The sequence below is a fragment of the Larimichthys crocea genome, chromosome XXII, assembly GCF_000972845.2.
Source record: "Larimichthys crocea isolate SSNF chromosome XXII, L_crocea_2.0, whole genome shotgun sequence".
Classification (NCBI taxonomy): domain Eukaryota; kingdom Metazoa; phylum Chordata; class Actinopteri; family Sciaenidae; genus Larimichthys; species Larimichthys crocea.
In genome coordinates, this window is record NC_040032.1 from 13,670,259 (window position 1) to 13,796,379 (window position 126,121).

At 41.7% G+C, this 126,121-nt stretch overlaps 3 protein-coding genes and 1 long non-coding RNA gene across 11 annotated transcripts; 2 read left to right on the plus strand and 2 right to left on the minus strand.

Moving 5' to 3' along the window:
• The first annotated feature begins 6,648 nt into the window (after positions 1–6,648).
• On the plus strand, positions 6,649–43,929 carry atp2a3 (ATPase sarcoplasmic/endoplasmic reticulum Ca2+ transporting 3). 2 transcript variants are annotated; one of them, XM_019255442.2, is made up of 22 exons: positions 6,975–7,092; positions 17,869–17,886; positions 18,201–18,283; positions 22,434–22,538; positions 23,060–23,198; positions 27,898–27,978; positions 28,195–28,280; positions 28,474–28,938; positions 34,019–34,107; positions 35,148–35,250; positions 36,072–36,203; positions 37,488–37,604; positions 37,694–37,912; positions 38,628–38,963; positions 39,879–40,099; positions 40,204–40,406; positions 40,890–40,975; positions 41,441–41,574; positions 42,265–42,382; positions 43,130–43,247; positions 43,379–43,413; positions 43,545–43,626. In XM_019255442.2, the coding sequence occupies exons 1-21, from the start codon at positions 6,975–6,977 to the stop codon at positions 43,381–43,383; spliced, it is 2,976 nt and encodes a 991-aa protein (XP_019110987.2). In that variant the 3' UTR covers positions 43,384–43,413; positions 43,545–43,626. The 2 variants fall into 2 exon arrangements, with proteins under 2 accessions (XP_010745157.3, XP_019110987.2); XM_010746855.3 differs by lacking the exon at positions 43,379–43,413 and having other exon boundaries at positions 6,649–7,092; positions 43,545–43,929.
• An 8,415-nt stretch (positions 43,930–52,344) lies between these two features.
• On the plus strand, positions 52,345–109,307 carry camkk1a (calcium/calmodulin-dependent protein kinase kinase 1, alpha a). 4 transcript variants are annotated; one of them, XM_019254366.2, is made up of 17 exons: positions 64,147–64,224; positions 74,353–74,809; positions 80,245–80,292; positions 82,098–82,151; positions 86,214–86,265; positions 87,569–87,702; positions 90,603–90,639; positions 90,992–91,013; positions 92,566–92,654; positions 94,114–94,313; positions 95,538–95,591; positions 95,911–95,984; positions 99,150–99,237; positions 100,942–101,070; positions 102,407–102,510; positions 104,646–104,693; positions 105,033–109,307. In XM_019254366.2, the coding sequence occupies exons 2-17, from the start codon at positions 74,477–74,479 to the stop codon at positions 105,103–105,105; spliced, it is 1,539 nt and encodes a 512-aa protein (XP_019109911.1). In that variant the 5' UTR covers positions 64,147–64,224; positions 74,353–74,476; the 3' UTR covers positions 105,106–109,307. The 4 variants fall into 4 exon arrangements, with proteins under 4 accessions (XP_027129214.1, XP_019109912.1, XP_019109911.1 ...); XM_027273412.1 differs by lacking the exon at positions 64,147–64,224 and adding an exon at positions 65,676–65,696; XM_027273413.1 differs by lacking the exons at positions 64,147–64,224; positions 105,033–109,307 and adding an exon at positions 52,345–52,943 and having other exon boundaries at positions 104,646–104,993.
• Positions 105,516–120,949, minus strand: p2rx1 (purinergic receptor P2X, ligand-gated ion channel, 1). Of its 3 annotated transcripts, none has more exons than XM_010743126.3 (14): positions 120,602–120,949; positions 116,858–117,002; positions 114,085–114,156; positions 113,708–113,777; positions 112,423–112,510; positions 112,204–112,284; positions 111,767–111,908; positions 111,468–111,613; positions 110,908–110,998; positions 110,754–110,819; positions 110,563–110,658; positions 110,137–110,226; positions 109,953–109,997; positions 105,516–109,861 (listed from the first exon to the last, which is right to left on the minus strand). In XM_010743126.3, the coding sequence occupies exons 1-14, from the start codon at positions 120,736–120,738 to the stop codon at positions 109,856–109,858; spliced, it is 1,275 nt and encodes a 424-aa protein (XP_010741428.1). In that variant the 5' UTR covers positions 120,739–120,949; the 3' UTR covers positions 105,516–109,855. The 3 variants fall into 3 exon arrangements, with proteins under 3 accessions (XP_010741428.1, XP_010741429.1, XP_010741430.1); XM_010743127.3 differs by having other exon boundaries at positions 113,720–113,777; positions 120,602–120,948; XM_010743128.3 differs by lacking the exon at positions 110,137–110,226 and having other exon boundaries at positions 120,602–120,947.
• A 3,661-nt stretch (positions 120,950–124,610) lies between these two features.
• LOC113744403 (uncharacterized) lies at positions 124,611–125,699 on the minus strand. Of its 2 annotated transcripts, XR_003461495.1 has the most exons (3): positions 125,671–125,699; positions 124,965–125,215; positions 124,611–124,860 (listed from the first exon to the last, which is right to left on the minus strand). It is a non-coding gene; the product is annotated as an uncharacterized LOC113744403 (long non-coding RNA). The 2 variants fall into 2 exon arrangements; XR_003461494.1 differs by lacking the exon at positions 125,671–125,699 and having other exon boundaries at positions 124,965–125,237.
• Positions 125,700–126,121: the final 422 nt, after the last annotated feature.

Consider the following 126,121-nt stretch of genomic DNA (forward strand, 5'->3'; position numbering starts at 1 on the left):
AAATTTTCAATGTGCCATAAATCGTTCACATTTAAGGAACAAACTCATCCATGGTCACAAATGCATCTACAGTATGAGGTATTTGCTGTTTGCTCATGAGTCTGCAAACAGGGAAATACTTTTACCCCTGGTGTTCTGACATTATTTGATTCTGTAGCAGCTTCCACGTTATTTACCTGTCCGTTGTGTCGAGGGAGTGAGACAGCCCTGTACTCTGACCTCGGTTGCTATAGTAATGATCAAAATGGCGTCTGCTTTTTCTAAACACAAAGAGACAGCTGCTGTGTGTCTCAAGGAGAAGAAGACCAACTGACCGAACAATCTAAGAGTTAAAAACTCTCTCCTCAAACTGGGTAACGTCATATGGCATGGCATGTGGCATGCTAGAGTGGAAAGTTTCATCATAGTAGCCTCAAACAGGTCTGTTAAGTCACCTCTGTTTATGCACCGACAGGTTTTTTCACGTTCAGACTTGTTGTCTTAATGCTCATCTCTGACTCGAGTGACATCACTTGAGGACATTTATTTAGATTTCACACAGCTCCCTCTGGAGACAAAGAGGGTTTATCAGTGGAGTTTTCCTTTAAACAAACTTTAGTTCCAACCTTATTGTACGATACCACAAATTCAAGACCGGACTAGCAAAGCTGTAATATCGTTAACACAAAGCGCATTAACCAGTCAGCTGGGTGCAAACAGGGAGCTCCCATCCTGACAGGAAACCAACCTCAAAATGGAGCCTTAAGCGTATTGACTGGCTCTCATGATGGTGGAAAACTGACAGCCACAAATGAAAAGGAAAAGTGCAGCACTGTAGCTCTGAATGTAAAAGACTGAACCCTCTATCTGCTGCTGACATCTCTTTTTGTAATAAGATAGCTCGCCTTGTTAAATTACGTCTAATTAAAGGTGTTAAATTACATCCGAATCTTTCACATTAAAAAAAATAAAAATTCTTCTTTGTGACACTGTGATAATTAAAGAAACTCCTTAACTGCACAAAATTTCTTTTACCCGCTTCTACAGCACGCTGCTGATCACAAGGTCGGATTTTTGGAAATGTTTGATTTCTTTACAGCGTGAAACACGAGAAGACTGTAAATTCTTCAGCTTCCTGCAAGGGCAGACAGTGTGAAGAATGAATAACAATCTTATCCGTCCACCTTGAATGAAAAAATCACACAGAAATACTGTATAATAATAACTTCTGATGTTTAACCCTCTGAGGTCCGAGCATTGGCCGTATCTTTTGCAATCGTGGGTGATCGGACCTCGGAGGGTTAAAAGGGTATTGCTGGATATCATAGTGCTATTTCAAACATCATCGGAGAACTGTATTTAAAATATTGAGCTGGTATTAAGACAGTATAAAAAGCACACCGTTCTCCCCTGACATAAACCATTTCCCTTCTCTTCCTGAGGCTGACAGGCAGTGTGGCATCCTGCTGCGCCAGACTGTGAAATGATGACTTTCTCACAGATGTGCAGAGTCCCCGAAGAGGGGAAGAGGAGAAGGAGAAAAGAGGCAAGAGGTTTATTAATGGCGAGTCGGCTGGGTGGGGTTGACTCGCCACTTGGACTGCTTGTCAGGTACAGCTGCTCCAGACTGTTTTTTCTGACTGGCATCTCCTTGATTCAAAGTCAATGGCAGCAGCAGCTGTTTGTCCCCAGCACTCTGGCCCTTTTGTACAGGAAGCAGAGAGGTTTCAAATGCAACAAGCACAAAGAGAAAAAAACATCATGGGTGGTTTGTTTTTCAGTCAAATTCAAAATAATCTTGTTTTCATAGCTCATGTAAAAAAACAACAACCTGTATTCAGGTCCAGGTGCCCACAGAATGTCGTGCCATGTCTTAGATGGAGGAACAGTAGGTTTGTGATGCGTCACGTGCAAGGTGGAGGGAAATAGCTTTTTTTTTTTTTTTTATGCTTGGGAGGCCACAGCTCATTTCCCTCATGCAAATGAAAGCGGCAAGCAAAAGGGGAAGGCAAATGCTATTGGAAGGCTGACAGTGCTGTGTGGAAAATGTTGTGTGACTGGCTCTGAGACTAGCACAGTCCCCCAGTGTGTGCCACTGAAGGGAAAGAGGGAGCGAGCCATAGAGGGGGTCCGGGGTGGGGATTTCCTTTTCAAGAGAGCTTTGGCAATGGTGGGGTTCTCTTGAAATTTATGTCACCTTGTGGAGGGGGGAGCAATCAGCTCTCGCACATAGACACTCACAACTGAGAACTTCAAACCATAAGTCGATACTGATGATGACTAATGCTAATCTCACTGACTGCGCATGTGAGTGGGCAGTGAACAGAATAAAGTGGAGCCTGTGGTTGTAGCCCGAGAGTCTGCTGGGGATCTGTGGATAGCTGTAGTGAGGTCTGGTTTTTTTAAAATAGAAATCTTTGAATCTGAATATTAATGCAGAGGCAAAGACAAGAACCTCCAAAGCAAAGTGAGAGGGCACTTGTAGGCACTTAGCATCCAAGAACTTCATGCAGCCAGCTAACCATCCTCCAGACAGCAGTTCTGGAAGTTACGTAAGCTCCAGATATAAATACACTTTTCTTTTTTTCTTTTTTTTGCTATGAGAGAAGAGGCCAGCTGTGAGAGAGGACAGAATTGGAGCACCTTGTTCCTTTTATACTTTGTGCCCAACGAGGTCCCAGTCCGGTGCCTATGATCTCCAACAGTAGACCCATTTCAGTGTCTGCATACTGTGGGGAGATTGTGCTGCAGTAACCTTACACTCAGGATAAAGTGATGGAAGAGAAATCTGGAACACCGGTTTCCCTACTTGCATTTAGTTGGCTGATTCTTCCCGAGTCAATGATGAATGGGCAAATTCATTAAACTTCTACCAGCACATGATTTCCCCTCTCCAAGCTAACTCTGCGCAGGTCTCCACAGTCAACATTTTAAACCGCATTCTTTAAACAATGCAACGTCACCTCACCGCGAGGTGAAGGTGCGGGAAAGAAACAAGGGGAGGTTTCATTCAACAGGATATTAGAGAGAGAAGAGAAGTATGATTCGATCACAGCCACAGAAGGGTGGGAGGTTTGGGTAACGCCTTCTGTACATGTCGCTTGAGGTCACCTTTGCTGTTTTCCAGGAAGTGACAGTTTTCCAGGAAGTTCATGTCTCAGTGGGGTCTTGGGTAAATGATATGCAAAGTAATGTTTTTGTGTTCGCTCACACTTGTTTCTGATGCTCTCAGGTGCCACTTTAGCCACCTGGTTCCTAAAAGAAAAGAGTATTTTGATGTATCGCTGCAGTAATTTCAATGTATTTCTGATTGCAACAGGTTGACGCCTTCTCATTCTCTCACTTTCTACATTGGTCAATCAGCTTCGGGTGGTAGACACCTCAAATGTTTTTCAATTAACAGGGGTACCTTGTCAAAAGCTCTCATGAGGATCACCCAAAGGAAAGGAAGCACCAAGAGTTATAAGTTCGTTTCAGCTACAAGCCTCAGATATCACCAATTAACGGCACCTCAGATTAGAGCTCACGTAAATGTTTCACAGAGTTCACATCTCAACATTAATTGTTCAGAGGAGACTATGTGAATTAGGTTTTTACGGTTGACTTGTTGCAAAGGAATCACTACTGAGGGTAGTAGTAGCTTTGCGTGGTAGCAGCAGTATGAGCTGCAGGTTATTATATGTACAGCTATCTAGTCTTTCTTTCTTAATGTGAGATCTGTGAAATGATTCGCCCATGGTGATCTCCCACTATTCAAACAATAGATTGGATTAAAGAATAATGCTGACCTCAGAGTTCTAAAGAACAGACAGCATGATCAAATAGTCGCTTTGAGCTATGATAGCACTGTGCAGCAACATGTTTTTTATTTAATATCTGTGGGGAGGTCTTTAGCACAAATGACACTGCCAAAGCTGTTTTTTACTGTTGTGCAGATTGCTAACGGAACTTCAAATGTTCACTAGCCACTGAGATATTTTATGCATTAAGTATATATTTGTAAAGCATGGTAATGAAGTTTGCATTTGTAAGTACTGCACTGCTTCGTACTTCGTGGGTGGCTTATCACACCCAGCTGTGTGGTCACTTGTTGCAATATTGCAGAACATTTCTTTAGAGTCACTGTGTTGCAATATTATGACATGTAGAAAATTCACTACATAACATTACATCTATCTGTTGTTTATAATATGTGCATGTGTGTCAGCTGTCATGTGCACTTACTCTACTGAAAATACGCTGCTGTGCACATGACTGAGGGAGACCAACAGGAAGAAGAGAATCGCTTAGGCCTAGAAATACAACGAATCGACGTTAAAACGGTGACAACTGACATATCTTTGTGAGACGCAAAAAAGGTGAACGGATGGTATCTGCATGTGTGGTTCCCATTGGTGCTTTGCTATTGGCACTTTTGGAGATTTATTCAAAATTCAAGGCCAGCACGGCTACAATAGCATTGTGCAACAACATGCCACCCCATCTGGGTTGCACTTAGTGGGACCATTGTTTGTTTTGTTTCTTATAGCAACTGACTTTTGACTGATCTGTTTTATACTGACTGCTGACTCCTCACTCCTAAATCAGAGTGCAAGATATCAACAACTGCTAAAAACAAAAATCTGTAATTTGCCACATTTTGGCCTTTGTCGTAACTCAAAAACTGACATCCATTGTTCGTTTTTCTTGATTCACATCTCAAAAGCATTGATCCCGATCTCCTGATTACATGTTTTTACTGAATACTGGCTGGTGGATCTTGGCATCCCTAGAGAAAATGTTTAGACTGAACTTCTTCATGTAGCAGAACTTTGCATTTCTTTTCTCCACTGCAATTAATCATCTCACAACCCCTCACATTCATCTTATGACCCATTGAGGGGACCTGACCCCTAGGTTGGGAACCACTGGAATAAATAATCAAACTGTATATAAAGTAGTTCAAACCGCCTCAAGAAGCTACAACAGTTAAATGTTAACTTAATGATAATTCATGCACTGATGCACGATTAATATTAATGACCAAATAATGTTATGTGCAATATTATGTCAGTCGCAGGGGCCAAGTACTTTTACTTTGATACTTACATTACAGGATTTTTACATCGTTGTATTGATACTTTTACTTGAGTAAAGAATCTGAGTACTTCTTCCACCATTGCATGTTTCTTATTGATAGACCATCAAGTTTAATTCATCTTTAAAAATAACTGTGTGTGAATATACCTGTGATTCCAATAGATTTACTTCTTTGGCCTTGATGTATAAAGTATATTTCATGGGGTGGAAAGTCATGTTTTATTCCATTTTGACTAAAAATGAATTTCCTGGGTTCAGACCCTGCTTCTGCAAACATTCTTTGAAGCCGTGGTATTCAACCTTGGTCCTGAGGACTCAGAGATGTTTTTTTTTTTCAATATCAGCACAGCCAAGAATGGACTTGAGAAGGATGTTCTTGCCAAGTCTCCTTGAGAGAACAGTCTGGCAAAATTGCAAGGACGGAGAACACAGCTGTCAGAGTTTGAGACGTTCTGTGTAGCTGCTCTGAACATCCAACAGAGACATCTGATTTTATTCCTACTGCTTTTATTTGTTCTATGTGTGTTCATACCTCTAATTGTATTTTCCTTAAAAAACATAGCCTTGCTAATAAGTGTTTTGGTGCCACTGCTCTGTGAAAAAATGGGAAAAATCTTATTAAGAACATTAAGAAACAGAAACTCACCGCTGGTGTTACTTTCTCTGTAAGTGAGAATAACACCAACAGAGCTCTGAGCCTCCTCGTCCTTTAATTATCTGCGACTTGTAGAAAATCTGCAAAAAATCAGCAACTACTGTATGTTTGTCATTGCTTCTTTTGAGTACACATAAACACTGTTTGAACTTTTTCTGAAGAACCCCTCTGGCATCTCGCAGTGACTCCTGGGATATCAGCTCGTATTGACTTTGACGATGGTCCATATCTCATAACAAATAAACTATGGGTAAACAGTAGAGCTAGTCTAATTCCTGACCTAGGTTCACTTTATGAAAATGATTTTTCCAGCTAAAAACATACTGACAAAGCTCTTAGTTCAAAGTGATAACCTCTCCTCTCTTGTGCTTGAGAGTCTGGGAGATTTGAAGAGTTACAAGAACAATTTATCAGGAAAATTCACTCCACAACAAACCACAAATCCCACGTCATGTCTCCTCTCTCTTTGGCAGCTATGATGACATAACTTACACTGGGAAATAGCTCAGAGGGGAGTTGTTATCTCTTTAAACTTAAAATCTAACTGACTAGATTAGACTAATCTTTGTGAGGGGATGCTTTGGGAACTTAACGCATGACATGCAGCTAATAAGTCAGAAAACCAGTTTTAATTGTGTCCTTGAGCAAGGCACTGTGGCCCCTTCAGCTGCAGGGGCGCTGATGTGCAGCTGCTGACTTGTGTTGAAGTCCTCAAGCAAAAAAAAAAAGTGATAATTCCCCTGCAATAAAATGACGTCACCTGACAGCATTAACTATAACCTGACTAAGTTAAAACCAAACACGAGGACTCACAGCTTTGTCTGTATCCTGTTTTGTTTTTTTAAGGAAGGATCTCATGAAGTGGCTGAATGAGACCAGCTGAACCATCCGCTCAGGTACGCGCATCCAATTGGAGCGCAGGAGGGAGTGCTCAACAGCGAGGAGGCGGTCCGCCCCGGCACAGACACAGCACACCTTCAGATGGAGATGAAGTAGCAGCGGCAGTCGATCAGCAGAGCAACCAACAGCGTCTGTAGCGCGGATCCGGTGCTTTTTTTTTTCTTCCTTAAGGGGGGACAGGTGACAGAGCAGACCCGAGCGACACTCAGCCGCCTCCAACGTCCATCGGTGGAAATTACTGCTGTTTCACCCCCCCCTCCTCCTCCTCCTCCCCTCCCCGAGCGCCCTCCCGATTGCCACAATAGATGTTACTAAACTCCATGCATTACGATCTGATCATCTAAAAGCCCAGTCCACCAAGATGGAAAATGCGCACACTAAATCTGCGACTGAAGTTTTGAACAACTTCGGTGTGAACGAGAACACCGGACTGACTCTGGAACAAGTCAAAGTCCATTTAGAGAAATATGGACCGAACGGTGAGTACTTTGATATATTCATATCTATTTTCCATCCTTTATTTACTTATTTTTTCAGCTCATAGCTGGTGCGTATTTACAGCCTTGCCAGGAAATCCAACTACTGCCGTTATATGTTCAGCCTGTTGCAAATCGTGCGCGTAAAAAAGAAAAAAAAAATTCCTAACATCTTCCCTGAGGCGCACAGTCAGTGGAAATGTAAACGGCGCATTCATTGATGCACAAGCCTGTATTTGGATCATTCATTGCATGTCACACTGGTTAAAGTTGACGCACGGGGGACGCATCTGGACAGACAATGCCAATAAGCTCATTTAATTAAACTCTTCAGTTGAATCTGGATTTCATCCCCGCCCCGTGGTCGCCTCATGTTAGGAATCGATTTGAAAGTATGTGAAGTTCTTTTAACAAATCCGTGTTCTGGTTGAAAACGAACCTGCAGCCTTTCCCAGACTTAAGCATTGACACGGTAATGTGTTGCTGCCGTGCGTGTGTGCGTGTGACAGACAGACAGACATCCCTGGCTTACATGAGGGGGGGATCAGGAAGTGCAAGGGGAAGGCAAGCTCAGGCTGCCCGGAGTGGAAGAAGATGAGCCTGTGAAGATAATGAAACAGAAATTCTTGAACAACCTGTTTTCACTTTCAACAGTGTGTCTTCCTACATGGCTTTATACTTTACAGTTCAAGTTACAAGATAACATGGGGAAGTGGATATGTAAAGTCATTTGAAATAAACAGTTTCACACCGATTAGAGACTAAAAGATTAAACTCTGCTGATTAAAATATAGCTTCTCCTGAGCAGTCATGCAGCTGCACTCACACACAGCCCCCCTGCTTCCTCCCTGAAGTCTTCACCATCTTTTACACCCGGCTAGTGTTTTGAGTATTTTAATGTTGAGCTCGGACCTGACATCACCACACCTTTTTCCCTCCCCGGCCTGTCATTTGCATGTGTGGCCAAGCTGTGGAGTAGAGCGGCATATTGTGCCAGTCAAACAGTAGCCCTTTTGTTGCAGCCAGCCACTCTACCCAGGGGCTTGTGATGACTTCATGGAAAAAAAGCAACGTCTTGCCACAGATAACATCTCTTTCGCTTTTAGCTGTGAACTTCCTGCCTTGTGTGAGTGCGCTACAGATAAAACGCTGCAGGGAGGGAATGCCCTTTTTTCCTTTTTTTGTTTTTGAATCTATAGGGATCATCCAATCTAGCTGCTCCTCCACGAAGCCAAAAAAGGGGATAAACTGCATAAGATTGTCTTGTGTTTTTTTTTGACTATTTTAGGACATGTCAGTGCAGAGTGATGTACGGCTGCTTAAACGGCTCCTTCCCCTCTGCACACAAACCGCAGACTCTGTAGTTGACTGCAAGGACTCTCTGTTAGTGTTTTGTTCCAGGGGAGAGTCCATTCAAAGCTCTTTGCGGGTGGTATGCTCGCCCCACTCACTCTGACATGCATGACTCTGAGGCAGGATCTCATTATTAGCAGGATCATTAACCCAAATCAACAACAACAAAAAAAAAACATCCCAACTGTGCGTCTTCGCTCACGCGGTCGGCGTGTGTCTGACTTCGTAGAAGAGAAGGCAAACTGACATGATCTGCTGTCAATCCACCACCAACGCACTGCTCCAAGTGTCCGCTGCTGGAGGAGGCGCTGACATGCTGGGGTGGTGGAGGATGATGTGACATGTTTGACTCAGACATCACACTCCTCCGTGGGACTGGGGAGGGTTTTTTTTTTTTGCTGCACACTTGATCGGCCTCTGGATCTGTGGGATGCATGAGGGAGTTTAATCACCGCTGGTTTCTAGAAACCTCTGAGAAGTGTCTGTTAGCTGTTAGCTGTCCAATCAACCCTACAATTAAAACATGATGAGTGTGTCTTGCCTCATTACTTCTATAGATAACTTGGAGGATGAAAATGTGGTGAAGCCGCTTTGAGGTCGGATGGTTTGGCCTGGTTGTGGGCTTGTGTTCTTCTATGAGCACACATCCATTCAAACTTAAACTTGAGCATTACATAAGTTTTCCTTTTGTCTTAGTAGGAATAAATTCAACTTATTGATCCGACCTTGTTTTTATGGGACAGATTCTTTCTTTTTATGTGCTTATAGCTACAGGAATGTACATAAAATGTTGCCTTTTTAATACCACGGTGTAGTAAGTGAAGGCAGGTGAGCGGTGTCTGTCCTTCCTGGCTTTACGTCCACGCTTTCATGTGCTGTGGTGGTAAAACCCCGCTGAGCAGCGTCAGAGTCTCTGATCGCTTTCTGAGATGTTGGAAAATGAGTTTAGCCGCCACATCTGGACAGTCTTTTTCTACAAAGCAGTCTGTGCTGCAGAACGGAGGCGGCTGACCTTTTATCCACACCTTTCATTTACGGTCCACTAGCAGCTACTTTTATTTGCAATATTCACACACACACACACACACACACACACACACACACACACACTGAAGAACTCCAGCTAATTTACTGTCGAGAATGACAAGCACCTCAATTTACAAGACGGTTTATCACTTTCATTGTGAAATAGTTGGTTCTAATGTAGTAGAGGAAGTCACAGGCCTCTCTCACACTCACACACACACACACACACACACACATGCTCTCAGTGTGTGTGGGTGCACCAAGAATGTTTGCGCTGTTACAGCTTGCAATTCTCGATGATTTTGTCCTGTGCACTCACAACCCCAATTTCAAAGGCACCTTCCGTTCAGTCTTCTAAGGTGTCAGTAAAAGGCCACGTTGTCCTCATGAGCAATCAGTTTTTTATTGTTGCTTGTGGTGGCACTTCGGGGACGGGTGGGTGACCTAGACAATAATTCCTTTTAAAGCAGCTGATGCACAGGTGACAGAGTGACACAGGAGGTGTTAATTTACTGTATCCTTTTCTTTTTAGCGCACATTTAAGTGAGTTTGGTGCTTCGTAATTCCACAAGTTAGACCGTGAAATCTTTCTAAAGTTCTTCAGGCTTTTAAAGTGTCGTGGAATTTAATAACCAAAGCATGTTAAATAAATAACTCATGACTGAGAGCCTTCAAAATTAATCTTGGTTTTGCGTCACTTGACACTCCCTCCAGGTGAGTACACTTGCGTAACACATTCAGGTTAAACAGCCTAGCAGTGCATGTCATTCCACCATTGTGATAGTCTTCAGTTTTAGATACGTGTGTTTACTTTCATTCAGAATATGATACAAAAGCTTTGAGAAACGTCAGAGCCGAACCGGTAACCTAGCAGCTCCACTCAGCTTCTCTTCATTTCATTGACATGAAGTCAGTTTAATTATTTTACAGCTCTGATTATTTTACATATGAGCCTGTTTTCCAAATTTGGAAATACAATAACTCTCTGGCACCTGAAAAGGTGTTTTGTTTTCTGTCACTGATGCAATCCCCCATGAGCATCTGACGTTGCTGCTTAGGTAAATGATGCAGTGTTACCGAACTTTCCTCACTCCATTTTCTGCCACGAATAATGCTTACAACTTCCTCTAGTGGAACCTCACTCAGTGTTGTTTCTCTTCCTGTTCTGCAACTTGACATAAAAGGAGCATGACTTTCTCGCTCTTGCGTTTGAAATATGAGAGACATGGTACAGTTTCCTGCTCCTCCTCCTCCCACTTTACACCAACACACTCAAGATTGCACATTGCACCGTGCACTCCTCCGACAGTGGTCGTCAGCTTCTACTTTACTGTCGCTTGTTCTTAAAATTGTCCAGTTGAGAGTTAAATTGTGCCGTTGGAGTTGAGTGGGCTGAAAGAGGAGAGTTAAGTTGTAGAAAAGTAATTTGACGTCCTTGGGGTGTTGAGTCACTTCCCTCTTCTAGTGGGCTCTGTGTGTGCCTGCCCAGCTGCCTTCAAAGGAACTGTGATCCTGTTCTAGCTTGTCACTTGTCTTGCCTTCTTCCCTCCCACCTCTGCATCTGTCACTCACCATCATGCCCTTATGGTAAAATGCAGTTGAGTCACTCGGTTCTAACGCACTGTCACTGCCGTCTGCGGCCCAGGGGGCCTCTGCTATAGCGCTGTCCGGTTAACTAAGTGTCTAAACTATGTTTGTGTTTCAAGGAGGGGGCTGTGTGTACACAGAGCATATGTTGAACACGAGGTAAAGTAGCTGTGTGCACAGTCTAATAAGCTGCATGGGAAGTAGCTTTTGTTTCTCACTAAATTCTATAAAAGTCATGTGTTTGGTGTTTGATGGATGAACCGGTTCAAAAACATGACATGAAGAGACATGCATTATTTTCCTCTAATTACCTTGTTGTTCAGTTAGTAAAAAGTAAAAGTGTATTCTTTTTCATTATAGTTTCATATTTAAATTTATACTTCTTTCATTTTAATATGTATTTTTCAAACCACATCTCACATTTTTTGAACTGTTTCCACATTTTCAACCCACGATGGAACAAAGACACAACAAAAAAATGTTAAGTGAAATGAAAGGTGTGAAAATGAAGTTGTGACTTTAACTTTAAAATAATGAATGTCTGACATTTATTTAAAAATGACCAAAGTAATTCCACTTTTTTTGCATCAAGATATCAAAACATTTTTGTCATTGTCAATAAATTCCATTTTAAAACAAAATTGCCACGAGGCACGCAGCCTTGAGCCAATTTGTTCCTATTGAGTATGTAGACCTGTAAAAACCAGGAATAAATATCTAATTTAATTTATTTTAAAGGTCATCATTATAACAGATCATGTTATAAAATGGGCACTGTGAATTTTAAAAAATGTTACTCAAATAAAGTAAATATTGAATTTGACTATTTTCAGTTGCAGGACAGCGTATTTGGCATTGACTCGCGCCCAGGCTCGTAATAATGAAATATGTCACCCCAGCTCTTAGCGCAGGTCTCTGATGTATTTTTAATAGTTTTTTTACAACAATGGATCTCTATGACAAAGAGGGACACGAAAGCTCTGGCTGAACAGACAATACTTAGTAGGCTCAGTTTCCTTGTTGGTTTTGGCCTTTTTTTGAGTGTAAACTATTGAATATCACCAGACTCCTTTCAGATCCAGAACCAGATCCTTTAATATCATTTTGGCACATCATAGAGGAATTTAATCACGTACGGGCATGCTAAAAGCGTAGGTTATGAAAGTCGCACCATATTTCATAGTGACGTACACCACAGTGTGTGTGTGTAATTTCTTTGGACCGTCTCAGAAATAATTCCACAGACTGAATTACTGCAGGGCTCAGTAAAGTTGTACAGTACCATGCATTTGATTGGGTAGAAGTGCCGTTCTGGTTTCTAAACCTAGAATAAACCCTATAAATAGCATGGTGGTAACACAGATATTTCAGTCTGCCGTTAGGGGGATTGCTGACTATTTTTCACAGCATTCAGCTTCTCCAATTGGATACTGCGTGGCTGGGTGTCATCCTCCTCGCTACCCTGTTGGGATGTTCAAAAAAATGATTCTTAGCTCAGCTATGACCTTAACGAGGAAGCTTAGATCCCTGACGAGATATCGGCTCTGTGCTAATCACCTCATGCATGTCCTGCTCAGTTAACAGGCCCTTTTTCCTTTTTCCTCTGTAACTTGCCAGTAGAACTCATCACACTGTGAGTGGTAAAATGCATTTAAAAGGCATTTATTTGGTGTGTAAACCTGACTCTAATGTGCAACGAGCAGTGTGTGTGTGCAGTTAAGAGACCAGATGTATGAGGTTGCATGAACACAGATGTCTTTATATTTGTAATTATCAGCAGTTTCACTCTGTCGCTGCCCAAATGATCTACAATCTGCAAATGTTTGTGTTTCATAATCAAGCTGTCCTATAAGTGTCGAATAGGCTGCGCAGTAAGATACGCTTTGGTGCCGTTTTGTAAGATATTTCATGTCTTAGATACTCTTGCAGGATGAATGTGAGAGTGATGCTGCAGTTTAATTTCAGCATGCCCTATCCTGTGCAACATCCTGAGGAAAAATCCAGTCTCTTTTTCCCTGACCACAGCCTGATGACGTCAGAACCAGTCCAGCCAATAGGCAGCCGCAGCAGCCACTGAGCTGGATCTCGTGCCTTTAATTGGCTTGAAAAGATAAAAATCTCCCCTTTGAAACTATTTCTTCCTCCTTCTTTTTTTTCTGACTCGACAGCCTCACAAAAGATGTGTGCAGCTTTGACAGTTGATGGTATTTCCTCTCTGTGTCCCCAGGATGGAGAGAATTCCAGGTTAATCAAACATAGCAGCTTAATATTAAGTGTAATATGCAGGACATATAATTATCATTCCTCTTTTCTGGTCTCGCTGAAATGAAACCATTATTTCCTTCCTTTATACTGAAGTCAAAGTCCTTTCAGCTCGGGAGTCTGGATGGGTCAGCAGGTTTTAAGCATTTGCTGAATGTTTGTTGGGAAAATGTTACCGTCGCTTGAGGCTCATCCTGTTGGAGAGAATTGAAACAATCTACTGTGGTTTAAAACAACCTTTAACCAATGCAATCCTGTTTAACACTTTCTAATGGAATGTTGTAAAACCTTTTGTGACACTGTTGGAGTATTTTTCCAAATAAATCTAATGCCGCTATAATTATTCCTCCTAATAACCAGTAGCGATGAAATATGAGCCTCTTGTAAATATAGAGTTATATTATTGTTATTATGTGACTATTAATACAACCAAAACATTAAAAACAAGCCCTAATAACATGTTTCGGCCATTTTAAAAGCTACCACAGAAGTGCTTTAGAAGTCAAAACCGTTGTGTAGGAGTTTAAAGTAACTCTGGCTCCAGGATTGGCAGTGTTGGTATCCTTTAGGTTTTGCGTGGATACTCATGTATGTATCCTCCTAACTTTGGTGAGCCACCATTAGATTGACATTTCTTTGACATTTGTTTGACATTTGGCTCCCTTCAGGATGAATTATAATAACTTTGGTGATCCATTTTCATCTACCAACATCCAAATATCAGTTTGTTCAATACTCAAGTTTTATGCAGGACGTTCCCATCAGCCTCAGTTATACTCTCTGCCTAGCTGCTTAGTCTTGTTTTGCTCATTTCTTCTGTTATGAGTACAGCTGAGTTGAGTTTTTCGGACTTTAGGTGACTGACTGGAAAGTAGCTGCGTGTCACTTCTTGCCCTTGTTTCATTATGCTGCAGAGAAGTCATTAGTGACTTGGCACCACTTCCTCCTCTGCTCCTGCTCGGATCCTCAGGGTGGCTGTTCAGAGGTCGGCGGGACTCCCAAAGATAGCTTCTGACGCTCACCCAGTTGACATGGTATGCGTATGACTTCCTCCGAGAAGGGAAGCCCTCCGTTGACATTTATGTAAATGAAGGGAAGATTGACTTTGTCAGACTGCAGATGTCTCCTCTGCAGTTACCTGCAATGCCTTCTGTGTAGCAGAGATAACAAGGTTAGGGAGGAGAATGGGGTACATTTATAATTCACATTCGATATGGTTAATGCATTCAGACCTTTTTTCCGGTGGGGGAATGCATTAGGAGAGTGAGTGGATATAAGAAGCTATAGTCGACTATGTCATTAGGGCTTACCTCATCGTGGTATTTATAGGCCTGGTTTTACATTTGCATGGTTAGTGGATATATCTTGATCCTGGAGCTGGAGCCACTCACTGAAGTCTTACTACACTACACTACTGTACCTCTGTGCACTCACTCTACCTCAACTCACACTTAACCAGCTGGCTGCTAGCTGTTTATTTGGAGGTGTGTCTACTTGCCTGTGTACTAACTGTATATCAGCAGCCCGTGGAGTGAAATGAACTTGTTCACATGAGAATGTGTGATTTTTTTATATATATATTTTTTTCTGTTTATTTGTTTTTTTGATAGCTGCATAACTGAGTGTGCAGTTGCATAACACTTATTCTTGGTAGGTTTTGACAGACATTGGCAGATTATCTTGTGAAACGCTTGTTTTTGTTTTGTTTTTTTAAAATAAAGGAGCCTTCTTGAGCCAAGTTGCCATGGTAACTGCGGAAAACTTTCTCATGTTTTGTAATTGTACACATGAGGGCCTGAACTCTAGCTTAATACTGCTTAACTACACTCAGATGTGATGTTTACTGGGGGTCCCGGTAATCTGAGGGTTGTAATTTGTTAATGGATTCAGTCAGACTAGAAAGAGGGAGCCGAGAGAGGAGCTTGCAGTGAAAGCTCCTTTATCAGCAGATGGTTTTGCAGTGCGGATAGATAAATGGCCGGTTTCCTGCTTTTCTTCCTGACTCTTCTGGACACAGAAACCAGCTCCCTGCTGTTGTTGGCAACTGTCTCCAGGAAGTGTCTCCCCTCTGCTCCGCGCTGCTCGCCTTTTCTGCTGCGTGTAAACAAGCTCTTTTATTCATTGTCTGGGCCCGCGAGGGAGGAGGCGGGGGGAGGTACTGTGGGGACACGGGGGGAGAGAGAGAGAGAGAAAGGGAGAGAGAGAAAGAGAGAGAGAGGTGAAGTCAGTATTCAGGAATGTGCCTGGGCAAGCCTCGGGTTGACACAGCCCAGATGACTGTGAGGGAATCCTTGGCAGAGGGAAGCCGGGGAACCCCGTTCAGCACCTCCAGCCCTTTCCCTCCCGCCCTCTCTCTCTCTCTCTCTCTCTCCCACTCTTTCCCAATGTGTGTCTCTCTCTTTCCCCTTTCGCCTGTCTTGTCCTTTCACTCAGTCCATCTTTGTCTCCAGCCCTGGAGTCGCAGCCAGCCTGTCTGCCATAAAAACATTATACAACCAGGGAGGCACAGTAATGGGGAAACAGGCTTATGTCAGACTGGTGGAGCATGGAAAACAGCAGAACCCACTTCTCCACATTTCTCTTGGTGCTTTTGGTGCAGCTGAAAGTCCCCCGTGAGTTCAACCGTGTCCAACCTGAACTGTGAAACCCCCTCCAGACAGCAAAAGCTATTCACAGTGACTCATCAGCTAATATTACACAGGCCGAGGAAGATCATCCGTGCAGCCGAGACAGGACCTCTGCACAGCCTCCACAAGAGGCTTGTTTTCTAATAGATAATGCAAAACTACTAATATTCAGCAGATCATGTGCAGCCTTCTTTAATAGCTTGTTTGCACTGCGACGATCTGTTTCACTTTCCCTGGTTGGATTGCAAACCAAATTTAAAAGTTATTCCACCAGAACACCCAAACCTTTCATCTCCTCATGCAAAATTTGCCGTCTTTTGACCACAGAAAAACACATTTAGAAACCGTGGAACCATTCCAGAAGTTATGATGCGAAATAATTTCTCTTTCCGCTGGTGGCATGTGTAAAGTGAGTGGCTTGTTGAAGGTTTTTGTTTTTGGAAGGAGGCTGCGGGCTCACGTCATGGTCCTCGGTCTTTCCAGCCCCTCTCTCTCTCTCCGCAGGGTCACGATTGATACTCATGTAGCGCAGCCTGGTCAAAACATGCAGAGAAACACCAGGTTTCCACTGCTTGGAGACAAAAAAAGCCATTTTTCCAGGAATAAATCATGACAAAACCGATGTTTGATGGCAGACAAATGCACAAAATCAATCACTGTCCATATGTTATCATTACTCTTCATCAAGTTCTTCAGATGTGATGGATGTGGTTCGTTACATTGGACCTGTTTGACTGCGGCTTTTTCGTTGGATTTGGTCAGGACCTGATGAATGCAGTGACTAAGCATGCCTGTGTCTCATTGTGGTGACACTGATCAACAGTACTTGTCAATTGAAATGTTTTTTAGAATATGACTGATGTGTTTTCTACTCACACCAGTGACTCATGTGTGCAGTGGGTGTTGTGTTCTGGTGAATCAAATCAGAGTGGATGAGATGCTCAGCTTGATTCAGAATGCCAGAAAAATACAGCTTTTTGAAATGACAGATGAAAAAATGACGAAAGATGATGCAGAAGAAAAGAACAACATGTTTTGAGACTCTTTCATTTATCCATTCTGATGCAAAAGAACGGGGGAGGAAGTCATTGTGAAAATTAAGCAACCATCCCAGAGCCTGAGTTTTAAAATGAACTTCAAAATGACTTGTTTTGTCTGACAAACACTGACAAACTGAAAACAGGACAAGTCTAACTAAGTCTGTTCAGTCCACTTGTATCCACCATATAACAAAACCTTTAGCAGCACAGTAGTCAGAAATATAGAAAGATAGTGATTTTAGAGTTTAAGTTGAGATTTACAGCTGCAACAGTTAGTGGATCAGCCTAAAAAAAGCTTACAAGAACAGTGAACATTCATAGTAAGTAGATTTGTATTCTAAAGAAACGAGATATTCTGATCTATGTGACACACTCTGTTCAAGTCATCAAAGAGATATAGATAGATCAATAGATTGATTGATTTGAAACCATTCGTGGGCTGACACACACCGTGATATTCACCTAATCTTTACAGGATCAGTAATCATACTATAAAGGCCTTGGTTAGGTCTTTTTATAAAGGTGTTTTTTTTATTTTTATTTTTTTTATTACAGAATCTGTGCTGACAGTGTTTTTGAAAGAGTGGGTCGGCTTGAAGCAACACAAAAGGTGCCGACGGTGGAATTTCAAACATGAAAGGAGGATGTAGCCTTCGATCGGCCGTTATTCAAGTCATAACGACACGACGGCAGATAAAAATAGTTCCTGCATTTTTATCTTCATATGCAAGCAGCACGAGTTGTACACGTCCGTGCACCTCAAAGCCAGCCTGTGTTAATCAAATGTATTCTTTGTCTTTCTCCTCCACCCTCCACCCTCCCCACCCTCTTCTGCTCCGACCGATTTTGATTCCTTTACAACCGGCGTGGTGTGACATCCACAGAGCTCCCAGCTGAAGAAGGTAAATATTGGTTTTTCCAGTGAGCTGCAATCCTCCTCCCTTTACTACCTGATTAACTGTCTTGAGCCAGGATCTTTTCTTTTCTGTAGAACGAGGGCTAGACTTTGGGAGTGTACACTACTGCAGCTTTCCGTCAGTGGACACACCACCCTACTCCTCTGTAAATACGGGGATTGTGGTTGTTATCAGTACTATAAAGCTAAAGTCAATACATCTTACCGACATTAAGTATAAGAGCACACTTTGAGTCATCAATTTGAGACATAAAATTTAGTATAATGTCTCAGTGTGTGACGTGTATTTGTCTATTTCAGGGAAGTCTCTGTGGGAACTGGTTGTGGAGCAGTTTGAAGACCTCCTGGTCAGGATCCTGCTGCTCGCTGCCTGTGTTTCCTTTGTAAGTATGACCTAGCTAATTAAAATTCCAGTGGCCTTCATCGTATTTGTTTCTTGATCTTGATTCTCAAATATATTCCTATGGGTATGTGAGACCCAAATTGGACATCGGGTTGGAAATTGTCACCTAATAGACTGCTCCATTAGCTTTAGGCGGCTTTATTCCCCTGTTAGAACACTGCACAACCTAGTTAGTGGTCCCTTTTCATGTGGAAACATGTGTATTACTGGCTTTTCCACCCCGTGTTGATATGGTTTCTGTGAGGGGGAACAGGCACAGAGCACTTCTGCCCAACTGGAAACAAAACTATCAATCAAAATTCCCTCTGCTGCGGCGCCTCAAACTGTGACCCTGCTTGCAGTCAACTGGGGTGGCGAAGGTCGGCGAGGGGTGGAGTGGGGGAATCCGGACTGCATAATAACTTTTTTCCGCCTATTACGGCGCGTCCCCAGTGGTGTCTCGGGATGGAATTGCTGTTGCTATTCCTGAAAGTAGGAAAATTGCTCTAAAAATGTATATGACACAATATATCTTCTTTAACTGTTGTCGTGTTAGCGAGAGGCTCTTAGAGCAGGCGTGGGCTGTAAATGCAGGAACTCTGCAGTGTGGGCTCACTTTTCCTCATGTAAATCAGGCTTTCCTTACTTTAAAAAGGTTGTTTATAGTGGAACACGGCCCCTGTTCCACTGCTGCACCGACCCTAATGCTTTACAATGTCATGCTTGCCTGGTGTGGTTTCAGCTAAACTAAAGTGAGGTTCCCTGTGACCTGATCTGACTCCAAATCCCAAATATATTGCACTTCCAGAGCAGCTTGTCTTAATCAGACAAATTTGCAGAGCTTGTCTTATATTCCTTTTAATATCTTTTCAGTGTTTCTTTTGTCACTAGTATAATCAAGGAGCGGCTAAAGTAGAGTGAACCGGGGTGAAAGTTAATCCTTCGGCTGGGGCTCATTTGGCTGTTTTTTGAATATATTCAAACACGCATGATTAGACTCTCCTGCCTCCTTTGCATGACGCATATTATTAGACAAAATAGGGCAGGTTAGTATGTTTCATAATATGCGTGCATACAGTGTGATAATTCATAAACATTTCAGTAAGGCTACAGCCTTAATTTATCAAACCATTTTATTATACTCTCTGGCATGAGTTTAATAGAGCACAGCCGCACTATCCACCTGAAATACTCAGTGCACTTCCTCTTTTTGGTGTCCCCGTCACTGCCTTAAGTTGAAATAATGTCAGGGTGGTCAAGAGAGTACAGGAAGGGACTCGAAAAGTCGAGCCTCCTGTGTTTATGGCACATTTTTAATAGGTGACCTTAAGAGTGTTTTTTTTTTCTGATCTGGATGTGACTTGAATAAAATGTGTTTTTCCATTTTTGCTGAGCACCGGGTGATGTTCCAAAACTCTGGAGACGCTCAGATATAATGGGCCATCTGTCGGCATGTGTCTCAGTGTTCAGTTATGCATGTGGGGTGTGAGGAGTGCAATGTTTAAAAAGCTGTATGGAGAGGTTTATTTTGGTGATGATGCTTTGATTTCAAATGTTGAAGCTAAATGTTAAGCTGAATTATTTTATTTTTTTTACCACAGATTGCCAAAGCCAAGCAGTTAAATTTCCCTCAGATTCTCTCTCCATTTGAGCTTCTATTCAGCATGAATGTAGGAGTTAGGTATTCAAACCCCCTCTCTGAATGTGCGCTGATTGTGTGAAGTGTCTTTTGAATCGTCTTTACTCAGAGCGCTGCCATTGTCGCCCTCCAGCCTCGGCTCAGTCAGAAGAGAGATTTACCGTCCCAAATGATGTGGAATGATGAGCTATCGACCAGGCTCGGGCTGCAGTGACGTACACTCTGCTGCTCAATACTCTGTGGAGAATAGACTCTTTTATCATTTGATAAAGCCCCATAAGATCATGGAGACGTAGTTCCACTTCATCTCTCCGTCTTTCTCTCCGCCGCCTTTTGTTGTGCAGTCATTTTACTTTCTATACCTGTCAATGATAAAATAATGGAAAAATAAATATGAGGTATTTCTGTGCTGCAGTGGGGAGCTTTTTCTGCTACGATCTCCAGACTTATTGCCGCAACTAGCAATGAGTAACTGCCATCTCTGACAGTTTTGCAGAATCCATTAGTATTCAGCTGTCATACTATATCTGGCTATGGAGATGTGGGTATAGTAGCATGAGAGTAGTTGTATAGAATATTTACCGTCTCTGGGGAGATACCATTGGAACCAGTCCTTTTTATTTGTCGGATTATTATGTGTAATATTTCCACCTGTAACTCTGAGGTACACAACTTTTTGACTTTAAAGCAGCCATCATCACTACTTTAATATTAACAATGGATCATGTGACTACTACTACTACTATTAAGGGGTAACTTGAAGCAACAAACTCACAAAGAGTAATCACGTGACTCTGCGGTGTCCCTCATCAGCTCATTGCATTCTCAACTTTTCTGTTTTGATTCGCTCTTATCAGCGCTCTTTTTTTGGACACAGCAATCAGCTGTTTTCATGAAGAAAAAGCACATGCATTACATTCTACACTACATTCCTAGCAGCGAGCGACGGCCATTTAAAGTCAGCTAGTTGAACATAGTGGAGCGTTCAGCCGCTCAAGGGTCAGATAGTTTTCTCAGAAGTTCGTGGAAACAAAAACAGAACTGCATGCAGAGTGATTATTGGACATGATGTGTAAATAGGCGATGTTTTTCTAGAGTTAGCCGTATCATTTAAAAAGGTTATTACGCGTCAATGTTGTTTTAACAGATTGTTTCTGCTTCCACCTAGGGGCCATATAATATGTAAATAAATATTATTGCAGGTTTCTCGTTCATGCATGTGATAATTTGAGTATGACATTAGTGAGTTGTTAACGTCACCACGAGACTGACAGCTCTCCCATGAAATATAAAATTTCTGTGCTCAGAGTTATGAACATGAGAATAAGTTGCACTAAACTTAAATGTGTTGTAGAATAAAAGAGGAATATAACGTGCAACGTAACCAACTTCATGTTCAGGAGGTGAAGATTACTTTAAAGCTATTTTTCGAAGCTATCCTCTTGTCTTTTGGCCTGCAGGTGGATGAGCACATGAGATGATGTTTGTTTTTGTTTTTAAGCCAATTTCAGTCTCACTCTTTTAGTTGTTGACTGTCTTGTCATTTAACCCGCCCTCAAGCCTCGTGTTCTGGTACACAGTCATCCGAAAAGACGCTGCGCCACAGAAAGAAGAAGATCTCACAAAATCCTTATGTAAATGTTCATTTGTGTGTCATTTTCCTACGATCCAAGAGCTTTGGTGTACTGCATGGAAACCGTGCTACAAAATACACCCCTGAAAATCTCGGCTTCAGAAGAATGACAGTGTTTTAAAATTAGTTAGTTCATCCAGTGTAATCCCGGTGACTTTATTTCCCCAATGTTTTAATTTACTGACAGGATTTAATTTATTTTTCTTGTCATTGCCCTTGTTATTTGAGTCATTGTCTTGCTCTAAACTACCCAAAAGAATCTTTTGAATGACACCCGTCATTTGTTTTACTTTAGTTTGCAAGAGAAATGCATATCAGATGAATTAGAACTGCGTCATTAAATTATAAGTTTTGAACTTTCACAGACTGTGAACAAAATAAACAGCGTCTTTCCCACTGGACGTGACACGGTGCTCTGCAGTATCTTGTTCTTGCTTTTTATTTACAGTCTGAAATGTTTGCAAAGTGTATTTACTGCAAAGGGACAGACTGGGGGCCCTCAGGCCATTTCACAGCCAGTGCAAAGGTTTGTGAAAAAGATCAACGGGAGGATCTCTTCTAATTTCAGCCATACTTTATCACCTGCACTTGGCTGCGGGGGTCAGAGGTTTACTGCAGTCTGTAGACCAGTCATTCATTGAGGTAGAAACATTATAGAGAGTCATATATCTACATAAACACCTGAATATTAGGTGTGCATGAAAGAAATAAGAAAAAGGATAAACAGTTAAAATAGGTCAAATATAAGCTAAAAGTAATTTTCTTTCCAAACATGTTTCAGTGGAAGCAAACCTGAAAATGTATATAACTGTTGCCATGGGACTGGGTGTTGCCATCTCAGATGTCTACTAATGTTATGTGTCCTGTATGTTCATGTAGGTGTTGGCTCTGTTTGAGGAAGGAGAGGAGACAACCACCGCCTTTGTGGAGCCCGTTGTCATTCTTCTTATTCTCATCGCCAACGCTGTTATCGGGGTCTGGCAGGTGAGATACACTCTTCTCCCTGTGTTTATGTATAAAGTGTGTATACACACACACACGCACACATGCACGAGTAACATTTCTTTCCACAAGGTGTTCACATGGCTTGCCAACAATGACAGTAAAGTTAAACCCCCCTCCAGCAGCTGTTGCAGGATACATAGATTCACCTTTTATGTGTGTGCTGTGGGCTAACATCTGTACGTCCAAACAGCACATTGCAGCGGGATGGGCCTGTCAACACTGGAGAACCTGAGTCTGTGTGTCAAGTCAAAACATAAACAGACCAGGGAGCTCATGCAAAACGCCCTCTTGGTTCATTTGTGCTGAAGAGGAAGCAGGAATATTTGATGCAAGCGTCAAAAATAGAGACAGGACGACCATCAACGCTTTGGGAATGGGAGCGTGGTGTATTGCTCTGTTAGGACACAGTGGATAACTCAAAGTCTTTCATATTTATTTACCATAAAACAGAGTAAAGCTGTTACATTAAGTCTGTTATTAAATTGCACTTCTCTGCACAGGAGCGAAATGCTGAAAATGCCATTGAGGCTCTGAAAGAGTACGAACCAGAGATGGGGAAGGTGTACCGCATGAACCGCAAGGCTGTCCAAAGGATCAAAGCCAGAGACATTGTCCCGGGAGACATAGTGGAGGTGGCAGGTAAGCTGTGGCAGCACCCGGCGAAACTCTTACTGTCACTCACCGAGACTAATTTATGCTCCTTCTAGCTCCGGAGGACTCTCGCTGCTGTCACCTAGCTGCCTGTATGCCACCGACATGCACAGAAACACACACTCACACACACACACACACACACACACAGCCTTTGCCACCCATTCATGAGTCTGGAAACACTATTGGAATATCTCAAACTAGATTACATAAGAGTCTTTTCTCTGGATGTACAGGTGCCAGGGCTGCAAACCAGTTGTGTCTGTTTGTGTGTGTGTGTGAGGTTCTGTGTAAGTGGCTGTGGTCACCCCTTGTATTTAAGGCCCAGTTTAATTTTCCGCAGCTTTTCCCCCCTTTTCCCTTTGCTTTCCATGCTCTCAGTCTTACCACCTGGACGCTGCTGGATGTTTGTCGGCTCCTCACTCACACTCCCCCCACGTTACATGCACGTACACACAATTCCCCTGCTGTAAACTCGCCCATGTGTGGGTAGCCTCGTCTAAAAATAGTCTTGTTGTCACTCTGGTTCCAGAACATCTGTGTATGCCAGAGTTAATGTGCCAACGCGCGCACACACACACATGCAGCAGCAGCAGCAGCACTTCGCCATCAGCATGACCGATTTTGAGGGTGTAATCCTCGGCTTTGGCTAGTGATTCGTCTCAGACGGCTCGGAGTGATGTGTGGGAAAGGAGGGAGAGCTCAGGACGTGTGTTCATTCATAATCACTCAGCAAGGTTAGATGCATGCCGGGCTGGTTATAGCAAAAAGCCCCGGAGCGGTTCGATTTGAGCAAGTTTTGAAAAATTAAAATGAAATAATCCATCCGAGGTACTATCACGGAGAACCTCTCAATCTGGTCCAATTTTTAAATTTCCTAAATCGTTTCCTATCTGTTTTACAGAAAGTCTTAAATCACTTGTGTGGGGAAAATATGAAATACACTGTGTGTGTGTGTGTTTGTGCATGTGTGTGTGCGCGTTTGTTTTTATGTGACAGGTAGCACTTCCTTGGAATTTGGGCTTGTTGCAGCCGGTGTCCTCCATCACACATGCGTATGCACATAAGCCAGGCGCAGACAAGCCCACACAGGTAGCGAGCGCCAAAATGACTCTTCCCTCCTCCAACTCTCACCCCCACCACCCCCACCTACCGCCACTACCATCACCGTCACTGTCAACACCAACAGTGTCACCATGACAACGCTCCGTGCTCCATTCAGCTCATCCCTGTGACACCAAAGTTCACAAGGGGTTGAGGTTTTAACGACACCTGTGGTGACAGCGCGGAGCACAGACAGATATGACTTGGAATGAACCATCTGCTGTTTGAATAAGGGATTTGATATTATTGCTGGCTGTCAGCAGCTGCTGGTGAGTCCGTGTTGGTCGTCCCGTTGTGGAGGAAAGGGAGGGCGTGCAAGAACACTGACTGCCACCAGCTACTTTTTATGTTTACTGTTGTTTTATTTTATTTAATTAGGGTGCCTTTTAAACAACTGGCTATGGAAAATGGTTAACTATTTTACTGTTTGTACACAGTTTTTACTTTTTATAGTACACATTGTGACATTTATAAGGTTTACGATGATGGAGAAAGCATTTACCAGTTGCATTTGTCTCTTATTGTGCACTCTCTTTTAAACTTTGCATAAAAGGTGAGGATATTTGTTTTTGCAGCCAGAGGACGGGGCTGCATCTAGATGTGAAAGTCGTGGCACCAGTCGAAACTGGAGCTCCAGCTTGTTTTAAGTGCAGAAATGGATTTACTGTCAAAGTTTACTTTAAGAGGAGGTATGAAACTGGTGTTTGTGCGCCCTGCTGCATTTTTGTGAAATATACACAGTCATATCTTCAGCACTTCCTTCAGTCTGACATAATCTTGTTGCTAAGCAGTTTTAAACAGGGGTAAACAGCTGAGTTTAGGTGCTGCCACGCCACACACTCTTCTCACTTGGAAATGTGTGTCAGGGATCTTCAAGCACACCCTTCTGACTAAAACATTTAGGGGTATGGTGACAAAGAAAACAAGTAAATATTTTCCTTTCCTTCATTGATTTCCCAGGCTTTCCTGCACTTCAGATTAGCCCGCGGTTGTTCCATGGGAACTTGATGCTTGGGGGTAAAATAAACTGTATGGAGGTATCGGAAAAGGACACTGTTTGACCACAAGTGCCTTTGAGGAGAGAAAAGAACATAAATATATTTACTCGAGTTTCCACCACTGCTGCCCGCCTGCCTTCTTGTAGGTAAATTGCCGGTGATGCCAGCCACGGTTACGACACAGTTGTGATTTGCGCCTCCACTGGAACTTTCCTGAGTTTTTTTTTTTTTTTTCTAAATGGAGGGACTCCAGCGGTCAGGTTGTCAGGAACTCCGAGAGGGTTTACACAGCAGGACCTGAAGAGATGGAAACCTGCATGCATCAAGCCATTCCCCAATAACGAGTCACGGCTATCCCGGCTGACCAGTTTTAACCAAATGGAAGGAAACCTCCTCATTTATTCTGATCAAATGTGCATGCGTTTGTTCCACATTATTCATGAATTCTGGGGTGGTAATTCTTTTCTTGCTGCTCAAAGAGCTACCAATAATAGTCAGACAAATTTCTGATGTTTAAAAAAATGGCTTATCTGAACTTAAAGTAGCTGTAGGATTTAAATTTCTCTTCCAGCAGATGGAGAGCGTCTGTGGGAAGCCGTGGCAGAAAGTTGAGGTTCGATAGGGGAGCAGGAGTGTGTGGGTAGGCGTTTGAAAAGCCTCTCTTTTCTGCCCTCGGCCAGTCCTGCTACAGTGAACCTGTAGCCCCCAGCCGTCTCCCACACAAACACATCACACACTTCTCTCCCCCTCCGCCTCTCCCACTCTTGTTCTCTCACAACTCATGGGTGTCAGACAGAGAAAAGTGGAGAAATATGGACGTGGAAGTACAGTATTCAGCTACACACAGGTGCAGCCTCTCAACACGTCTGTCCCATCAGGAAAGAGACGGTGAAAAATTCTCCTCGGGGTCTCAGAACATTGAGAAAATGTCAAGAGGAGATGATGGAGCTCTGAGCGAAATAGAGGAAGATCAAGAAATGAACGCTCATCGTGAAAACCACTTTGAAAAGTTTTCACTGTGAAGGGTGCAACAGCAGACACACTGCCTGTTGAGCGTCTTTCAGCACGTCGGCGAGGAAAAGCAGAAATTCGACAGGATGTCTAACCTCATTCACGTTGAAAAGCCACAGTAGATGCTCAGGGAGTTCTTGTTTTTGTTGTGATTAACGCTGAGAAGCACTGATCTCTAATGAGTTGGAATTAATGAAACGCTTATTACGCAGAGTAATGATCAGGTCTTTTTCCTCGTCTGCCATACTGGAAAGAAACAAGTGAAGAATTATGAATATGTGGAGAATATGAAGAATATGTCTGGAGTGTTTTGGAGCAACTTCCCAATCCTCTCCTGTGAGATCATCGTCTTTGACGACATCAAACGATCCATTTTTCAAGGGCTAGCTCTGTCCTGCTATTATGAAAATATTTTCATTAAGCGTTCATTGTCAAGCTCTGACAAAGAGGAAGCAATAACCATTTTGTTTTGGGGCATTAGATACTTATAATGCTCCGGCTGTGAAATACGAGTTTAATATGCAGGTTTAATAAGCAGACGGTAGGACTGTGCCGCATAGGATGAATTGCATTTTGTAGACTTGATGCAAGCTTCATCTGTAGTTTATAATCTGACACGTGTAAGGGAAGTGGTGTACCAGAGAAACGGAGAGAGAGAGAGAGCGCTGCACCGAGTAAAGAGAGAACAAAAGGGAGGAGAAGAAATAATCAATCATTTTAAAACAGCAACATGACTCCATCAAGGTGACATCGAGCTGTTGTTTACCTGCGGCTGCAGCCTGTTTGGTCTCAACCCGCCGATGCCGTCTTTGCTCAAGCGTTTGTTGTTTGAACACAGAAATTCGATGGGATGTAGCGAAGTGTTCAACTGCTGCTGGACTTTCTTCAAGGGTGCAAGACAAACTTATTAAAAGTAAATCTTGTCCTCTTCACTGTCCCGTTTTCGGCTACTTCTGGTCATTTCTGACTATGCTAACCAGGAATACAGTGTTGGTCTGTATGCTGGTTGGTCAGTCCACTGCTCTGGTGCACACTAAGATATCTCAAACACCTATTTGAAAGAATTCAGTAAAGAAATTCATGATCCCCAGAGGATGAAGTTTAATTACTTTGGTTAATCCCCTGACCTTTTCCTCCACTGCTGCCAGCAGGTTGACATTTGTAGTTAGAACTATTGGATGGGTTACTGCAAAATGTGTTACAGATATGCATGGTCTCCAGAGGATAAATTCTAATGACTTTGGTGATCTTCTGATTTTCTCCTTAGTCTATAAAATAGTTTGTTGTCTGCTTGATGGATGAATTGACGGAATATATTGTAGATATTCATGATTCCCTGATGTATCATAATGTTTTTGTAAGCTCTTGATTTTTCCTTTGAGAGAAATTTGTACGGATTGCTCTGAAATGTGCTACAGATTTTTAAGATCCCTAAAGGAACTGTAACAACTTGACTTAGATGCAGCCACACAGAGTGTTTTGTGTGACTCATAGTTTTGTTGAGCTTGCTTCCTTTTAATATTTTAAAAATACATTTTAAGTAATTCCAGCGTGCCATTTGTTGTTTCTTTTAGTTGGTGACAAGGTACCCGCAGACATCAGAGTGACCTCTATAAAGTCCACCACCCTGCGTGTGGACCAGTCAATCCTCACAGGTATGTCTCATCTCTCATCAAACACCATATAATCCTGCCTCAAGGCTCCTTTGCACTTTTATTGCATGGACTTGGAAGATCTAAGATTGTACGCGTTCTACAGTTCAAGCCTCTGCGATAGTATTTCCTTTACTAGTGTGACTGCCTAAGTTATGAGTGTAACTTAGGCAGTCACACTCAGATCTAATCCTGTACACCTGTCTCAATCTTTTTTAGGGGAGTCTGTGTCCGTCATCAAACACACCGACCCTGTTCCAGACCCCAGAGCTGTCAACCAAGACAAAAAGAACATGTTGTTTTCAGTAAGCACAACATTTCTGCCTTCATATCAGGAAATGATGTCAATATAGATAAACCCTGACTTTCCATCCCCTTAGTTGCATGTAGTTATGCAGTTCTCAGAGAGGTTATCACTGTCACACATGGTACGATTAAATGGAAACTCCTCTTTAATGTTTTCACTTATCTGCCCTCATTCCTCTTCCTCTGTCTCAGGGCACAAACATCGCTGCAGGCCGTGCCATAGGTGTTGTTATTGCCACCGGCGTTTCCACAGAGATCGGTAAGATCCGCAATCAGATGGCATCTACTGAACAAGAGAAAACGCCACTGCAGCAGAAGCTGGACGAGTTCGGCCAGCAGCTCTCCAAGGTCATCTCCCTGATCTGCGTGGCTGTGTGGGTCATCAACATCGGCCACTTCGGAGACCCCGTCCACGGCGGTTCTTGGGTCAGAGGCGCCATCTATTACTTTAAGATCGCCGTGGCTCTGGCTGTGGCCGCCATCCCCGAAGGCCTGCCTGCCGTCATCACCACCTGCTTGGCTCTCGGCACACGTCGCATGGCCAAAAAGAACGCCATCGTTCGGAGCCTGCCCTCTGTGGAGACCCTCGGCTGTACCTCTGTTATCTGCTCCGACAAGACGGGTACCCTCACCACCAACCAGATGTCTGTCTGCAGAGTAAGTGACAATCAGGAAAATAATCTTTGAATGTGAGGCTTTGCCTGCTGGTCATACAGTTTAGCCTAGAGGCAAAGATAATTCATATTATTATTATATCCTTTAGCACAGATGAACTGGTTCAGAGCAGAAACTCAATCTTAAGTATTTAATTTCCACATCCTGTCATTTGACACTTCATTAAAAGCCTCCAGGAGTTTCCTTTTGAAAAAGTGTTACGGAGGTGAATTTTGAGCGAGTGGGCCTTTTTTTTTATTTTTTTATGAAGGATGGAAAACCCTTGTGGTGTTGTAATCTTTACCTCAGTTTGGCAGATTCGAGATATCTGCTGGTAGAATAGCACAAGCTGGCATGACCCAGCAACACCCGGAGTGCTACAGCCTATCACCAGATCGGCTCACACACACACACACGCACAGTGAAGGTTTCCAAAATGCCACATTGCCTAAATAAACACAACACCGTGATCCATATCCTGGTCTGTCATGTTAGGTTTCAGTGTATAAATGGGCCCATAAATGCTCTATATATAATTACATCAAACAAAACACAGTGAGATCTTATCCACGACTATTCAAGAGTAGTTCTGTAGCGCAAAGCCTCACCCTTTCCTTTGTCTGTTAGTGTGTGTGTGTTGCTCACTAGCCGTCTTTTCTTTAAGCACTAAGTAAATGCCAGCAGTGCTGTTTGTCTTGGCTCCTGTTAAGGGCTCTCCCAGCTCAGCACACACACACACACACACATATATATTATCTCAGTTAACACCTCTTGTCCTTACATCCTCCATCTCACCTCTCAACTTTGTTAATGACCTCAGAAGTACTGGCAGCATGAGTGGGTTATGAAGTGACTAATATGACCGGACAGCTCATTCAGTGATTTACAATAGAAAACTTAAAGGTCATGCATTAGTCTATTAATTACTGAAAGCATATTAATCTGGATACTTGTTATTGTTTCAAGTGTTGATATGGAAGGTTGTAAAAAACATATAAACTTTGAGTTTTTCTACAGTAAAATGTCTTTAAAGGTCAAAAATCTCACAGAGAAATCTACCCGAACCTGAATCTTTGTGCAGTGGGACGGAGCTTGAGTGGCTCGGCTGAATGTAATACCCTGAGGCACCTGTCAATCATTAAAAATACACCCCACCACCAATCTTTAAATCAAGCTTTCAGTATGTAACTTCAGCTGAGCAGTACGGCCCCAAACATGGTGAATGCTAATGACTGTAGCCGATGCAGAAACCGATTGTCCTGCAGACTGCATGTAGTGCTTTTTGGCTGGTCAAAAAAAGCAAAGAGAAAATGGAGTTGGCATCAGAGTACCGTGCACTTGGCTTGTGCCGTATGACCGCCCTCCCCCTCCCCTTGCCCCTCTGAGATGACGTGGAGTATCTGGGTGATTTAATGCTTAGCAGCAGGGAGTTCCCTCTAGCAGGAGGGACATGGAGGAGTGATCTCACCGCAGCCCTGAAACTCTCCCAGACAGAAAAAGAGCAAAGCAAGAGCTGACGCTGGTAAATATTGACCTTCTGCACTCCTCCTGTACACCCTGGCCTGTTGCTCTTGGCTCTCCGTAGGGAGATAACAGGGGAACATGCACACTCCTGCTCTCACAGAGACAAATCAAACTTCCGCTTTACAGTTTTTTTTATTTTTTTTCCATCGTGGTGTTTCCTGGAGATAGCAATGTTCGTTCCTTCGTTCGTTGCTAAACACATCATGTTCTTTGTAAGCTTCGGGGCCGCTCTGTTTTTATGGTGTTTGTGCATCGAGGTTTAAATGCCCACATGAATGTTTGCCCAGGCTTATCCATCTGTGCTTATTCTTGGACTGGTCTCCAGCCAGTGGCCGTGATAGCGCCATGTGTCTCCCTTGCCTCGGGGATATCCCCATATCCGCAGGATTTCCAGGGATTCCCCTCTGTATCCTGACACCGTACTTCCCCTTTCCCTTCACACACACACACACACACATGAAAAGACATGCACACATACAAAGGGTTACTCATCATTCATCCCCACACAAGCTCAGAGGAAATGAGTAGAAGAACATAAACTTGTGCTACTATCACTGAATCACATGAATCACACTGGGCCTTGTTTCCTTGGAGACCAGAGTGGATCAAATAGTGAGGGAAAACTGACCGCAGATTTTATTTGTTGCAGAATAGTGGAACAGAGAGTACAGAGGCTGATGATGTGGGCCCAAAATGAAATGAAAAGAACAAAAAATATACGAAATAACAGGCTATGTCCGTGCTGTTGGTACGAAGCATGCACCTTGTAAACAAAATATCAACTGTCGGTACAAATAGAGAAGATGCCTTGTCATTTTTTTGCTATCACAGCTCTGATAATGTGTTAAAAGACTGAACAGATAGAGGTAAACAGTGACGCTGGGTTACACGAGGACTGCGAGGTCCTTGTTCACAGGAAGACGTTTGAATCTTGTGTTGGAATGGCAGACTACGCCACTAACAATAAAAACTACCACAGCACATAAAGAGGTGAATGTAGAAATCCATTTAAATATAGAAACAAACATCAAAATTGGTGTTTAATGGCATAAAAATCAAACCTTGGGTATGCTGGAAGTAACTAATGACCCTTGATAGTTATTTATTTTTCTTTAAAAGTTCTGATAATTATAGAGGCAAATAAAAACTCTAAAGCTACAGCTTCAAAACCCAATAACATCATTATTTATTGGAATAAAAGGAAGGAAAATGTCAAAAATTACAAATACAAAATTGCACGTTCTCACAAAAGCTATAATCTCAGAGGCTATAATCATGATTTAGTATGACAGTTATTTTTAACTGACTTTCTTTCATCTTGTCCAGACTAGACTACATCAGTAGACTAAATGCAGGAACCCCGTTGCCGCAGAGAGTTGTTAAGGAATAATTACTCCATTAAAAGGCTAAGACGTATCCTATAAGCATCTATGCGAGGGGGACAAGAGATACCTCTTATCCGAAGTCTGCCATTGATTTAGTGTGTCTTTTTTAATCAGAGGGTGCTGGTAAATGACACACACACACACGCACGCACACAGACACACACACTGACTGACAGAAGAATCGAGTTAAAGGTTTAACCAAATAGCTGCTTCATTAGTTCTTTAATCAGTCAGATTTAATGGAGTTTTAAACGGAGTTAAGCAAGGTCGTAGCGGAGTTTTCCCTCTGTGCATGTGTTTACTGTTTGGCAAACTTAAAGGGATAGTTTTAGTATTTTTAATTGGGGTTGGATGAGGTATTTAATTTATTCATAGTCAGTGTATTATCTACGGTAGACAGTGGTCAGCGTGCCCCCAATTTGGAGAAGCAGACAGGGATCCCCGGCACAGAAACGGATCTCTGCAAAACTGTGGACAGCGTCAGCAGGAAATGTATTTTATCTAGATTAAAAATTAATATCTTGTGTGCTATTCTCAGAACATTTTCCTTGCCATCAGACATCCGTAGAGCCTCCGCATCCCTATGCAACTCTGCCCTGCACTGTATTACGCTGCAGATCATCTTTTTGGGTCATAAAATCCTCGTCTGCTTCTCCAATCTGGGCCTGCGCTCATTGCTGTCTACTGCATGTAATACACTGAGCACCTCATACAAAGCCTGAACTATCCCTTTAAGTGTCAAGTTGAAATCAAGGGCAATCGTTTAACCTATTGTAGACTTGTTTGTCATTCAGATAAGCCACAACACTCCCTCTTTTTTTTTTTTTTATTCCATGTATCAGTATTACCAGTGCATTGAAATCCGCCCTTCCTGGGGGAATTTCAGGAAGAAGACTTGCCAACAAAGCAAATCCTTTGACAGCTCTGGGAGTCCAGCTGTTTATCCTACTTTCACTGATTTATGTTTCGTCTTCCAGCAGTTGACTGGAGTGTGTATGACAGTGTGTGTGACTGCTGAAGCTTTACATCGAAACATTTGAGCAGTGCAACTCCCACGTTGCCTGCATGTTTAGAAACCATAAAGAATCGGTTAGAGGTGAGAATACAGCGACTGGTTGTCACCTGGTCGAAAAGCCTTCAGGGGAATTCGTTGGCCTCTGGTTGCAGTTTGAACTCCACCTCTCCTGTGACCCTTCCTCCTGTTTACATCCACGATTTCATCTTCATAATACTTTACAACCTTTTATTCTATCCGGAGCATGTCAAGGAGAAAGGCACAATAATTAGTCTTCTGTTATCAACATCCTGCTCCTGAAGACGCCGCCTTCATTGTTCAGAGAGAGTCTGCTTTGACACCACAGGTCTATGTGTGAATTGGAAGCCGATGCCACCATGGCAATAAATCGCTTTCGGCAATTTTACTGCTCGAGATGTACCAACAATCAGCACTGCAATTCCATGTTGGCATGCTGTGACAACAAAGGTGTGATATTACCTCTGTGGGCACACTCAACTCAAGGACATGCCCACACCCGAGAGCTAACCGTCAAAGTATCCAAGATTAAGAAACCATTTTCAGAACTGTGTACCTTTTTTAGAATAAATAACATTATTTCTTTTACAAATAAAAACCTGAATTCTTAGAAAACAATATTTACTCTTTGCTACAGCCTCACTTGATTTTCTATGTGTATTTTGCAGAGGCTAATCTTAGCTACCATAAACTTTGCATAGTTGGCGTCTAACTGACATTACTAAGTCGCCATATAGACACTATGATTCTTCTGTGTAACATATGAACATATACAAAAATTATATAAATATCACGATTGTGTTTGTTGACACAGGCGAGATGCATATGTCCATTTGAAATTTCATAGATATTCTAGGTATCCTGTGAATCATTTTATTCGCCCAATGTTGTTTTGTATGTATAACACATAATGCTTGTATATATGTACATGAAAAACTTCATGTAGAAAAATAAGACAAAATATATTTGCATGATGTATGTTGCTTTAATCGTGACTCCACCAAAGGGTCTAATAAGATTGTAGAGCTACATATTTATTTTGGCGTAAACTGTAGTCGACACTGTGAATATTTACTCAGCACTTTGGATCAGTTCGCTAACCATACTGCCTCTCCTTGTGTTTGTCTTTTCTCCTCTCCAGATGTTCATTGCAGACAAGGTGGTAGATTCGAGCTGCACCCTTCATGAGTTCTCTATCACCGGGTCTACATATGCTCCTGAGGGACAAATGTGAGTGTCACAGTTTGAAGATGTTTCTGTTACTGAGGAAATTTTTCTTTTTGGACCTTAGACCTCATTTTATGAAGAATGACTGTGTGCTTTTCAAATTCTACCATTTTGAATTGACTTGGACTCGTGTCCTTGATGATGAAATTCTGAGTTGCTTTATTTCAAAACAAAATATAAATAGATAGTAGTCAAGCAAACTGTGATGTGGTCTGTGCTCCGAGATTTGTTACATCAGTGCTAATGATTCCCAAAAATGTTTCTCGCTGTGCTGTATGTGTTGCTATGGCAATTTCTCCGATAACCACGGAAATAGTTATTAATCCTGGATGCTCGTGTTGCTCCATATTGCTGTGCGTGCTCAGATCAACAATCATATAAAACACCATCACGCCTCACTACACTTTATGCCTGTTGCATTACGCCCTCTCTCACTTACAATAGTGTTGAAATGTAGCGTTAACTTTAGGCAGGCAAGTGTCAGAATTGTGTGGTGATTTTGATCTCGTGTCAGGACCTCAGTAAAAGTGTTACTGTGGAGGAATATAGGTAGGTGGTTAGTTATTAGGTAGGAGAGAGCTTGCAACAGTTCATGTATGTGCATGTTGTTTATTTTGTTGTGCGGTGAGTACAGCATTCTGACTCTGCATGAACCTGTCGATTTCATAACGGCAGAGTGTGGGTTATTGTGTGGGAGCTCTCTTCTCTAGCAACGGTTGCGGTCTCTACAGTCTCTACCGGGAAGGGATCCATGGTTGTCATACAATCAGTGCTGCTTGTCAGAAACGCATGCACACACACACACGCACACACAAATGTACTGTTTACTACTATCTAGCCACTGCTTCTTCAGTCAACTTTGAAATGCTAAACAACTGAATGTTTTCCCCACTCATACATATGGATGAGATTGAGGTGTAGGGAACTGTGAAGTGATTTTCCCCCGGTGTTTTACTCTTGTGAGTGACGTTTATATGTGTTGCTGTGTGTGTGTGTGTGTGTGTGTGTGTGTGTGTGTGTGTCTGTGTATTTTTTCCTTCCAGACTGAAAGGAGACAAGCCCGTACAATGTGGAGACTATGATGGACTTTTGGAGTTGGCCACTGTGTGCTCCATGTGCAATGACTCTTCACTGGACTACAATGAGGTCATTAACACACACACAAACACACACATACACACACACACACGTGCACAGAAATAATCTATGCAAAATAAACCCATCTGTAACACATGCAGCTTTGTGTAGAATAAGTTTCTTTGCAAATTTCTTCATGCATTTACAGTACGTATACACACACACACACACACACACACACACACACACACCACAGAAAGCCTTCTCTTCTTTTGTTCTTCAAGCTGAGCTAATTTTACTCCTGAAGTATGATCTTTTTTCTCCGGGTTTGGATTGCTTTTCTCACCTCTCTGTCATCACCATGGTATCATGGTAACCATGTTGAGGAGAGAGACCAGGGGTAAGACCCTTCTCTACTCCGATGTATCCTCCTAGACCGTTAATAAATAGTCGTTTCACAACCAATTTATTTCTTTCTTTTTTTTTTTAATAAAGAGCCCGATTGTGAAACCAAAGTGTGCTAAACTGTGAGGAGGGGAGGGGAAGAACAGCTGAGTGCTGGAGAGAATTGAGGTGTTTTTTATTTTTATTTCTCCCTGCGCCCCGTCACACAAACAAATGATGTGTGGTACGCCATTATTCATCTCACCTACTACCGCATCTAGCCCGGCAAGGGCGCACACGCTTCAAAACACTTTGCATGTGTGACTCAACGTTTGCGGAGGCAAAGGTGAACGACCCCGCACATTTGCTCAGGAGTCGTCCTTCTGTCATTTTCAAGAGGGTCGTTCACATTTGACAATGGAGAAGAGGGTCTGAGTTTAATGAGTCAATCACTCCTCGAACTCTTGTTGAAAATCATGTTCTGGTGCATTTATCTCCTCTCCTAGGCCAAAGGCGTTTATGAGAAGGTGGGCGAAGCCACAGAGACGGCTCTCACCACCCTGGTGGAGAAGATGAACGTCTTCAAGACTGACGTGTCCGGACTCAGCAAGGTGGAACGCGCCGGTTCCTGCAACTCGGTAAGCCACACGTGGATTGACTCTGTAACATGATGCGGGGAACTCCATCGAGTTTACACATCAAAGTTAGAAAGAAGTGAGCTTGCCAGACCTCTGTAGTGCACTCCTTATCCCGGCTTAAGCTCAAATCTCCAACCCAACTGTTGGCACTAAAGTTGCGTAGTTGGTGATGTAGATGCCAGATTTTGACGAGGAAGGAGGATGTGCATCATAATCTGCAGTGAGCATATTGTTTGTTTTGTCTGCTGCAGGTTTGCAGACTCTGCTCATACTGTCCACTGCTCCAGATATATTTTAGGTGATGTTTCACATTTAAGTGTTGTTTTTCTCCGGATAGAATTACAATGAGTCAACAGATCAGGCTTTGGCATCTCGCTCAAGGACTACAGCACAAGGTTGTTGATAGACTTATATGTTTGACTTCAGGGTGTGAGATTGTTTGGTTAAACGTCTTCAGCGTATCCACTGTGTTGAAGCCAGTCACCTCTGGTTGTGAGTCTTTTCACTTCACATGCAGATAAAGGTCATTAAAATCCCCGTTGGCCTCTCTTCCGGCAAGAGGAAAGCTTGTCAGTGACAAACGCTTTGGAGTCTCGGATGAGACGAGACTCGTCGTGACAGAATCAGCGAGATAGAGAAGCAAGAAGATTAAATGTTTTCTGGTTTTAATCCAAAGCTCTGAATGGGCCCAGTGCACCTGCTTAAAAGATAAATGGATGAATGCTTAACAATAACATCCATCCTCGGCTCCAACTTTTTTCCATATCTCTGCTGGGCGTACACAGCTAGAAATTTCCCAGCTTGCCATGCCAAGCCAAACTCCCATTGCTCTCCCTGTTTGATAGAGAGGAGAAGTTTGTTACGTTGGCAGATTTCAGGTCAGAGGTCTCCTGACAGGATGTGACAACACCGCAGCAGTCTGAGAGATGAGAGAATGATCAATGTTAACCTTTCAGCCTTTTGTACATCAGCACAGGCTGAACTAGAGGGACACCTACTGGTAGGAAAAGATTTGACACCAAGTGTGATAACATGTAAGGAACAGGGAGGATTTTGTAAACCTATTGCGTATTTTGTTTTGTTTTTTCATTTTGCTGTTGTTTTCCATGTATGCCATCCAGCCATCCATCAGACATGGGGGTTGGGTTCTTGGTCCAATGTGTCAGCCTTCAGCTGTCATTAGCTAAGCCAAACCTCACCGGCTGCCAGCCTGACATCTGTTCACTAATACAGCTCAATCTCTTTGTCACTTTCTTCTTCCTCCTCCTGCTGTTTATCTCTCAGGTTATCAGGCAGTTGATGAAGAAGGAGTTCACCTTGGAGTTCTCCCGTGACCGCAAGTCCATGTCAGTCTTCTGCACACCCGTCAAACCGGGCTCCCAGAGCAAGATGTTCATCAAGGCATGCATGAATAATACAGTCACGGATACACAGTTGGACATGCATCATTCGTTGTCATTGTAAATTAATGTTCTCTTGTGTCTCCGCAGGGTGCTCCAGAGAGCGTGATTGAGCGGTGTCAGTACCTGCGGGTGGGAACTGGGAAGGTGACACTAACACCAGCCCTGCGTGACCAGCTTTTGTCCAAGATCAGAGACTGGGGGACAGGCAGGGACACCTTGAGGTGCTTAGCACTGGCCACTCATGACACCCCGCCACGCAAAGAGGACATGGACTTGGAGGATTCCACCAAGTTTGTGAAATATGAGGTACAGTAGAGGACTGCGGTAACATCTGATCTTTGGCTTAGGAATCCACGTTGTTTAAATCTAATATTTAGGTCTTCCTTTTAAGAAAACGACTCACATTTTCACAATTTTAAATATGCTTGATTTAAATTTGAGCTAGTAGGCACGTAGCTTAACATAAAGCCCAACTTTGTCCAAGGGTGAAGAAATTTCGCAGGTTATAACTCGTTTATTTAATCCTTACAAGTTTCCGCTTTTTCACTTTGTTTTTCTTACAAATGAAACGGAGCCAAAGTCATGATGTCATGTCTGGGCTAGCCTCTGTTCCACTAGGTGGTTCCTTCACTCTCACTTGGGCTCTCTATAACGTGTAAATAAATAAGCCTTAGTTAGAGGTGCTGGTATTATATATGGCTTCATATATTATGGACAGACATGAGAGTAGTATCCATCTTCTCGTCTAACTTTGGGCAAGAAAGCAAATTTCCCAAAATGTCAAACTTATTTTAATGTCATAGAGTATTTTCTGCTGTGTATCTTTTGTTTGAGATTCAGTTGTTATAGTTTTTACCCTGAAAATGAATCTGTTTGATGTTTTCCAGCAGCAATATAAATAAAAAGGGGTGAATTCCATTTCTCTGACACTGAAGTGAGATTCTGTTCTCAGATCTAGCCCTGTGTAACCTAATCCCCCCTTATTTCTCTCTTTCTTTTTCCCCCCTCTGTTTCCACTCAGCTGGGTCTCACATTTGTTGGCTGCGTGGGCATGCTCGACCCGCCCAGGAAGGAGGTGATCGGGTCAGTGAAACTGTGCAATGAGGCAGGTATACGCGTTATCATGATCACGGGAGACAACAAGGGCACAGCTGTGGCCATCTGCAGACGAATTGGCATCTTCGGAGAGGAAGAGGACGTGGCAGGGAAGGCCTACACGGGCCGCGAGTTTGATGATCTGCCGTCGGATGCCCAGAGGGAAGCCGTCAAGCGGGCGCGATGCTTCGCCAGAGTGGAGCCAGCTCACAAGTCTAAGATCGTGGGATACTTGCAGTCATTCGATGAGATTACTGCCATGGTGAGGAGAAGAGTTGGCGTTACTCACAGTTACTATGATACTCTTACTTCTTCCTGCCCTACACTGGCATCCCTTTATTTTTAGACTTTTCTCTGCTTCCTACAAATCCAAACATTGCATAATTTCTCTGTCATGTATTTCTCTCTGCCGGTTGCAAGACAAAAAAAAAAAAAAAATCCTTTTCAACTCTGCTTTTTTTTTTGAATGACATGTGAAGATTGCATGAGAGGCGCCCAGTGAGGCGTGACATGTTTCAGGTCTCTCTGAGGCTGCTCTCTTTAAAAAACTGCTATCAAGAGCTGTCATCTCTCGTCCGCTTTGCTGCTTCCTATCTGACACACGTCTCAGACGAGGGGTTGATTCAAAGAAAGATGGGAAGCAGGGGGAGGGGGGCAGTGATGGAGTGAGGCAGACAACAATATCACCATTTGCCTGTCAAGACTACCCTCCACTATTCAACACAGAAAAGCCACTTTAGGCCCTGCTGCCATGACAGATTAATATATCTCACTTGCTCAGCTTTAGCTTTAATCCTGTCTGGATCTGAAACGATAATGAGTCTTTACATACTGAGATAGTGGTTCATTTTCAATCATCGTTAGATTCTTGGACCACTATTCTGGACTCAGTATTTTAACAAACAAGTTGAAGCAAGAGTAGTAACCGAAACCTTAATGTTTTACTGTCATGTTTAATACAGCACACAGCACCGGTTTGTGCCCAAGAAGCTTTATTCTCCAATTTACAGCTTACAGCTTTCTGCACTAGGAAATCTTCCTTACTTTAAAGTATTTCTGAATGTTGCAGGCTCCATGAAATCTTCCTCCTTTTACAATAATGTTGAAAGATCTTCTTCTTCTTGAAATTCTGGTTCTTGATGTCTTGATGTCTATAATTCATGTTTTCTCGTCACAGACAGGAGATGGTGTGAACGATGCCCCGGCCCTGAAGAAAGCAGAGATTGGCATCGCCATGGGCTCCGGCACAGCAGTGGCCAAGTCTGCGTCTGAGATGGTGCTGTCTGATGATAACTTCTCCACCATAGTGGCTGCCGTGGAGGAGGGCAGGGCCATCTACAACAACATGAAGCAGTTCATCAGATACCTCATCTCCTCTAATGTGGGAGAAGTTGTCTGGTGAGGAAATCAAACAGATACAACCACCACGTGGCACCATCTTAACCTTTTGAGTCTAATCTTCTTAGCTGATGTCGGTGTGTTTTCTCAATCTCCGTGTCCAGCATCTTTCTGACGGCCATCCTGGGTCTCCCTGAGGCTTTGATTCCAGTCCAGCTGCTGTGGGTTAATCTGGTGACCGATGGCCTGCCTGCCACCGCCCTGGGCTTTAACCCTCCAGACTTAGACATCATGGACAAACCTCCCCGCAACCCTAAGGAGCCTCTCATCTCTGGCTGGCTCTTCTTCAGATATCTGGCCATCGGAGGTAATGCGCTCTCTAACTTTATACTGGAATTCTAGTATAAAAGGGGGCATCAAATAGCAGGTATAATGTTTATTGAGACTAGACGGTTAGCTCAAAGTCATCAAGCACCACAGTGAAACTCTAAACACATCAAACTGATCACCAAAGCGTTGATCTGAGCCTAATGAAGTTAATTAAAAAGCCATAAGCATGACAATGTGAGCTGTGACACCAGGCGTTTCTTCCTCACCAGTGTCTGTGCAAAACCAACCAACCAATCAGGGCTCTGACTAGGTTACTACATTGAATAGCTAATTATTTAGCCTGCATGCACGTGCATATCCAAACAATGTTGTTCAGACACTGATTCCCTGCCTGTAACTAAGCACCATCTATCTATGCAGCCACAGTTAATCTTTGACTTCTTTCTTTTTAGTCCCGGCTGTTGTTTGTGCCAAGTGGCATCAAATGGCATCTGGTGTAAACGTATGTCTCTTCCTCTAGGATATGTGGGTCTTGGAACAGTCGGTGCTGCCACATGGTGGTACCTGTTTGATGAAGATGGTCCACAAGTGTCTTTCTATCAGCTGGTGAGTTACAAAATATTGTTCTACTCTGTCTTGTTGTGTTTGCTGTAGCATATTTTCTCTTATTACAACACTGTTTACAAAAAAGAAAGTTGGCACGCTGTGTGAAATGTAAATATGAACCAAAAATGTGATGCAAAACATTTTGGAAATGCGGTCGCACGTATTTTTAATATTTATCCCCTCCCAGCCTCCTCTTTATATTCTCCACTGTCGGACACGTTAATGTTTGGCCACCCCAGCAGCGTACAGAAATAGAAAATGAAGTCAGACCCGTGTGGTTTGATTGCACACAAGGTGGGAACAAGGCCAAGGTTCTGCAGCTGTTCCCCCATCAGATCTGAGCTCCATCAAACCAGGTCACAGAGGTCCTGGTGACATCCTGCTGACACACATGCTAGCACAGACACACACACACACACACACACTAACTCCTGCCTGTCTCTCTTTTCTTTCTTCTTTCTGCAGAGACACTTCATGCAGTGTACTGAGGAAAACCCCATGTTCCAGAACATAGACTGTGAGGTGTTTGAATCCCGCTACCCCACAACCATGGCCCTGTCTGTGCTGGTCACCATCGAAATGTTCAATGCACTCAACAGGTCAGTCATCTCCTGTTGTGATGTCGGAGTTGAAATGTCCGAGCTGTCAGATATTTATTAAAAGGAAGACCCTGTCATCCAACAAGACAGCGCTCCCTTTGAGAAAGAACTACATAGCCGTGGCAGGGATAACAGCATGTGAAGAAAAACACATCCGTCACAAGCAGCAACTATTTTCACTGCTGAGCACTGCTGTTTATAATGCTCATATATTTCAGATTTTGCATTCGGTTAATGTGGCAAAGGAATCGAGCTTTAGCCGCACATCTTAAGAAATGGAATAATGCTTATTTGGGAAGGCAGAAAATAAAAGGAACAGTGGTATGAAGGGAAAACTTCATGCTGCTTTTTGCCAGGATTGCTCATGGAGCAAGTCTGTCAGTAGCTCCCTACAGAAACAAATGCTAATGTCTCATTTAGGAAAGAATCTGAGAAAGGGAAGGTTCAAATAAAGAGCTGCCTGACCAATGAAAATGTTATCCCAAGCCGAGACAGTCGGTAAAACTGTCAGACACATGTTTACATGGTTGCTATCGCTCATACAGGGAGGGAAGCTGATGTTTGAATTTTGAAGTTTGTAAGTGACTTAGACAGAATAATTAGATTTTTGCAACAAGACAGAATAACTTTATATAAGTCCCTGAAGTCAAGCTGCTGAATTGTAAACTTTTTTTTTTATCTATTGTCCAGTTTGTCTGAGAACCAGTCCCTGCTCAGGATGCCTCCATGGGTCAACATTTGGCTGCTGGGAGCCATCATCCTCTCCCTGTCCCTCCACTTCTTAATCCTCTATGTTGAGCCTCTGCCGGTGAGTGTTAATCTACGGGGGGACACTTGTGGACTTGTGGAGCTAACTTTATACTGATAATCCAATCCAATCCACTTTATTTATATAGCACGATTTTAGCAAACACAGGGTTTCCAAAGTGCTGCACAATACGATAGAACACAATAAATAACAATATAGAAACACAACAAAACATCAAGTAGATAATAGAAAGATAGAAAACAATAAAAATAAAATGAATAAAAGGCACTAGATAAAATAAATAAAAACAGACAAAAATAAATACGTAAACAACAAAATGCATGTATGCACAATGTTAAAAGCCAAAGAGAAGAGGTGGGTTTTAAGAAGGGTTTTAAAATGGGACAGAGAAGAGGCCTGTCTCACGTGCAGAGATACCATGGCAATGTTCAACACACTGCAACTCGAGAAAACACAAGCAAATGATCTCATCTCAGCCAACACATGCAGCATCATACAGACAAACCCAACCGAATACAGCTCCTCTTCAAGCTGCACAGGCGATGAGTCACAAAACAACAATAAGTTTCCAAGCGCTAACTAAATATGGTGGAAACTTGTTTTCTAACTCTGTTGTGCAACTGCAGAATTTCTGTATATGGTTGCGTTTTCTGTATTTGCAGCACATTCCCGTGTTTGGTTTGGTTTGGCCTTGTGTGTTTTATGTTTTCCCACTCTGCAGGATTAGCAGTGTGTTCAGGCGTCATGGCCACATGCTGTAGCTCTGATGCTTTCTCTGTCCTGCAGTTGATCTTCCAGGTGACCCCCCTGCACTGGTCCCAGTGGATCGTGGTGCTGAAGATTTCCATCCCAGTCATCCTCCTGGATGAGGCACTTAAATATATGTCCAGGAACCATCTAGATGGTATGTTGGTCCACTTTGATTCCAACGAATAAACCCACAAAAATGTCAGTTTTGAGTTATGATGTTGAAAATCCGATTTTACTGACAACTCTCTTCTGCTCTTTTTTTTCTCTCCTGCATTTCTAATTCAGCCTAAATTCTTTTTTATCTCACCTTCTGTGCAAAGGTACTCTATTTCCAACCTCTTCATGCTTTTCTTCTCTCTCCCATAGAAACTCGCAGCTATAGACTGATGGTTTTAGTTATTGTGTATTTTAAATGACGTGTTTTTTTTTTCTTCTTCTCCGTCCTTGGCAGGTGATGAAGACAAGAAATATCGGAGGAGATGGCAGCTGAACTAAGACCTCTCCCTCAACACACTCACACACTTAGACACACGCCTACCCTCTTCCCTTTATGAGCTAGGAGCCTTTTTCTCTCACCCCTGTCCTCATTCCCCCACTCCTGCATGTCCGACAAACCACCACTAAAAAACGAGCAGTGGCTTGCATGAGAACGAGTGTGCAAGAAAGGAGCGCACGTGTGTTTCTGCGAGCATGGCTTTGTACGAGTGCGTGAGTAAACGGGTACTGTGTGTATGTATGTGCGAGTGTGCGAACAGGTAGACGCAGGCCTGTCTTTATAGTTGCCAGAGCGAGAAACAACCGCAGGCGTTAACAAAACAAAAAAAAGAAAGAAAAAAGAAAACTGCCCAGGGCTCTGCTTTTTAAAGATTTCTGCTCATTGGTTTTTTTGACTGTACAGTACAAACATAGTGGTGCCGTAACTGGACTTTGGGGCGGGGGGCGGGAGGAGAGGGAGGACAGGGAGGTTGATAATACTGGGTGGGGTTTGGGTGGGAAGGGGGTTGACATTAGCACAGAGACCGAAAGAGAGATCGAGAGGGTCCGGCGTGGAGAAGAGACTGGTGTGCACACTGGCAACAAAAAGATGAGCATCAGCAAGAGTGTGGAAGGTGAAAACAGCTGGCTCTGACCAGTGTAGAGAGCCACCGTTACCTGTATGTGTCCATAAAAACATTATCTGGAGGCAATGCCCCAAACACCCACACTACCGGCACTGACTTCCAGCCAGCTCTGCAAGAACGTGGCCTTGTCAGCACAACACAATAATATCTCCGGCCAGTTTGTCACAGTGCTGCTCCTTCACCTCTTCTTGTGTTTTTACTCTCACCACATACAAATCTCGTTAAACTGTGTTTTATGCATAATTACTCTCCTTTCTCCTGTCCTGCTCTCTCTCTGTCTCTCTTTCTTGCTCTCTGTCTAGGAGGCAGCTCTAGGCCCCGGGTGGGGACGTGGGATGGGGGTTTATCGGGCTTTCTAGGTTGCGGGGTGCGGAGATGTCGCTTCACCTTAAAAGGTGTGAATAGCTTTACGCTGCTTGGCCGCTTCCTTCGGCTCTTAATTCGAGGAGCTGAGGTCAGCTCACAGACGATAAAGATTTCAAATAAAACTCAAATAAATAAAAAATGTCAAACATCAACCAAACCAGCAGTAAAGACCGTCAGTAGAGTAGTTGTCAGCCAGTCCACCCAGCTGGTCTTGTTAAGCCTCACTTTAATGTCTGTCTGCTGTGCTGCCATTGGAGTTTTAGCTGCCAGATTATCTAAATTAAATGTAGACCAGAATGAAGCTCAGTGACATTTTGTGCAGAATAATTGTCTTGGCGCATCATGTTGTTGATCTCGCTTTTTTAATTTATTCAGTTATTTCAGTTATCCTGCACCAACGCTAAGGTGTGTATATGTATGTGTGTGTGTGTGTGTGTGTGTGTGTGTGTGCATATAGCCTTACTTAATAATTTGTCTAATTTGACTCGATAGGTTTTTCAGTCACTGAAACGCACAGATGATGTAGTTAAAGTAAGTTAAGGAATGGCAACTAAACTGCTTGAATTGTCTCAGTCTCACTTGCTCATGTATCATTTCTATATTAAGCACATCTAAAGTCCATGCCTTACAAAGCCCACTGCACCTCCACATTTAATATGTGGTCGAAAATGAATGTGTTTCTGCGAACCTTTAATGACCCCTTTACCCCACCGCCACCACTCTCACTCATTCATGCCCTATCGGTGATAGTCATTCTCATCACTCGAGGTCTTAAAGACTCTGAATGTCCACCCGGTCTGAGGTATGTTTGATAGGAAACTTGTTTTGTTGTGCTTTTGTGCGCTGCTCCCTCAGCTCCTCCTGCTTTCTCAGTGCTTTAGCGACTCACTTGGGTATTGTTTTATAATGACTTAAATAGTAATGTATTTGACTGAATGAACCCGCGGGGAGGGGGGGTTTGGATTGTGTCTTTAAGTCTTAAATATGGGTTTTGTGTTGAGCCCTGGTGCTCTGTGGACTGGGTCAGCGGTGTGTTTGGTCTCTTGTTTGCTCCCACATAGGATAGAGGAGTGTGCACATACAAAAAAAAAAAAAAAAAAAAAAACTTAGTAAAGGTGCTGGATCAAAAAAACTCAAATCTGCTCACTCTGCTTCAAATTAATTTAATAAAGCAATGTTTAAATTACAGAGATCGTCAAAGCAAATTGTTGCCTGGTGAAGATAACTGTGCTGAATTAAATTAACTGGGAGTTACTGACAGACTGTGCAGATCTTTCCACTTTTTCCTTCCTTTTTTTGCTCCCAGACATTATTTACAGCGAGCGGGACTGACTCTCAGTGTGTGACTGAGCATGATTTGGAATCTAAAAGCATATCTAACCATAAACACTTCAATATTAGTGACCAGTCTGCTCTTGCTTACAGGACTGTAGTTAGTAGTTGTATTCATCTATTTTGTTGCTTGGTGATGTTTTTTTCTTACTCCAGGGGATAGCTTAGCCAAACTTAGATGGCATGACATCATTAAATCCAGAAATTTCCAGTTCCACATGCTCTCTGGGGTCATCTTTGGAAATGTACATGAGGAAATCTCGCAGATTTTAAGCAGAAGTCGATGAAAGTACACTGAAAAAGTTGATTAAAACACATCACAGGACAGAAAAAAAAACCCCTAAGAGGCTTTGAGCATCACAGAAGAAAAATATTCGGCATCGTTTTATACCAGAAGCTTATTAAGTTTTTTTTTTTTTTTAACCACCACCACCACCATGAGATTATGCCTCCTCTGTCCAGACCAGCAGACCACCAGTCCCTGTCCCAGGTTTCCACAGCTCTGGCACTCTAGCCACCAGGCACTATAGGTCTGTATAGCCTTGTTATTTACTACTGAATCCTCAACTCTGTACAGAAGATGAGAATATGATCGCATGGAACCTTGTTACTGTAATAATAACCTATACAGTATATAATATTTAATTTTTTGATAACTTACATCAATGAAACTTACTTACCAACAACAGACCGACTTGCGAGAAACCATTTTTTATTTTTCTTTGAGCACATGGTATCTTAGGATCTCATTCTTTTTGTTTTGTAGTATAGAAAGGTTGTTTCTTCATTGTTCCCGTTTGGTTTTTACAGTTGCTGGGGTTTTGTGTCTTTTACTGTAGGGAAAAAAAAAGAATATGACGTTATCCTGTTTAAGATAGACAAGAATCATGCTTACGCTAATTAACGACGATGATGCTGATCATTTCAGCGATAGTTATCCGGTGTGAGAATGTTCAAGAAATTGTGAATGAACTGTGTCTGGTTTACACTGAGCGATAAGCAGTGATGAATCCTGGGTTATGAAGTTTTATGACTGTACATTGAAGGGCTTGGTGTGGATGCAGGCTCTAGAGACCCGTGACAATCCTTTTTGGGTCTGACAACTCCTCCAGCGTGGTATCCAAAGTCCTCTACCATATGTAAAAAAATAAATAAATAAATGAATAAATAAAATAACCTTTACTATCAGTGAAGGAGTGATCAGGTTCATATCAATAACATGTGACCAACGGTTCCCCTTTTCTTTGTCTGTATAGACAAATAAACAGTCTCTAGAGCCCGAGTTCCACCTTAAAAATTGAATTAAAAGGATTCTCTGTATTGCCTTGTTAATATTAATTGTGGACACATAATTTTATAAATGACAAAGACGTGGAAATAAAGATAATTTATCTTGTTATTTATTCAGAGCTTGTGTTCTTTCTTCATGTAGTGTTTTTAAAATGAGGTTACCTTTTTCTCTCTGTGGACTATTTTCTACCGATGAAATGGTCCCAATAAAAACACAGGAAGAATTTGTGGATTGTCCTGGATAACGAGGAAAGGTCTGTTTCTGTTTTTATGTACTTTTTCAATGCTTTACAGACCCCAAACATAATTCCATTCAGAGGTTTCAGAGTCATATCTCAAAAGCTGGGCACAGAAGGTAAAACCATCTGACTACCACAAGGGAGGCTGAGAAACATTTTAAAGTGACGCTTTTCTGAGGTGAATGCATCTGTAGAAAGCACTGATGCAAAAATGACTAATGCAAATGAGTTTGTCTCCATTATTTTGATTCAATGTTGGAAAAAGAAGTCCTACTTTTGAGAGAAACTAAGTAAGGAGACACCAAAACCGTTTCCATTTCCAAAAACAACTGCGTGCTCCAAAAGATGTTGTGTTCCCAAAACTATTCATGACAGAGTTTTGAGCAACTACTGGATCAAAAAAACAAACTGAAGGCAGAAGTCTGGCAGATCATCTGCAAACCGTACTGGTCTCTCTCAGCGAATACAATTTAACAGTTTGTCAGGCATTGTCAAAGAAACATCAGAAAGCAGAGCAAGCATTATATGAACACAAACGCATCACTCAGCAGTCAGCTGGTTGTGATCTGCATGACTGAGAGTCAATCTACTCTTCGACTGCACCAATCGGAAGAAGAAGAGCTGGGAAACAAAACCTGCCCTTTCCACCTATTAAACATTAATTTTGAAAAATGTGTACATATAAGACATATTTATACATCAAGATTCAGCAAAATGTCATATGTTAAACACTTAAACCATCCAGAATACACACATAAACAAATAGAAAACAATATATAATTGAAATAATGTATTATTATTAAATGACCAGTATCACAGGCTTTTAAAGAGTACAAACTAGTAATTAGCTTGTACAATGCATTAAATATAACTTCAAATCAAATATTTTATTTGTATAGCCCAAAGTCACAAAGTACATTTGCCTTGGAGGGCTTTACAATCTGTACAGGGAGTGACACCCTCTGTCCTTAGACCCTCGGTTCGAGTGAGGAAAAACTTGCCCACAAAAAACCAGGTGCCAGGTGATGATGGCAGTTTCATAGCTTGTCACACCAGCTCTAATGTTCTGCCCGCTCAGACACTTTACATAAGTTGAGCTGGGTTTGATTTGAATTAGCTTTATCACCATCAAAACAAAATTTGCATTGATGAGCTGAGCTCATAGAGTCAATGGACAAAATTCATAATGATAAAACCATCGCATATATCAGGACATATTAAAATATACAAATTGCCAAACACGATAAGCTAAAAACAATTAGCCTTGAAGTGCAAGAGGTCAAAGAACCTCATCGTGGTAAAATATGCAAAATGCCAGATAATTACAAAGACGTCCATGAGCTAAAAACAAACTGTACCTTACAGGGCTCGAGTTGAACAGCCTCGGGGAATGTGCTTTTTGTCTGCTGGCGCTTTTTATGACTTTTATACTCTGAGATTGAAAACAGAGTTTCCACCTAGAGGATATTTATTCAAAGATAGGAACTGCTGGGTGAGAGTCGCCTGTAACAATGAGCCTTTTGCTGACATAGTATTATACATGGAAACTGAATAAAGAGACTGCAGGGAGTGATTTTAATTCATTAATTTTAGATCCAATCTTAACTATTTAAATGTATTTATTCCAGGAAACTCCCAAACCAAACTGTGATAGATAATGTTTGTACTCGACCATAGCTTGCCTTGAAAGGCCAAATGTCTTGAGCTTTTGCAACTTTATCTCCAATTTTACAATCTTCTCGATGTTGCCTCCTTGTAAGATTTGCAGAGATTATAATGTGTCAACAATCTCAAACTCTTTCGTTTGTTCAGCTGGTTTTTATCCCAATATCACCATATTTGCAGTAAGTGTATAAAATCGATTGTGGAAAAACTGTGTGTGCATTGAACCTTTGGAACCAGCAGATGGGGATGTTACACCGCCTTGCCTATGAGATCTTGTCAGTACCTATCTTTATCAAGCAGAAGAAGTGAGAACTGGGTTTGTTGTGTATGGAGGATCACCCCAAGGAGTCCTTACTGCTTTTGTCTTGAGCACACAAACCTAACACAGACGTATCCATCCACCACTGTGGGTCTGCACCAAAGCTATAGATAATCAAACTGGCTCCATACACACAATCACATGCACCTACACCTGCCTGTCTGACTACTAATTACCACAAAGTACTCACACATAAGTACTTAGTCATGCTTCCTCAGATCTCACATGTGAGAATGACACTCACCCTCTCTAGGGGATGTTCCCGGAGCGAAGGTGGAATCCCAAGGGCTGCAGGGGAAATGGAAGAGGATCTCATCAGTACCAGCAGGTTGTTTCCACCCTGAGCCTCAGAGGGATGCAGCAGGGGCGCTGTCCCAGTGAAACACATGCACACAAACACACAGGCCGAGGATAGCAGCTGAGAAAACTGCTTTTGTGAAATGAAATGAAAGGAAAGATCACACACGGGGACAAAGAGCTTGAACTAGAATAGATTCTTTTTGTCTAAATTTTATTTGGATGAACAGTGCCTGTGTTAAAAGGATTGAAATAAGTGCACTGTTAAAGCCGCAGCAACATATTACGACAGCAGAAAATTGTCTTTAATTACGGTTATATGATTATTTGAATAGTTCTTTTTACTGACATAATGAAAACATCAATGAAACAAAAGGAAAACGCCCTGGACGTGCTGCAGGTGAAATAATAAAACCCTGAAGGCTCACTTTTAAAATGACAAGCACAAACAAAGGCTGAACTGAAGTGGATGATTTCTTCTGCAATCAAAGGTGGATTTTATTATTGTTTTTCTTTCTCTCTCTGAAAATTGACTGCTACTTCTACTGAATATGAAGGATTCATCTTTGCAGTAGTCGATAGAAAACAACTTTCTTGGTTTCATTACAGACTCTCACACAAGATATCATCAAAAATGACACTGCTGTGGAGCCAGCGTACAGCTCTGACACAAGCAGGAGTCAGATGTTTGATAGTGAGCTGATCATGCAGCATGTCTGATGTGGCTTACTACTGTATATGCACATACAAGGCCGCGTTGTGGCTGATTTACACCATGACTCATATGAGAATAAACAGAGACTGCTGGCTGCACGGCGGGCTCTCTTGAGGACACACATCAAGAAAAACTGCCATGAGACAGAAAAGGCTGGAAAATACTTTAAAGCTGAGGGTTAAGTGTGCTGTGAGGGAGCACAGTCTGCCTCTTATCCCACGGTGTCGCCCAGTGTTGTGCAATGAGTCTGAAGCTGTTACCCAGAAACTAAATGAACTCGCAATGAACTTCCCCCCACGGCTGTGACCAGGGACCGATAGCACTCTCAAAGGCTGCAGCATCCACTACAACTGTCTGCTTGGGAGCTGCTGATAAATAGTCCAATATACTGTGCAGCGTCTACAGTGACTGCACGTTTACTCAGGTCATTTATTTAGGTATAGATTGAGGTATTTGTATCTTGTGCTATTTACTTCTACCGCACTACAATTCAGAGGGAAATCTTGTACTTACAATACAATATGATACAAGATGATGCTTTGCTTTATAGACTACGCAACAGTACGTATAATTGGATATGAAATGCTTAGTGATTTAATCACTTAGAAAATTAATTAGCAGCCACATTGTATTTTAATCATCATCTTTTATACAAAAGGGCCAAACCTTTGACAGCTCCAGCTTCACAGACATGATCATTTGCTGTGTTGTTTTATTTATTTGTTAATTGTATTTATTGTTTGTCAATGTGAATATGTCACTGTGGGCACTGAAGTTTTACCAAACCAATCAATCAACTGATTCAAGGATTAATGGATTAATATAGTAAAATGTGTTTTGTTTTAAGACACGAAACAACAGCAACACCAAAAAACAGGAAAAAAACAGGAATAAATATAGACTTTAAAAAATTGCAAGGGGATTTGTTGTATGTTTAAAGGTCCCATGTTGCAGGAAGTGAGATTTACATTTTTGTTAGTATAAAAACAGAAATAGGTGCCATTTAAATATTGTGAAAGTATAAAGAGGCTCAATCCACTGAGAAACGCACAAAGCCTTTAAGTGAATCGTCAGGATGTGATGTCCCAACTATACAGTTACTGGCCCTCAAAGCCACGCCCCCAGCATGGCTGACAAGGACCCACCTTCCAGGTAGGCCACAATCTGTTACCTGCGGTTGGCCTGGCCATGCATCCCCCAGAAAACAGTCCAAGGTAGAAGTTGTTGGGGTTTTTTTGCTACTTAAAATCTTAAATGTCTTCTTGTGGATATAAAAAAACAAATAAGCACTGACCTTTAATTTTAGTGAAATAGTTGACTTGAAGCGGGCATGCAATTTATACTGTATGTCTTAAAACATATCTAGTGAGAGATCTTGAAGTTTATTCTGTATCTAATATCACATGAAAAAATGAGCATCCCACTTTCATACTGAAGAATATCTTAGCCAGATTCATAATGGCTTTTTTTATTTGTCTGTAATCCAATCTCTGTTATCTACCACTCCACTGGAGCTGCTCAGTGTCTAACATTAGGAGGCTACATTATAATTAACCAGGCAGCTGTTAAGTATAGATGTATGTTTGCCATGTATGTAATGAGAGATACAGTAAGAGATCAGCAAAACATGGGGAACAAAAAGGTTAAACTACTCCCTACTGGGAATCTAATTAAATGTGATGGCTACAGTTGATGAATTAATTCCTACAACATGTTCAGTGAACTACAGTAATGAGACAGCTCACCCTCTGTGCAGTTAGAAATAACCGCTCTGCTTATCTCCACGTTTATTTGAATTTGGTCAACTGAGAAATGGAAAAGGAAACAGCCAGCAGAGGCGCTCTCTCCACGAATTCACTGTCTGTTAAATGCAATCTTTAAATGGATGAGCCGTAGAGGAGATTCCACATGTGGCACATGCTCATGTCTGAATTCCCTGATATATAAAGCTGCATTTCATGGTGTTATCCACACATTATGTGACTGCGGTGTATGATTGCGCAGTGGATAATGGCACGGGGTTGGTCACTCACTGGGAACAGGGTGGATCTTAGGACCCATGGCTCCGTTTCTTGTCGAATAATAAAAGTTGGGGTTATCCGTGAGCAGTCGACGTGCAAACAAAGCGCACACACAAAGTGTGTGTGCACATTGCAGTGGTGCAACAACAGCCAGCTGCGGGGCTGTGCGCGTACGTTCAGCCGCTGGGTGGCTGGCGCGCAGTAAACAACAGAGGGTAGTGTTGGCTGCTCTGTCCGCGTTATTTTTTTATTTATTTCTTTTTTTTCCGGAAGAGAGGGTGTGAAACATGGGACACATCTCAGGTCAGCAGCTGATCCTTCCACACATCTTCGCACAGTGAAGGAAGCCTCTCTGCTCCGTTAACAACCGGCTGTGAGTGGAGTGAATCAAACAGGCACCGTGCGTCCAAACGGGACATCCCTCTTGGATCCCTTTGACTGGAACGCCTGAAGGGGCTCAAACAACGCCCGAGCGACTCGTCTGGGTAAGTGAAACTTTTACAGATCGTCTCATTTCAAGTGCATGTATGTCCACAGAGGCTGTGCAAATACAGGGAAGTGGTTAAATGTGCTTTTGTGCAATGCAGATGGATCACACTGCACGTGTTTCCCCACCGTGTATACATATATACACATGTATATATATAAGACTCTGAATCCTTTGCAGCTGCACTGGATTTAAAGGTGCACTTTGCACCACGGAACTGGAGGGTTGCACTGAAATGCTGCATGCATGCACGTCAATAATGTGCCACTGATCTGTGTCATGCACCTGTCTATAATGCCTCACAGCCAGCTGTAGTGCTTGCAGACTGGGGTGTGGGGTCCTAGCAGGAGCCTCCCAAAGTGGTCCCCAGTGATTATTTTTCTCATTTCTTTTTGACATACAGGGATGAAGGAAAGAAAACAAATCAACATTTAAATGTATTAGACTTATTACTACATATATAAAAATAATAGTTTTTGCAGTCCTGGTGAACATGTCAAAGGACCCCTTGGTGTAAGGTTTATCTGCCTAGGCAGTAGCCGCAATTGTACATTTGTAATCTTGATCCTATTATGTGCAATGACCTCAATCAGCTGCAAACTTACTCGGATTTTCTGTTTTCAGTTTTAAGCCACGACAACAGCCAAAGACAATAAACCTGCTTTCCCCTGCTCTAAAGTGACTTGGTGTCTAATTAAAAAGAAAAAAAAAAGCGATGGCTTCATGTCCACCTCAAGTGGTGCTCATTTCAGCCTGTTCACAAGTTGATTAATTCCTCATTCATGAGACACGAGCCTGAATTGATCCTTTTTCAATACGCTTGAAGAATGAGTGGACTCTCCAGTGCATGCAACCTTGAGAAACGATTAGTAGCGCCTTCACTTTTGTTCTTAACCTCAGAGTAATGGGTATGTGGAGTCTGCATAGTGTCTGCTCAGCAAAGAAGAAACCAGTTTCAGTTTTGGTTGCTTGACAATGTGACGATTTAAATATCCACAGGCCAATACTTAAACTGAGCCCTGCTGAATCAGCCGCAGGCCGTCCAACCTCCCCCTCTTCATGTTATGTTTTGTATGCAACTTTATGAGCATTAAATGTCAGAACACATGTGACACATAGTATGACAGGTTTGTGTCAGGACTGAGAACAAGATTTAATGGTTTCCCCTCTTAACAACCCAAGATCATGTGACTGTCCAGCATTCTATCTTGCTGAAACTGTTCAATTGTTAAATCTCTGTAACCCTAGCCCAGCAAAATTGTGGTTTGGCCAGTTATTCTCGCTCAGGGCAGAATTTATACAATGTGTCCAAAAATGTGTGCTTTCCTTTGAGGAATCCTTAAAAAAATGCAACATCCAAGCTCCTTGTTGATGGAAAAAGACGGATTTTTATCTGTGTGATGTCTCCACCAGCATCACATCTGTTTCTCTTACCCACTTTTTACTGTTGAATGTGTTGACGGCTGTAACCTCCTCAACACTTCTTCATGTGGGCTTCGGTAATCATACCAGCTACTACAAAAGAGTACATGACAACAGCTCCCGGCTCCTTCAGTCCCTCTGGGAAATCACTTGAGTAAGGTTTTGGGAGACGGGGCAGGAGGGGGGGTCGTGTGTGTTTATGTGCGTGCAGGTTTGTATATTGTTATATTACTTTAATAAACAGCATAAACAGTTTTTACATGGAGGCCCTGGACATCATTCGCCCGTATTCTGTCAAACAGAGGTAAACTCAGAGGGTCCGAGGATAAACAGGGAGTGTCCGTGCTCTTCGACTGGTCTGTGCCGGCTGGTGAACACTGCGGTGCCCCGCTGCTTCTCTCATTGCAACAATTTTCCATTTTGCGGTCATCGCACCAATTGATTGTGATCACGAAATCACTGTTGAGCTGCATACAATTTGCAGGAAATGCTTTTCTTCGATGCAGTTGCACCAGAAGAGCCTCGTATAATTACTTGATGCATCCCACAAGTGGGCCGCACCTCCAGATGCATCTTTGTGTGTTTTTACAGGCACTTAATCTGGATGAAAAATAAAAATCCGTGCATGACCTTGACCTAGAGGAGTTAGGCAGCGGCAGGGTTTGATGCTCTGACAGACTGCACATCCATTAAAGGTATGAGTTATAATTTTCACAAATGGTTTACTAGAGAGACAACCTATAATTAAATCAGAAAGTCACTCTCATTTTGCTTTTATTTTTCGAAGACCTCAGTGATTCATGTTGAGAAAAACATTTCCAGCAGAACGGTGTATACAAAAAAAATAGTTTGGCTCTCTCTTAAGGTGTGACTGAACTGTGTTTCCCAGTCTGGAGTGTTAAGACGCTCGACCCTGTGGAATCCACAGTGAAGAGCTCTTTTATTTGATGTCTGCCAGGCTTTTATACTACAGCTGTGAGGACAGAGTAGCAGCTGTACCTGCTGTAGTGTTTCTCTTACAAAGCTAGTACTGTCAGCTCTGCATTCGTCACCTCGTCTGGAGAATCAGCTCTCGATTCCTGGAAGCTCTCGAGGTGTGTTTGTGGAGCTCCAGAGGGATCGCGCCATGTTTTAAGACCGATCAGCACACCGAGCGGTTTAATACGCATGCTCTGCATCTACGTTGAGATCGCTGATAGAAAGCAGGTTACTCTCTCTGTTGATGCACCGTGCCATGAGCTTAAGCACCTTGTGTTTTGTATCATATTTTTTCAAAGCTGGCTTCTGTCTTTAGTTCATCCAGTCCTCATTATTTAAAGACTACAAATCGTGATCCCGTTAAAAGGGACGCACCAGGGTTATGTCAGTTTGGACTTGGAGATGACAGATGTATGACAGAAAGCCAGGAACACTTGAAGACAAAGACCAGGCTAAAGGATTTTAAAAACTACTGGAAGATTTGACATGAAATTTTGTTTAGACATTCATGCTCCCCCCTCTGAACAATTCTGGTTCGTTATTACTAACAAATGCTAAGGTAAGGTGATGGTGAACTCATGCAAATCATCATGTTTTCTTATTAGACATCTGTGCAAGTCATGCACAGGCTATAATGAACACCATGTTCAAGCATAAGGGTGTTCATAAGTGTACTTGGTACACTGGTAGCAGGGCTTGGAGTAGAGCCACTGCTCCTTCATGTTGAAAGGAGCCAGCTGAGGTGGTTCGGGGTATCTGATTAGGATGCCTCATGGGTGCCTTCCTTCCAGGTATTCCAGGCACATTAAATTTGTGACCCCAAGGCAGACCCAGAACTCATCAGGCCTGGGCACCCCTCAGGATCCACCTTGAGGCGCTGGATTGCATCATGAGGTCTGGAACGCCCTGCCTAAACCTGCTAAACCTGATAGAAGGAGCTGGATGGATGATTGATTACTGTTGCATGTGTATCATCGTCAGCATGCTAATGCTGCAGCCATGCCTAGCTGCACTGGAGGGTTATTTTAAGAGAGCTCTACTTTATGCAAATGTTCTCTCATGCAGTGCGAGCGACTACCAGGTGAGAGCCAATGACACAGAGTAACAGAAGCACAGCGGTGTTAACTACATGATTCCAGACTAGTTGAGGTCAGATCCATTGCAGAGATATTGCAATGCTTGTCAGTCTTGCCATCTCAGCCATCATCAATGAGGTAAGCTATGAAAGACAGAGAAAAGGGCTTTTCTGTACACTTTGCAAAAGGAAATTAAAACAAGTATTAACGTTTTCTGGTGGCAAACGTCAAAAACAACAATATATCCGTAGCAGAATTTCTTCAGAGATGGTTTAAAAAGGAGAAAGCGCACTGAACAGTCATTCCCTGTATCTGTTTCATGTGGGTTTAGGCACTGACGCTCCCCTTAGGAGATTAGCAGCAGGTCCTGAGTCTGTTCACTCAAATGAGAGTGTGAGCTCTGATTATGAGCGATTCTTTCAGCCCATAATAACTGAAGTAAATGTCGGATCCCCTTTTTCACGAGCCATCTCTTCTTTCTGTCGGTGCTGAATCGTCTGCCTGAGATCTATCAAAAATCTATAACAGCTGGCACAACAACAATCTGCCTTCCGCATCCATCCGTACAAAGTTTACATTTCCAAATGAGTCGGGGAGAAAGGGGGGAGACAGGAAGCGTATACCATTTCACATAACTGCTGCAGCTTGTAATACATCTTCTGTTATAGAGCGTCTTTGTCAACACAACAGACCCACAAAGATACAGTTTACAAGGCAGGAGATTGCTTTCTACTTGCCATGTGTGATTGCAGCGTTCATCTTGTTAATCTGTCTCTTTAAAGTAAGTCCCAAACTACTTTAACCATGTCTGATACTTAATTGCTGGACTATCCCTTTAAATGGAGCCTTCTGGTTGTGCCAGACTTCTTCTTCTGTCGCTTGCCAGCTCTTTCTTGCTTCCCAGCACTGAGGCAGCATGCACCCCATGAATTTTTTCTTTTTTACATGGACACAAAATTAGGGCCAGTTTGTACGATTTAGGAGCATCTATTAGCAGAGTATGTTAGAAATCAAATATAACATTGTTTGTTTTTATTAGTGTAACATCACAATATATCTACAGTAGCCCAAAGTGGACAAACCAACAAAGACATAGAGATCCTGCTGTGAAGACACCGACTGTTCCCTTTCGCACTATTTTTGCATCGTATTCCAAATATGAGTCAAGTGTCAGTTACACTAAAAGAAACATAATCATAAACAGTGAAATGAGACAAATAATTCACAGTGTTGTTACGTGTTTTTAGGTGGTTCTGTGGAGAGCGGATACATGAATACATTTACAGGTCCTCATTAGTCAGATGTGGTTGTGCCAGGTGCACGGTCACATCTGCATATTCGCCCTCATTATTCAAAACACGACCAGTAAGATCTCTGATGTTCTCAGATCTTTGACTTCACTTCATCCAAGTGCTGGCCTGCACTCCACTCCACTTCCACTTTGCCCATTAACCTGTGTATGAGAGACGCCCACTGGGAACCTACAGCGTGTTTATTTGAAGAGCACGGCTAAGCTGTAGGTAAAAACTAAGAAATGGTATTCATTAATGTGTTCCTCTGGTTTGATTGAGTTCTTGGTTGTAATCTTACTAAACCAGCATTTCTAAGGAATCATTATTTTTGGTTAGTTAGTTCAGCATGACCCGTACTTGTTAACAGCATTGTGAGGCTGTGGGTGTATTGGTAAATGTTACATTACATCAGTCCTGTCAGTTTTAACATCAAATACATGCCAGTCACTAGAAAAAGAAAACTAAACCTTAGATTTTATTTCCAAATATCTTATCTAAATGTCCTGCTAGTTCAAGATGTTATTCTGCTGCGAGTCCCCGGAGCTTTCCTGTTGTTTCCATGTGGCTGCTGAGCTGCAATGAAATAATTGATGGCTGGTTGAGTTTGTGTCTGTCCCCCAGAGAGGCTTGTCTCTGTCGCTGTCCAAAACTCCTCCACAAACCCTGACGCCAGCTTTTTCCTGTGTGTCGACTTGTCGCAGTAGACTCCTCTGGGTATACAGTCGACGGCCAAAGTCCTGCCTCCCTTCCAGGTCAGCCTCTGATCCACGCTGGAACACTTTCAATTTCATTTCCCTCTGGAGGGGGACAATGACAACGTGCAGAGAGATTTTAGCTTCAATAATAAACAGTTAAAAATAGTAAATACTTACAATGCCCACACACTCAAAGAGGCTTTTGCAGTTTGCCACCCAACCCACATGTGGCAACTATCTGTTACATACAGTAGTAATGAGATTTGCATGAACAGATGGAACTTTCTTTGTTTGATTCATACATTTGATTCGAATGATACATATATATGTTCTTGGTTTAATAGTCTGTGTGATTATATGATAACCAGGTGTGTGTGTGTGCGGGGGTGCGGCACACTCTAGCTTCTATATATAAAGAAATGGATTAATTCCGTGTCCACGTAGCTGAAGCTCTTAAAGAGATAGTTCTGTTTTGTATTTAAGGTGTAGTCGTATGAGGTACTTATGACTTGTCAGTCCAGTAGACGGCAGTCGGTGTGCTCTCGGTGTGGAGAAGCAGTCACGGCATGGAAAAAGGGAAAAGCGCTAGTGTGGACAGGGTCAGCAAAAAAAAAAATAGATATTTGTGTTAGCCACAAAAAGGCCCACATGAAAAAATCAATATCTGTTGAAGTGTATGCCACAGTGAGCTTTACCCTGCTGTCAGACAAGCCATTCCCCTGGCACTACTTTGTCTCAAACATAGATTTACGTATCCCTGCGCCAAAGCCCAACTGCGCTACACACGGTGTATTATGCCACAGATCTGGTGGCAAGGTATAATGTGCTCACCACAGCGTGCACTTACACTATTTATTCCAATGTATCGTATATAGTTTGTAGTTTAAAATCCTGGATTCAACCCGGGCTGGCTCATTTTCCATCATGCATGAGCATGTGCAGAGAAACATGGAATAATATTGTGTTACCCACTGTGAACAGCAATTCACAGCCTGGACTAAATATAATAGATAAACTTGAAGGTAATCTCTGCAGTTATTATGGCAATGTTATCACAGTCAGCTGTTCCTATTGATTGGCTGCTGAACGTCAAGAAAGCGACAGAGAGACTAAGATGGACAGTAGTAGCTTTCATCCCTGACGTATTTGGGTTTCTGTCTGCTGAGCTGTGAACAATCAGTTGCACGGTTGATGAGACGACAGCAGACCTGGTGACCTCCACCCGAGGACTCAGCAGGTTTCTGCATCCTTTTCTTTGGCATTGGCAATCGATGGCACTCACTATGTGCTGCCTGCCTGTAAGCAGCTGACAAGACTTACTATTAATTTATTCCACCAGATGTAACAAGAAACTATTTCTTCAGTACTCCCCGTGTCGTGCCAAAATAAAAATCACTAATTAATTTAAAGAAAAAACTTTTCTCCGTCTCTGCTTCTATAAATTTATGTGTGCAGTGGTGGTTGTGCTGGTGGTGGAGGAGGCTCTGGCAGATTGTCTACTAAACACTGAGCAGAGACAGTGTTGCTGGGGGAGGAATCGGCTCTCATGGCTCCAAAGACAGGTTTTTGTTTTCAGTGAGCCCTGGCAGCCTCAGAGAAGAAGCTTAAACCTTGGCTAAGATCTCTGCTGACAGTACTACCCTCTTCAACGTCTCTATATGACACGCTTTACTATTTCTGCTCAGGTCCTCTTGCAGTAGGCCTGTAGAAATATTCCTCTGTGTGGATGATGGAATTGCATGAAAGACTAGAGCTGGTCGTCCTTTTTGATAAAAAAAATCCTGGAGGAGTGGGAGGCAGAATCTGACCCTGGGCCAGCTGACATTACATTCTCCTTTTGAGAAAGCAACCTATTTTAGTGAGCAAACTGTTCGTCTTCTGTAGAATCGACCAACCTCGGCTCCTCTCTCCTGACTCCTGCATCTAAATTTCTCTTTGTAGCTTGCACCAGGGTGAAGAATAAGAGACTCTTCAGTGCTGCAGCTAACATTATTGATGAATGGAGAAAGAGGCTCACGGCTCAGACGGCTCAAACTCTTTGGATTTCTCAAGAAGAATCGTCCTCTTGTGCTGCCGGAGGAAGAAAAGCATAACTGGCACATCAGAAAAGAGAAAAAGCTGCTAATATTAGTCAGTAATAGTCAGTAATTTCTGTCAGTAAAAGTAAAAATCCAGCTTGTAAAATGGAGAAATTGAGCGTTGTGTACTGCAAGACATTTTTTTGAAAATGTAGGGTTGCTTGATTGTAGTTGCTTTATGCTCCTCGGTAGTCTGGAGAGGCAAAATAATAGCTCAGTAATCACAGGAGATGTTCTGATGTCATGTTTGTGATTATGAAATGATTTTTCAATGTCAAGCTAGTTAGGGAACTTCATTGTTCTTGGGCAGGGAAAAGTGAAATTATGTTTTTCTTTGGAGCTTGTTTGAATTAAGTAGAGCTCCAATTAACAATTGCTGATTAGTTTGCTGATTATTTTCTAGTTATTAGTCTATAAAATAGAGAAAATCAGTCCCAGTTGATATCTTTAAATGTCTGATGTCTGATCAACAGCCTAAAACCCCAAAGATATTTCATTTACAGTGATATGAAGCAGAAAATCTTCATAATGAAGAGGCTATAAAAGGCACTTTTTGTGTCATTTCTGCTTGAAATAGCAGGTAAATTATCTGATAATCAATTAATCAATTCTGTCCAAGAATTAAGATGCTATAATCATTAAACCTTTGTCTTTTTTTTGTCACATTTAAGAACAGTATGTCGCACAAAGCTGTAAATAAGCTCGACCTCATAATGAGAAATGTAGATGAGGGTTTTTAACCAAATGATCTGTAAATAATGTTCGTCTCTCATCATTTTTAGGATGAGTCAACAAAGAGCTGCTGGACTAAACATTTACTGCTGCGATACCAGCAGCTGTGCCTCCGTAGTCGTCTGTGTGTGACCTTTTCCCCCAAACAAAGAACACAACCTCAAGTCTGATTTTGTTTCGGCGGTTTGTTTTTTTCTGTTTTTTTTTTATTTTTATTTTTTTCATTTAAATCACCACAAGCACATTTAGGAAATCTGCTCCAAAGAGATAAGAGCTAAAAAAAAAAACATTTTGATGCACTAAATGCTGTAAGAGACAGATTAGCCAGAGGAAAGTGGTGTTGATCCTCTTTTGCAGCGATGATTTCTCTGAGAAACAGTTCAGATGGATGCTCGCGTTTGAGCCGGTACAAAAAGTAATGATTACATGTAACACTAACATCAAGGGTCAAGCCAAGTGACGGAGGAAATTGCTACATTAAGTCAGATTACTGCTCATTTAGAATAACTGGCCTTAACACCACAAAGTCTAATTATGATTATTTGTGTTCATTTGATCATTATCCATCCGTCATGTTGCCCCTTTCAGACACCTATACTATAATCTACACCTACACACACACACACATATTCAGGCCACACTCATTAGACCTTAAACACACATACACACACACACACTTGCATAAAGCCAGACTGGAGGTAAAGCACCTGTGGTTACGTGCCGTGCGACAGGAACATCTGGGTTCTCCTAGTGTGCCGCTGTAGATCATCCTGACAGTGTGTGTTCTCAGTCTGCATGAACACCTTTCACAAGTGAAGCAAAGACAGAAAACGCTGTCATGAAATGTACACACTCGCTAAGCAAACATGGTGCAGGGACGTGGAAATCTTGTCTTCTCACAAACAGGAATTGTCAGAGCGTAAATACTGGCAAGGCTTTTATGTGTTTTGAGTTCACTGGGAAATATTCACGACAGGAGCCTGCAGCCTTGCACCTCCTGTTCGAGTTGTAACTTGATTGACAGTGTATTTGTTTGGCTTAGTGTTAGCCCTGAGACTGTTTTGTAGTTTGGATTGCTATCCAAATGTTCTGCTTTGCATCTTTAGCTGTTCTAGCGCCGTGGATCTACAGATGCCGTGAACGTTTTTCAGACATTAACGGATGAAGTTTAATGACTTTGGTGACGTCCTTAACCTTTTCTCTAGTGCCAACATGAGGCTGGCCTGTTTTATCATTTAGCTCCTCTCAGGATCACTTATAACTTTGGTGATCCTCTGACTATTCCCTCATCATCTGGTCAAAATATCAGTGTCCCAAAGATGTTGGTTGGACGAATACACCTGCTGAGTTTAGTCAAACAGCTTGAGGGAGATTTCTTATTCTCAAGTAAACAGAAAATATGTGATGTAAATATTTTTTGTTATTTACTCTAACGATTGGAGTGTGAGTTGAGTATATGCTCGCAGTGGTGTACCAGCTGCAAACATTGACATTTAAGCAACACTTCTTGTAATAAAAACAACAAAATTACGATCCTCTAGAGCAGCGATTCTCAACCTTTAAGAGGTTCGACTCCCGCCTTCAAATAAATCAGACGGGTGGTGGCCTCCCCACATCCCCATCGTCTGCCTCAGACTGTTCAAGGATTACCGTCATAACACGTGACAGCTACCAAACCAGACAGCTACAATGTCATATTACTGAGGAACTGAGCCTGTTACCATGTGTAAAAACTAAAGGTATACTATAGTGCAGTGGGTTTTTTTTTGTGTTGGTCCCCAGTGTTGGATGTCATTAAAAGGTTGACCCCCTTAGGGATCCTCATCATAGGTTGAGAACGACTCCTGCAGAATATAATTCAGACTGCTGCTTTACGCAGTTAAACAGTTAAACTGGTTAAACTGGTTCAACTAAACCATGTCTGAGGTCTAAGTAATTCATGAAGTTACAGACATCAGTTCTCTGAGTTTAGAGGCACGTATTGATTCAGCTGGTGTGCGATGTTAAAGTCATAGGAGAGAAGATGTGGGCAACAAACACCATAAGTGGTTACATTTCTGCAAGACCTTCAGTTTTATGAATTCAGTTTTTCACGAGTGGCTTTAGGACTTCCTCTGATGTGGCGTGAGATAAAAACGTGAGACGGATGGTGAGCCAGCCGGCAGCACCAGCGTTTGGCGCCACTTAGCAGATGTTAACACTCTAAAATGGTGAGCATGACATACACATACCTGCTGAACTTTGTATTATGGACACACTGATCCATGTCTGGATCTCCTTAAAACTCCAGATTAAAATGTACTATGCGTGCTTACGAATTAGGTTCAGCACTCATTTGTATGGAATGCATTAACCGTTGTGCCTGTAATAAACAGCGAAAGCTTGATCACCAACGGCTGAATTAGTCAGTTAGACAAGCGTTAAGCTGCAGCCAGCTCCAGCCTCGGCGCATCAGCTTTCCCGCCACATGGCCGCAGGTTTCTAAGGGCGACGAGAGGGGATAGAGATCACTGGGATATTCTGCCTCTCTGAGGGATTTAGAGGGCAATGAGTAACACTCCCAGCAGAAAAGATAGATGGCTTCTCATTTCCAGCAGCAAAGCAGATCAATCCTCTGCAGGTCGCACATCATCGCAGATTTCCAGCATCATGCCGCCGAAAGCTTTGAACGGGAATTTTTGAGTGTCGATGGAAGATGGGCTGCCCTGTGTTTATCTTTTATATTAACACTTTCATCCCTCTATCCAGTCCAGAGTACTAACTCCATCTAAAAATAGATGGAACAACTACAGCAGCATGGTCCAGCCAGTGGACAGCCCGAGCAGGGTCACAAGGACAGAGGGTGGAGCCACCACCAAGGCCCGTCCCACTTGAAAATATAGAGTCTGCATCTGCGGATGGGTTTTCATCCATCTGTTGCCTGGGAGGGGGAGGGAGGCGATCCTGGACCAATCTGCCTTTGTTAGAGGGACCCTTGTCAGGCAACATTTCTAGGATTCCTGGAAGGTCAGTCGTGAATATGCAGACTCATTGTCAGCGTGAGTAGAGGAGAAATAATTGGCTCATCCAACTTGTCACTTTGCACTCTTATATCCTTTGTAATCCAGGGCCTATTATTGCCTTCAGAGAGGGAGGCCCTGGATTTGGACGGGGTTGTCCAGAGCGTATTTTTGTTCAGTCAGATTGATCACTGCTCATGGACCCTGTATCTGGTGTCTATAGCCTGGGGAGCAGAGCCGCCTGTTTTCTCCATCACACCACATTGATCGGCTTTACAAGAATGCGTTTAACAGGCTCACGGATGCAGCTAGAGTTGTGTCTCGTACAGTTGCCTGTTAATCCTGTGGATTTAATTAAACCGTTTCAGTGATTAGTCGGTGGCAGGTGGACACACATGAAAAGTGTTTTCTACTGGAAAGTCCTGCAATTATTCTGTTTGCTGCCGTTTGTTTAAAGCCAGATTTTGCGGAGGTGGTTTTGTTGACAGACATAAACTTCCCGTGCTGTCACTTTTAATTATTTTTTATCGCAAAAAAATAAATAAATAAAAATAAAGAACATAATCTTTGTGTGAGAAAGGACCTGGACTGTGTTTGCTTTGGGTATTAACTGTGGAAGTGCAGCATATTCCCATTGTGTTATCACTTGATTCAGCAAAGACATGACTTTCCCACAGTAGAACAATAAATGTGTTTATTTTTGATATATGTAACCACAGGACTAAAGCTTCACCTTAGTGCTTAGCTATAGGTGTATGCTTTGGTGCCTGTAAGCGCAACATAATAAAACACAGGCAAATAGACAAAACACAATCACACAAATCCAATAAATGCACTGTAAAGACCCAAAACAATAAAGGTAAGAACTCTGAGGAGTGCTGAACACAGGCTTGGACTTGTTGTTGCAGTGGTTTATGACTCATGGAAGTGTTCAAGTTGTGTATTTAGTTCATTTGTTGAATTTTATTCAATCCGTAAAAAACAACTTCAAAACTTTTTATGGCTTTTTAAAAAGGAAACTGACTAAACAGTTAGTTAAATATGCAAGTAAACCCAATGACTAGTCATCAGTCTGATCTGTAACGTGCACTTACCTCACACAGGAAATCATTTTTAAAATAGGAAATTATGGTAATTTAAAAAGAGAAATTTAAATAAAAATGTTGGAAAACTACTGGAAAGTTACCCCGTGATGCTCTAACTGGCTACTGAGGTCATCTCTTTATCATTTCAACACTCGGACTTCTGTAGTCTAATCATGGACAGGAAACAGGAAGCAGACTGCACGTGTCAAGTCCGATGGTTTGTTGTGGCGGATGGTTTGTTGTGGCCATATAATTACAGAGTTTCCTGATGGACAGATAGCCTGCCTGCATGGCACGGCACAGGGGGGGAGTGTTTGTTGACAGTGTTAGCACACGAGCTTCGGACTGCTGAGAGGAGGAAGTTTTCAGGCCTGGAGCGAGAGAACGTTGAAAGGTAAGAAGAGAAAAAGAATGACAGAGTATGTAGTGACAGCTTTGTGAAGTAAAAGGCTGAAAGACAGACGGCGAGCTGGGCTTCTGTTGGACTAAGTGATATCATCTGGCTGCTGTGTCTTGTGTTGTTGCAACTGCCAAATCTTAATTAAAGTTGCTTTAATTGAATAAAATTGATTCCAGTTAGAACATTTTACATATTTTATTATTTCGTTGTCAACTTGTTCGGTCTTAAAAGGCACTTTGAGGACGGTGTGTGTTGCATTCTGGGTGTTGTAGTCCTCTCTCAGTGGTGTGATCCGACTCTGATGAGCCCTTTTTAGATACAGATGTGTTGTTCTGCGTCTGTTGTCGCCTCTTGAGAAGGAGTCGTCTCTGAAGTTAAATATATTCATCATCAGTTTTAATGCTAAGACTTTCTCCGGATCACAGCTGATGTCTGATTACTATGCTCTCTCGCTGTTTCCAGAGGACCTCAAGATGTTGTACACTCTGCTCCATATGAATGAGGCTCACTCAGTCAGAGATGATGAGGCATCATCACTGACAACTGTTTGCTACCACAACAGGAGGAACATGGGGAAACGCTAATTCTACTGTAGTGTGTGACTCTCTTAATCCCTTTTCAAAAAACAAACTTGTGTGTGTTTGTGTGGATTTGTTTAAATGGCCTGGTGCATGTCTGCATGCACAACAAAAGCCATGCAAATCCAAGCTCTCCCCGAGGTTTGCTCCATCATCCGTCCAGGAGCAGCCAGCGTTCCCTCTGCTGCACTTAGTTTTCCCTGCAGTTAATGTGACCCATCCTTGGCTTGAGTTAGATGTAAAGCGACAGGAGAAGGCGACGGCAGAGAATCAACCTGTGAGCAGCCGGGGAGAGTGGAGCAGCAGGAAGAAAAAGCCTCTTTAGTGTTTAGAGCTCAGATTTGATATTAAATAGACTTCTGGGTTGGCTTTTTTTTATTAAGAGCCACTGAGCATGTGGTCTGTAAAAACCCTGCAGTATAATTTGGTCTACTTTACTGAAGATAAACAAGATGCTCATTGCCAAAAAGAATTTTATTAGGAGCGACTTTTATTATCCACAAACACGGTTTCCACCGGGCTACGAATGTGAATAGCGGATGGGGACGGGGAGAGCTGAATCCTTGTTATTTTGCAATCGACTTGACATTAAAGTGGTCACAAATGAAGCCAAGATATTGTGCATGGGAAGGTTTGTGACATTTATAGCATAACGTCTGTCCTGATTGTCTCCTTTAAAAATCTACGCTGGTCAAACTGTGACATTAAGTGTCTAAATGGCCTGTTTAGTAGATTTCACAGTACAAATGGAGTTAATTTAATAACAGTGCCCTTTAATTAGACACACAGTTATTTCTGACATTTGTCCTTTAATGACGTTTCTTTGTCTCCTTACTGCTGTGAACAGTGGAGAAAGTAAAGAGTCAAAGTCGACCGTCATGGTCCTCCTAGCCCTGAAATCAACTTTTGATCAGCACAAAGATGCAAATGGCACCAGCAGAGTCCTAACAGGCTCCACAGAGATCCAGCCGTGTAATGTATGCACACTGCCTCAGCACGAGCAGAACTGTAAATGCTTTAGGATTTGACCCTCTCTTTCAAGGAGCCGCAGCGGCAAAAGTTCAAAGAATCAGCTCATACTTTCAAGCCGAAGATAAGACGGTCCATTCTTTTCATCAGCTGACATTGACTTAACGTGCTTAGGTTACGTTATGTGGTTTGTTTTGCACGTCTGTGTGCAATGCATGTCAGCAGTTATTTCTGTTCTGTGTGCATTTTCACAGAGGAAAAGACAGCAACAATCCTGCAACGTTACATCTAAAATCTTTACTGGCTTTTAGTGTGCGCAGTCATTGAGAGTATGGCTGCATCTAACCACTAGCACAGACAAATGAAACACTTCTATTGGTGTTTCTAGGGGGCGAGGACAGCTGCCATATTTTGGCATTTAATTTGGAGGACTAAATCTCAGTTGATGGATTAATCGTTTGGTCCATGAAACATCAGAAAAATGTTCATCATGACATTCCAAATACAATTTTCAAGCCTAAAATAACTGAAAAATCAGTTCACTGTGATATAAGGGGGTGAATATTTCAATTTTAAAAGGTTGAACCACCAAAATGTTTCCAAGCTAAAGTGTCAGACGATTAATCGATTATCAAAATAGCTGATATCTAATCGTTCGGACTCTTGAAAGATTGTGTCCAACCAATGCTGCCATCCTTGTTTCTTATTACACAAGACATGATGTGGAAAAGTAGCAATATAAGTAGCTCTTTAAGTTTACTTGGACACACTCTCACAGGGCTGCAGGACTTTTGGACACAAAAGAAACGCAATATCAGGATGATTGCAGTGTAATTCTCCTGATAATGCACCGTGGTTACCTTCAGGTGTTGTACCGCGTTCCTGCTGAGGTTATTTCTCTCTGGGCAAACATTGCATTGCATGTGGCCGCAGTATGCTGTCCGTCATGTGTCCTGTTGCACATTGGGAGTTCGTTTTTGTCGATATCATCACATGATCACAAGCCTGTGATCTTCCAGTGTAGAACATTTGACAAAGTGACACACATTGCACCTTTTCTAGAAAAAAAAAAGTCTTCCAATCAGATCTGCGTTTTGGAAGTGATCAATCAGAGTTGATTGTCTTTGGTCGCGTTGGTGTACTTCCCTTAAACTACACGATTTCACAGATGACTAGAAGCTTGGATCAGAAAGAAGCCAGTGAAGATAAATTCACTGCTGCCTCCCACCTAACACACACTTTCAACATACAGCCTTGCCCTCTGCCCTCGACATTTCCCTTCATACTGCGGTTACGTGGATAAAGACTGTATTTTTCATAAAACATAAATCACCGCAGGTCTGCGAGGTCAGACGCTCGTTTGAGCTAAACTAGGAGGCTTTCAGCTCTCTCTTGAACAGAATACTCAAACACCGCTTGATTTGTTTTAAACAGGGTGGGATGGCCCTAACCTTCTCTTAACACCTCACCCTATAACCCAGGCAGCGCGTGTCACAATGATCCTCTCGCTCTTCCACGACCGCATGTTGCTGCTTGTCACTCTGACGGAGGTTACGCCTCTCCATGCGAGTATATAGGTGACAGCGGAGGTGGAGAAGAATGAACCGTTGATAGTACATAGTTTAGAGCATACTATAGATCCGAGATGAAACTGGATGAAGGATGGGGCTGAGAGAAAAAGGTGGCTACAAAGTCGCACCAGCACCACAGATAGTGGCATGGATTTATCATGATGTAACCCACTTAGGTTACTGATATTTAGCACAGATTGTAACTTGCTGTCTGAAGAAAACCACAAATTTCCACATTTGATGATGGTATTCTCTTCCATCTACGAACATTCAGAATCTCATTGACCAATGAAAGGATATTTTGTTACATCGTATGTGTAGAATAGATAGAAGGAGGATGGATTTGGATAAATAACATTTTGAATTTTGGTTCAAGGATAGACGACAAGCCCTGTGATCAAAGTCGGACTGACGTATGTCAATGTGAGATGGCCATTAGTATGGATTATGCCGCTTTCAATCAAAAATGTTAAAATAGCTTTAATTAGGCCGATATGCTATGTGGAAACACGTAGAGCAGCCTTGATATTAATAGTTTACTGACTGGGGTGGACATAAACAGGAAAGTCGTGGCTCCGTACCATCCACATAAATCCATTTAAAATATTAAATGGTTTCTGGTGTTACATGTGTCTCATTACAGTGTTTTTAGGTTTATTTTGTAAGCTTGTTTTTGAGAAATCCGCCTGAAAAGATGATTTTTTTTTCCGACAGACCGCGACGATATTCATCTAAACAACCCTCTGCCTTTGCACTCTCTCTGCAACTAGAGGATGCAGAGGGGAAATGGCATCTCTCCCCTCAAATTGCATACAGTGCCGTGCCTTTCATTTGCACCCAGACGAGGTAAAGAAACACATGAAAAAACTCAGGCTTAACACAAACGAACGACCACTTGAATGAATTCTTTGGGTGCATTAGTTCCAGTTTCCTCTGCCTTTCTCGTCAGCAATCAAAGGAAGCAAGAATTTCATTTTTTTTATTTTGGCCTTGGATGTGTCTCTTTGCTGTTTGCACAAAACAAAATGATGGCAGAAACAAATAGAAGGCAGGTTAAGGTTAAAAGTGGTTTGCTAATGGATTCATTTGTTCGCCCTCTTCAGCTCACTCTCTCCTCCTACTGTAATTGGCTCTGCTGAAGCTTCTTCCCCTCCGAACTAGGTGACAGATGGCAGCCACAGTATTGAAAAGACTTCATATTATGCTCAAGGTTTGCCCTAATTTATATCTCGCGTCGGCTACCCAATCAAAGAAAAATGTTCCACAATTTAGACGAGCTCATAATATTGAAAGTTGCCACTGCAGCGACGTATTTTGTTGTGAGAAAGCATCGATCTTCTTAATTGCTGACATTAACAGCAGAATACAGAGCATGTTCCTGTGTGTGTGTGTGTGTATTTCACATAGAGGAATTAAACATATAAATCGTGTATGAGAGACACCATTAAAATAGGCAATGCTTGAAATGGGAAATTTTATTGAAGTAATCTTGTGGCAATATTAAGATTTGGCATTGCCAGTTCCACAGCTACTGTACATCTATAGTATATAAAGTCAACACACACTGTTTCATCAGGGTACAAAAGTGTTTATTACAGTGGCTACATGATGAAAACGAGTGTCGGCAGTCTTCCTCAGGGTCAATCAAACAAGTGAATTATGAACAACAACTTCAGTCACACACCTGAAGAATTTTCACAACCACCAGAAACTCAGAAACACACAATGGCACAGATAATAATAGAAAATATGTATGAATGAAAGCTATTTCACAGTTCATAGTGAAGAAAACCTGTAGTAAAGACGTGTACAAGTAAACAGTAAACAGTCTTCTTCTCAGATTTGTTTATTGAATTTTCAGTGACGCACCAGTATCAAAAGGTAACATTTCGAGTATCAATACAACGTCAGATATAACAAGTAATAAAAAAAGAAAAGCACAGAACAAAACAGAAACATAAAATGGTCACCCACTGCACCCCCCACTAAATAAAAGTCAAATATTAAATTCACTTAAACAGAAATAGATTTTTTTTAAAACAGTTCCTGCATGTTATAAATTCATATAAAGAGGAACTCTGTACATGTAGCAGACAGTCAGGGTGGCTACTCAGTCAATCAGTTCCTCGGCATGTGCAAACGGTCCCTAAGTTACATTAAACCTTGCAGGTGAAGCGTGAATCGTACGCCTAACTTTGTCCAACCCGACAAACTGAAGAATGTCCCTGATCCAAGAGGAGCGAGAGAGGCAGTGCAGGAGACTTCCACCTCGGCAAGATCACAAATAAATAGTCTTGAAACTAAAAAAATGAAAGAAATAAGAAGGAACATGAATAAAATAAGAAGATAAGAAGAAATATGTTTGGGGAATCAGCACCTAACTGATTTCATAAAAGGGTGAAAAACCTTCGTTCAGTCAGGATTTTCAGAAGCATTCAGCTTACAAATCCAAAAATGTTCCCTTTGTAACAGTCTTTTAAACCCTGACAGAGGAGTTCAGTGAGTGTTGCTTTAAAGATTTAGCATTTCACGTCTGTAACATTGTTGGAGGACCAAACATCTAGTATTTATTTATTCCTCCTCCTTTTCAAACCTACATTTCCCAAAATGCAACTTGAAATAACTGATTAATTTGGATAACAAACTATAAATGAAATCTCTCCTCCTCATGTCCAAATAAATATATACAGTGAAGGAAAATAGACTGGATCTTTAAGAAATTCAACACATTTTGAGTTTTGCAGCTTTTATAGGGAGGCACACATACCTCAGATAAACCTTGTGCACCTGTCACAGTTTGTGCAAGACGGATGGATGGATGGATGGATGGATGGATGGATGGATGGATGGATGGATGGATGGATGGATGCAGTGGGAAATTAAGAGGCAGATATGAAAGAAAACATTAAAGCTAATGAAAAAGTGTCCTCCATAATGAAAATGTGTGGTTACCTGCCGCTGTAAACAAATAAAAGTCTCAATGCAGCTGAAATTAAATAACCAGACCACTGCTTGCTGCTCCTCCGCCTCCCACTTGCACCAGGATATTGCTCACACATGCAGCGGGCTTGAATGGTGCTGCGGTGGAGAGCAGCCCGTTTAAAGAGACACATAATCACTGTTTGTGATACAGAATTAGCAAAAATCTGACAGCTCCTCTTTGTTTTTGCTCAAAATGATTCAGCAGTCAAACAATACATTCGCCCTCCCCCCTCGCTGCTGAGAGTTAAAAGGTTTTTTTGCCCACACTCACAATTTCAGTAGATTGAATAACATCTGAAATATGCAAATGGTGGGCAAATGATGGTGGTTATGTGAATGGGTGTGTTTGTGTCGTTGGTAACCAGTGTCCCTGCATCATGAGAAGCCATTATACTTTTTATGAATAGTGAATTCATGGATATGTTTGTCATAAAACTACCATGTTATTACCAGAGCACCAGCATGGAAACTTACTTTACATGGACATGACTGTGCTCCTTTGTAATGATGTTATTTACTTAACCTTTATTTAACCAGGATGGGTCCCATTCAGATTAAAAAGCTCCTTTTCAAGGGAGTCCTGACCAAGACAGGCAGCAGCACGAACTCAGAATAAGTCAAATTAAAACAGCTGCTAGACACACTGACATTATTGCAACACATAGCAATCTAGAAAAATAATAAAGTCAAACATGAAGTCATGCTGGTGTTAAAGAGTCTGGCAGCTGTTGGAATGAAGGACCTGTGGTAGCGCTCCTTCTTACATGGTGGGAGTTGCAGTCTGTTTCTGAAGGAGCTGGTTAAGGCCTCCACAGTCTCATGCAGGAGGTGAAAGAGGAGTTGTTCGCGATGATCAGCTCTCCCCGACTTCCTCTATGGAGTCCAGGAGGTAGACATCAGTGATGTCCAGCTGCTGGAAGCCCTCCGCTCCAGCAGCAGCTATCGTTTTTCCAATCTGACTCTCATTTGTGGTCTGATGAACGGTAAATCCATCAACTTCAGTGCCCTATAATGCTGTTTTACAGGCTACCTGTAACCTGTTGAGGCCTTTGTCATATTGAAGTGGACATGCACAGACAAATCTCCATGTGCATTTGGAAAGTGTAGCCAAAGACATCTAACAGATCACTGAAATCGTTAGGATTCATCCTGCGGGTGACTGATATCTGTCCAAATTTTCATGGTAATCCGTCCAATAGTTGTTGAGCTGTATCCAACATTTGCTAACATGGCAAAACTGGGATGCCAACGCTGCAGTTGGTGTTGAGCCTAAGCTGTGCAAATTCATGAATGAGTGTGACCTGGACAAAGTGGAACATTGTGTTATTTTTGAACATGCTCATGCACAAGCTCTACCTTCCTGACACATTTCAGGAATAGCACGGCCCATTTACTGACCACCTCTTGTCTAATACCCCCCCTCCAGTACCGACTTTGTACGTGGCTCCATTGTTTCTCTTCAGTCTGTATCTATTCATGGCGCATAAACAGACCCAGGTGGCTCCTCTGGAGGGGAAAAAAAAAAGAAAGAAACCACCACACTTATTCCTCTTGATTCCTGCTGTTACATAGATGGATGCAGTTTGAGAAATAAGGATTTAAGTGCTCCTTTACTTGAATGGCCGGGTGCAGGCTCCCTTTGCGTGTTCTTCCATCTGCTGAGCAAAACCTGAACCAGATGTACGAGAGAGCTTTGATATTCCCCGTCGGTGGCAATCTGCGTCTGACTTGATTTTCATTAAAGATGAAAGGGGACAAGCACAATAAGCAAATCCCGCTAAATGCCTGGGTGTGTACACAATACAGTATGCACATAATACCTTCAGTCTTTTTTATGTGTGCATTTCTTTGTGTGGCAAGCCACCCACAAGCATTTGATGGGGATACAGGGAGCCATGACCAAAGGCATTGAGTATAATTAGCTTTGCAGCGTTTGTGTTTGAGTTTTATCAGGGGCATATTTATTTCAATTTATGAGTGCATGCCTACTTCTTGACCCACCAAACCACCCACACAGAGAGAGATGACATTTTCCTGTTTATCCTATCTGACTGGTTGATGAAACTTCAGTCTCTCACAGGTGATCCGTCTGCAAGATGTAGCCAGCCAGAGATCTGTGATAGAATCCAAAGATTTTAATAAAAGTCTAATTTTTCTTACACTGATTTGGGTTGGAAATATGGACAAAATCATATTTTGTAATGTCTTTTACTATATAAATGTATTTGTTATTATAAGTTGACGGGTAATGAGCAGCACAAGACAGGCACAACTGTTTTGTGGGAAAGAATTTGTAGCTAAGGCAAATGTTAGTGAACTAAAACAATCAAACAAGCTCAGAAAATCATGTCACTTCACTGTAATATAAGAAACAACAACACAATAACACTGTCATCGTGAGTTGCTCGCATGGCTGTAGTCTTGTGCTTCACCTGTCTCTCCACTCCAGTTTATTTAAAAAGCATTTGAAACTGGGCTGATTGTTAAAAATTGTAGATCAGTATCGTAGATCACTTTTGTAGCTCACCGCCTCTCTTTCTGTTCTTCCAGCTCTGGAGGGACCCTGAACATTGCGACCACAGGCTGGCCCAGGTCACGTTGATGCTGGTGGCTGCTCCCCAGTACTCCTCCTCCCGCCACCTGCTCCTGCGCCGCTCCCACCTCCCCGCCTGCCATGGCTATGAGCAGTGACCCAGGCTGCGAGAGGCTGGACCCCGACTCTGACAAACAGACCGGCAGTCTCACAGACACAATGGCTGCCATGACCACAAAAGACTCGGACGGCTCAACCGCCAACGGCGTGAGGAACGGGGCGGCTCAGAAGGACGGGGCTCAAGCCAAGAGGACTCCTCCGGTGCGGCCTCACCTGACCGGGAGGAAGTTGTCGCTGCAGGAGAGAGGCACTTACCTGTCGTCAGGTTCTGGAGGAGGATACACGCACGTATCCCCTCGTGTGGCTCGGAGGCCCACCGTGGAGTCTAAACGTGTGTCCATATCGGACTCTCAGGTGAGGAAGTCATTTATACTCCATATTTATTAATAAATATCAGTAATATTATTACACTGAGATGAACAGAAGATATGACGGCAGATATTGACCACACTGTTGACAAAATCCAATAAAAACCTCCTCTAATCTGGACATTCGCTGACATGAATTTCTGCAGTTGGGTTTGACAGGTGGTACCATAGCAGGGAGTGAAGCACAAACAGGGAGAAAGCGGCTCCATTGTGCTAATGAGAGCACTTGTCATAACTAGATACAAGCTCCGTATAATCTTGGTATTTCTGCGTTATCACCAAAGAACGAGGAGCTAAAAGGCCGGCGGACAACATGACAGGAAGAAGGAAGCGCAAGAAGGTCTGTGCATTCAGTCCCCCATTAGCACCCATCATGGGAACATGCCTCTGTGTAATAGCTGATTCACATTAAGGCGTCATATATAATACTCCACGCTCTGCGCTGCGAGCCGACACGTGTCGTAATGAGATGCGTGTTCTGATGTCGGCTTCGACAAGAGCAGCTTCGACTGTTTCATTAGACGGACGTGCAATGCATTCCGGGCAGCGCCATGCTGCCGGATCCACCATAAAAGAAGTGCAAGCTAATGATTTGGCATAATAATTACGTGGAGCATTTCTGCTTGTTTTCCTGCGCGTGCATGTCTGTTTATATAACTGATGGGGAATTTGATACAGCGTTGGTGACAGCGAATACCTTTCCTGTTGTATTTTTTACACACTGCAATATTTTTATTACATTTTCTGACATGAGCACAGACAACAAAACAACAAAACAGCATGGCCACAAAAACAAATCTCTGACTACCTGTCGTGTGATATAAGACAGTACAATACACTCGGGAAAATCTTCTCCCTATATTAATAAGCTGTGAGAGAATCACTGGGAGGATGTGAGAGGCAAGTATATGCACATACACATATATACACAATCACACATATACATAAGGAAATTCTCACTCCTATTACATTAATTGACAGCAAATGATGCAGCAAATACAAATCTGTAAAGAAAGAAAAGTAATAAAAGAAGATAGCAATGTCAATTTAGGGAGAAAATAAAAATCAATTAAAAAATAATTAAAAGTAAATTTAATGTCCGACCTTATGACCCGAAAACATCAATTAGCCAGTTTCCTTCGTTGCCAGCTATCGTCCCTTTTTAATACAATGGCTGTGAGTCTTTTACCTACATATTTAAAGAAAGGGGTCCAAATCCTACAAAGATCATCCATCTTACATTTGAATCTGTATGTTAGGTTTTCCATTGGTAGTAAGTCACACTGCAGTTTTAGATTAAAGCCGTTCAGGTTGTTATAAGTCACACAGCCACGTCTGATCCACAAGAAAAAGCATTTCCCTTGCTGGCCTCTTACGCTGGAAACTTTCCAATCCATACCTTTCTGCACGTTCAGTAAAGAAAATCAAAGTGTCAAACTCATGAAACTACCTGCTTCATCGCCTGCTTTTCAGGGTTTCTGGTAGGCAAGCCACGGTGATATGTTAGATGTGGGTGTATATCAGCATACGTTTTTGACAAGTACAGTCATTCAAAGTCACTCAACTCTTCCTGGGTGCTTACTGTGACTGATGATTGCATAAGTGATGATCTATATTGTATCATATTAGCTTTTTAGATTCTTTAAAATAGCGTTTATTTACATTCTTCCTGAGAGTTACATGAGAAGATTGATCATGATTTGTTTAAGAGCCAGGAGACTTTCATTTGTCCACCTATCAGCACATCTAAAGCTCACAACTCATCAACCGTACAGTGAGGTTGCAGTCAAAGACTCTGTCAGAGACTCACGGAAGTGATCAGCTAAGAAATATTTCCACAGTCCCACAACTTCCTGCAAAACAGGTTTGAGTTTTTCTATGGAACAAACAAATTAGATATGAAGCTTTCAATTAGCACGCTTCAGAGATGGCACTGCTGACCTCAGCTTCATATTTAGCATGATTTTCTAACTCTCAACAGGGGAAAGCGAAGAAGCATATTTGCCAATAAGTTGAATTACCACTTTAGAACTGTACTTATGGAGACAGTTGATTGCTTATGAATGAAGATGAGCGTAACGTGCAGCTGAAAGCACGCATGCATCTGTGCTGGGTGACTCCCCGAATCTCCATTTTCCTCCGACTTTTTTCCAACTCAGACTGAACATTAAAAATTCATGACATCTGCCAGGATGTGGAACCCCTCTGAACTGAACAGACTTGCTGCCACAGACTCGCAGTCCTGCCTCTGTGTCCTTCTCTGTCTGAAAATGGACTTGCAGCTGTCACAGCTCTCTCTGTTGCTTTTGTTTTCCTGCTTTTACTGCATCTTCAGTGCGACGCAGCAGAGAGAGGGAAACGTCTTTTTCTTGCACAAACATCCGTTATTACTGAATTTCTGGTTACTTAATGTAACAGCAGTTACCACAAAGGGAAGAATGACTTACATATTCATGTTTTTCGAATCCTCCTAACTTCAATGTTGACAAAAAACATTGCCAAATCCCAAACTAAGCCGCGTGAGGAATTATTATGTGTACGTCTTATGTAGCCTGTTGTTTCCTCTGTGTTGCAGGAAGCTTCTTTGGGTTCTCACTCTTGACTCTTTCTCATTGCATTTGTGATTCTTTCTCACCATATTTTGTACACATAATGTGTGTAATTTTGTGGGAAGTGGGATGAATGTTGTAACAAATTCACTTCTCTGTTCTGTGGGTTAAAGTTAGCATTAGGAAAATCCACAGAGAACTTCCTCAAAGTCACGGAGGGTTAAATGTTTGATTTGTGTCACGACTGGATATAAAGGGAAGCTTATTTTTATAGCCAATAATCACAGGGGGTCTACACCCACCTACATTATGAAATAATAGATATAAATGCAACTCAAACCAAAAAAAGGAGAACATGGAAAATATTTCACAATAAATATTTCACAATAAACTGCATCTGCTCTATTGTACTTTTCTTTTTTTTTCTGAAAAGACTGCAAGTTTCGAAAATGTCCACTTGATTTGTCAAATAGAAACTGTTGATGCTTCATTTTAGCTTAAGCTTAAGTGCTCATTTTTACATTTACCAAAGAGATTTCTTCAAGGCCGGTGTGTGTGACCAATAATGTATTCAATATATGTGTGTGTGTGTGTGTGTGTGTGTGTGTGTGTGTGTGTGTGTGTGTGTGTGTTACAGACAAAGCAGATGTCCATCTGAAATGAACATTTCCATACTAACTAATCCCGCAGCACTCTGCGAGGACTCTCGGGATCATTTTTTTTGCAAAATAGATTTTTGCAGCTCTTTGCTGATGCGTCCTTTTTTTTTTTTTCTGCTTGTATTTGTATTCATAACCACTTTGTATTCAGAGCGACTTCTCTGCTCTTACACCCGCATGGATTAAAATGAAATACTCCCTCGTTTTCATAGTGCTGAATAGAAATCGCCACGATGATGCTGAAAAGTGATATACGGGTGAACTGAATGTGCGCAAGGAGTCTCTTTTGAAACTTTCTTGTCAAAAGTTCTTGTACATTGAATCTATTATGTCTGACTAACCGTCTATTAAAATTAGCAGCAGGAGCAAAAATGGAAATCAGTAACTTTGGCAGCCCCTTGAGCAGAGACGAATGTTCCTGTCTTCACAGTTCATTAGAACAGTAAATGATGTGCTTATCTCCATCACTGACAAGTACAGCAGCAGTGGATACATGCAGCACTCAATCTGTGTGTTCATTTCTTGTTTTAGTTGATCCTCTTTTCATGTGCCATGACCAAAGGAAACACACATCATGACAGGTTGAGGAAATAGCTTTAAACGTGCAGGCGCACAGACACAAGTTCCCTTTTTGTTACACACTTCCTGAGGCGGGCATGCTTATTATTCATCGTACGAATGAAATGCACGGTCATTGATTGTGAGTGGCGCGGTGGCAGTGATCTAGTTGTTATGCACTCATATTGATCAGTTGTTGAGTAATGGCTGGAGAGATGTGGAGAGTTTGGTTCAGATCAGACCCGGTGGAGGGCAAAGTGAGACGTGAAGTCAAACAGGGAGAGGCTGCATACTGAGGGAAGACGGCGGCGCTGTTAATGTAAAGCAGTAGTCTTAATGATTTTATCGTGGCCCACTGGAGCATTTGAGTTTGACTCATGTGTGCGTGCATGTGTGGCAGATGTATTTAAGGCTTTCTGCATGGCCCTCTTTATCCATTAGCCCTGACAGAGTATTAACTGCAGTGCAGAGCCCACTGAGCATGTGCTGGCAAACTGTGAACCCAGTGGAAGTCCTCTCAGACAATCCCTCCTGCCGCTCTCTTCTTTGGATTCTCCTCATTTGCCTCTCGCTTTATCCTCCACCGCCCTATTTTCTCTTCTCCCTTTATCTCTCCTCAAGCAGTCCACGCAATCCTTTTTTTTTCAAGTTCCACTGCTTGCTTCACCTACCAAAGCCATCTTCTATTCAATCTCCCACCCCTTTGTCATAATCCCTGCCCACAGCACTTCACACCATCATACCCTTCAGTGCGTAACCCTCCGATGCACAACCCTCACATCTCCTGCAGTACTAACAGTTCAGTACCCGGCTACATAACCAGCATATTATGTAACCCGCTGTCATATTTTCTAAAATATCTTGCCTGGTGGCGTGCAAAGTCCTGCCCTACGCCATGAGTTGGTGCAGTACTTTCTATTTTGTTCCATCTGTGTTCTCCTACCTCCTCTCATCCTGTAAACACGTTCCAGTATGAAGCCTCGGGCGCTGGTCAGGCTCACACACACACACACACACACACACACACACACACACACACACACACACACACACTCACTAAGCCATCACCCCCCAAATGTAATGAGAGAACTGCTTTCAATCCATTTTCCCCACAGCTCCATCGCCTTCTTTTTTCACACTTACATCACTGCTCACTCCCTGCTCACTGACTTTGCTGTCTGTTCTCCCCCCCTCCCTCTCTCTCTCTACCTCAGCCTCAGCCTACCTCCATGGAAATGCTCCCTACCACCAAACTCTCCTCCCCCCCTCTCCCTGTCCTCCCCCTCTCCGTCTCGCTCTCTGTCCTGCTGTGGTCTGCTCTCTTCTGCCATGCCCCTGGCTGACTCTGTGCTGTAGCAGTGGTTGCTATGGAACTGCAAATCAGCCATTTAAGCAGTAGCACTCTAATGGATTTGCAGACAGTAAACAGAAACTACAGACTGCATCGTTACCTACATGTCAGAAATAAATGACTTTCAACACATATATATACACACACACACAGCAGGGACGCTTTGTTCCCGTACCAAAGACGACACGGTTTCTTTTTGCTTCATTATGAAAGCATTCTCTCTGCTGCTGCTGCTGCTGCTCATCATATTTATGTTAATGATGTATCTCCTCATGTCCCTGTCTTTCTCTGTCCCCCATCACAGGACTGTATCCAGTTGAACCAGTATAAGCTGAAGAGTGAGATTGGAAAGGTGAGTTTGTGGATCGTGATTTGGACAAATAGCAGCATCTCTAAGACGACCTTTGGCTCAATTCAACCGTTAAATGAGGAAAATGGACACCAAAAATCATTCACAGCATGTGCAGACTAACAGATATGTCATTTCTGCATTGTTAGGGACATCTACCTCTGTACCTGCTCAGGTCCTGCTTCTAGAAATATGCTAATATCCTGCTATAAAACAAGAGAGTTTACAGCTTTGCAGAGCTGCATGGCTCAGTATGACAGTGATATTAAGTATGTGACATCCACAATGTCCATATAAGTTTAGTGTTTTAGCACTAAACACAAATCGCAGTTGAAGCTGAAGAGAATGTCAACCGATGGCTCCCACAAGTTCTTGAAATCCTGTAAAGTTTTTAAAAATATACATTGAAAGTGTTTGAATATATATATTTTGTGCAAGAATAGAAATGTAAGTTCTCTGGATATATTTTCTTTCTTTAGGCTACATTCTGCTAGCAAGTTCTCTGGATATATTTTCTTTCTTTAGGCTACATTCTGCTAGCTCTGTTTATAAAAAATCCTCTCTGCTGTAGCTCTAATGAACCATGATTCTGGTGTCAACATATGCTAGGTTGGAATCGGGCCTGGAAAGTCCTTGGAAAAAGTCCTAGAATTTGATAATTAAGTAGGTGTAGGAACCTTGTCAATCTCATGATGGAGCTCGATGCAAAGTCAAGGGGATCGCCAAGGTCATTAAGTCTTCATCCTTTGGGGATTAAAATGTCATCCATCTGGTTAACAGAGAGACTTTAGTCTAAGAGGGGAAAAAAGTGTTTTGAGGGGCAGAATTAGTTTTGTAAGCTGCAACTTTTAAAACTTTACAGAGGAAACTTTACTGAGTACAACATCGCTCAGTCTGACAGCACACCAGATTCGCATTTCAAAAAGTGATGCTTGGAGATAAACACTTTTGTGCTTATCACACTGGGGAATTCATTGTGGCAGCAACAGAAAATTGGAAGAAAAAAAAGGCAAATTGAAAAGAGCGAAGTGCATCATCATTTAACGCAACAATGCGAATCAGGAGGTGTTTTTTTTTAGATAGGTATCTAAGGGAAAATGCTTATTCCCAGTAGAGATATTGTTATATATTAAAGTAGTAGGTATTAATATCCAATAATTTGGAACAATAGTATCAAATGAGAAATGGAAAAAGTGGTATCAAATCAACATGGAGAATTTTAGGCGTTAACATGGAACACTGCCACTTTTGTGACACCGGCTCAACCTTCTTAGATACACTGTGAAGAATTCACACTCTTACATGTGTTGACCAAAGCTCATAAATGTTTTTTTTATCCTCCATAAGAAACAATTTCTTCTAAGGATGAATCAATCAGATGAGTCATTTATGATCAGCTGGCAATTTTGGCTGTATCAGACATTGACGTGGATGTAACTCGTTTTATTTATGTTTGATCAGCTTTTTGAGGAGTTTTGTTACTAGGAGGAAAAAAAAGGACTAAGATGGAAAACACACATCCTGGGGAAGTGTGTGTGTGTGTGTGTAGGTGTGTTTGTGTGTGTGGGAGAAGCCACTGTGCTGCCAAAGAATAAAAATGTTTTTTTTGGGGGGGTTTTGTGAGTGGAAGCAGTGCTGCCTTGAAAACATTCTGCCAGTATGGTGCTGCCGTCTGTTCTGAACAGAAGCCCTCACCAGTTTTCTTGATGACCCACTTTGTTTTAATGTAGAGCTGCACCACAAATCAGTGCACATCATTGAACTATCACTGCATATGACCATGTAATCTCTTTGTTGTTGCGTTGCAGGGCTCCTACGGGGTGGTCAAACTCGCCTACAATGAGGACGATGACAAACATTATGTAAGTTCTTCCTGATTAAAGATTGAAATGCGGCCCCTCTGCAGCCGCACAAGAGCTTTACAGGATCTCACCAGCACTATTGATTTTTTTTTTTTTTTTCCCAAGCTGTGAATTCAATCCCATCAAATTGCATTAGTTGCCTTGGGAGAAACAAGAGTGCATCCATGACTTCATTTTCTATCTTCAAAGCAGTGCTGCTGTTGCTTTGTGTATCATGTGGCTGCTTTTTCGGTCAGCTCGCAGGGGAGAATCTGGATATGAGATTTTAGTCATTTTAGGCGTTCCCATCAAGGTGATCTGCTCTGCTAAAAGCTCTCCAAACTCCAAATGTTAGCCGTCTTATATCCAAACATAACTAAGCTGCCCTGTACAGTAACAACAATGAAAGGGTTTGGATGAGTCATGTCGACTACAGCTGCCGACACAGGATGAGTTTAAGATGTACTCTTGAACCGGTGCCAGCAGGAGCTTGGAGCGAAATACAACCCAATATTAAATAAAAGGCAGCTTGTAAATGGGTTGATGCAGAATGGTAAACAACGGGAGTTTATGTAAGGACAGAGACGAGACCTATAAGATGAGAAAAATATTATTACAAAGGAGTGCATATATAAACTGTCCCTCTGGGAGGGGGAAGTAATGACATGCAGCTTTAAATAACGTCGACCTGCAGAGCTTCTCTCTGTCTTTAAAAATAACAAAATAACCCTGATTATGTCATGACGCCAACAACTTTATCAAGATGTAGTCCTAATATTTAGCAATAGATGTACTAAACATATGTCAACGTCTTTTTCAGTTTTAATTTTGAACTACCGGTACATTTGGATGAAAATCTGACTGAAGTCATCTGCTTTGTAAACCCAGCGTGCACCCTGACCTGTCATAAATCTCTCTCTATATATATATGTATCAACCAAAATCACATATTCCTGAGAATGGAAACAATTTTGATTAATAATACATCAAATGCAACTCATTTTAATCTTAATCTGTCCCATCTGCCTCCTGCATTTCTGTGTGTGTGTGTGTGTGTGTGTGTGTGTGTGTGTATAGGTATATAAAGCTTTCATGTGCGTGCGTCCACATTTAGTCGCGTCTTTGTTTCTGCTTTATGTGGCCGTGTTGTCATATTTGATGCTGATTGTTGACACTGATGGAAAATGTTACCTTCGGGGAACAGGCTGCAGGTTATTGCAGGCTGGCTCAAATGACAGACACATCAGAAATAACAAAGGGAAGAAGAGATGAGTAATGACGGCATGGAAGGGTGATTCTATTTCCTGGCAATCTGAGTCGGTTTCGCACAAACTGATTGGATTTTTGCATGTGGAGCATCTGCAGCGCGAGCCCACGTACAGTATGCACAAATATCATCGGATACACGCAGATACCAAGCGCAGGAAAGATAATATCCAAACAAGAGCGGCTCCTGTACAATCTCGCAGTCCGTCTGTACCAGGTTCATATGAAAATCTTTTAATTTTAGTCAAAATATGAATGTTTGTGACTCTTTTTTCAAGAAATGATTTAGTTACTGAGTCAGAAATTCAGTTTTTGGCCTTGGCATCAGCGTCCTTAGGAAAACACTGAGAAATATTTGTGTTGATGAAGCGGCAGTAGTTACTGGAATGAATGAAGCTTGGCTTCGGGATGAAACTAAAATTATATGATGACTAACTCTCACCACTGTTATCTTCTCTGAGTGATTGCTGGAAACCGGGTTTTATTGTCCGACACCATCAGCAGGTTATTAAAGGTCTTTGAATCGTGCATGCGTTTGTTTGCGGTGTCCTGTGTCGTATAATTACCCGGCTCACAACTCAGATCGGCAGGCATCCAGTTGTGACGCGTGCCAATCAAGCAGTCCTCGGCGAGGAGGAGGGAGGGGGTCAAAGTGAAGCTAATTCATGCAGCATTCACTCAGCTCATTCACTCATCCAGAATGGTGAAGCGATGAATTTAAATAGGTCATTATAAGCAGATATTTGCTCTCAGTAGCGAAAGCAGAGTCCTAATTTCTCTTTCATTTGCTTGATAAGTGCCTCTGAGTGTCTCTCTAAATCACTTCCAGGAGAACACACACACACACACACTTTGCTTTCATGAAATTAAAATTAAAACCAATCAAACAATGTACAAAAAATATAAATAAATACAGTACAGGCAACACAACAAACTTCCCCGGTTACCTGGTACAATAAGGTCCCCTAAAGCCCCAAGTTCACAGGGAACAAAGCAGCACGTGATCCAGCATTACTCTGTGTTGTTTCATCTCACCGCTATCAGCCTCTCTGTTTACCGTTCACTCTCCTACAGCTGTATCAGACCTCTGTTAAATAACTGCTAATGCAACTCCAACATTTCCCATTGTTGCGAACACGCGGTGGCTTTTAGTGCAGAGCAGTCACATGAATATCAATGCGTTTGTGGCAGAGGTTAGCGCTGACATCGCATCAAAATGTATCCACGAAGCAGTTTCCACTGTTTTCATTTTGACATGGGGTCATGTTTAAATATCGCAGGGATTAATGGGGATGATGACTTCTTTATTTCAAAGAATGTGAGTTTGTTTGGCTGCATTGTGATCGGACACGCTCGCTGCTGTTTCTGACACTGAAGTAGCACCTCGAGTTTGCGCAATTTAAACCGTTTATTATCACCACAGGCTACAATTTTAAGGACTTAAAGGTGGCTCTAAGATTTCTGCCCTTAAATGCAGTCTTATAATTTTTAGTATTAAGTATTGTGTGGGCACTGTGGGTAAAAAAATCTCATTTGAAAAATGACACGTACATGGTGAATATTCTCATGTAAAATGTGTTTACTCAAATTACCACACAGTGCAGAAGTCTTGCTACAGAAAAGGTCACAGTAAGGAAACAATACGGCGACTGAAATCTTGTTCCACCTCTTACAAGATGTATCTGCTGCGGTCGAGCTTTTGACACCCTTTGAATAAGTCACCAGTATGATTTTAGGACATAAGCAGAAGAACGGGTCCTTAACTGAGCTCATATTTCCCTTTCAGTGTGTCCTTTAAATCAGTTTTCCTCTGTTATTGCTATACTTTGTTGAACAACAGAATCTAATCATTCCAAATTTCAATGACGCACCTACACCTGCCTACACAGTCTGAGCTTTTGAGATGGCAGCTATTTACCGGAGCTCCATCATCAATTCCAGATTGTGTATTGAACCCGCGGTCATGAATAATATAATCGTATAATCTTTACAGCGGGAAAAGCTGCAATAATTCTAAATGTTGCTTGAGATTTTTTTAACTGTTTGATGACTGTGGCTGAGTCATTAACCACCCTCCTACAAGTCTACAGAGAGACCCACACACACACACACGCAGGCAGCACACCATGGAAACTGTGTACAGGAGAGGCTGTGCTTTCTTGCCAAACCTGGTTTCTGCACAGTCATAGCCATGGCGACCGGAGTTTTTAAAAGAAACTACTGAGCTTTATATGAGTGAAACCGTTTGTGATGCTGGAGAAGTAGAAAATGTTTGAAACTTAACATGAATTAGTGATCAGCGGAGTCACATCAGCAGTCTGCCAGCGTGCTGCAGGTGGTTGTATTATTTTGTAGAGATGTCTGATTCCTTGTAACGAGACATCATTATAACACATACACACATACACACACAGACACAGTTGTCCTTAAAAAAAAACAATGCTCTTTCCCTTGAAAGATTGGGTTGCCTCAGAGGTATCTGTTCAAGTCCTCTCCTGACCTTTTACAAAGGATAATAACGCAGATAACGCATCCATTGACACGAGAACCTCCTCGGTTTTTAAAGGCCCAGGTAAATCTTAAAGGTGTCTCATTCTATGTGTGTTTTCATGTTCATTTGCATTAAAGCTTAACTAAAAGGGTATTTTATTTTATTATATTGGATTCTATCTACATAGAAACAGTATATATATCTTGTTTTCTTTTTGGGGGGTTTAATTTTTGACAGATGCATAGTTTTTAGGCTTTTCTTTTTTCTTTTTTAACTAACTGTATGTGAATGTGTTGCATGATCAAAATCATTTTCCACATTCCTAGGCTATGAAGGTGGTGTCCAAGAAGAAGTTAATGAAGCAGTGTGGTTTTCCACGTAAGTCATGCTCTATTCTGTTTATTCTGTTTTTCGAGAAAAGTGAGGAGCCGCGCTGTGAATGACCCCCACACCCCTGGATGAGACGTATTTGTTTGTGCAGGCGCTCGCACAGTTTACCGTCCGCTTAGACTGTCTGTCAGAGTGTTTACAAAGGATGTTAACGAGGAAGTAACATAATCACCATTACAAACACCGCCATGAAAGGTCAACTGTAAATGTCATTTGTCATTTGTCAGCTACGGAAAAGGTTAAATCATCTGCGCCGGATTAAATTGTAAATGGACTGTACTTGTACCCACCGGCCACTTCATTAGGTACAGCCCAGTGTGATCCAATACAACTCCATTACGCTCTATTTAGATACATGAGAGGGCCATAATATTGGAAATACCTCTCAATGCATGCAGTCCAGTTTAACACTACTGCAAACTACAACCGCAATAGTAAACTTGATAGTTAAATCAATACCTTTTGTTACAGTGTCAACAAAAACTGAAAATTTTATGGCAGCTGCAGGCGGCTTGGTTGCCATGCAAGGAGGCACCCCTGCCAACTGCTCATCAGAAAAGAGCTAATCATTCACACACCGATGGCACAGCCTTGGGGAGCAATTTGGGGTTCAGTGTCTTGCCCGGGTACACTTTGACATGCAGACTGTAGCCGGGGATCAAACCACCGATAGTTAGTGGACGACCCGCTCTATCTCCTGAGCCTTTAGATCTTGTTACGTGAAAAGGATTGTACTCCTTGTACTCTGATGACAAGGTGTGAAATTAAAAACACAAGCCTGCCTACTCAGCTGGTTATGTTGAGGTTATAGATGTTTTTAGTAGATTTAGTTCTTGGTCTGCTAATCTCCAATCACCAAGATTACAGGTCATTGAAAAAAAAAAAGATTTATTATGTGAAGGTTTCAAAACTGAGACGGCAAATGGCAGAAGTGGTTGAGTGGTCGGGCTTGTTGGGGGTTGTGTTTTTAATTTCACGCCTTGCTATCGGAAAGCACAATGAGTACAAGGTCAGAAACCAAGAAACTTTTCCTGTCACTTCATCTTGTTATATACTTGTTTTTCCACATTTCTTGTTATCGCTGGATAAGCTGGTGTGTTGTTATGACAAGAAACATCTATATGGTGTTAAAATAAGGACATGCAGAGATTGGAGCCTGCATCTGATTTTTGTTCTCATAATTCTCTTGTTGCTCAGGAGAGAATCTGTGTCAGACTCCTTGTCAGAACTAATCATGATCAAATGAAACATTTAGTTCAGTTACGTGTGTGGTTTGTGTGGTGGTCTGCAGGTCGTCCACCCCCAAGAGGACCCAAGGCAGCCCAAGGAGAGCAGCCCAAAATCTTAGGACCCCTGGAGAGGGTCTACCAAGAGATTGCCATCCTTAAAAAACTGGACCATATCAACATTGTGAAGCTGGTGGAGGTAAGAGCATCTCTGATGAAATCACATGTATACTGCATGTCCTGTGCTTGGTGCTCAGTGTCCCCTTAGAAGCTGTTGAGCCTGGTTACATTGCCGGCTTGCACAGCTCCTGTTCTGGCACGACACTGGGTATAAAAATACCTGTGGTACAAACACTAACAGTCTCCCAATGCTCTGAGCTCACAGTCTGAGACATCCAGCTGACAAACTAAACTAACAACATCTACAGTTCACAGCAACTTTACTGTGCATCAGGAAACTCTGTAAATCACAGAGTTGAAGCAGGTGATCGTACATAGTGCAAATTACATCGTGCAAGAAGAGGCTGTAGAGTAGGAATGACAGATACACCATTCACCAGATTACAATTCAGTGTAGCAAAAATGATTTAAAATCAGTTTTTCTATGGTAGAAAAGTTACACAATGTTGCTTTAAATGAAAAAGTGGCAAGTCTGCAGTATGCAAATGTGTGATTTCATGACTGTTTCTCTGATAATAGCATGTGGACATCCACAGCAGGCTTCAAATCCATTGTGGTTAGCATTAATCTTATGTTCAGATACTCTTTCTCACCGTGTACCCTGACTCATACTTGGTTTTTATGTCATAACAGTTTATGTCAGACCAAAAACATGAATGAAACCGTGTGCTGCCAAGAAAACAGGTTGAGAAAATCAGATATCACAGCAAATATCACACACTGGACTTTTATGATGTTTGCGCAATAAATAGTGGAGCAACAAAAACAGAAACAAAGACACGTTGAATTTTAAAGATGGATAGATCTCACTTTCTATAGAGGCAGTTGTTTATGAAAAATGATAGCCCGTTTTGAAGACGTGTCTCGAGAAGCCCGCGGCTTCCTTGTGATATTATCAGAGTGTTTTTCAATCTTGGCCAGATGGTGGGGGCGCCGCCACCATGGACGGGAGTTAAGCTCACGGAGTCAGTCAGTAGGAAAGCTGTCTAGCTTCTGCCAGAAATATAAAAGAGTTTTCAAGTAGAAAAGCACAGTACTTGTGCTCCTCTGCTCGCTCCAACAGTGAAGACCCACATACACCCACTCATCTCTTTCCTTCTTTGTCTGCCCTCACTCTCACTCTCATAATGGGCATGTGAGCAACGGGAAAACCTGCTTTCCTCTCCTCTCTCTCTCTGTCTCTGTCTCTTGGTCATCCATTTAAATGGGCTGTGCTTGGGTCAGGATCACATTCATTATGGATTTCCAACTGATTCCTGTGAGACTGCAGTCCAGTTCCTCTAATTATGAATAGATTTTTTTTCTCTCGTTTTGAAGCATTAAAGCGGACGCCGAGTGGAACAGATTAAAACTGATGAAAGTGATATGGCCATTTGTCACAGACGGTTGGGAAGAGAAAGTAAAGCCGGCCTCATACTCGCCAAGGCATACAGTCGTTATGAGAAAAGACACTTCCCACGCCTCAGTTTGTCGTTTCCCCCGTAAGCCGTATCTCAGCTTTTAATGCATGTTAGTCGCCACATTAATCAACAGCTACAAACAAGATTCCGAGGCTACTCATGGTTTGCATTGCATAATTTTTTCTATGTGGAATAAAGGGAGAGAAACGATGGACAATGCCAGAACAATGTTCATTTAAACAAACCCATTTAAGACACCATGAGCAAACATTCACCTGCTGACTCTTTAAAAACTGACATGGGTAAATACTGCTCCTGTTGCTTCAGAGACGATTTCCTGCCTTTGTGTTTTGTCCAACACTGTGTGTACTGTGTGACTTCAATTTAACAGGATGTTGTATTTGAACAGATACTCCTCCAGATGGAGGCTGGATTATCAACCATCAAATTTCATGAAGCAGAACGAGAGAAGGCGCCTTAGTTTGTTTTCTTCTTTTTATTGTACACATTCTTTGTCTGGCATGGCGCCTGCATTACCCACAGTGCAACAGGACCACAGGACAGTTAGGCCTCACAAAATCAGTCCATTTTGTCATTGCCATTGTGTATATTGAGTGAATTATGTCAATCCAGACCTCATTTTAAGGGAGTGCTGCAGTGTTAGGGCTTTTTTTTACCTGCAGAAAACGGATTCTGTCTTTGGGTTTTACCTCCTGCGGCCTATCGCATGGATATAAAACATCAAATCTCAAAGGATTAGTGTATCTGAGCACTTCCTTTATAGTCTGATGGACATTCTTCCAGAAGGCAGTTAGGACCAAAACATATGATTGTGGTTTGCATTATTGGCCTGACATTGTCTGAGTTGGAAGTTCTGTATTGTTCTTGCTGAGGATTGAGGATTGTTTGTAGTAACCCTCAGATTTTTCTGGTCTTTAACCCCAACCAACACCTTGTTTCAATTTTTACTAAGCTCCCTCTTGCATGCAGGTATGCAGGAGTACTGTAGTCTTTGAGTTCCCCTTAAATCTTAAGATAAGATAAGTGATTAATGACCCCACAGTCACTGGGATGAAGGACCCGTGATAGTGCTTCATCTTGCATGGTGGGAGTAGCAGTCTGTTTCAGAACCTGCCTTGTATGCAATAAACAGAAAGCTAGAGGGTCTAAAGGGGGGGCCCCCAGAACTCACTTTTGCCCTGAGGCCTCCGTAGCAAGTTATTCCAGCCATGGACTTGGCCAACTGTCACCAGGAGTGTTGTAAATTTGCACAAATCAAACAGAGTTTCACATTACGACTCCCTCACTGTTGAGAATCACAATCATCTTCAGTATCAAATATCAAAGGTGTTGCAATGACAATTCCATCTCCTGCTCAGTGTTCTGTAAGAAAGAAAAGACTCAGGCCTGAATGCATACTTTTCTGTCGTATGATAATGTCAGCTGTACCTTGCAGTATAAGACCTTGAGGTTTTCAAATGGAAAGCCTCCATTCATGCTGGTTATGTTAATGTTGCAGGTGCTGGATGATCCAGCGGAGGACAACCTTCACATGGGTATGCAAAAACATTTCTCCTATGTCCAAATCTTTCTCTCTATCTTTGCCCTCTCCGTGCTCGGCACATATGTCAGCAACAAGTGTTCGTATCTCTTATTCATAATTCAGATCATCTCTTGCTTCCTTCCCTACTGCCTCAGGGGTTCCCACATTATGCAGAAATCTTCCATCAGGTCACAGCTAGGAAGGCCGTTCAGACACCCTGTATGTGCTTAATGTGGCATGTTCATGATGGGATGCTCTGGTGTTGCCTCAGTGGCAGCAGTGGTCAAACTCAGCTGAATGAATGAATGAATAAATTGCCTGATCTGACGTGTTCTTATTTCCTTCTCTCTGTCTTTTCCTGACAGTGTTTGAGCTGATGCGTAAGGGGTGAGTAGAGAGCATGTCCTTTTTTTTTTTTTTTAATAATTGAATCCCCTCTGTTCCCTCTTCACCTCCTCATTTCTCCATCCCTCCATCCTCGCCGCGGTCTCTGCGGCGTTCTCCTTCATTACTCCGAGCTGACATGGTGCGGGTGTTTGTTCCATTCCAGACTTCAAAAGGATTCATAACGTTCTTAGGGTTTCACAGTTATTACCGGTGGCAGCCGGCCATGTAAATGTTTCACGTCCTGATGCGTGAGCTGTTCCTTCCTACACCGCTAAAAAATTTGCAGCGATCTAATGATCTGAGACCTTTTGTTATTGTACGCTAACGGAGGTGGGGCGGAGCAGCCGGTGTCATTTCACATATACATATGCACATAAACAAGTTCTCCTCTTAATACGATGTGCTGTGTTTGTTGGCTTTTTCATAATGAGGGGAAGTGTTTGCTCTTGTCGCCCTTGGCAGAAAGATGATAGACAGTTGAGCTGATTAATACAAATGATATTAATACAACATTTTTTTATACTACTCTCATACATGAGATGCAGCCCGAACTGCTACTACTGCTCTACTTCTATTGCTACAGCTAATACTGCTTGTACTACTACAGCTGATGTTACCACTTCAAACTGCAGTACTTATTAGGATGGCAACAGGATTTTCACATGTTAACCATTTTAGAAAATATCACCATTCCACAGTATAGCATATTAAACTATTATTTATTATTATTGCAGTCATAATGACCCTTAATGCAGTGAAAACAGACTTTTATATACATTTACATTATAATCTTACAAAACATTAGAATTTGATACCCTAAATAAACAAGTGTACAAGCTGTGATAAACTTTTTATATCACAGTATGTCATGATATTGGAATACTGCTGCAAACCTAGTACTTATACTTCATTTGTAAAAAAATAAATGATCATTGATAATATTGTCTTATCGAGTATTCATATCTTTAGAAGAATTAAATAGTCTGAAACATCACACAACACATTGGGCATAAGAAACAATTCAAATTTAAATTGTTATATTTTATCAAATTATAAAAAACAAAAATAATATCAAGTTGAGAGTTTCTACAGTTCAGTCATTCTCTCTGCTCATACTGCAGATATGTGTTCATGACACAACCACTAACACACACAAACATTTTAATTACAATTATTTATTATTGTTAGATAACGAAGTACCTGATTTAATTGGATGAGAAATTAAGACATAATCATCATATATCTGCTTACAAATATACTCTGTGTATAGCCAGTCATTAATTGGCTGCCCCTTTCTAGCATGTGTTTGGAATTTGGTGCTGTTTGCTTTGGTATCTCCGTACAAAGCGGGTGTTTATCACAGATTTTGATTGTTAGTGATAGTGATGTGTGCTCTGGGTGTGTGTGTCTGCTTCGATGTTTGAACGTCTTTACATTTGGATTCAAATCCCTGTGCTAATAATGCAATGGCTAATCTGTGAATTTGTCTGCTTGTCGACTGTGTGTCTGTTTGTTCTTCTGTGTCTGACCGCCTGCCTGCGTGGATTTGCAGTCCGGTGATGGAAGTGCCGACAGACAGTCCTTTGTCAGAAGAGCAGGCGAGGTTATACTTCAGAGACGTCATCCTGGGCATAGAGTACTGTGAGTACTCGCACAGAACGAAGCCTGTCTTTGAGTCTATGAAACATATCTGTGAAACTGATGAATTTTCAGTTATTTAAATGTCTGTTGCTGGACACCAGTTTGCAGATTATCACATTATGATTATGACATTTGGACCACTGTGTTTTACGGTAGCATTTTCCCTTTTTTATGTAAAAGAACAAAGTGTTTTTGACTGTTTATGTCCATGCCCCGGGGGTCTGGCTGCAGATCAGTATTGAGCCTCTGTTCAGTGAGAGATTTTCTCAACTGTGTCCTCATTTGCCGTACTATATCCATTTCACTGGGCTATGAGCCTAATGATCAGGGATCAATGCTGCTTCTTTCTGAGCTTCGAGGTCCATCTTGAAAATAAGGCAAAAAGAACCTCATAGAAACGACCACATGCTATCATTACATATGTTTTATAAATGCAGAACACACTTCTGGAGTTTTCACACTACTTGTTTTTTGAGTGCTTCCAGCTCATGAGTTGAGGCTCAGCTACATTTCCTGCTCAAGGATACTTCAGCAGAGCAAATGAAAAGCTACTTCCTCACCGCTTTGCTTTTATCGCTGAGCCCATTGAAAAATACAACAGCGAACTACTTGGCGCATATTTCTATAAAGTAAATTTTTACAATAAAGACAAATTTCCAAAGCAAAACTGTGGTCACTAAAGCTATGTGACCTGGAAGTGTTCAATATGAAATAAATAAAAATAAAAAAACACATATAATCATGCATGTGAACTAAACACAGTGGGTCAACAGTACAATGAAATGTGAAAAAACAGGTTAGCCCAGGAGGATAAAAATAAGCAAAATTAATAAAATACAATTAAATTTTAAGTGTCACCGGAATTAAGTGTGTTTTGAAGTGTCTAACATTAATTAAATTGAACTATAAAACAGTTGTTTTGTATGATGATTCTTAATTATAAGCTTAGTTTGAATCATTTCTTAAAAAAATATTGTTTCATCCAAACTAGTTATTGTTTGTTGATTTTCTCTTGAACTCTAACATGATGTTTTGTGAAATGGCATTTTCCCCAAAGCCTAAATGACCGTGGCCTTGATTATAAATATCAGGTCTCATTCTGTGTGTCTCTAATTCGAGTATTACTGGTGTTAATGATGTTTAATTGCTAAGGCCTTCAAGTGTCTAGTGTTTTAATAAGACCTCCTCAGACAAGAGGCTGCCACTTATCCAATCAGTGAAGTGTCCAGGGCTTAGCTCCAGACGGCTGTTAGTGTTAAAGGCCGAGATGTACTTTTCGCTTTAAATTAACTTACATAAGTTGACAATGTTCACATGATTCTTATGGTCAAAACAACAAAAACATAATTTTTTTTTAAAGAAAAGTCCCACTAAGGTTTCAAGAATAACAAAAACATCATGACGTTGTTGCGGTGTATCTGAAAAATCTGACAGCTGACTTCCTGTTTCTTATCCTCAGTGCACTACCAAAAAATCGTCCACCGGGACATCAAGCCGTCTAACTTGTTACTCGGGGACGATGGCCACGTGAAGATAGCGGACTTCGGGGTCAGCAACCAATTTGAGGGCAACGATGCTCTGCTGTCCAGCACTGCTGGCACTCCCGCATTCATGGCACCCGAGACTCTCTCAGACACACGAAAGAGCTTCAGCGGGAAAGTGAGTCAACGCTTCATCCGTACATTAATCTGAGGTTTTTATCCGTGCTGGTCTCCTGTGGTTACAGCAGCTGCCGGCCTAAGCCCTAACCTCATGATTGTAAAATGAGAACCATTAAACCGAGATGAGTTCTCAGACCTTTGCCGGCCTGCTATAATCCAAGGAGCAAATTGTCATCCTCGGTCTTATTCCCTGTGTGTTAACTAGGGCTACCAGCTAAGCCAGTAATACATTGGAAAACAGCACCATACCGTATTGATTTTGGAGTGTTCACATCATTATACTGATAAGTAATGATCGGTTATGTTTGCCCATAACGATTGGACAATGACGCACTTCCGGTTCCCATCATTCGTGCTGTATGAAAGCCTTAAAATCAACCTTACCCGCTAAGTTACGAACCATTAACAACCAGGAGCCGTCCCCCTTTTTCCAGCCGCAGGTCTCAACCCTATTCTTATCCAAAATCATCCATCAGTTCAGGTCTGATGGATTTGCTCGAGGAAGGACCTCGTATGTTCGTCCAGAATAGAATATTTGATTGCAGACAGAAAAGGGTGCAAGAGGCGTTCGAGTGCCTCTGCCTGCTGTTTCATCAAGCTCTTAAGAAATACATGCAGTCATGTCGGCTCCTTTTTCGCTGATTAGTCTTGTACTCACCCTGATTTTGATTTGATGTTCAAGTCACAGAGCTCTGTGTCCACTGTGCGCCAACATTTGTGATTTTTTAAATTTATTTTTTGGTGTAAATCAGTGGTCAAATATTTAATATCGGACACTCGTATGTCACTTTAACCCCCTCACTTGTCATCAGACATCAGACCACTGCTCTACTGTCTGTGGCTTCCAGATAGATTACACTTTCTGTTAAGGGGGCAAGTTTTATCATTTCATATCTATGAAGGAATAGAAATGGATATCTGGAAGAACTATCCATACAGGGAGAGAGCGTCTGAGAGGAAGACAAAGAGCCTGATGGATAGCTGCAGCGTCCCTATCTGATCACGCACATCCATCTCCGAGTTATCTAACGGTAGACGCCGCCAAAAAAATAACCTTAAAACGTCCCATAAATCACAGACGGCAGTCTGCACCGACTTAGATCACCATGTTTGTTTGTGGTTTCGAGGTGTTTGGATTGCTGCAGTGTGTATCTAAATGTCTGGTTTTGAATCTGTTTGCTGTTATGCTGCTTTTAATGTCACCGCTGGTGATTTCTTGTAGGCGCTGGATGTGTGGGCCATGGGAGTTACCCTCTACTGTTTCGTCTTCGGGAAGGCAAGTCTGCACAATTTTCTGTCTCTTAGGCACTTATAAACATCTGGTACACAAAAGGTAAAAGCTGGGATAAGTATTCATTTCACAGACTCCAGTGCCTGTTAACAACAGCCAGTAGCTCTTGAGTAGGAACACACAACAATTCTTTATGCCTGATACGACAGCCGTCTGTTGGGATCATTTATTTGAACGACTGCTTGAAACTGGTTGGTGCTGTTGTTGTTCGTCTTGGTTGTCTTTGGGGGTGAGGGGGTGCAGTTTTCTCTGGCAGAGCAGTAATTCAATGTACTTTCCTGTGTTTCCTCCGCTCCACCTGCAGTGCCCATTTATTGACGAGTACATATTGGCTTTGCACAATAAGATAAGGACCAAGCCTGTGGACTTCCCAGAAACGTAAGTCCATCTCCTGCATCCATCCCTCTCCTCCGCCTTATTAAATGTTCCAGCCACCTCCAGTCCGCAGCTGCTGTTGTCATCACCTTCGCCGTTTTTTTTTTTTTTCTATCTTCTCATCTGCATCTTTCTTTTTCCCAGTTTCAAATTCCACCCACAGAAATCTGAATGGCTTCAGTGCCAGCACGCGGTAAATGTCACCTGTATGTGATCAAAACAAGCAAACGGGGGGGGCATCAGCGGCGTGGACACACACGGTGCACGCCACTGTGCTTCCTATCTACCCTTTGCCTAAAAGGTTAAAGAAAAACACGGAGGTCTTCTTGGGTGAATATGAGCGAAAAGACGGAGAGAACAATGGAAAATAAGGAGAGATAAGAAGCCAGGCTGGCGGCGGTGATAGACTGAGGGAACACAATGATGGAGTGAAAAAACACAGCGGACGTGGCTATGAGTAGCAGTTGGAGCATGTGTCAGGACAGAGTGTCATATTGTTGATAAGTGTCTTTTTCCCCCGGGGGGCTCAAAGACGCAGTGGCTGTGAAAGGAAAGCTTGTTCATTACACATCACCCTCCGCCTGAACTGAATATCACATCACCTAATGGAATCATCTCCACGTTGTAGCAATCAATGACAGTTAGCAGCGCCTTGTTGTCAGCGATGATGATGCTCTGCTGTAGGTGTAGTTCATTTAATATCTCCACCATCATTATGATCAATGGCTGAGCTCACGTAAACTTATTTTACTGCGATACTAATGACCTATGACTTGTTTTGTTTCATCAGTGTCAGTGAAGTGCAACATTGATATCGCATCTTCATAAGCATGGTAAACTTTTATAGTAGATATCGCAGGTTTCAATTATTTTAGATCATTGATTCACTTACAGTCAGGAGTTGGCAGGTGGGTGATAGATAATGGTGTTAATGGTGGGAGGTTTAAGCGGATTTAGACTGTTGGTCAGCCAAAACGTCATTTTAAGGTATGTATGGAGCCCAGACACTGACATAATGTAATAACAGGTTATCAAATATTCAGCAAAATTATTATTAATCCATAATGTTCATTAAATATGACAAATAAAAACGTAAAAAGAAGCTTTAAGTTCTGATCAGATGTTGTAAAATAGCAAAAAGCTTTAACTTTTTTTTGTTTACCACCAACAAGGTGATCAAACAAATGATAACTAAGTTTTATTTTTATCTTCTTTACTCTATTGATTCATTCTTGCCGCATATTCAGTACATTATCTACTTTGCTACACATTTTCACATTCAGGTTTCATCAGACAAAGTACAGGAATGCACATTAAGTTTAAATGTGGACAATATGTCATAACCATAAAATATGTCAGATGTATCCTCACAGCCCATCGTCTTTTGTTTTTTTATTTCAGATGTTTATCTATTAATTTAAACTATTTCAACCATTTATCCATTACCTATTTAAACTGTTTATCCATTATATTTACCAACATTATCATGTGTCCATTAACTATTATAACTATGTGCCACTTTTGGCTGACTATTTTAACTATATAAAACTATATTTTACATTTATATTTCACACACAAATGTTGCAGTTAACTTCATATAATTATGTTGTTTTTTTTTGTAACTTGAAATTGTAATTCCTTTTTTCTTTAATTAGTAGAGCTACTCAATCTTCCCACATTCCCCTCAAAGCAAATGCTGAAGTAATGTTACCCCCTGGGGCACAATCAGCCCTTATTGGGAGTCAGTGCTATAATTTGTTTTCAGTCACTTCAAAAGCCAATTATTTTCTTCATCAGCAGCTGCATTAAATTTTGACAGTTAATAGGAACATAGGCACCAAATCGCCGCGGGTCAGATGATCTGTGTCTTTCATTCTGCTGATCAGTTGAGCGTGCGCTAACTCAATGCTGAGTGATAGAAGTGACGAGCGTTCGCTCGGAGGTGAGAAAAAGTAGAACTTGCGAGTACTTTCTGTCTGGCGGTACACAGAATGTGCAAAAAAACTTTTTGTTACATTTCCAGTGAACACAATGGCCATAACATAAATGTCCTGCTGCTTGCTTTAATATTAAGAATTTAACTTTCCTATGAGAATTTTTATCTACTGATATGGACTGGCATTTAATATAGTTTAGTTTTATTAAAGGATCATTCTTACTTTAGCCTTCTATCAGCACCCAGTGTGAGATTAGCACTAAAATGTTATCATGAGGCACTGAAAAGTCCATTTACTCTTACCTTGATATTGCATTTGTATTTAATATTTAGATATGTCTCCAAATGGCCTGAATTCTGCTATGCATAAAAACTGCTTTTAAATGTTGTTGGAAAAATCATACAGTTAAAAAGTAGCATTTAAAAGCTTTGTATGAGTATCCGAATATCTTTGATCAAAGTGTGATTCTTCAGTGTTGGAAAATAACGACTACAGTCACGTCTACCTGCAGTGCCCTCTCACAAGCACAGAGGTGGTGTGTTAAAGCTGAATCATCGCAACCTCACGCACACCTTGCCACGATTACGATTACCCGTCATGCATTGTATCCAAAATTAAATATACTTGAGTACATTGAAACATAATATATAATTTTACATTATAACCATGTCTGGAGAATCTATAAGAATTAATTTATTAATAAATAAATAGCAAAATCAAGAGGATAGTGGGATGTCCCTTGTGTCTTTTATCAGTTTATCATCAAACAGTTCATGTTCACTTCATCTGTTGGCTGCTTGTAACTGCCAAAGAAGTGAAAATCCAGCCGTCGTGTCGCACTCAGTAGATCACGTGACAGAAATATCTGTGTCAAGAAGGAAAGGAAAGAAAGCCAGAGAGAGACGTTCAAACCCTCTGCACAGCTGACCAGACATAGGGCTATGTCGGTGTGTTTTGGAGAGTTGTGGGGTATACTGGCTTCTTTAAGCCACCTCCTGAAGCAGCTTAGACCGGTTGTGAGATGATTAACGGGATAAGAAAACATTTAATTTTCTCTAAACTTTGCTTTTTTACTGATGAATAACTGGATATCTTTACTTCACCTGAATGATTTACTGACTTCTCAGCCTGCATTTTTATGTAATAAAGAGTACGTTACAACGTGATTTGTTGTCCATGTAACATGTATGTACAAACAAGCTGGCTTCATTATCTTGTGTTTTTCATGCAGACCAAAGATCAGTGAAGAGCTGCAGACTCTGATCTTGCGGATGCTGGACAAGAACCCCGACAACAGGATCACCATCCCTGAGATCAAGGTAACGCAGAGAACAAAGCAGAACATGAGCACGATCATAACAAGGATTTCATTGTTCATGTTCAGACACAACACCACTGTGACTTTTCCCTGACGTGATTGGCTCAGAAGCCTGTGACCTCACTGTGGTACATGTAATAGGGTTCATTAGTTTTGCTGTGAGAGCTCCAGGGCAGGACGAAACACGCATGTCCCACGGCGCTAAAACTGAGTCAGTGGTAGAAGGTTAGGGAGGTCTAGGACCATCCATGGACACATGTCATTCCACACTCCCCACTGTGTCTCCATGACACACTCTAATGATGTGTCAGTGAGTCATTTTCTCACCAGAGACTCTGTTTGTGTTTATGGAACAAGAGATAATTAGGCTGTAAGGCACCACACACTCACACACAATCACATCCTTTTACTTGACATGAGTTGCCAGAGGCAGCTTTGTTAGCTTAGCAAAAGCCTTTAAAGTCAGCAGAAATAACAAAAACTCACGGAGAGTCTCTTCGATTTTTATATAAACCCGCAGAGACTTAAGGCTTTGTTTTGGGTAGGTAAGCTAAGATACTTTTTTGTCATTTGCTCTCAGATCCTTTGGGTTTTTTTGATGATTGTGGGAATTTTTGACTGCAATCCTGAAGAAAAAGTGAACTTCCTGAATCCTAATCTCTAACATACATCACTGACCCGTTACACAGGGGAATCTCAGAAACCATCAGCTAACCTGCCAGCGAATTTCCAGAAAACTGATAAAATCTATCCAGGCCGAGATTTCCTCTGAAGTCTGATTCGCAACTTGATACACGAGAATTCTGACAACTGGCTAATCTCTATGGACAGATCTCTGCAGATAAACTTTTTAAAAAAGCAAATAAAGAGCTAAATCGTCCACAGATGAAAGCCCATGGCTTCAGAGATTGCATTCTGCTCTCTCTCCCTTTACCAAACGTGATTGATCACTACTACTCAGATTACAAGTGGAAACCACAACACTTCCTGTTCTAAAATCTTGGTCCCTTGCCTACAGATTATTAGAGGTTGTTACGGGTAACGGGTGGCGTCATTCTTCGTTATGATGAACGTGGGCACTGTAGTTTGTCTGTCTTGCAGCAATCACAAAAAAAACACCAAATCCCAGGTGGAAAACAGTTCCCAACACATGCACTATTCACTCCTAACGCTTGCTGAAAAGCACATCTCTCAGCTGTTTCATGAACTTACTGAGCCTTTTTGCCAAATTAAAGTTGATTTATTTTATTTTTTTTCTAGTAATGCTGAGACGTTGAGAGCCACAGGCAGACTAACACGTTGTTGTTTTGGGTCTTTTTGTAAGGTTAATTGACAATATAACAAATATACATGATATTGTCAGCTTTATCAATGTGGGCAGCCGTGAAGTGACGTTGACAAAAATCAACTTGGGCTGGTTGGTCACTGTGATGGATCGTCTGTCTCAGGCGACTTCTAAGTCTCTGCAGTCGGAGCATAACAATATTAATCAAAACAGATGGCTGCCAGGCTGGTAGCAAATGCTCACACAGAAATCTAAACAGTGTGCCTTGTTTCAGAAAACTCTCACTAATACCGTAAAGTATGCATGCTGTGCAGTACAAGGGGTAAACGATGAGAGCCAGACTAAAGACGTACATTTGCAAATCTGTACTATAGACAGGACGCTGTCATATGTAATGTGTGTCTGTCTGTGTGTGTTCAGATGGACCAGTGGGTGACCCAGGGAGGCACTGACCCCTTGCCTCTGGAGGAGGAGCACTGCTCTGCGGTGGAGGTGACAGAGGAGGATATCCAGAACTCAGTCAAGTTCGTTCCCAGCCTGTCCGCGGTGGTAAGGAACCCTGACCGTCCTCCGTTCACCGAGCACTTGTTTCAAATTGATATATTTATGCTAATCATTTCCAGGAGAGGTAAAGCCCTGAGAGTGTCTGCTCTTCTAACAAACGCAGTCCTATTTTAATCATAATTGTGACAAAATACAGACACACCATTGATCTCCAGTGGAGAAGAATGGTAGGTATTATTTGTATTACATAACACCGAGTGCAAAGGGACAAACTTCCCTTTGAAAATAAACTCAAATTGGAGCATAGAGTCTCATAAAGGACACACAGGCCACATTTATAGATAACCATAACCATTTATGCCTTTAATGATAGTACAGCTGAAATAGACAGGAAGCAGAGAGAGGGGGAGTGACACGCAGTAAATGGCCGTCCGATGCGGGATTCGAACCGGGGCCAGCTGCAGCGAGGACTATAGCCTCCACACATGGGGCGGCCGCTTAACCCACTATGCTACCGACCGCCCCATAACCACACTTTTTTTTACTGCACATCAAATAATGGTGGACATTCGTCTGCGTTATCCAACATGACACATGGGATTCCAGTAAGAGACAGCAGCTACACGAGGCTGTGGCATACTGTACGAAAAGAACTGAATTAGCCTATGCATCATATGCACGTATGAAATTCCTGTCAAACTAAACAAGTTTAGAGCACAGAAGCTCCAACATTCTAACATTTGCAGGTATGACCTTCCTGCTGACAGCAGGCATGTTAGAAGCTTTATGCAAAAGCTCAAATACCGACAGGTTTCATTAATAACAGGCTAATATTAATGTATATAAAAAGTATTATTTATCAGCTGCAGGGAATCGTATAAAGAGACTGCACATGTATTTGTCTTTTTAAAAATAATTTTAGCACAACAAAACCTGCATTTTCCATCCCAAGCTATCAGTCTGCACCTCTATCAGCTGTCATCGAGGCACAAGCTGATGCTCTAATCAAACTGAGCATCGATCATAGAGCCTGACACACTTTTGTACTGTTCATTAAAAAAACAATGTCTCACATCGAAACTGGTGTTTCATCCTCGTCAGTTTCTGTGCAAAACGATCCTCCACCTTATTAAAATCCAGACCAGATCAATAAATGCAAATAGATAGATGCACTCTGAGCTAACAGGCAGGTTTCCTACTCTGGAATATTAAACATTTTCAATGCGTCACGTGATTTTCTGCATGTCTCATGTTGATTTTCCCATAAGAGCTCAGATATCCTGGTTTGATTTACTTCCTGCGTGCAAATCAGAAATCAATCGGCTGCATCCTCTGTGCAGAACCAGACCTTTAACTGTCTTTGTGTTCATGTATGTTTCAGATCTTGGTAAGAGCCATGCTGAGGAAGCGCTCCTTCAGTAATCCCTTTGAGTGTCCGAGCAGGAGAGAGGAGAGGTCCATGTCTGCACCTGGCAGCCTGCTCATGTAAGCACACCGAGTCCAGCTGCCTGACTGTGATCATCCATGTCTGATACTTTATCTCATGTGTAAAGACAAATAAAACTACACCCAGGCCCATTTTAAATCAGAGACTGCTTGAGATTCTGACATCCTGTAGATCAGTACTTCACACCTTTCTCCTATGTCAGGTTAACTAACATACATTCCAGCAGCAGCAGCTGTCGCTGCTTTGGGTTGCCATAGCACCATAATTCATTCTTTCATTGTATGCAGCGGAGCTTACAGCTTTTATAAGTGTTTCTTTGTGTGTTGCTTTCAGCTTTCAAGGCTAGAAGAGAGAATGATACAAATATACCTCAGGCTGACCTTGGATTTTCTCTTACATGGATTGAAAGCATCACAGGGGAAATGGTCCATCGTCTTATCCCATTGTGCAATTTCAACATAAACAGCCAAAGGCAAACCGGAGCATCTATAGCTGTGTTGTTGTTGTGTTCCCGCTGTACTGTGGGTCCCCTTGGGACACTAATCTGTTGTGCGTCCTGCAGACTTTGTCATGAAGATAGACCACTGCAGCGCTGACTGCAGAGGAGACTCTAATCTCCTATTGCGAGGGTTTTATTAGATGATTTCTAGGCCGAGGTTTCCCCTGTTACACTCAAGGTAGTCTCAGAGCTGCTATGCAAGGTGAAGGTGTTTCCAGAGGATGTTCAGGGAGTCTAAAACAACACTGCCCCCTGCTGGTTAATGAAAGAAAACAAGGCTTTGTCCAACTAAAGCTCACAGTAGCATGAAACCCTGAACTGAGGTGTTCAGTCTGTCCATTAGATCATGTTTTTTCTAGTTCTTTAGATTAAAGTAATCATGAATAATGTTGGTTAATGGATGGATTATAAAAAGTAAGAGAGAAACAACAACCTTACCATCTGTTTGCACACATATGGGCCCATCAACAACAACATGGGCAGCTTTCGAGAGCCTCCAGAGACTACCTTTAAAATCCAGCTGCTGCTAAAGCTTTAAACATTTCTCTGAACGGCAGGCGGAGAACATGAAAGTTTAGTGTATTATTTAATGAGCAAAAACACTGTAATTTCCCCCAAAATAAAGTGAAAGAGAAAACAACGAATGACACACCGGGTGGGGCAAGTAGTATTTCTTTTAGCACTGTGAGAAACACTGTTGTTAGATGGACGACGGTGCCAGACGTCCTGGCTATGATCTCATCTTTGTACTTATTAAAAGTTAACATCCGATTAATTCAGATAATTCAGTATTCCCTTTAGCAGTTAAAGGTGTACTCTGGTGATTTACACTAGATTTTAAAAAGGAATGGATAAAATCAGAATAGAAGCCAAGATATCCTGACTTTACTCTCTAGTCTAGGACAAGATTCAAAAACACTGGATCCTGCATTTCCCATAAGGCAACATGAGTTACGTCTTTAGTTTCCTCGACTCGTAATTTACACGTTACCTCAACCAGGGTTATCTTCTCAGACTTGATTAAACTCACTTGGAGCCACAGAAGACATAAGACAGGCCTCACCCTTAGACTGTTGTGGAGCTCTGCCCATTGCCATCTTGGCACCCATGCCTTTGCCGGCTCAAGTGGCCACACTATTAATTATGCATAACTTTAAGCCTTAATATAATGTGAATGGGTGAGTTCTATAAAAATTCACAATCAGTCCAGTTGAATGGGGGAATTAGCTATAGAGACCAAAACTGTTTTTTGTACCAGGCTGTAAACATGTTTATTTCTGCTGTGAAGTTGGACATTTGAACATGGGGACTTTTGGAGACTCACTTCTGTAGCCAGCCTCAAGTGGACGTTTGAGGAACTGCAGCTTTTGGCACTTCTTACTGAGTAGTACTCGACATGATGAGAGAATTTAACTTGATTTGTGAAAATTGGTGGCGTGCCCCTTTAAGAGATGTGTTGTTTTTTGTATTGCTTATTTTGCCCAGGCAAAATCCCCAAATCTTTAATTCATATTGTTCTAAAATACAAAAACAGGCACATTTATCACATTTTCTTAACAAATGGACTCTTCCGCCGGTGACTTACTCCACCACTGATCATGTCTGTGACCCCCCTGAGGTGACGTTTGCCCTCCCACCTGTGACTTTTCCATCTTTTCTCCCACTTTGCTGCAGGGACTCGTGGCCTTTCCGGCCTTCTTTAAAACTTCACCCCTCGCTCAGGTAACACATTGTGCAGTACAGTCCGCCACGCTGTCTGTCCAACATCAAACCAACCGCTGCGCCCATCATCATCTTAGACTCCTTAACTCTCGCTTATCCCCATTATGGGAAGTGATGGAGCAGTCCTTCTGTCCCCCATCTCCCTGCCACTGTCATTTAATGCTGTGCTGCATTGATTGAGTCTTTTTTGTGCATTCATCGTGTTGAAAAAAGATAAAGCACATGCTTAACAGTATAATCATTTAGGTCTCTGTCCTCACTGTGATTGTCCAGGTTGAAATCATAGAAAAAAACTGCTCATACTGACTTCTCTTACTCTCTTTTAAATTCTTCTTTCAGAAAGAGCAGCACAGGAGACGGACCCAGAGAGGGAGAGCTGGAGGACCTGCATGAAGACGAGCCCTCCTCTTGAGCCTCAATGACGTCCCACGTCAACAGAGCTTCATCCCCTTCACGTCCCTTTGCTTGAATCACTGTGTGCTCACCCCTTTCGTCCACACGTTCCCTTTGTATCAACACTGAAGAAACTCGAGGTTTCAAATCTGATATATCGGCTTGCGTTAACATTCAGACTTGTATGCACAGACTCGCTTTCGTTTTCCTTCTCCAGTCTTGGGCACTTTGATCTACAATGTTGCTTGTCTTAAGTACTTTTAACCACATACCGTACGGTTGGGACTGGCATCAGTGAACCAGTAAGAAGATAAACTTCGCTGAATTTCCGGATCATTAACAGTTGAAATTACCGTGGTGGTTTGTTGTCAGCTGGCGTTACACTGCAATGTGGGAAAAAAACTGTCAAACTCTGATTTTTTTTTTTTAACCCGCCTGCATGATGAATAGTTAGGCCTCATCATCAGACTGTATAGCCACCTGTTACAGTCATTGCCAGCCTGACGAAGAGAAACTCCTCTTCAATAATCGTTACCGGACTTCAGCATGTAAATGACACCACATTGTCTGTTCAGTGAACTACAGGGCTTTTTCTTTATGATATGATATTTATGATTTTAATATTGTACATAGATATCTTGACGTGTCGTCAGTGTTATCGTCCCACGGCCTTTTTCCTGTATATGTGCCATCAGTAGGTCGAAGTCTTTCCTGTGCTGCCTTCAGGGTGGTCGCACAGAGAAGACAGCGACTCTGCTGCACTTCAACACATTTGTTCCAAGCGACTTTTGCCATTGTGTGATGTGTAATTATGTTTGTGTTAGGCGTCATTTCACGCTTCTTCTACCACTGTTATGTCGTTTTGACTTCCCGTTCTCTAACATTGTCTCTTTCCTTTCGATATGATGAAGTGTGAACAGACTGAAAAAAAGATATATATATATATATATCTTATATCAAATTCTTGAATGCAGAGCTAATTTAAAGGCATAAATAATCTCATTGTGTAAATTGAATCTACTTTAAGTTATCCATGCTAAGGGACTGTACACAAATTATTAGGGCTCAGAAAAGTTTGAGGGTTGTGCTGAGAGGAGAGTAGTAGTAGTAGTAGTAAGTTATATTTTAGTATTTCTTTCCGGGATTATTTAAAAAAAGGAGAATCGGATAGTCACAAATTAATTGTTATGGTGTGCACATTGGGTCATAAAGGTGTGCTTTTTTCATATGCAAAGACAAGGGCTGTTTCAGGGATTTATTTTTCCACATGCCGCTAAATTTTATCCCTACCAAAACTAACTTTCTTATGCATCGTAACAGAAAAATTCATTTCATTATTTGAATTTTTCATTACGCTAAAAGTGCACATCTGTTATTCTATCTATTTTATAAATATATGCATGTATAAATAAAATACAAATTAGATTACATTTCAGCTGGGATTATATCACATGAAACTCAATATTTTGGGATATTCAGGGAATTGTTTTTTTTTTTAGGTTTGGGTCCAAATAAAATTGTAAATAAACACTAGGAAGGGTTGTGCAATTGTAAGAGCTGAAATGTGACATTTCACCCCGCCTCAGTGAGTTTTATTCAGTCCCTCTGGGTAGGCTGGCACCCTAATCTTGTGAGATCACAAAAGTTGGGATCATGGATGACTGGAAAAGTTATTTATTTTGTGATTTGGGGCCTTTGTTGCCTTTCAAGGCAGTTGGATAACTTAGAAAAAAAAAGCCACATGTGTGGGTTGTTTTGTCTCCATTGATTCAAATCAATGAGAACATTTCTGCCTCCACAGCAGCTCTGCCTCAGATGGATGTTTATATAACTCCATATATAACTCCTTGTTTTGTCCTCTCAGGCCTGGTGCGTTGCTCCGTGCTAGAAAGCATTTTTGGCTGGCAGAGTGCTCTGATCACTTGAACCGCAGTGAAAAAGGAGCATTTCAATGTCACGACTAGGCCCAGGCTGCCAACAACAACACTTCCCCATCCACTTCAATTGGCGTCCCCAGCGTGGCTGATTAAAATCGGAGGATGCTTTGCATTCCCTCCGTTAATCTTGCCCTCGGTATCCTTCGGTGAAGGATGCTGAACTGAAGCTCTGAGAACGGAGAGGGATTTTAGTTCTTTCCTGCTTCATGCGTAAAAATCATGGTTAAAATATTATCATGAAAATATCTTTTTATGTTATTGCTCAGTAAATGTCGTAGAAGATACATGAATATCTTAATGTCTAACAGTTTGAAATGTGAAATGAGCGGCTGTGGTCGTGTGTTTCTTCAGTTTTTGTTCCTTCTCTCTGCTGAGGTTAACCTTCAATGAAGGGCTGTTTGAACCAAAAAGTATGAAACGCTATGTTAATATTTTATTTGCTAAAGAAACAGTTAAACACTTTTTTTTTTAACTAATTTGTTGCCAGCTTTACACGTGTGTGTTTGTACATTTGTCAGAGGTGCAATATCGATGTCGTCTTTCTCACTGGTGCGTTGTTGGCTCATTCCCCGCTCATCCTAATGTCTGTCTGAGTTGTCCTTGTTGAAAAGCCTAAATTTATTGTGATTGTATGTAACACTACTGGTTCCTGCCAGCCATTTAAGGTTGTACAGTTTAAGATCAAGGAGAAAAACAGTGTCTCACCTGTAAAAGACCATATTTACTGTGTACCCGTATGTCCTCAGTCTCCTGTGCTCTTTGAAGCATTGCTCTTTGATATCGATCTGCATGTAAACAGTTTTACAAATGAAACCTAAAATGTTCCCATTTTCTACTAACTCTAACTTACTCTCTTGTCTGTGTCAGAATGCTGTAACGGCTGCAGTAACAGGATTTCAAGTAGTTGTTTTTCTTGTGCATATTCATGTAATAACTGAAGAATTGTGATTGTTGTACAACTGGGGAAATGGACTCTGCAATTGGATTTCACTGCAGAGATGCTGCATGATGTTAAAACACTGTAGATCCCATTACACGAGCGGTGCTCGGAGCACGGGAGCGGCTTGAAATAGCAGCTTTGGTGTTCGAGATCTTCTCTAGAGACACGGTGATGGATGATCACTAGCTGCCCTTGAAGATGAAACATTTAACCCTCCAATTATAGGACAGTCTCTTCATGCAGGCCAGCCAGCACTTTCTCAACAGTAAATAGCTTTTTTTTAATAGCAGTTATTGCCTCTGCAGAGGTTATGTTTTCTGTTGCTCTGTTAGTCTGAAGCATATGCACAGCTTCAGGACAGAAAATAAGACGTCAGGCTCAAGAAGAACTGCCTTTGGTGCAGATTATATTACCATGTGGCCACTTAGAAAGCCCTTGACAGTGTGTTTTCATGTTATAATTCCTAAACTGATTTCTGTTTTCTGATTTCTTAGTTTTTCAAGTTGTGGCAATCAATTAATATCACTTTATTTTAGACATAATCACTCCTGAAATTGTTGCCAATCTTCCCTAAATTTGGCACATTCAAAACTTTATAACTCTTAAATGCAACGAGCAATTACAACTCATTTTAAATCCTGTCTGTGCATCAGTTCTGATTGAGTCTTTAATACATTTTAATTTAATTTTCCCTTACACTGGTACTACAGCACATGATGCATTTAAATGGCCATAACCTGGTAGTCACTGTTGCAGTTCTGCACAATTCAGACTTAATATATTCTCCAAAAGTCAGCACATTATTTTGATGCAGATATGGATCCTGATAAATATTAAATACTGTTTTAAAAATATCCGATTCATCGGGTCGGCGTTGGCAGAGGTTAGCCGAGTGTTACTGTGATGAAACACAGGAGGAAAATCAATAGGTGCACAGGATGTGAGCGCTTTTTGAGGACCTTTTATTTATTTATTTCATTTTTTTGATAGATTTCAGGTCATAATTATTTCCAAAGAGAAGGACTGTGGGAGAGTGAGTTTGTAAATAATATGAAGTCAGGGCCGATTGGATCGATGCTGTGTTTCTCCTGTGACTCTCCTGATGTGTGTCTTGAAGGCGCCTGCTGTCTCTGTGTTTCTGGATGTCCGTCTCGTGTCGTCTCGTGCATTTCTCTGAATGTACTCACTCGCCTGTCGCTCACACAACAACAGAAGCATGGCACATCCCTATGGAATGCAGTTCTTACGATGTAAATATGTACCAATATATATAAAGAAGCTATTTTTTGCATGCTTTTTGTACACCTAGACATAATCAAAGACAATAAAAAAGAAAAAAACTGAGTCCTTTTGATATTTTTTGCATGTATACAGAACATACAGTAATTATTACTGTACATCTTTTATTGAATTCAATTTAAATCACAAGTTTCACACAGGATGAATCACTCAGTGGCACATCCACAATTTATGTGTGTATATCTTGCTTTGACAAAACAGTGACGGAGGTAACGGATGATTTGTATACACACACACAGGAGCACTTGGAGTGCCAGAAAAAAAGTTCCTTCACCTGAATGAGCATGGAAACAGTGGCAAGGAGGTGGCAGCTACACCCAAAGTGTGGACAAAAGCAAACCAAGCTACACCCAAAAAATAAAAACACACAGCTGAGTTATGCCGTGGTTGTATGTACAACAGTAAGAGTCAGAGTCTGCTGGGGTGGCTTCCAGAGAGGGAAGATGATGCTGATGATAATAGAGGATGTGGAGCATTGTCATTTGTGTCCTCCCCAGCCTCAAGTCAATTCAGTAGGTGTGTGTGTTTGTGGTTTTGCAGGGTTCCAGTGCAGCACACCTTTAAAAGCAGTACCTCGTAAGTTTTCTCCCAGGTCACTTCTACACAGGAATAACAGAAAAAATATAAAACATTAGCCATCACAGAAATGAGCAAATATGTATTGCTCTTATAAATATATGAATGTCTTACTTTAGATTCTCCAGTCTCTGTGCTACCTGCCTCTGAATCAGGCTCCTGTAGTGAGTCAAATGCAAAGGACACGAGTCATTTAGACCCCTCGGGTAAAGACAAAAAGGAGTCTCCACATCATCACATAGATGGAAAAACATTTAAAAACATCTCCTCTATTGTCTAGACTTCTACATGGACTCACGTTGGACTGGTCAGTGCCTCTGACTTGGCTTGTGCTTGCTTCGAGGGTGTAATAGGCGCATGTGTCTAAACCGAGCGACTCGCTGTCATGCTGCAAATACAAAATGTTCTGCCCGTTTCAGTTAAACTGTCTGGGAGGGATGGGATGGAAAAGATTTCATCTTCTATCACATAAAAGGATCTACTGTGCTCAGCATGCAGTAGATGGTCATGCACTGTGAATGTGATGGACATAAACACAGCTTTAATCTGGGATGGGTGTGTGCTAGGGAGTGGGATGATTAGGTTAGGTTAGGTTAGGTTAGGTTAGTTCTGTGTCTGTCTGGACTGCTATTGACTGTTAAATGCTTCTCTGCTGCCACCCTGTGTCCAAAGTTATATTACATTAAAACATAGCATTTTCCACTTTATGCATCATAGATCTTACCTGTGTATGTGAATCTGTGTGTTTGAATTTCATGTTCTTGTAAAATTCTCTTTTTGGTAGCAAATAGAGCAACACCAGGTCACATACCACAGTTGCCTGATAAATAAAAAATCATAAATATATGAGTTAGTATACAAATTATTCCACAGATAATAAATTATTACTGATATATAAGGCAGGTGACAACATACCACTCCGAAAATGCCCACTCCAGAGCCTATAGCTGTCAGTGTTGGGATGATATCAAATTTTCTAGCCTGTGAAAGACAAAGAACCAGGGATATAAAGTTTCCTTGGTCTATTTCTCAAGTCAGAAATTCCTATAAATAAAATTATATTACTTACCAGTGACTGCACAATGATATCAAACCTGATCCCGAACACTTTGAGGAGGGTTCTTTTCTCAGTGCCATTCTCAATATAATGCTTTGCATACCTGCAAACAGCCATGGGAATTGTTACAATGTGTATTGTAAATGACATTTGTCAAAGCGTGTGGTAAATATTTACATTTCCCACAGCTGGAGCTGATCCCAGACATTGGGCGAGAGGTGGAGTACACCCTGTGCAAGTTGCAAGTTCATCACAGGGCACACAAAGACAAACAGCCAACACAACACAAGATATGAAGTATCCGGAGAGAACTCATGCTGACACTGAGAGAACATGCAAACGCTGCTTAGAATGGCCCAAGCCGGAGTTCGAACCAGGATATAAGAGTGGTATCGTGTTTCCTAAAATCTCAAACTATTGCTAGTGACATCTAGATTGCAACCGTCTCCCCCTTGTCCTGGAACCAGTGTTTAGTTTGTCCTGTCTGGGCTACTGTAGAAACATGGCAGTCCTGTTTACCTGAATGAATGAAGTGTCTCTAAACTTTTGGCTGGTTCTGTATATTTACACACCTGAAATTGTATCCCACTGAAGCTTTGACTTTGTCTTTCTCGTCGGGGTGTCCGTATAGGCCGTGGAAGTTGTACTTTGGCTTACAGTGTTTTACAGCCACATCAAAGTTACACGTCCAGTCGACTACAATGCCAATAGCCCCTCCCTGTCAGGACACAAGCACATAATACATGATACAAATCTCCGTGATAACAAGAGAGACAAAAGAAACAAAGCACCAAAAGACAATACATGCAAAATCTGCGTGCACATGAAAAACATTCCCAGCGTTGAGTGAAGATTTAAAGCAGCCGATTACCTCTTTGGCTATGTTTTCAATGCTGAAACCAGACTGTTGAACTATATCTCCCAGTCTGAATATGGGACACAGTGGAGCATCCTTCGGATGATAAAGGCATCTCCTGATGTAAGAAGAGTCAATACCCTCCACCAGGTTACTCCTGTTCGTTGTAAAACACAGAGTTACTCTGATGATACTGCATTTAAGACAGACAAGGCGTGACATTCAACTTGTTTGCTTTTACCAGCATTGTGATTTTAAACAGTATCTGATGACTAACTCAATTTAAAGGAGTACTCCAGCGATTTAGAGTTGCACTTTCACTTTAGCCGTGGTGACTAAAACTGAGCTATTTCTGTAAATTCAGTGGAGTGCCCCTTTAAGAAGCAATTTTATTTATCATTTGTAGCATCCGCTGAGCTAAATTTAACTTAATACCAATGAATCATCATCACCTTGTGACACCAAATAAGGGAAAAGTTACAGAATTCTTGATGAACAGTGTGTAGTTCTCTGCAGATATCAACAGTGGGGGACTAGATGGAAATAAACACAGAGAGAGAGAGTATGAGCAGAAGCACATCACAAATTATATTTTCATACAAAGCCAATAATCACATGCACTGCAGTTCAGTATCAGTTTACAGTATGAATAATTCAGCGTTTCCACATACTCAGGTATGTTGTGATCATTCTCAACGGGACACCAAGCCAGCACCTCACAAGTCTTGGTGGAGTCAACGCAAACTCCCGTCATTTCTCCTTGAAACAGAAACACATCTCATCATTAGACACTTTGTTTTTTTTTTAACGTCAGCAAGCAAAAGTACAACATGTGATTCAAGCAGCAGCAGAAAAAAAAAAAAAAAAAAGGATGTGAGCTTTAATCATTTTATCTTGAATTGGCATCAGCGAGCAAAGATATAAAAGCAATGCAGAGCAGGCGCTGAAATAGCTGTTTTTATCTGGCTCTGATCCTAACATAGACTTTCTTCCACATGTGATTGGTTTCGTTGGTATCAGTCTTTGTCATCGTGTGCTGGATGAGTTCATAGACAGTTTTCCAGCAGGCGTTTGTCGATCTGTGACCTTTCCCAGCCTGTTTAGCCGCAGAGGCGTCCGCCATGTTTACTTGTCTGCGAGCGTGGAGACAGCACGCCGCTTCTGAAGCAATACTGCAACCTCAAGGTGGATCTGACTGGTCTGAAACAGACAGATCTAAAGCTTTGGTTAACACTGATCTTATTGAAGCTGATGCGGGTCACAGAGCACTTGAAAGGCTCAGAATTGAACCCTGGGACAATAAAATTTATATAACCGCTCTTTGAACTCACTCATGATACTGTATGTGTTTGGACTTATTAAAAAAGCCCTCGTCTGGACGGTTGTTCTTGTTTTTTTATGTCTCTGTGTGCTTATGTTTTGTCTCATCTCTTATGCACAGGACTTATTGTGACGTGAGTGTGTGCCTGTACCTATATGTATAGTGTATTTGCGTCTAATTGCTTAAGGCAGGGTTTTATTGGCTTTAATGACACAACAAACTATAATATTAACACAGAGACTTGCTGTCTGGTTGCTAAGACGACTTTGGTTTTGTTATTTGTCTCAGTGCCAGAGCAATGCACGATACATCCAAGTGTTTATCTTAGTAGTGACAGTGACGAGTCCGATCTGGTGTATTTTAGTTACTACGTGACTCACTACGTGAGCCCATCCTATAGCTCTCAGGAGCCACAACCCATTTGGCAAATACATTTCTACATAACCTGATCATATCACCTCCCTCAGCACATCCTGGGTCCTGTGACTAGCTTTAAGAAGTTTGAGTTTAAGAAGGACTTAAAGCTTCTGAGAAACAAAAACAAAAAAGCCAAAGGTTTGGGCTGATGTGCGCTTGGCCACAAATGTACAGTCGGACGGTGAGGACTCCTGAGGTCACACACTGTCAGAGTTTACCGTGTGCCGTACGTCTGTATCTCCCTCCTTCACAGTCGGCGTCTGAGCTGCAGTTGTGCTTGCCTGGTAGCTGTTGCACACAAGAGATCAGGGGGTCAGTGTATGTACACAGCTGTGGAATGTGAATGTGAAGAAACAAGTTCATTTCAGCAATGAAAACAATATGGCAATCTGAAGATGGTGTTTGCTGTGATATTTTGCAGCATACAGAACCTGCTATTCGACACTTGCACAATTACCCAATTATGGAAACAGTCTTGGAATGAGAAACAATTTCCGTCTGTTTTACTATTTATGGAAGTTTAAAAGTCGGAGGAGAAAACAGAGAGGAAGAAGAAGAAATCAGGGAGCAGGAGAGACGAGAAACTTCCACCTACCTCTGGACACTTTCCCATTTCCTGACCTTCAGTTATGATGTAGTTTGTCATCACCACGAAGGAAGAAGATCCCTGAGGTTTAAAAGAAGTGATGTGTTGATTTACTTTGTTTTGTTTTTTAATGCCATGTTAATGCCATAAAATGACACGATAAAGGATGTAGTAGCTGTTACGCAACATGCCAAGTTTATTGTAGGTAGCCTGTCAAACATTAATCAGCTCTATCTCAGTGTTGGTCTGCCACATCCTAAAAAGTCACATGTTGTTTGGTGCATGACTGTTTTCTTGCTCAGACTTAAATAAGACGATCGATAGCACTCAGATCTGCACGGTACCGCAAGTATTAAGAGTTGGGACGAGAGAAGCAGTAACAGGAAAACAGCTGGCAGAAGGCTCTCTCATTAAACATGCCATTATCTTGTTTGCTTAAATATATGTTCTGCTGCCAAAGCGTCATGACGTACCATGAGATCATTTTGTTTTCTACTCTAACGTCAAGGATATATGGGGGCGTTAGACTGTGTCAAGCATACACTACTCACAAGTTAGGGATATCTTTAGCTTTAGGATGAAATTTCAGAATGCACCTAAAAAGAACTAAAACCTTTAAAGGTTGAGCTTCTCTAAACTTTTTAGTCCCAATTGTTCAAATGTTTCAGTAATTATTGCATAACATGCTGTTCTCTACAACAAATGTCTGATCCATGAATGGACCACTAAATGTTCTGCTTCAATGACAGTTTGTATTTAAACAGTCCTGCTGTTCACATTTTGACATCATGAGGTCAAGACGACGATTAACAATCCACCAAAGGTACCTGGCCATTGCGAGGCCTCAGAGGGGACGTACTCAGAGGGAAGTTGCCACTGAGCTTATAGTTCGACAACAACGTCTCACTCTGTTCACAAGTCGACCTAACTTATCTTATTTCGATAAATTGTTTGAGATTAAGAAATGACCACACTTAAACTTCTTATACTTCATGATATAATATCACTGTAGCACGAATTACATTTCATCCGAAAGTCCTTGAGACACAGAGCAGCTGCCTTTGTGTTTAGAAAAGCGTTTTGATCATTACTATGATAACTGTGGTCAGGCTATAGGGCTGACATAACAAAGACGTCAATGTCAGACCACTGCGGGGTTAAACTTATTTCCTTGTTTGTAGACTAATGACCATTTATGGACATAAAGTAGTTGCGTCTCTGTCCTGGGCGCGTGTAGACGAGTCAGAAAAGACAGCTTCGGCTTCGTGTCATGACGTGTATCGATAATCCTGCATTCTTTAATAAACCTTTCTCTTGGACTACTGTGCACTTTCTCTCCACTGACTGAGCTGATCACATTGGAGTTGTTGTCTTCGTAGTTAATGACTGATGAAAATCTATGTGAAGCCACTCAGGCAGAAATTGTTTACAGATGAGGTAATGAGGTCATTTTATTTACATCGCATTCAGCCATGTCTTCCGACTTCCTTCCTCACCCTCTGACAGACACACTGGGTTTAAACATTTGGGTACACACAACTCTAACTCTAACTAACGGTCTGTTTAATGCATACAAAAACACTTTGTGGTGTTGAGGCTTATTTGAAATGAGTTATAAGTGGCTAATCACTGAACTCTGAGGTGTTTTCAGACAGGAAGCAAAGCTCATTTTAGCCTCATGGACTGTTTACGCAGTCCGTGTTGATTTGCCCCAAACAGCCAAACTGTGCAGACGTTGCCAACAGGCTTACAGGCAATGGATGCACCGACCATGTCTGTGTTAGTGCGTGTCCGTGTGCGTTTGTGTGATAACTGAGCCCTGGACTGAACCCAGCAGAAACCCTCTCCTCTTTCCTTTTGCTCTCACACATTTTTGGACCGATTTAAAACACTGCCCGTGGGAAAATTCGCAACTAATCACATCTATCCATTGACTTTGTAGCTGATGCACAGCCTTTAATACACACTCAGTGTCCCGTCTGGATGCACATGTGGAGTTTCTGTTGGGAAACAGCACAGAGGTAGCCTGGATGGAAGATGCTGGATGCCACAGTATGGTACTTTGGTGCTGTTGACCTTTACGTGTATAGTCACAGAGGTCATATCCAGAACATTACACACTTTTATTAAAGTTCAAACTCAACAAAAGTGACAAACTCAATCACAGTGTGAGACAAAAGAGACCGTTTCATGTCGTTGGTTGGGTTTTATTGAAACAAAGCAGGTGACCAACTCTGCTCTGAATTAAAACGCCGACGCCCAGACCTCAAGGCAAACATGACAATCTTCATTGTGTCTCTTTATGTCTTTCACACAAATGACAGGACATTTTAAGTAAACAATGAAATCCATCTGCTTTTGATTGTTTTGATTTGGTTATTTGCTCTGCTCTTTACGGGAAAGCTTGAATGACTTTTGATAAAGCATGGAGACACCTTGATGTTGATAAAGCCAGATAATCTTTCTGTTTGTCATTGACTTAACTCGCAGCATAAAATATAGTCAACACGGATGTTTTAAAAGCATGACTAAACCCTGATCCTCGTCACGTCAGACCAGTGACCACATTTCTTCAGGGAGCGCAGCATTTCCACGTTGCTTGTCTGACTCAGCCTGATGTTTATTCACCCTGACAGTTTGATTCATGGATGGTCACTTCACGACTTCACTGAGTCTGTCCCAGATTTACCATAACCCCAAACAATGCTCAGTGACTTGCAGCAGGTAGCACATATTTACCGTTTCTGCATGCATGTAAGGCTTTAACAAACCGGTCACCAACCTGCGAAGGGAAGACATAGTCAGCCACATCCCAGACTCTCTCTGTTCCATTCACACTGGTATAACCGACTCCTTTCATTTTGGTGTAGACGGAGCTCACGGCTGTATCTGTGGACTGGTAGCCTTTCTCATAGATGAACACCCACCTGGAAGAGACACAAAGAAAACATCCTGTCAGGCCTGTCAGACTCAGTCAGTTATCGTGGTTTTGTATTTTTAATTTTAGTTTTTAGATTTAGTTTTGTTTCCCTGTGACACTTTCACTTGTGGAGTTTCTCACCTCTAGAGAATGAAGCTGAGTGACCGCTTCTATTCCTTAATTTCACTTCAGTTTTTATCAGTTTCAGTATTAGTTTTACATTGTTATTGTTATCACAATGGAGGGCTTTGTCAGGGGAAATATTTAAGACAGGCACAACGCTTGAAGGCAATGACCCACAGTCATGTAGACATCCTAGTATCAATAAATGCACAATGCCTCCAAATATGACAAAGATTAAAACTAAAAACATTTATTTTTCTTTCATTTTTACCTGGTTTATATTGTTTCAGTTAATTTTCAGTTTCAGTTCAAAATATTCACTCTTTTTCAGCTATAGTTAACTATAATAATAACCTTGCCACCACCCTACCCCAGCCATCCATCCATCCATCCAAACAACCCCACAGGCAAGGGCATGTATAGCGACGATGTTGACATTTCTGCACATGCCGACAGCATACCTCACAGGGACACATGTGCAAGTGATTGTGCAATGTCATGTTGCTCGCACTCTCGTCTTTTACCATCACAAAAGCGAATCTGACATATGGAATCTCAGACATGCACCAATATTCATTTCATGGTGGCTTCTTGCCAGTTTCAAAACATGTTACGCGTCCGTAAAGAAAGTGGAAGCAGCTGGAATGGAAAGCAAATAATGAACTTTAATACAGTGATGTTTGAGCAGAGATACAGTCGTATTACCAATAATGAAATACCACTATCCCTGCTGAAAGCTGATCCAGCAAAGTATTTCTAAGAAATCTGAATGTCACATTAGGCGTCAGCTCACATGTTTATCAGTGAGCTGATGTCTCCTCCAAGTGTACTGATTGTTATCATTGACTGGATGTAACTCAGTTGATTTATTCTAATTAGGTACAATTAAAGGTACTTGTACTTTACTTGAGTATATCTACTTTATACTAAATAGTGTACTTTTTTTTGGTACCCATTAGTTACTTTTCACTTTTAAAGTTTTACATTTCAAAATAAAACGTATGATGAAAATATGAACTTATGAAGTACAATGCATTGTTAAAGATCAAACCAGTGCTTCCCAAAGGTTTTTGGCTTGTTGTCAGTTAGTCAGTTCAAAGACACATTTCCTTATTTAACTTGTCATGCGGTTTCATCTAAATAACTGATGGAGGCCCGAGGAAGTATTCATCTTGTTAAGATGTTTGTTATTTTACTTCAGCAAATAATCTGATTACTTCTTACAGCCTTGAGGTAATCTACTACTCCTGATGTGATGCATTTACATCGGCCAAAAACTGCAGTTCAAGTCGAGTTTACTGCATTAAGAAGAAGTTTGTGAACACTTTGTCATGTAAAAGGATGCAGCGAAATCCAGCTTTACAATCAGGTCTCTGTTGTAACAGCTGGTGTGCACTGGAAGGACACTGTGTGTACATACACACACATGTACAGCATGTGTACAAGGGTGTGAAAAGCAATTACCCCCTGGCAGAAGGCCTACAGGACAGCATGCATTTCAGCTCAGGTTCATTTGTCTGTGTGGACAATGAAAGCGCCTTACAGCAACAGACGAACAGAAACATCTTTCAGACTGCAGACCGGAATGAAGTATGTGCAATGAGTTCAGAGCCACCGCCTCTATCAGTTAAGCAATCAAATTATGCAAGTCGGAGCTTAAATTCCAGAAGGAACTGGAGAAAATATAGAGCACATTAATGTAATAAAGAAACCCGTGAACGTGAAAAAATGGAAGGATCTTCCAAAACAGCAGTCTAAGTGAGATCTGTATCTTCTCTGATAGAAGGAGGCAGGGAAGAGGCTGCTTGATGTGTGGAGGCCTTTTCTTCTTCTCTGCCATACGGTGGCTCTGAGATTAGTGCTCATTTTGTGAAGACAATCAGAGTGAAAAAAAGAAAAATAAAGCTTCAATGAATCATTATCAAATGCAAACAATGGTATTTTCCTGAACTTTAAAGTGACAAAGACCGGAATTAATTAAAAAGGACAGTAATTATTGTCTGCTGAAGCTGATGTTCTCGCTCTATTGAATCAGCTTTTTATTTTATTTATTAAGAGATTCAATTCATCCATCAAATATGTTTTCTAGAGAACTGTATGCAGAGCACCATCCTGTGTGTGCACTTCTAAAGTGTAGCCGTCCAAGGATGCGTCATTATTCATGCATGAGAGGTTGTCAGTTCAAATATATTCGTAAGGTAAGTGTACCAAAAACTACAACGCATTCCAACTTTCTGCTGATTTAAGTTGCAAACAGAAAAAGTGATATAAAAAATGAAGTGTAATATTCCTAAAAGAACAACCAGTGGTTCACCGGTTCATTGCTAGTGTCTGAGAGACAAGCACTGACTTCTGCTTCGACATGACAGACATGCTGCTTGAACCCTGAAGAGGAGAATCTGGACAGCTTTATAATCACATCTCCTTTCGGGGCCCATCACCAATAATATGGACTGATGGCTGCAAAAGGCAGGTGAGCTCTGTCACGCACGGATAGACACTGCAAATGTGGATGTTCATTTTTTCTTTCCATCAGTGCGCCGTGCAAACTAAAAAGCAGCTTCCTCAGCCTAAAACATAGAGATTTAAAAGAATGATTAACTGCATTTATTTTTTTGCTGTAGTCTGACTCTGAAGATTATCAAGATTAAAGCATCCTGATGGGCACAAGATATGGACCACAAAGAGAAACCATTTCAGTTTAAATCAGCTTTCTGTTTCTCTTTTTTTGAAATATAACCTCGCCATTAGCGTGAGAATACTCTTCTTCTTTGCCTTTCTCTGTCAGATTTTTGGTCACCATCAACATCACCACCGGAAGATAACGTGTCTCTCTGCCCCGTTTGGCAGCGAAATTGGGCAACGGTTGATTGTTATATGTGTTAGCATATGCCTGAGCGTGTTCATCACACACAGCTCCTCAGGTTCTGCTGCTCAGAGGTGCGGACACACTCACACACACACTCACACACACACACACCCAAACACAAACAGTCCGTGAGTGATTTTCCCCAAAAAAGTGAGTCAGCTTCCAGGAAATGCCATCCAACAATGTCAAAGCAAGCGGTTGGACATGCAAGTTACGCTGTATTTCTTTGTCTCAACTTGACATGGGCAGATAATAAAAGTTATCTAACATCACTCACTCCATCATTACTCTTTTTTTTTTGTTTGGTTTGCTGTGTCAACACTGCCCGGTAAGAGGCTTGGTAGCACCCTCCAGAAGTCAAATAAGATGTCTCAATGTTTGATTAGTCAATAATGCTTTTTCATTGTCACACGGTGCAAAATTAAGACATCAGAGTTACTTCACTCTAGTGGTTGGTATTTGCTGGGTCATTCTGAGAAGTCAACCTGCATCTGATTGTGTCACTGCAAGTTGAAACATGCAACACAATGCAAACCCTCTCTGCATTCACTTCTGCCTGTTGTCCCCTCCAAACAGTCCCTAAAAAGAAGAAGGATGAATCTGTTGCGTCTTACCCGATGATGTAGGCCAGGACGCCCAGCTGGATGATACGGCACACCACTCCCACCCTCCTGTTCCTCACCAACACCTGGCGTGGGGTCTCATACTCAAAGAAGAAGTCAGAGAGGGCGTTGGTGATTTGGCTCTTCATCTTCTCTCATCCACTGACCCACAGAGAGGAGGGTCTCTCTTTCTCTCTCTCTTCACCCCGCTTGCATATAAACTCCTCTTCTCCTTCCCGGTCTTCTATGTCTCGTTCCTCACTTGTGGGAAAGAGCCTCTTCCTCTTCTCATAAGAAACGTCTGACACGCTTCATGAGAAGTCCTGAATTGTAGGACTTCCTCCCACCCACGCTGCTCTATCCTGTCTCTCTCTCTCTCTCTCTCTCTCTCTCTCTCTCTCTCTCTCCACAGGGTCACTACTCTCCTTGCAGTCATTCACATATGTCCTCCCATTCACACCACTGCATCTCCTCATTCATTGCATTTCTCCCCTCTCTCTCTCTTTTTTTGTCACATGCAGCACAAACATTTACAGAAAATGGAATTTACTCTCTACTTTGTTTGCAAGTTCAAACAACTTCAACAGCTGCCACGCAAGGAAGCAAGCTTTACCGGACCTCCTCCTCTCTGTGTTTGCTATCAAGCCTTATCGTTTCGACTGTCACTCTCTTCCTGAACTCTTGGCAGAAACAGAAACCACACAAGCCCAACACAGACACACAATATATGTGTGTGTGTGTGTGTGTGTTTCAGCTCAGCTCGCTTTGCTTACCTCTCATGTCACCATTTGCAGACATTAAGCCTTCTTATGTTTATCACCACTTCTGTGTGTGTGTGTGTGGGGGGGGACACAGAGAGGAATATTTTGGGTTCAACAATTCACTCTCTCCTTTCATATACCCAGAGGTGTTTTGCATTTCTTATCTTCATTCTCAGAGGAGAGAAAGTGACAAACACAAAATTCGAATAGAAGTGAATCCACTCCATTTCATGAATAATTTGAAATATTAAGAACATTACATGAAAAGGTTTACCATCCGAAAAAGAAAATGTGCATCGCTTTCGAATCTCCAGAGATCTGCAAAGGGGACATACTTATTTTGGAATCATGTTTTTAAAAAATCCTAATCTAAATCTGGTTAAAGCTTCTTCCAAGCAGACACACAAACATACACTGGAAACTGACACAAAATGGCCATGACTGAAATTTAGTAGATTTGCAAGGATTTGGCAGGATTGTGAGGATTGTAAAAAAAAATGTTTTAAAAAGGCTGAATGATAAGCCATATAATAACCTGAAAAGCCCTAATAGACCCAATGTTATGTGTCCCAATTGCTAGAAAAGCGTTTATTTTTAAAGGGACACTGGGAGACAATTGATAGTTAATTCTATTGATTATCCATTCTTCTCCTTTGTGTATTTTTTAATACTGTGAGAATCACAAATTTAATTCCATTCACTTCGTTTGTATTAAAGGTGACGTCTAAAGTCTGAGAGAAGAAGATCTCTCAAAACCTGGACAAATAGATTCCAAACTATCCGCATTGATAGACGGCTCTAATTGGAGTCATTTGAGTGAACCAACCCTTTAATTAAATAAGTGGCCATTTAAGACCGTGAGAAAAAAGCAAACATGACAAAGCTTCCATGCTGATGTTTAACAGGGATCATTCTTACCAAGTTCAACATCTTAGTTTAGCTTGTTAACTGCTATAAAATAAAAATTTTGATCCGCTGATGGTGCTAGATGAAAAGTCAAAGGAAACAAGTTATTAGGGTTCATCCACTGGGGACCGTGACATCTTGCAATGGCAATTCATCCCTTAGAGGCTGAGATATTTCAGTTCCAACCAAGTAATCTGATTGGACAAGAGGCACAGGGACTTTATTAACTACTCCGTCTCACAGGTGTTCTAAATTTGTTTCATTAACGTCGTTATCTTTAATTGTAACAAACTTTGCAGCACAAAGAAGAACATTTTTTCTCAAATAACTGATTTAAACTTGGAGTGGTTGCTAGAAGAAGTCAAAGGGAAGGAAAGAAGCCCGGCGTTCTAACACCTTGGCGGAAACAGTTTGGGCTTTGAACTGCCTTCAGAGTTTGCTACGTCTCAAAAAAATTAATGTTGACTGCCCTGCGGTAAGATGTAGACTTGTGGATCAAAACAAAGAAAGCTATTGTTCAGGAGAATGTTGATGTGTTTGCTCTGCAACAGGGCAGTCTCAGTCCATTCGTGTAACTATTTTTGTTGGTGGAGCCAAATAAGTAGATAATTTAAATAAAGAATTTAAATAAAATAATCTGATTTTAACTAAACCACATGAGCACACCAGACAGACCGACCTTGCCACGATACTATTGCGGCAATTTCAGAAGACAGAGAAGCACATTTTAGTGCAGGATGTCAAAAGAGTGCAGAGCTTCCAGACAAGCTGAACTTGAAGTTCAGGTTGGCGGTGGTACCCCCCACCAAGGTATGTGACACATTCAGTCCCATGACCCAACAGGTTTCTTCAGCCTGTTGTTGTCTGTGAGCAAAACAAAATAGATTCACTGCTCTGACTTGAACCAATCAGAAAGTCCACCCACCTTACCGTTACAATGATTTCCTGCGAATTTCTAAGTAACCAGTCAGTGTATCCCAAACATGTTGGTGCCTGAACTGTTTCCTTAAATTCAATCCTTCAAGTCAAAATCCAAATGACGCTTTAAAAAGGTACGCCATGGTTGCACAACACTATGCACTGCCTGGATGATTACAGAGGGAACATTTCATATTGATTGATATATGAGGACACATTTTTCCCCCGGGCTCCGGGTGTAAACGCTGTTGCGTAAAATCAGAACTGTTAACATGCTGACCCGGGGGCAAGAAAGCATGATAATAAAAGGCTCTGTCTAATTTCTGTTAATTAAAACGGAACACGAGAACGTCATTTCACTGTCACTATCTTTTTTTTTCAAGAGATCAAGAGCCTGAAATATTTAGACTTCTTATCATGAGCCACCAATTTACAGCACAGCTCATTCTTAAGACTTTAAATATTCTTACTTCACTTTGGAATATAGAAATAGTCCCACATCTGTGTGGATTATCTTACCTTTGTTAGTATACCTTGAATAATTTGCTAGTTTTCCAGGTGTAAATAGTTCCCTAAAGGCCTTTTAGTTGTTGGTCTAGTGTCTTACTAGCTATCTCATGTTATTATGTTAAAGTATCTTAAATGTAATATGATTAGCAGTAAGGCTGAGGTGTAGGTGTATTGATTTTAGGGGAATGCTGCAGTGACAATATGATCACAACCTGTCATCATTTTACAGTTTTCTGTGGTCTCCTCCGGGCAGATTAGTCGACTATACCACGCAGAGCAGTAGGATAAATCCAGCATTAAAAAGGCTGATCGGAATCAGAAAATAAACCATCCACAATCAGCAAATGGACCACATGAAACTTAAAATCTGCAGCTGGCTCTCTGCTCAGAGGCTGATTTCTAGTCTGTCTGATTGTGTAGTCAACTCTCCACGTTGCCCTCTGGTGGCTGCATCAAAGATGAGCAACACAGTTCACAGCAAAAAATTATGGAGGATTTAAAATACCCAAACAAAAACAAATAAATCAGAGTGACACAGAACACACACTGTGATGTGTATTTCAGCTTATGTATGCATCCACTGTCCTAATTAAAAGGAATAATATTCAGACACACCCTTCTTGGTAAGTGCTAACAGCTAATTAATGTTAATTAGGTAGCATTAATTAAATAAACGCTGACTGGTTTAATGGAACGGGGTATGGTAATGCTATAGATTTTAGCAGTGCTGTCAGCTGGCACAAAGTGTGAATATTCAATAAAACCAAAAGACAGGAGCTAATATGAGACTAATTAGCTGTCAACTCTTACCCAAAGTGTCTGTTTGTGCCAGGGTTGGAATAAGAAGAACTGGGTACAGCGTTGGAGGAAGGTCACAAAGAAATAAAGAATACATGCTCTGTGGTGCCAGCCCTCCGCTGACTTAATTGCGATAAAATGATTTAATTGTTTGGTCTTTTCTAAACCAAATGTTAGCAGACTGAATAAATCAAATTCTGATCGTGAAAAGTCATTTCTGGGGAAGCTTCTGGGGAAAAGTCCTTGTGCATTGCTTGACGTCGCCATTGCTGTCATTACACACAGCTTGGCCACTTCGCTAAGTGGCTTCCAAAGCCCGGTGTTCTCTTTGCAGGTTTGGTTTGTGCAGCTTCCTGCAGCACAATCCCTCCCCTAAAACTGGAGACAGTTAATCAATAAATGGGACCCACAGGAAATGGTTGTAATATGAAAGACTATATGTGATCATGGCTTCCATCAATTTGTGCCATTTGAGAGCATACCTGTCCGAGAGCGGCTGAGTCAGCTCGCTCCCTGTTGTTGGCTCCCAGCACACATGAATGGGATAAAATAATTTAATCATGGCTCCTCGCTCCTCGCTTTTTATTGTTGGACTAAATTCGATCATTTTACAGATGCTTTTCCAGAGATTGTGTGGAAAAAATTGCTTTTGTGTGCATCAGATGACGATCCTCCAAGATACTATACAAGTACGGCCGCAATGTCAAAGTCACTCCATCGCTATGAACCATTCCTGCAGAGTGGAGTAAAGGCATTGATCTACAAAAAGGACATTGCAATTTATTTTTTTTATAACTCGTCAATCTTTAGATCTACACCAACCTACATTCATAACTTGCAAGTGGTTCATTTTCTATAAAATTTAGCGGTACCAACTCATGAAATAGCTTTTTAAGTCTGGCAAAAAGTTCTTCCCATTTAAAAGATATTTTGTGCTGCTGGAGCAAACCTTTTTCTTGGCTGACGTATTTAAACAATCATTCCCAGATCTAGTTTCTCACTAACATGGAAAATCTACAAACTATTTATACAACAAATAATGAGATAATAATAATTCCATGCTTTCAATCATTTAAAAAAGATGGAGCCTACTAATTCAGCTCCAAACAAAGCCAGGTGTGTCAGTGCGGGAAGAAAGGCCCAGGTGACTTTCCCTGCCCTTTTTATAGTCTGCTCTTAGGGCTAGACCTCCTGTTACCCTCCCTTAGATTAGATTAATAATAATACATTTTATTTGGAAGCGCTTTTCAGGGTACTCAAAGACACTTTACAGAGAAGAACATTAAATCATCAAAACAATGAAGACAGTGCACTAAAAACACATTAGACATTTAAACATTAAAAGCAATTTTAAAAAGGTGTGTTTTTGTCAGAGATTTGAAGGTGGGCAGGTCAGTACAGTCACGGATGTGTTTGGGGAGAGAGTTCCAGAGGGAGGGGGCAGCTGCAGAGAAGGCTCTGTCGCCCCAGGTTCGGTGCTTGGTCCTAGATGGAGGAGTCAGGAGGTTTGCATCAGATGAACGGAGGCTGCGGGATGGATTGTGGCGATGGAGCAAGTCAGTGAGGTAGGAAGGGGCCTGGTTATGGAGGGCTTTGTGTGTGAGGAGGAGGATTTTGAACTGAATACGCTGTGGAACTG

Bases quoted from the DNA above. Each gene is read 5' to 3' on its own strand.
- atp2a3 (XM_010746855.3), top strand. From the start codon at position 6,975: ATGGAAAATGCGCACACTAAATCTGCGACTGAAGTTTTGAACAACTTC. The intron at 38,964-39,878 runs GTGAGGAGAAGA...TTCTCGTCACAG, and splicing joins TCGATGAGATTACTGCCATG to ACAGGAGATGGTGTGAACGA. The intron at 43,248-43,544 runs GTATGTTGGTCC...CGTCCTTGGCAG, and splicing joins GTCCAGGAACCATCTAGATG to GTGATGAAGACAAGAAATAT.
- camkk1a (XM_019254366.2), top strand. From the start codon at position 74,477: ATGGCTATGAGCAGTGACCCAGGCTGCGAGAGGCTGGACCCCGACTCT. The intron at 80,293-82,097 runs GTGAGTTTGTGG...GTTGCGTTGCAG, and splicing joins TGAAGAGTGAGATTGGAAAG to GGCTCCTACGGGGTGGTCAA. The intron at 86,266-87,568 runs GTAAGTCATGCT...GGTGGTCTGCAG, and splicing joins GAAGCAGTGTGGTTTTCCAC to GTCGTCCACCCCCAAGAGGA.
- p2rx1 (XM_010743126.3), bottom strand. From the start codon at position 120,738: ATGAAGAGCCAAATCACCAACGCCCTCTCTGACTTCTTCTTTGAGTAT. The intron at 117,003-120,601 runs GTAAGACGCAAC...TGTCTCTTCCAG, and splicing joins GTCCTGGCCTACATCATCGG to GTGGGTGTTCATCTATGAGA. The intron at 110,659-110,753 runs GTATGTTGTCAC...TTTATTTATCAG, and splicing joins GAGTGGGCATTTTCGGAGTG to GCAACTGTGGTATGTGACCT.